Raw genomic sequence first — 144,179 nt, forward strand, 5'->3', positions numbered from 1 at the left:
GAAGGGTGAAATTAGTTCCATTCTATCACTAATTGACAGATGGCGACCGTGATAAAGTAGCATATAAGCTTGGATTGATAGATTGTGGGGACTTGAGGTAGCGGATATTGCCTGGTGTGAGAGAGAGGTACATTTTGGAAAACTGTGTGTGAAATGTTTCAGAGATGACCGGTAATTTTACAACTTGGGACCAGGGCAGCAAATATTTAATGGGAGGAGGGGGAGGTAAAATGGGGGAAGTGCCATAACCTTTTCTGGAAAGTGTCAGGATAGATTTTACACTTTGAAACACAACATAGTGCCAGGGGTACAAAAGCTTCTAAGTTGTTCCATTAACTTTAAATCGAGCGAATGAAAATACAGTGGAGGAATTCAGTCTAGTCCTCTTAGTCTGAGGTGTCACCAGTATCAGATTCCCAAGCAAGGTTCATAAAGGTCGCTCCAAGAACTCAGCATACTATGTGAATGGCCTATCTCCTGCAATGTGGTTAAAGGTCAGAGTTGTAGAAATTGGCAGAAAAATAAATATACAGTATATTTTCAGAAATATTTAATTAAGATTCAAGATGTACACATTGGGGAATTAGGCAAAAAACAGAAACCTTATTAGCCAGCTGCATATTTCTGAAAGTGAAATATGAAAAAGTGGAGCATCATTTATAGAAGTCAGTGACCTGTGGAATGGGCATGCACTTTTCAAAAATATGCCAGCAGGTAGTCAACAAAACTTGTTTTTTTTCATACAATAGGCAAAATACACCCCACTATCCTCCAAAGCATAACAATACATTTGTGTGGCTTAGCGCCATTCTACACATGCATTATGAATTGTGGAGTGAACAGAACTCTAACTAAGGAAATAATGATGGTACTCCTATATGTAAAAGAATTGTTAACCTGACCCCACAACCACAGAACTCCCACCAAGTCACCAGAATTGAGCCACATCATTTGCTAGCTGGAAGCCGGAGCAGCAGCAACAAGTGGCTAGGTTTGGAATGAAGATGTGAATGTGTCACCAGTGGGTGGCTGTGACTCCTGACTAATCACGCTGTGATCACAACTCAACTCCACGCCAAAGCATGAATCTCAAAGTTGGGTCAACCCCTCTCTTCTCAGCAAACATAGCAGTCTTGCAGCTGCTCCCAGCTATAGATGGTGTTCCCAAGGAAAGCAGTTCTAGAGGCATGACCTCAAATTTACTGTAAATCTTCATGATTTTCAGTGAAGATTTGTTTTCATTAAAAGTGGAATTTCTAGAGAGCATTGATGCACTTACCGTATCTCCATCTGCAGGTGTGACTTAGCTTCATGATGGCAATTCATAAATCTCCATCAGTTACTATAACCGTTTTAAGAGAGAACAATGGGATCACGAAAACGTACAATAACTAGACAGAAAAGTCTTTTTTTTTTTTTTTTTACATAGGTTTTTATTCCTTTCTAAAATTGCCACTGTTTCAGACAGACAGCTGCAAACCATGATAGTCGGACAGTTTTTGCTACTTATTTGCACTTTGCAACAGCTGTGAAACACTTTGCCCTTCTTTTAAACATGCCTTATAGAATCTTCAATAAATATATAGCTACACAGCCCAAGTACTGTACAAATATCTTAGGCAAAAAATATTATGTTTACAAATTTATATACAATAAAAACAAACAGGAAAAAAAAATGTAAACAGTCATATCACAACTTCAACATTAAAACATTGGGTAGGAGGGAGATGGGGTGTATAATCTTTTTCCAGAATCTGGGTGGAGGGGAGACTGGGTATGTTAAAATTAAGTGTGCTTTTGAATAATACACATAACCATTTCATTACTACGTAGTGAGAGAAACATACGCTCTCAGCAGTGGTTTTTAATTGAGAAAAGTATCCATATTTTAAACCGAGGCCCATTTGAAATAAGTGGGGGTGGGCTTGCCCCTTAAAAGTGCTCATTGCCTATTATAGCATTTGTAAACAGACAGCTGAAACGGTCTGCTTCACTCTGCTGCCAGTTGTCACGGTAACTAAAATTGCAAACATCCCTGCTACTCCTTGCAGGACACTACAGAAGCCAAAAGAGAACAGAAGCCTTTTTAGAATGATGCAACGAGCAGTGATGTGCTGTAAACAAAAAAACAACCAATAAGCTTTTAGCAGTTTGCGTACGCTAGACTGTTAAACGGATATATGGTTGGTTAAAATGGATGAGCAAATCATTGCTCTTTGAGTCATGTTCATGGATTTTTACTAGTACAATCACCAATTCCCAATCTTAGAAAGGTTCTAGGTAATTTAATCTAAGCAAGGATTTGTGTGCTGCTGGCACAGACACACAACGGAGGAATCATTTTGGGGGATAAACCAGTGTTATTGAGAATGCAGATAGTCTATTCTCTAGGAACTAGTGTCTCACGAATATCTGCCAACAAAGTGCCTGAGAGATGTTACTGGTTCCCAGCGAACAGACTGGCTGTATTCTCAGAGATACTGGACCAGCACACAAAATGGCTCCCTCCACTGTCGTCGGTGCCAGGCACCCCTTGAGCAAATGTCAGTGCCCAGCTCAATGGCACTAGGTAAAAAATAATGGTATGTATTCTCTTTTAAGTGAACAGGCAAAAAAATCATGTGGAGTATCTATGTACATATCAGGACTATTGTTGTGTATTCTGGTTTTGTACATGTAGGGAGGGATTCACTTTCCATTTTCACAAAAGGGGGCGTCCACAGGAACTGAGGTACAGAACAATAAGTGAGAGTTCTGGGATTGTAACACAAACATGTCGCTTTTACATTTCACAATGTACCACAGCCTTGCTGACACAGCAGAAGTTACATTGCCAACACTGCTCAGTTTAAAAAGTTGTTGAGGAGGGAACAAGGAACCAAGAAAATAAAACGTTCTGATTGATGCGAGCTCAGCTGCAACCCTGTAAAATAGATTAGAGGATAAAGGAGAATATTCGGGCTGGGAACCCCAGCCTGGTGCATCCTTAGCAGGTGAGTGACCTTATTAAATGTCCACTTTCTTCACCTGCTGCGTCAAGAAACAAGGCGCCTGCCATGGTTATGTATCCAGGTGATGCCACAGTGCTACAGCAGACCAGGACACAAGAGAAGGAAAGTCTTAGAAGCGGTGCTATGAAGCGTCCAAAGTGGTGGCAGCAGCAGAGAGTATATTGCGCAGCCTCATTTCCAGCTGAAGTAAATATAATTGAACCCCTTTCCTGTATCAGGAGTCTGCTGTGGCATTCCTCCCCAGGCAGTGAACAGGTTAAAGTGAAGCGTGTTTTGTTCTTTGTAACTTTTCGCAGAGAAACCCTGAAGAATAAAGATTAGAGTCTGTCCTCTGCCTCTGATGCTCATACACTGAGAGGAAGCATGCCAGGCGGGGACGGAGGTCGGGATCCTAAAATACCTGGGGGGTCGTAGCCGTTCACTGCCCTGCAGACACAAAACACAACATTACTAAATGTACAACAATTGACTATTCTGTATTAATATTAAAATTTTTCAACATTGATAATAAATTGATAAAAGTTGGGGATAAGCAACTCCATACCATTACCACCCACAACGATGCCAATATAATAAGTGGAACTATATCCACAGATATGTTCTCATACACTATTGCCGCAGTCACGCCAAACAGTCCTTCTTGGCGCCAGGTCTCATGGGACTTGGTTTGCGTCTTTTTCACCCCAATTTGCGTCTTTGTCGCAAGGCAATGCGATAAAACAGCTTCAGAAGAATTCACTGATTAATCTGATATGTAACACTTGTATATCTGTGTGCGACTGAGTCTAAGGGGGAGATGTACTAAGCCGTGACAAAAGTGAAGTTGCCAATAGCAACCAATCAGCTGCTGTGTATACATTTATAGTATGCAAATTATAAATGTTACGTTAAAGCTGATTGGTTGCCAAGGGCAACTTCTCCACTGGCTCACTTCTCCACTGTTTTTACTGCTTAGTACATCTTCCCCTTTGTCTGCATATGAATAGCTAAAATACAGCGTCTGTGGCTTTTTCCAAGCTAGAGTAAGTTCTGTGCTGCTCCGTATACAGATTCAGACTTGCACACAGATATTACGTGTTGCATATCAAATTAATCACTGTTGTCTTGTGAAGCGGTTTGTTTCATCACACTGTGATTTAGGGGGAATTCAATAAGCTTACTGAGGGCTGATTGATCCCCTGGGGTTATCCAATTAGCCCCAAAGCCTCCATCAGAGATTATTTTTCCACTTGTCTCAGAGACCACGTTAAAGCACGAATCAGAGAACTTTTCACATTCTGTGCGTTAATGGGGGCTAACAAGGCTATTGGGGAATTTCAGAGTCTAGTTGAATAGCCCCAGTAGTTAAAGCACGAGGCTACCTCCCATTTTCACTCATAGTAATGTACCACAGGCAATTGAATTACACCCCTAAGGCAAAAATATGGTCAATAAAGATGCTTGGTGCAAGCTAAGTCGCACAGAACCTGGCAGCTCCCTTGAGCCAGGCGTCACACTCCGCATGGCTTATTGGGGCTAGGTGTATGAGGACACATTTGTATAAGAATAAAATAGGAAAAAACTAAAACCACCATTCAAAACCCACCATTTACCTAGTTTACAATGGTTTCAATAATGACAATTTGCAAACAATTATGTCAGTACAGGTTGAGTCTCCCTTATCCAAAATGCTTGGGACCAGAGGTATTTTGGATATGGGATTTTTCCGTATTTTGGAATAATTGCATACCATAATGAGATATCATGGTGATGGGACCTAAATATAAGCACAGAATGCATTTATGTTACATATACACCTTATACACACAGCTTGAAGGTCATTTTAGCCAATATTTTTAATAACTTTGTGCATTAAACAAAGTGTGTGTACATTCACACAATTCATTTATGTTTCATATACACCTTATACACACAGCCTGAAGGTCATTTAATACAATAATAAGAATTTACTTACCGATAATTCTATTTCTCGGAGTCCGTAGTGGATGCTGGGGTTCCTGAAAGGACCATGGGGAATAGCGGCTCCGCAGGAGACAGGGCACAAAAGTAAAGCTTTCCGATCAGGTGGTGTGCACTGGCTCCTCCCCCTATGACCCTCCTCCAAGCCAGTTAGGTACTGTGCCCGGACGAGCGTACACAATAAGGGAGGAATTTTGAATCCCGGGTAAGACTCATACCAGTCACACCAATCACACCGTACAACTTGTGATCTAAACCCAGTTAACAGTATGATAACAGCGGAGCCTCTGAAAAGATGGCTCACAACAATAATAACCCGATTTTTGTAACTATGTACAAGTATTGCAGATAATCCGCACTTGGGATGGGCGCCCAGCATCCACTACGGACTCCGAGAAATAGAATTATCGGTAAGTAAATTCTTATTTTCTCTATCGTCCTAGTGGATGCTGGGGTTCCTGAAAGGACCATGGGGATTATACCAAAGCTCCCAAACGGGCGGGAGAGTGCGGATGACTCTGCAGCACCGAATGAGAGAACTCCAGGTCCTCCTTAGCCAGGGTATCAAATTTGTAGAATTTAGCAAACGTGTTTGCCCCTGACCAAGTAGCTGCTCGGCAAAGTTGTAAAGCCGAGACCCCTCGGGCAGCCGCCCAAGATGAGCCCACCTTCCTTGTGGAATGGGCCTTTACATATTTTGGCTGTGGCAGGCCTGCCACAGAATGTGCAAGCTGAATTGTATTACACATCCAACTAGCAATAGTATGCTTAGAAGCAAGAGCACCCAGTTTGTTGGGTGCATACAGGATAACAGCAAGTCAGTTTTCCTGACTCCAGCCGTCCTGGAACATATTTTCAGGGCCCTGACAACATCTAGCAACTTGGAGTCCTCCAAGTCCCTAGTAGGTGCAAGGCACCACAATAAGCTGGTTCAGGTGAAACACTGACACCACCTTAGGGAGAGAACTGGGGACGAGTCCGCAGCTCTGCCCTGTCCGAATGGACAAACAGATATGGGCTTTTTTGAGAAAAAACCGCCAATTTGACACTCGCCTGGTCCAGGCCAGGGCCAAGAGCATGGTCACTTTTCATGTGAGATGCTTCAAATCCACAGATTTGACTGGTTGTAAACCAATGTGATTTGAGGAATCCCAGAACTACGTTGAGATCCCACAGTGCCACTGGAGGCACAAAAGGGGGTTGTATATGCAATACTCCCTTGACAAATTTCTAGACTTCAGGAACTGAAGCCAATTCTTTCTGGAAGAAAATCGACAGGGCCGAAATTTGAACCTCAATGGACCCCAATTTGAGGCCCATAGACACTCCTGTTTGCAGGAAATGCAGGAAACGACCGAGTTGAAATTTCTTTGTGGGGCCTTCCTGGCCTCACACCACGCAACATATTTTCGCCACATTTGGTGATAATGTTGTGCGGTCACCTCCTTTCTGGCTTTGACCAGGGTAGGAATGACCTCTTCCGGAATGCCTTTTTCCCTTAGGATCCGGCTTTCCACCGCCATGCCGACAAACGCAGCTGCGGTAAGTCTTGGAACAGACATGGTACTTGCTGAAGCAAGTCCCTTCTTAGCGGCAGAGGCCATAAGACCTCTGTAAGCATCTCTTGAAGTTCCGGGTACCAAGTCCTTCTTGGCCAATCCGGAGCCATGAGTATAGTTCTTACTCCTCTACGTCTTATAATTCTCAGCACCTTAGGTATGAGAAGCAGAGGAGGGAACACATACACCGACTGGTACACCCACGGTGTTACCAGAACGTCCACAGCTATTGCCTGAGGGTCTCTTGACCTGGCGCAATACCTGTCCCGTTTTTTGTTCAGACGGGACGCCATCATGTCCACCTTTGGTATTTCCCAACGGTTTACAATCATGTGGAAAAAACTTCCCGATGAAGTTTCCACTCTCCCGGGTGGAGGTCGTGCCTGCTGAGGAAGTCTGCTTCCCAGTTTCCATTCCCGGGATGAAACACTGCTGACAGTGCTATCACATGATTTTCCGCCCAGCGAAAAGTCCTTGCAGTTTTTGCCATTGCCCTCCTGCTTCTTGTGTCGCCCTGTCTGTTTACGTGGGCGACTGCCGTGATGTTTTTCCCACTGGATCAATACCGGCTGACCTTGAAGCAGAGGTCTTGCTAAGCTTAGAGCATTATAAATTTACCCTTAGCTCCAGTATATTTATGTGGAGAAAAGTCTCCAGACTTGATCACACTCCCTGGAAATTTTTTCCTTGTGTGACTGCTCCCCAGCCTCTCGGGCTGGGCTCCGTGGTCACCAGCATCCAATCCTGAATGCCGAATCTGCGGCCCTCTAGAAGATGAGCACTCTATAACCACCACAGGAGAGACACCCTTGTCCTTGGATATAGGGTTATCCGCTGATGCATCTGAAGATGCGATCCGGACCATTTGTCCAGCAGATCCCACTGAAAAGTTCTTGCGTGAAATCTGCCGAATGGAATTGCTTCGTAGGAAGCCACCATTTTTACCAGGACCCTTGTGCAATGATGCACTGTTTTTAGGAGGTTCCTGACTAGCTCGGATAACTCCCTGGCTTTCTCTTCCGGGAGAAACACCTTTTTCTGGACTGTGTCCAGAATCATCCCTAGGCACAGCAGACGTGTCGTCGGGATCAGCTGCGATTTTGGAATATTTAGAATCCACCCGTGCTGTTGTAGCAGTATCCGAGATAGTGCTACTCCGACCTCCAACTGTTCCCTGGACTATGCCCTTATCAGGAGATCGTCCAAGTAAGGGATAATTAAGACGCCTTTTCTTCGAAGAAGAATCATCATTTCGGCCATTACCTTGGTAAAGACCCGGGGTGCCGTGGACAATCCAAACGGCAGCGTCTGAAACTGATAGTGACAGTTCTGCACCACGAACCTGAGGTACCCTTAGTGAGAAGGGCAAATTTGGGACATAGAGGTAAGCATCCCTGATGTCCCGGGACACTATATAGTCCCCTTCTTCCTGGTTCGTTATCACTGCTCTGAGTGACTCCATCTTGATTTGAACCTTTGTAAGTGTTCAAAAAAATTTTTTTAGAATAAGTCTCACCTAGCCTTCTGGCTTCAGTACCACAATATAGTGTGGAATAATACCCCTTTTCTTGTAGTAGGAGGGGTAATTTAATTATCACCTGCTGGGAATACAGCTTGTGAATTTTTTCCCATACTGCCTCCTTGTCGGAGGGAGACTTGGTAAAGCAGACTTCAGGAGCCTGCGAAGGGGAAACGTCTCGACATTCCAATCTGTACCCCCGGGATACTACTTGTAGGATCCAGGGGTCCTGTACGGTCTCAGCGCCATGCTGAGAACTTGTCAGAAGCGGTGGAACGCTTCTGTTCCTGGGAATGGGCTGCCTGCTGCAGTCTTCTTCCCTTTCCTCTATCCCTGGGCAGATATGATCTTATAGGGACGAGAGGACTGAGGCTGAAAAGACGGTGTCTTTTTCTGCAGAGATGTGACTTAGGGTAAAAAACGGTGGATTTTCCAGCAGTTGCCGTGGCCACCAGGTCCGATGGACCGACCCCAAATAACTCCTCCCCTTTTATACGGCAATACACCTTTGTGCCGTTTGGAATCTGCATCACCTGACCACTGTCGTGTCCATAACATCTTCTGGCAGTTATGGACATCGCATTTACTCATGATGCCAGAGTGCAAATATCCCTCTGCGCATCTCGCATATATAGAAATGCATCCTTTAAATGCTCTATAGTCAATAAAATACTGTCCCTGTCAAGGGTATCAATATTTTTAGTCAGGGAATCCGACCAAGCCACGCCAGCTCTGCACATCCAGGCTGAGGCGATCGCTGGTCGCAGTATAACACCAGTATGTGTGTATATACTTTTTATGATATTTTCCAGCCTCCTGTCAGCTGGTCCTTGAGGACGGCCCTATCTATAGACGGTACCGCCACTTGTTTTGATAAGCGTGTGAGCGCCTTATCCACCTTAAGGGGTGTTTCCCAACGCGCCCTAACTTCTGGCGGGAAAGGGTATACCGCCCATAATTTTCTATCGGGGGGAACCCACGCATCATCACACACTTTATTTAATTTATCTGATTCAGGAAAAACTATGGTAGTTTTTTCACATCCCACATAATACCCTCTTTTGTGGTACTTGTAGTATCAGAAATATGTAACACCTCCTTCATTGCCTTTAACGTGTGGCCCTAATAAGGAATACGTTTGTTTATTCACCGTCGACACTGGATTCAGTGTCCCTGTCTGTGTCTGTGTCGACCGACTAAAGTAAACGGGCGTTTTAAAACCCCTGACGGTGTTTTTGAGACGTCTGGACCGGTACTAATTGTTTGTCGGCCGTCTCATGTCGTCAACCGACCTTGCAGCGTGTTGACATTATCACGTAATTTCCTAAATAAGCCATCCATTCCGGTGTCGACTCCCTAGAGAGTGACATCACCATTACAGGCAATTGCTCCGCCTCCTCACCAACATCGTCCCCCTACATGTCGACACACACGTACCGACACACAGCACACACACAGGGAATGCTCTGATAGAGGACAGGACCCACTAGCCCTTTGGAGAGACAGAGGGAGAGTTTGCCAGCACACACCAAAAACGCTATAATTATATAGGGACAACCTTATATAAGTGTTTTCCCTTATAGCATCTTAATATATAAGCATATCGCCAAATTAGTGCCCCCCCTCTCTGTTTTAACCCTGTTTCTGTAGTGCAGTGCAGGGGAGAGCCTGGGAGCCTTCCCTCCAGCCTTTCTGTGAGGGAAAATGGCGCTGTGTGCTGAGGAGATAGGCCCCGCCCCTTTTTCGGCGGCCTCGTCTCCCGCTCTTAACGGATTCTGGCAGGGGTTAAATATCTCCATATAGCCTCCGGAGGCTATATGTGAGGTATTTTTAGCCAAAATAGGTATTCATTTGCCTCCCAGGGCGCCCCCCTCCCAGCGCCCTGCACCCTCAGTGACTGCCGTGTGAAGTGTGCTGAGAGGAAAATGGCGCACAGCTGCAGTGCTGTGCGCTACCTTTAGAAGACTGAGGAGTCTTCTGCCGCCGATTCTGGACCTCTTCTTACTTCAGCATCTGCAAGGGGGCCGGCGGCAAGGCTCCGGTGACCATCCAGGCTGTACCTGTGATCGTCCCTCTGGAGCTAATGTCCAGTAGCCAAGAAGCCAATCCATCCTGCACGCAGGTGAGTTCACTTCTTCTCCCCTAAGTCCCTCGTTGCAGTGATCCTGTTGCCAGCAGGACTCACTGTAAAATAAAAAACCTAAGCTAAACTTTTCTAAGCAGCTCTTTAGGAGAGCCACCTAGATTGCACCCTTCTCGGCCGGGCACAAAAATCTAACTGGCTTGGAGGAGGGTCATAGGGGGAGGAGCCAGTGCACACCACCTGATCGGAAAGCTTTACTTTTGTGCCCTGTCTCCTGCGGAGCCGCTATTCCCCATGGTCCTTTCAGGAACCCCAGCATCCACTAGGACGATAGAGAAATTATTAATAACTTTGTGTATTAAACAAAGTTTGTGTACATTGAGCCATAAGAAAACAAAGTTTTCACTATCTCACTCAAAAAAGTCTGTATTTCGGAATATTCCGTATTTCGGAATATTTGGATATGGGATACTCAACCTGTATTGGAAATAGATAACACATAATACGATCCTGCCACTTGGGGCAGTGTCAGAGCTCTGGCATGGCACCACAGTGGTTAGGAGAGCACACACTACCAAATGCAGAGGACTTATGGCCACCTTCCAACCGCATTTATCAACATGTCCTTTAATGGTTCAATCAATTTTGATCAAATTACTGGCTATGAGGGTATTTCTGGGAGCACACGTGCTGTGAGGTGAGCTGAATTGCCTGTTATTGCAAGGTGTATGCCTATGAGAGTCCTGTCTGGCTGCACCAGCAGAATACACACATAGGAACTTATTTAGTAACATAGCAAAATAGCCATACATGTACTGTAACCCATAGCAACCAAACTACAGATTATTAAATAAGCCCAGTGCTATTCTAATAAAGAAAATAATAGAATAAAGGAAGCAGAGTCTAGTACACACAAAATAAATATATTCTTACAGAATATCTGTGTCAATAGCACATCTGGCACATACTGTAACACCAATATATATTTGCATTGTTGTAAAACTCTACCACCGATTACGTTACAAGAATGATTAGAACTAGAGAGCAGCTTTTTGAATCTGAACATTAATAACAGTTACTTATTGGCAAAGATGGAAACAGTAACACTGGCGTATGCCTACATTTTCAGCAAGCATTTGCAAGTCCTTCAGATGTGTTATCAATGCCCCTGCCTGATATATTACAAACTGTATGCGTATGGCGCTGGCAACATGGAAGGGGCATTGGCAAACGTTGTGCTAGTCTGAATCAAGCGAGAGGAACTAGCACATAAGACACCAGCACGGGCTGTTGGTGGTCTCCGATACCAAGTGGATCAGATAAGTAGTAAGTGTGCTCCAGATTTAATACAACCTTAGTATACTCCACGCATTACTGTTTTGCGATCACCAAAGAGGTTCCTGGGAGCACACGAAGAACTAAATGGCTGCTCAGCAAAGTTTCATGTCATCTTGTTGCTAAAATGTACAAACAAAACTTAAATTCTGTGAAGAGAAAAACAAAAAAGACTAAATTATAGGTGTAGTCCAGGGATTCTCAGCCATGTCTTTAAGGCACACTAACAGTCCAGGTTTTATTACGGATAGCCATACTTGAGCACAGGTGACTTAGTACCTCATGTATTTTGTTTTAACCATCTGTGCTCAAATATGGATATTTTTTAAAGCCTGTACTGTTATTGCGCCTAGAGAAGCGTGGTTGGGAATTCCTGGTGTAGACCCATTCCAAAACTTTAAAATAGGAATGCTGATCATATAAGTCACTTATCCCCAAATTTAGCAACAGCAGTATATGAAACAAAAAAACAGGTGAAAACAAATCAGCGTAATCACCAGCAAAATAAAATAGGTTAAGATAAACCGTATTTACTTCAGAAACTCTGTAGTTTCACCATAACAGAGCTATCTGTACATACATACAGTATACATCAGTAAAAGCAACAAAGGCAGGAGAGGACAAGGAGGCACAGTATAAATGGGCCATTCACACTCAGCCAATTATGTAAATTGAGCAGTGATGACAAAGGATGGCAGGGAAGGATTGTACATATATCAGTGCATCCTCGGGGCAGTACCAGCCAAATATGAACACAGAACAGGAGGGGGTGCTCTGTAAGAATGAAGTTACAGAATGGTTTGTGCTATTAGACACCACAAAGAGTACAGGAAATTAGTATACCAGACCTCACCCTACTGCTTCTTGCCCAAATGTAGTGCATAGACCTACTGTATAATGTAGGCAGCAACAGATGTGTCCTCGAACAGCCTCAATAAGCCATTTTTTCTTTATATTTGCATCTTAGTCGCACCAAATACACAGGGCACCACCACTCTGTGCCATTGACAATGGGCTGCAACTTTACCCACACACGGATTAGTTTCGAATATGTACTAAATTGCAAATGAAGCACAATGGAATATGGAAATAAGCCACGGACACTGCATCGTAGCACTTTGTATGCAGATTTAGACTCTGTTACACACATATGTACAAGTGCTACATAAACTAAATAATGCAGTCTCATGAAGTTGTTTTGTCATATTCAAGATGTGTAAACCATTCTGCAAAAGCCAGGTCACATGGAATTGTGGTGACTGTAGCAATAGTGTATGAGGACACATCTGTACTTACTGTAAGTCATGTCCCACCAATGCACGAGGATCCAGTGATGGCACTGAAGCAGAGCACATTTTGGGATTCTATCATTAGTTTCAACTTATTTAATGACTATTTAATATCTACGCTGTGGCTGGGTGACCAGTATACTTGAAGAATCAGGATTTGCTTTCTGTAACAGGCTAGTTATTGAAGTTACTTTTTGATATAGTTACAAAGTTCCAGGATCTTGTTGGAAGTGAAGATATCCGGATGGTAGGTCGACACTACTTAGGTCGACGTTAACATGGTTGACATAGGTAAAAAGTAGACACATGAAAATGGCTTTAAAAACCTAAAAAAATGTAAGATTTTTACCTTTTTCATACTTTACCATCCACGTGGACTGCAGTTGGGATTAGTAACCTGTGCTAAGCGCATCGGTAGAATAGCGAGGCAGCTTGCCTGCAGCAAGGCGAGCCATGCAAGGGGACGTGGTGCACTAACTGGTGTTCCTGGTCATGTTACAGAAAAAAACACCACCACAAACTGTCAAAAATTCCATGTTGATTTTTTCATGTGTCGACCTATCCCATGTCGACCATTTTCACGTGTTGAAAATTTTCCACGTTGACCATGTTAATGTCGACGTAATGACTGTCAACCTTAACTAAGTCAACCCTTTATACCATAACTGGAAATGAATAGGTTTGTGATAAACTATGATTATTCAAACTCCAGACTTCCTGTATATTAGTGTAAGGATCACAGCTGAGGACTACCCTGAACGGGTGGTCTTCTGTTTGCCGGCGGTCGGGCTCCCGGCGCTCAGTATACCGGCGCCGGGAGCCCGACAGCCGGCATACCGACACTTATTTTCCCTCGTGGGGGTCCACGACCCCCATAGAGGGAGAATAAAATAGTGTGGCGTGCGTAGCGCGCCACCGTGCCCGTAGCGTGGCGAGCGCAGCGAGCCCGCAAGGGGCTCATTTGCGCTCGCCAAGCTGTCGGTAAGCCGGCGGTCGGGCTCCCGGCGCCGGGATGCTGGTCGCCGGGAGCCCGACCGCCGGCCAGCCGTAGTGAACCCCCCTGAACCTATACTGTACAAGTTACACAGAAACATTGCTACTGCCCACCTCAATAACATCCTGCCAAACATCAACTATCACGCTTTCACTAGCCATGAGCCAAGATGGTAGCCAAAACATTAATGTAACTGTGCTCAGTTTTTATACATGCGCCTGGACATTAAGGTATGTTGATTTCTTAATGCTAAGACCCCAGAAAGCCATGTGCGTTTCATTTATTTTAGAATTTGTTTGTACTTGGAAATGTTCCTTTCCATTTGGTTTGCCATTTCCTGGGCCTGAACAAGACACCAACATACTTAATACAATTATGCAACGCTTAGGAGGATAAAACTAGCAATAATGTCTGGCCCCACCTGTGCTTCTAAGCACACAGCCATCTGGCACGTGTATAAATAGGGTTCAGCATTACTAACTTCTGCTGGATTTATAATCTTTTATATTACAGCATGGTCACATTGCAAACACTCCACTGTCTGAGTTCTCAGGCCTTGTTTAAACTTGGTAATCCTATTAATATAACTGCTGCAAAACACAAGAGCTGCCAGATTGAGACTAATGTTCACAGTTTGCATACAGTAGGGTAAAAAAATACTGCACACTCAGCAGGAAATTGCACAACTGGGAAGGACATCTATACCCTGCAGAGCTTACACTCTATACAAGCTCTGCTACTACTTTCAGCTACTGTCTAGGAAACAGTACATTTGAATTGATGTGATCTTATTATCAGCTATTAATTACAAAGAAATGAAGACAAAGACATACCCTTTCCTAAAATGTAGTGTATGTTCCGTTTATGGCTCTGGTGTTTAATGGATATTGTACAGTACAGGTAAAGGGCTGCTCCATTGACAATCTAGCCGCTGTTCTGTAATAATCAACTACATACATACATACATGAAAGAAAGGAATATAGGGGCAACATTTATACACTGGCCCAAATGTGGACAGAGAGCACCAGTCACCATTATACAGCTATCTCCCCATGCTTCACCCATGCTAAATACTTTGATGACAGTGCCACATATATACAGAGAGAGTTAAATCATATACAAATATACAATTCTCTATTGTGTAGAATGTTATGGAATTCTGCAGTTTACGCCACAGACAGATACAGCTTTATCAGGCATTATGTAGTTGTGAGGTTCCTTGGTTAGTTTAGGGTTTTCCTTTACACAATCTGTAGGTGCCACTGTTGCCAATACGCTTTATGAATTAAGAATTAAGTGGAAAATATATCACGTTGCCCTTTTGTTATTCAAAGCTTTTTAGCCCATTGCAAAGCTGCTGATGTATGACAGGGTGGACAGATAACAAATAGCTGGAAAACTGCTGTTATTAATAATCGCTGTTCCAATTTTTATAGAAAACACTGCAACAACCAACATAATATTACATTACCATCGACACTAATCCCATTGTACTTAAGCACATGTACATGTTTCAGCTACTAAGGGGTAGTTGTAACGTGAAAAAGACAGATGTCATTTATTTGTGTTATTTATTTTGAATAATGTGATATTCTTTAATAAAGTGCAGATCATTGATGTGTTTCGTATACCTGCTCCTAATAGCACAGAGTGGCTTTATCTTCTTTACAGAAAGAAAATAACCCCATAGGTTCAGTAGCATGATCATGTGTTACTAAATATAGCCCCTCCCCTTCAGTGACTAATTCTAGCAATAGAGAGATATTATTGGGTGTTTCTATATTCTGTAAATTAATGGCATATAAGTGTGCAACTATTCTGATGCATAAATTCCATCATGTAGCTTCTCTTTCATGTCCATAAGATAGTCTACCTCATAGCATCACATGGCTAGGGCTGCACACAAACATCTCTGAATACTCAGTCAGTAATGATCACAGACCACCCCTGTCAAAGTATCTCCGTGCAAGAGATGGAGACATAGCAATGGCATCACTCACTAACCGAGGCACAGACAGACACTGGCCGCCCATAATAACATGCACACAGGATGGATGTTACTTAACAACAGGAAAATGGCAGAACAATGATTCCTCATCTTAAAGATGAAAGTGGAACCTTTTTTTGTAAGTTACATTTATTTTAAGTTTGTAATTCTTAAAATGTTTAGTAAAAATTCAAGTAACTCTGCACATATAACCTGTTTACTCGGAACACTGGAACTTACTGAGGATCATTTCTTTACATACATGCAATTCCCTAGGAAACCAACACATATTTTCAGTCTGCAAGGAGAGCTGACAGAGCATGGCCTACTTTACAAAGTCTCTACAGTAAAAATATTGCTGGTCATGCGACTCCTGCTTAATATGTACTAGCTTGTGTAACAAGACCTCGAGGCTTTTATCAAACCTCCTGTAGCATTCATATCAGACGTGGCATGTACACAGGAGATACGGATTGCCTAATCTCACTTCAACCATGTACTAAATCAAGTCATTGACTGGACTTGTCAAAATGCCAATCAACGCATTTCAATTCTTTAAGAGATGTCCTGTCATCAAGTATACTGTGTGTATCTATGCATGTTTCAGGACCTTCTAGAACTAGAAATACATTTGTTACATGACAAGGTTGCAAAAAGTCCATTTTAATGGTCATAGGTCATCTTGATTAGTTACATTAAAATGATAGATGGCTTAACGCTGGACTTTCCAGATGTTGGTGGATGCCCCCAATTCTATCTGAAGATATATAATTGGTTCTGTTCACCTATTTTGGAAGCCTGTGAGTGCTCCTCCTCAACCACTATACTGGGGCTGCACACCCCTAAGGAGCCAGTACCTCTGCGAACTCACTTGTGGACCATAATAGTATTACAGAGATAGATGGATAGATGGATATATGGATAGATACTTATTATTTTTCAACGTGTCAGGGGACGTACTACCTTCATTAGGAAATGAAGGGGGCACATCCCCCGAAACGTTTTGAAAAATTTATTTAACACGACGATTGGTTCTGTCACCTGTTTTGGAAGCCTCAGAGTACCGCCTTTCTCAACCGCTATGTAATACATATACAATATATTTGTTGTGGCTTAATATACAGGTGAAAGCAGAATGATGAAAGACAACAAGTGTTATGACAAGGTAACCATAACTGCTGCTGCTATAGTAAGGTGCTGCCCGGGTGGTAAATCTGTCTTCAGATAAAATTGGGGGCATCCACCAACATCTGGAAAGTCTACCATTTATAAACTATGGTAGATCCACATTAAGTAGAAATAAACAACAAGGCAGTTGGCCAGTGTATCCTCCTTCATAACCACATAACTAGTAGGGATGCTGTAAGACTGGCTGAAAACTGTAAGGAATCTCACAGAGCCTTTGGTTGACCACAAAGGACAAGGAGCAGACAGCAAGGCCGCTTACACTGTCAAACAACCTCTCTTATGGGGGGATATGATTCAAGCAGAGCAAAGAGTGGAGAAGTTTACAAGTAGCTAACCAATCGGTTTGTACCTATCATTTTATAGAATGTACTTGATAACTATACATCAGAACTGATAAGTTGTTATGGGCAACTTCTCTGCTCTTTACATTGCTTGATACATCTCCCCCATGGTAAGAAAACCTTTCTTTCGTGTATTGGGAAGTTTAGACACTGTCTATTTACACTGACCGAACAAGTCGCCTTCCAAGGATGAGAGTGCTATACTCAATGGAAAGACATCCACTCTCAATACCAGGACAATAAGGCTATATACAATGTTACTTATTCGGAGTACAGGTATTAGCAATTCTGCAGGAATCCTTTCCATATATATGAACACTTAAAAATTACAACTCCGGGCAACATACTCCTGTACTTGGCCGGACTTCTACTGTAGCTGCATCCTCTATACCACCACCCAATATCATAGTGACTAGTTCCTGCCTCTATACGCCTACCGCTCTAATGTAATATAATGTCCCTGACCTCCGTTAGATAAGCTGTAGAAAGAGCTGTAAAAGCATAATGTCTACAGAGAGCCATCCCATGCGGTTAGTCTGGACACGCCAAAGAGGTGTTATTAATATGCCACCCAGAGGGAAACACCAGCATGCAGCCTTATTGCTATCGTAAATTACCCATGAACAACGTGGGAAAAATGACCTTTTCCTGCCTAATGGGGGGAAAAGAAAGACAAATTATTTCAGCCATCTAGATGCAGTTAAAATGCCGCACACATTTGCCTGATGGCCACTTACCTGTACTGGGAGACAGGTCTGAAAGGTAAAAAACGTAAACAAACCACCGCTTCCACTGCCCATCTACCAATTAACTAAATGCAACACATGACGAAGCGGGAACAACTGACATCAAACCGTAAACAAATACCTATGCACTGGTCTACAAAGAAGAATTCCTGTGCTTATTTTTGTTTTAGGTGAAGTTCAATACATTATTAAAAACAGGCTAAGTAACTCTCTCTCTTTCTGCTAAGATGTCTCCTTGTTCAGTTAGTTTTGTGACACTGTATTTGTTAGGAGGTATCTATGATGTACCCTGGTCTACAGATCATAATTTGTGTTTCCCCTCCTAATTTTCTTTTCTTTTCCCCCGTGTGACTTCATTTTATATTGAATTTGCGCAACAATAAATACTGGAAGAAAAAAAGAAAAGAAACCAGCTTTGACAATTCTGTTTTCTGAAAGAATCCCAAACTAGCAGCGCATCAGTAGACCAGTGGAGATGGGAGAGAACTCCAATCAGGGGAAAAGCAGAAACGTGGCTATGCAGAATTGTGTATTATACAGTTTAATGAACACAACCATCAGTTAATTCAGTATCTCCTCCATATTGTTTTTTTTATGGGAGAATAGAGAAAGAATGAATCTGATTCCATTGGTTCCATCTGAGTCCATTGGTTTTTATGGAGAGCACATGGCCGTCTTTCTAAAGCTGATGGCTGAATAGGGCCTGTGGAAAGTAAAGCACGTTCTATTCACCACCACCTTTTCGGTCAGTGATTTTAGGGAGATAGCTGTGTGCGCTGTATTAATGAGTTTCCATAAATAACAATTATTTCTGTTTCAGATACGGTCTATTATATCCGGATACTCATGATGTTTAAAAAAGCACTTCTTGTTTGGATACTGTTTGAGGAAAATAGATTCCTTAACAAACAATCGGCATCCATGGAAATGATCAGTTCAGTCCACCCTTTATTAGCCCCTAACCATTCCAATTGCAGCAGTGAAGTCCTGATTTGTTGACACCCGAAAGTGGCAGTGGCAGTATTTGTGCCAAATCATCTTCCCTCCAATGCTGCGGGGTAAGGTTTGACTAGTTATCAATGTTGCTTAGGAAGATCGAAATATTGTGTTTTTGAGTATTCAACAAGCAATTCAGGGAGAAGTGTTATTTCAAGTATTAAGAGTTATTCCAGTAATTTGTAACACAGTATGAGGAGTTTGAGTGAGGTACTGTTTAACTAAAAGATCATGTGCACATTCAACTTAAAGACCTGCTTACAAATTACAAAAAATGGTTAGAACAATACTGTAGTCTTGCTGTATAGAGTACATCGTATAGGGTTTCTATCTTTGTCTTTCCTAATAGTTTTCCTTTAAAATGAAATTTAGAGACAAAACTGCGTAAATGGGAAGTGACTGAGCAATAGTGTTTCATGTAAGTAGTGCTTAGCTATTTAATGGTTACATACAGATTATGAAAGAAGCTGCATGAGGATAAATGGACCATCACAATACACTAGCTTTAAAACTCACCCTTTATCGAAGTATGTTGTGTGCCCCGGATAGGTATACTTTGTCCCATTGTTTAATATGCTGCTACTGCTGCTGTTCAAGCTTGAAGGGACATAAGATTTCCGGGAGGCCTGGTCCTTTGCAAAGTTCCTGCATGCTGCTAGCTTGGATTCTAAGGCCTGCAGAAAAGTGCAGCAGGAGAGGCAGGAATAATTAAAAGTTTAAACATATTAAGAATGTTCTTTAACATATACCTTGACTGAGCTGTCCAACCATGCTTAAATGTTGCCAGCACAAAAAATAGAATCATATATATCATGAGGGAAACCATCAATGTCTTAGTGATGACAAATACTGGTTCAGTCTACAAAATGGCTGCATCTGGGTTTGAGACAGGTTCACCATAAAAATTTGTTAATCCTAGCTTCCCCAAGGGTAGCAGGCTCTTCTGTAGGCTTTTTCCGTGGAATAAGGGCCATGAAATCCTAAACAAGCAAATAACTGCTTTGAAATGGCCTGACATTATTAAGATGCCAGAAAAATTACAAATTTCATCTTGACAATAATGCAACTTTTTTTTATTGCTTGACAAAGTTCAAATAATCAATTTCCAAGAATAAAATCTAGAATACTTACACCCACTTTTCTCAAGAGGTCCCCCACAATGTTAAGTGCGGATATTCTGGCGGACGGTGTAAGTGGGGTGGTACCAAATCCATTTGGTATACCTAAGAGAAGACAAATATGCTATTTAATCTGCAGAATTTACAGTCTGTGTATATTATTGAGCACTTGTATTTAAAAAATATGAGCACTTGCGGATATTCTAGGTTGTATATTTGTCTTTGCGTATGCTCCTAACTCTCTATTCTTCCCTTTTTCTTTTTTGTATCCCATTTTCTCGGCATAACCCATAAATATATATATATATATATATATATATATATATATATACACATACATACACACACATTATATATATATATATATATATATAGATATATATATATACACACACACATACATATATACACATACATATATACACACACACACGACACATTGTAGCAAAGCTTTGCCTAGAAGACTTATTTATATGCAACCAGATGGTTGTAGTACACTGTTTGAGAATGCTTCTTTCTGACAATTGTAAAATGAGTACTGATGAGTTGCAGCATTTAAAAAGCAAACAAAAATATGAAATATTTTTAACCACTTAACTGACAATTTATTTCGCCAAAAAACGCTCCAAAATTGTCGGGGGGTTTTATGAGTGAATTAGGTGAAGAACATGAATTTAACCCTATCCAAAATGATTTTAGTAAAAAAATAAAAAAATAAATAAAAAAAGATTAAAAAACAAAACATCAATCGGAACATCACAACCATCGGACACATCGCGGCTTTCATTTTGAAACCCCGGAAAGCCTCCAGGTACACAGGGGGTCTTGGGAGGGTTAATTTACACTTCCCCAGCGGCTGCTATTGTCTGCAGCCGCTGGAGGGGGGGGGGGGGGGGGGGATCCTGCCGTGCTGACCGATCAGCAGTGAACGGCAGCATGGCAATCAGTAGGGGAGAGTGCAGAGAGGAAAAGGAAAGTTTCCCTTCTCTACAGCTGCTAACACTGTTTATCTGACTGGTGGCATCCTGTGCGACCAGGTCAGATAAAGCACTTGCTGGCATGGTCGCATCTGATGCGACTATGCCAGGCAAGTGGTTAAGATCCTAAGAGGCATACAGATGGTAACAGTGTTGGGTGATTTTTACACAGGAAAGCAAAATATTTGGAAGCTACGGGCTGCGGTTATGTGACCGCCACAGTACCGACGCCAGGATCCTAGCTGTTAGATGGCCGCCAGGGGGGGTGCAATGAAGTCCCTTGCAGGCACAGTGGCTTGCTGCATTTGCCACAGGTGCTATTCCTACTACATGGGTGTCGAGGATACCCACGAATGGGATTAGTCTCTTGTTGGACGGCATGCTGACCAGCAGGATATTCAGGGTTCAAGATCCCAGCGTCTGTATTGTGGCGGTCACATAACCGCATCCCGTAGCTTCCAAATATGTTGCTTTCCTGTGTATTTTTGTTTGCTTTTTAAGTGTTGCAACTCATCAATACCTCCCCCTTACAGAAACATAGCCCAGCACAAAAATGAATTGCAAAGTATGCAAGGGTGGAAGGGAGAGCATGTTTAGTAATAAATCTGTAGTAAAGTGGTGACATCAACTATATTTACATAAACACACTACTGTGATATCATAGTTACAAACTAATTTATTCAATAACTTGAACTCCTACTTATTTAACTAAAATGCAGTGTAAAAGGCCGTACTGACGGAGATTTCCCCAGAGATGTGTGCTGAGTGGTCTATCACAGACCGCTCAGCACACATCTCTCCCCCCGCTCAGCATAGCACGATGTGTGTTGAGCAAGGGGGGGACGGACACAGGGGGAAGGCGCTCATTTCACCTAGTGGTGAAATGGGCGACCTGCTAGATTGTGCCTGCATGCAGGCCAATCTAGCACCGGCGATAGCGACGCGCAAGGCCGCTCATCGCTGTTGCCGGCACCCCTACACATGGAGCAATGTTCAGCTAATTTCTAAGCAATCTAGTCACCATCGCTCCGTGTGTGCCCCCCTTAAGAGTTTATAGTAAAGGATCACTGTCCATCCTATGGGTAAAGACTCTCCCTGATGCTTGAGATCAACCATTTATCTCTTTATGAAAAACAGGAGTTAAAATTTGGAGAAGAAAAGAGGGGGAGCTCATAGATCTGGAAAAATGCAAACAAATTACAATTCAAAGGTTTTTTGCTGATAGTATATGGTCCCTAAATGGATAAACACCATTTTTCCAAATGTTGGGACCTATACTACAGTTGGTAGACCTGCTTTAAGGTAGCTTCCATTTGAAAGGACGTTCATCGCCACATCAGTTCTTTTTTATACTTTATTCTCCCCTGACCCTGCTAGGTATGCTAAAGTATATGCAAAGGTCATACTGAGGCACTGGAGTCACTTAGCTCTCATGGACATCTTGCTGTGAGATCTCCTCTACCTTTCAGCACATCTGATAATGCTTGCAGAAAAACTCTGCAGGACGGCTACAAGTCCAAATGAAACAGGATAATTAAAAGAAGAAGCAAGAGGAGTGAAGATGATGTACCTTTCATAGAGGTAAAACTGTTGTCTGAGAATTTGCCCACAGGAGTGGCAGGTAAAGATAGTGAGGCCTGGACGGCAGAATCTGTCTTCTCACAGTCTAATGTCGGCGAGCTAGGGGCGGATTTTCTTGTTCCATCCGTCTGCCTTTCTCGTACTGCCAATTCTTGCCTTAAATCTACCGCAAAACACAAATGATTAAAGTGACACACATATAGTCTGTACCTGCGTACGGTAATTATACAGAAACATTTCAACAATCGCACTGTGGACATTGCCAGCTCTATTGCCCTTCCCCACCACATGCAGCTGCAAGTGACTCCAAAAGAATGAACACTATTTCTATAAATATGAACAAACTGTAGCCAAAATAACTAGCATATATTGAAACCAAATTATGAGGTTGCCAAGATTCTTATTTGTCTTTTGTAACCATATCACACATGCAAGTGTGGGATGTTCAGTGAACTATAAGAGACAAGACAAAACGCACAATATAGAAATTCCAGATATACAGTACCTTTTATTTTACTGATATAACATTTTATCACATTTGACAAGAGGACAATAATAAAAGATAAAATAGATTAAGTGCAATACTGCTGACTGACCATGTAGCAATGTATATATGTAATGGATAAGGAGATTTATGGTAGACTTACCATAGTTAAAGCTCTTTCTGCGAGGTACACTGGGTTCCACAGGGAATACATTGGGGTGTAGAGTTGGATCTTGATCCAGAGGCACCAACAGGCTAAAGCTTTGACTGTTCCCAGGATGCATTGCATGGCCTCTCTATAACCCCGCCTCCGAACACTAGAGCTTAGTTTCGTTAACCAGTCCACTGCAGTAGCAGGTAAAAGAGAAGGCAGATCGATGTTAGTTACGTAGAACCACATTCTCACGTCAGGAGAAGGGACCAGCGGCTAATGCCATCCAAATCCAAAGAAGCTAAGTGCATCAGGATGGGCGCCCTGTGGAACCCAGTGTACCTCGCAGAAAGAGATTTAACTATGGTAAGTCTACCATAAATCTCCTTTTCTGCAGCGGGGCACACTATGTTCCACAGGGAATACATCGGGGATGTCCTAAAGCAGTTCCTCATGGGAGCGGACGCACAGTAGCGGGCACAAGAACCCGGCATCCAAAGGAAGCATCCTGGGAGGCGGAAGTATCAAAGGCATAGACCCTTATGAACGTGTTATTTGAGGACCACGTAGCCGCCTTGCACAATTGTTCAGCGTTCCACCCAACAAAGGATTTTTGACACTTCCATCATTGCCATGCGGCTTCGAGTGTCACCTTGATGATTTATGTATGCCACCGTGGTGGGGTAGTCTTCAGTATGCCAACTGACGGGATCCCGGCGCACAGTATACCAGCGCCGGAATCCTGACAGCCGGCATACCGACACTTATTCTCCCTCGTGGGGGTCCACGACCCCCCTAGAGGGAGAATAAAATAGCGTGGCGCACATAGCGCGCCACCGTGCCCATAGCGTGGCGAGCGCAGCGAGCCCACAAGGGGCTCATTTGCGCTCGCCACACTGTCGGTAAGCCAGTGGTCGGGCTCCCGGCGCCGGTATGCCGGTCGCCGGCATACCATACTGAACCCACCGTGGTGGCATTGTCTGATTATACTTGAACAGGCCTGTTCTGTATCAGAGGCAGGGCAAGAGTCAAAGCATTGAACTCTGCCCACAATTCCAGAATGTTTATCGGGAGGAGAGATTCCTCCTTGGTTCACCGACCCTGGAGAGAGTGTTGCTCTAGCACCGTTCCTCAATCCCGTAGACTGGCGTCTGTAGTCAGTAGAACCTAGTTGGGGATCCAGAAGAAATGGCCCCTGCTCAAATGTTGGTCCTATAGCCACCAGCTCAGTGACAGACGATCCTCCGGAGTCAAGGAGATCATTTGAGACCTGATCCGATGAGGCTGGCCGTCCCACTTGGAAAAGATTAACCTCTGAAGAGGGCGGGAATGAAATTGGGCATACTCTACCATGTCGAAAGCAGACACCATGAGGCCTAGTACTTACACACGGCGATGCATCGACACTCTTGGGCGAGAGAGGAAGTATCTGATCCGGTCCTGAAGTTTCAGGACTTTCTCTGGAGACAATCTTTGGTTGTGTGTGTCCAGCAGTGTCCCCAGGTGCACCATGCTCCGAGCAGGGACCAGTGAGGACTTTTTCCAGTTGATGAGCCACCGCTGTTATTGCTGATGCGATATGGCAATAGGTATATTCAGGTAAGCATCCTGTATGTCCAGGGATACCATATAATCTCCGGGTTCCATGGCCAGTACAATCGAGCGCAGCGTTTCCATATGGAACTTAAGACCCTCTTACAAATTTGTTCAGTGATTTGAGGTTGAGTATAGGCCGAAAGGACCCTTTGGGTTTCGGGACTAGAAACAGAGTCTAATAGTATCCCCTGCCTCTCTGGGACAGAGGTACCGGCACTACCACTCCTGTGTCCAGGAGGGATCGCACAACCAGGTGTAGAGCTTGCGCCTTCAACGGATCCGAAGGGATAACAGTCATGCAGAACTGGCGAGGGGGACGTCTCTTGAAAGACTGCGTACCCGTGAGAGACAACTTCCAGCACCCAGGCGTCCAAAGTGGTCTTTAACCAGGCCTGGGTGAACTGCAGAAGTCGGCCTCCCACCCTGGGATCCCCCAGGGGAGGTCCGCCCTGTCATGCGGCAGACTTGTCTTGTTTGGAAGCAGGCTGATGGGAGGCCCAGGATTGTTTACGTTTGGGCTTAGTGGTTTTGAAAGCACGAGCCTGTCTCGGGTACGCCTGACCTTTTGCTTTCCCTGGAGGTCGAAAGGAACGAAAAGTGGTACTTTTAGCCTTCGGAGCAGAAGGATTAGTACTTGAAACACAGTCTTAGTAGTTTCCAAGTCAGTCACAATCTTGTTCATATCTTCCCCAAATAGGATGTCTCCCTTAAAAGGGAGCACCTCCAAGGTCTTTTTGGAGTCCTGGACCACCTTCCAGGACCTCAACCACAGAATTCAGCGTGCCAGTATAGACTTAGTAGACGCCTTGGCCGCTATTACACCTGCCTCAGAGGACGCCTCCTGAATATAGTGGGAGGCCATGGTAATATGAGACAGATATTGTCTGGCAGTGTCAGAAATATCCTGAGGTAGCTCTTCCTCTAATGCTTGAACCCATGCTTCAATTCCTTTTGCGGCACAGGAGGCTGCTATAGTGGGTCTATGTATAGCACCGGTAAGGGAGTAAATAGACTTCAGGCATCCCTTCACATTCTTATCCGTCGGTTCCTTCAGTGAGGTGACAGTCAGAGTCGATGACACAAGACAGGCGACATGAGAGTCCACCGGTGGTGGATTTTCCCACTTGTTACTCAACTCCGCAGGGATAGGATGAGCCAGCATCTTCTTAGACAGGGAGAATTTCTTTCCTAGTGAAGACCAGGATTCCTGACGTATGTCAATTAAATGGACAGAATGTGGTAAGACTACATTAGCAACCTTCTGACGTTTGAACTTATCAGGTTTCTTAGACGCGATAGTGGGATGTACCTCATCATCAATTTGTAGAATCAGCTTAATAGCCTTCACTAGGTCAGGAACATCAACCTGAGTTGTAGGTTCCTCTTCAGAAGCAACTGTATCAGTGTCTGTTGGATCAGTATATTCCCCATCCTCATCAGAAGAATTATCTGAAATATTAGTGGATTGTGAGGAGGAAGCGGCCCGCTTAGATGAGCCCTTGACCCCAGAGGGACGTGGGGTAGACTTTTGTCTCACCAAAGATTGATTTCATTATTGTATCTGGGCAGACAGAGTGTCCGCCCAGGGCGGATTAACTACAGGGACAATATGTGGCTGCAATGGCACAGGAGGTCCCACGGGGGAGAGGGGTTTGGGGGTGGCATAAGACTGCCCAAGGTGGCTCCTGATTGGCAACAGGAGCTGCGGGCTGACTGGGGGATGTATGGCACCCAGTACACAAACCATGAGGTACAACTTCCCCCTCAGTAAATCCTTGGTGCAAGCACTGCATGATGCAGAAGTGTCCGCAGATTTCCCACCCTGTGTGGCGGACATTATAGTGAATGTAGCCGTAGAGAGTAACAGTACAATAAAGCCAGACAAATACAATATCTGCAAATAACCCCGATTTATGTGACAGTAAATACAGGACACAAACAGAGAATTAAAGCGGTATGAGGTGACTGAAATACACACTAAAACAAACTAAACAGTATATACTGTGTAGCACTATATATGAGACCCTGATGCACCTAGCCCCCTGGGGTACAGAATACAGTGATCGCTATAGCTGGGATACACAGAGTGAAATCCATATAGCAGATGCAGGCACACACAGTCACAATGGTATTACAATGCAGAAATTATTTTAACACACAATAAAACTGCACTGGACTAGTAAATAGACTGGACAGTCTGACTGTACAGTCATAGATTGGATGGATATATCAGAATACTTGTACTATATATTCCGGTAGAGAGACACTTGTTCTTAACTAACACTGTCTTAAAACGACATGTAGAATACTTAAGTGACTGTATAATCACAGCGCTGAGCAAGCAGGCGGATTTACAGAAGGAGAGTTAGCCCTGCAGTCCCAGAGACCAGATGCAGCTAATTGTAGAAGATGGCGCCTAAATCTCAGCCAGGGAGTGAGGGACAGTGAAATGCAGCTTCAGGGCGGGAACACCAGCAGTAGATGGCACCCGGAACTTGGGGAGAGGCTACAGGTCAGCGCCTTATCCCCTTATGCTGGTCCTCACCACCGGGTACTGTGGAGCCTATGTAAAACGGATTTTTTTAAATCCGACCTGTGCTCCCTGCCCTGGTGGATATAGTGGGGTCCCTGTGCAGTATAGAGTCCACGCAAGCGGCGCGGTACACGTCCTGGGACCATGACCAGAACGCGATTTACCGGCGGGTCCCACCTGGGGGACCCTCTTACCTCCTCGCTGATGTGCAGCCACGCGATCCTGGAGAGCGTCAGCGGTGGTGTGCCTGTGAACCGATGCGCCTCCACTGCAAGTACCCGGGAACCAGCCGCAGGAGAATGCAGCGCTGCTGGGGAGGTGATGGAGCCGCAGCACAGCATGTCAGAATGACATAGAAAGTGCTACGGCCCTTAAAGTCTTCTAAAAAACTCTTTTCAGGGCTGCCTAGCACAGCCCCCCCCCCCCCCCCCCCCTTAAAGTGACCTGATATGGAAGCACCAACTTACAAACTGAGCTCCAATGTCCGGAGGCGGGGTTATAAAGGAGGCCATGCAATGCATCCTGTGAACAGTCAAAGCTTTAGCCTGTTGGTGCCACTGGATCAAGATCCAACTCTACACCCCGATGTATTCCCTGTGGAATAAAGTGTACCCCGCTGCAGAAATAAAGGGGTAATCCACTCTCAAAGAAACAATTTTCTAAATAACCAATAACTTCCAGAGTAATACTTTAGTAGGGATACCCTGTTGTTGCCTTATTGCAGCAACCATATACTGTAGATCGGTGTAATCCAAATCTGGTCCTCACGTACCCAAACAGAAGTTCTTTGATCACTCACATGTGACTAAGGGGTTTATTTGCCAAGCATCTGGTTCTACAACCCGGCGCTTCTGACGTGGTTTATGCCAGAAATGTAAAAGGACAATGCTTTTACCATGAAAACACAGCTGGTAAAAGCATTGCCTTAAAAATATCGGGCATAAACACAGAACCTGATGCCTCAGTGTTGGCTCCTAAATTCCCAGTGGAGGCAGACTAAAAGAGCGTGCATGAAAAACTAAAATGGATGTAGACGCTACTTCAGTAGCAGTCCCTAGAAGCACAATAAGGATGCCAGAATAAAAGGGGACTGGCTTCACATAGTAAGTGCTTTCTGCTTGTCGCAATCTGGGCTGGCGATACAACAGTGGAAGAAACTTCCTAGAGCTGCCAGTTGGCAGGGACGATTAGCATAAACCACTTCCATTATGAAGAAAGTGCACTTGCTGTAGCAGAAAGCACTTGCACTGTGAAGCCAGTGTACTTACTGAAGGTTCACTGGGGGTGGCAGGTTTTACTGTGGCCCTTGGGTAAAATCTGCTACTGCTTAGTCTACTCGGCTGTGGCAGTAATTAGACACGTTTCCACACTCAGAAATCCTGAAAACAAATGCTGTTGGGGTTACATGAGGACTGAATTTGGGAAACACTGCATTAGTCCATAGGTGAGCAGGGACATTTTGCACAGACCATTCTATAAAAATAAACAAATCGTATCAGAGGCATGTACTGACTGGATGACCATTGAGCCTACTGAATCCCATGACACATTTGACATACATAATATTTGCAATCTCACAGCTCAGGCACCAGCATAAACAGGGTTTATATGTAGTGAGAAGGATGGGTTCACCTAACAGAAATGCCATTTAAACCTTTGTTTTCATTTCACATTTGCTGGCAAAGTAATGGCAACAATGTTATCAAATCAATTCTGCCCCCAGAGGACAGAAACAAAAGCACCAGTGTGGCTGAAGACAGCTTGGCAAACTTTGTTATTGTAATTTAATAATCACTATTTATGGTACTTACGAAAAAAAGGAAAAGAAAATAACCCATAACAATCTATATTTATCCACTTACTTTGTGTATAATGTTTTCCTTTAAATAGACTCCACATATTTAGTAACAACTTCAGGTTACGCTCAAGGCTCTGCTAACATATTTGGGTGTGTGCAGGAAAAAGATAACATACAAAAAACATTTGTCCACAATGAGAAAAGGGTTATTATGATTCACAGTGCAATAATACCTCGTGCCTCATCCTTTAATCGCTGTACAGACACCATCAAAGACTCCTTTTCATCAAGTTCACTCTCTAAGAAAGCATTTCTTTCAATCGCCTGATTCAACCTTTGCTCAAAGTCTTCCAAAGACACGATTGTGGCCCTGCACACAGGAGGATAAAAGGTTTCGTCAGCAGTTTACACCTTCAGAAATGTTCTATACAATAGGCCGAGACTAAGAGGTGTTCCTACATCTGTCTTTCTCTGGCCATAAACCTTTAAAACCTTATGAAATCTGACATCTTAAGGTTAAGGTCTGTCCTCACTTTCTAAGGTTCTTACTCACAGGACACACAATGTGTTGTGTGCAAATGACATTACTGCCTAATAACGTAATAATAAGAGCGCCACAGCCCACTTCCCATCCTGTAAAGCAGCCTAACTAGATGGCGTTCAGTGAGTCATTGTTTATAGGCGAATGCAAAGATACCTTAATAGCAAATGACTAGCTCACATTTCATGGCTTCCTGGAAAAGTGGTCACTAACTATCTAGGGGTCAGTCCATATGAAGTGGTCCAATAATGAATTTTCTGGTTGCTTGACCGTTTTTTTTTTTAAAGTTATTTTTTTGTCAGTTATCTTCCTTTAACGGTGAAAAAGCAGATCAGATGAGAAAAAAATATTTGCGAAAATATGACTTTCCAGGGTGCTATTAGCTCAGCTTGGAAAGAAAAATCAGGTTTCAGTTGTTTTGTGAGAGGTACATATGTACTAGCAGTTTGTTAACAAAAATGCTGAAGTCTGAGATTTGTGTCCTACTGTTTATATTAGATTTTGAAAATCAAGGTTTTTACAAATTTTACCAACTTTAGGCCTGTAAATCTTGGGTTGGCAAGTGGTTTTGAATTATTGGTATATAGGGAAAATAACTGACATAAAAATAAGAATTTACTTACCGATAATTCTATTTCTCATAGTCCGTAGTGGATGCTGGGAACTCCGTAAGGACCATGGGGAATAGCGGCTCCGCAGGAGACTGGGCACATCTAAAGAAAGCTTTAGGACTAGCTGGTGTGCACTGGCTCCTCCCCCTATGACCCTCCTCCAAGCCTCAGTTAGGATACTGTGCCCGGACGAGCGTACATAATAAGGAAGGATATTGAATCCCGGGTAAGACTCATACCAGCCACACCAATCACACCGTACAACTTGTGATCTGAACCCAGTTAACAGTATGATAACAACGAAGGAGCCTCTGAAAAGATGGCTCACAACAACAATAACCCGATTTAGTTAACAATAACTATGTACAAGTATTGCAGACAATCCGCACTTGGGATGGGCGCCCAGCATCCACTACGGACTATGAGAAATAGAATTATCGGTAAGTAAATTCTTATTTTCTCTGACGTCCTAGTGGATGCTGGGAACTCCGTAAGGACCATGGGGATTATACCAAAGCTCCCAAACGGGCGGGAGAGTGCGGATGACTCTGCAGCACCGAATGAGAGAACTCCAGGTCCTCCTCAGCCAGGGTATCAAATTTGTAGAATTTAGCAAACGTGTTTGCCCCTGACCAAGTAGCTGCTCGGCAAAGTTGTAAAGCCGAGACCCCTCGGCAGCCGCCCAAGATGAGCCCACTTTCCTTGTGGAATGGGCTTTTACAGATTTTGGCTGTGGTAGGCCTGCCACAGAATGTGCAAGCTGAATTGTACTACAAATCCAACGAGCAATAGTCTGCTTAGAAGCAGGAGCACCCAGCTTGTTGGGTGCATACAGGATAAACAGCGAGTCAGACTTTCTGACTCCAGCCGTCCTGGAAACATATATTTTCAGGGCCCTGACAACGTCAAGTAACTTGGAGTCCTCCAAGTCCCTAGTAGCCGCAGGCACCACAATAGGTTGGTTCATGTGAAAAGCAGAAAACACCTTAGGGAGAAATTGAGGACGAGTCCTCAATTCTGCCCTGTCAGAATGAAAAATTAAGTAAGGGCTTTTATATGATAAAGCCGCCAATTCTGACACACGCCTGGCTGAAGCCAGGGCTAACCGCATCGTCACCTTCCATGTGAGATATTTTAAGTCCACAGTGGTGAGTGGTTCAAACCAATGTGACTTAAGGAACCTCAAAACAACCTTGAGATCCCAAGGTGCCACTGGAGGCACAAAAGGAGGTTGTATATGCAGTATAACCTCTGAAATGTCTGAACTTCAGGTACTGAAGCCAGTTCTTTCTGGAAGAAAATCGACAGGGCCGAAATTTGAACCTTAATGGGCCCTAATTTTAGGCCCATAGACAGTCCTGTCTGCAGGAAATGGAGGAAACGACCTAGTTGAAATTCCTCTGTAGGGGCCTTCTTGGCCTCACACCACGCAACATATTTTCGCCAAATGCGGTGATAATGTTTTGCGGTTACATCCTTCCTGGCTTTGACCAGGGTAGGGTTGACTTCATCTGGAATGCCTTTTTCCTTCAGGATCCGGCGTTCAACCGCCATGCCGTCAAACGCAGCCGCGGTAAGTCTTGGAACAGACAAGGCCCCTGCTGGAGCAGGTCCTTTCTTAAAGGTAGAGGCCACGGGTCTTCCGTGAGCATCTCTTGAAGTTCCGGGTACCAAGTCCTTCTTGGCCAATCCGGAAACCACGAGTATCGTTCTTACTCCTCTCCTTCTTATGATTCTCAGTACTTTTGGTATGAGAGGCAGAGGAGGGAACACATACACTGACTGGTACACCCACGGTGTCACCAGAGCGTCCACCGCTATTGCCTGAGGGTCCCTTGACCTTGCGCAATATCTGTCCAGTTTCTTGTTACGACGGGACGCCATCATGTCCACCTTTGGTTTTTCCCAACGGTTTACAATCAGTTGGAAGACTTCTGGGTGAAGTCCCCACTCCCCCGGGTGGAGGTCGTGTCTGCTGAGGAAGTCTACTTCCCAGTTGTCCACTCCCGGAATGAACACTGCTAACAGTGCTATCACATGATTTTCCGCCCAGCGGAGAATCCTTGCAGCTTCTGCCATTGCCCTCCTGCTTCTTGTGCCGCCCTGTCTGTTTACGTGGGCGACAGCCGTGGTGTTGTCCGACTGGATCAATACCGGTTGACCCTGAAGCAGAGGCTTTGCTTGACTTAGGGCATTGTAAATGGCCCTTAGTTCCCGGATATTATGTGAAGTGATGTCTCCAGGCTTGACCATAAGCCCCGGATATTTCTTCCCTGTGTGACTGCTCCCCAGCCTTGCAGGCTGGCATCCGTGGTCACCAGGACCCAGTCCTGAATGCCGAATCTGCGGCCCTCTAGAAGATGAGCACTCTGCAACCACCACAGGAGGGACACCCTTGTCCTTGGTGACAGGGTTATCCGCTGATGCATCTGAAGATGCGACCCGGACCATTTGTCCAGTAGGTTCCACTGGAAAGTTCTTGTGTGGAATCTGCCGAATGGGATTGCTTCGTAGGAAGCCACCATTTTTACCCAGAACCCTTGTGCATTGATGCACTGAGACTTGGTTCGGTTTTCGGAGGTTCCTGACTAGCTCGGATAACTCCCTGGCTTTCTCCTCCGGGAGAAACACCGTCTTTCTGGACTGTGTCCAGGATAATCCCTAGGAACAGAAGACAAGTCGTCGGAACCAGCTGCGATTTTTGCATATTGAGAATCCACTCGTGCTGCCGCAACACTACCTGAGATAGTGCTACACCGACCTCCAACTGTTCTCTGGATCTTACCCTTATCAGGGAATCGTCCAAGTAAGGGATAACTAAAATTCCCTTCCTTCGAAGGAATATCATCATTTCGGTCATTACTTCAGTAAAGACCCGGGGTGCCGTGGACCATCCCTACGGCAGCGTCTGAACTGATAGTGACAGTTCTGTACCATAACCTGAGATACCCTTGGTGAGAAGGGCAAATTTTGACATGAAGGTAAGCCTCCTTGATGTCCCGAGACATCATGTAGTCCCCTTCTTCCAGGTTTGCAATCACTGCTCTGAGTGACTCAATTTTGAATTTGAACCTCTGTATGTAAGTGTTCAAAGATTTTAGATTTTAAAATCGGTCTCACCGAGCCGTCTGGCTTCGGTACCACAATAGTGTGGAATAATACCCCGTTCCCTGTTGCAGGAGGGGTACCTTAATTATCACCTAAACTAAAACTTTCACAAAGAGCTCAGGAGAGCCCCTAGTGTGCACCCTTCTCGTCGGGCACAGAAATCTAACTGAGGCTTGGAGGAGGGTCATAGGGGGAGGAGCCAGTGCACACCAGCTAGTCCTAAAGCTTTCTTTAGATGTGCCCAGTCTCCTGCGGAGCCGCTATTCCCCATGGTCCTTACGGAGTTCCCAGCATCCACTAGGACGTCAGAGAAAATAGGATTTTGGTACTTACCAGGTAAATCCTTTTCTTTGAATCCATAGGGGGCACTGGAGTACTCTTGGGATATGGACGGCTTCCACCGGAAGAAGGCACTGAATAAATTAATTTTTGAGACTACTCCTCCCCTCCATATCCTCGAGCACTTCAGTGTTTTTTACTGAGCCGAACAGGATCGATAGAGAGATTGACCAAAGGAGAATTACATATAATCTCACGGACAACAATAAAGTTGACACAAAACGTAACAGACAACTAAACAGTTGACACCATAACTGATTAACCCTTGTTAAATTTAAACCAGTCGTGAAAGTGTGTTACCATAAGAACCACTGAACTTCCTAAAACAGGTAAACTGCTCTGGGTGGGCGTCCAGTGCCCCCTATGGATTCAAAGAAAAGGATTTACCTGGTAAGTACCAAAATCCTATTTTCTTTATCATCCACTAGGGGTCACTGGAGTACTCTTGGGATGTACCAAAGTTTCCTCCGTGGTGGGAGAGCTGTTTGGCACTTGTAACACTAAACGGCCAAAGCTAGATGCTGATGCCGCGAAAGTATCAAACTTGTAAAAGCGCACAAACGTGTGCACTGAAGACCAAGTAGCCGCACGGCAAAGCTGTGTCGTAGAAGCCCCACGACTCGCTGCCCATGACGTTCCCACAGAACGTGTGGAATAAGCTGTTACTGAAGTAGGTGGCTGTAACCTAGCATAAAGGTAAGCCTGACGTATGGTCAGTTTGATCCATCTGGATAAGGTTTGCTTAGAGGCTGGCCAACCCCTCTTAGCCGCATCATAGAGAACAAACAACGTATCCGTTTTACGCACAGTAGACGTTCGGGATACATAGATGCGCAATGCGCGAACCACATCCAACGTTCCAGAATCTCCTGTTAACACAGGAACTACTATTGGTTGATTGATGTGAAAAGACGACACTACCTTTGGTAGAAAAGCGGGATTCGTCCGAAGTTCCGCTCTGTCATCATGAAAAACTAAATACGGTGACTTGCACGACAAGGCACCCAGATCTGAAACACGCCTAGCCGAAGCTAAGGCTAAAAGAAAAATCGTTTTCCAAGTGAGAAATTTAATATCCACTTGTCGTAAAGGTTCAAAGTAATCGGACTGTAAGAAATCTAAAACCAGATTCAAGTCCCATGGTGCTGTAGGTGGAATGAAAGGAGGCTGTATCCTCTTTACACCCTGTAAAAACGTATGTATTGACGGCAACGAGGCCAATTTCCTTTGAAAGAAAATTGACAACGCAGATACCTGCACCTTTAGTGTGGAAAGACGTAGTCCTCCATCTAACCCCATCTGTAAAAATAACAAAAGACGGGATAAATTAAAAGATGATGTCGGAAATTTCCGAGCTTCACACCAACTTATATAAGTACGCCAGATTCTGTAATAATGAGCTGCCGTAACCGGCTTCCTAGCTCGTACCATGGTTGGTATAACAGACTCAGGAATGCCCTCTCTTCTTAAGATGGCCTTTTCAACAGCCACCCCGTCAAACGCAGCCGCGCTAAATCGGGGTAAAGGAACGGACCCTGTTGTAACAGGTCCGGACGTAGTGGGAGTGGCCACGGATCGTCTGCGAGTAACCCGAGGAGATCCGAGAACCAAGCCCTCCGAGGCCAATGAGGCGCTATTAGTATGACTGTGACGGACCCTCTCTTGATCCGTTTTAGCAACAGCGGGAGCAGCGGAAACGGTGGAAACAGATACACAAGGCTGTACGGCCACGTGGCTGTGAGAGCATCCACCGCCACTGCCCCTGGATCTCTTGTTCTGGACACATATCGTGACACCTGATGATTGTGGCGGGATGCCATCAGATCCACCTGAGGGTACCCCCACTTCTGGATCAACATCTGAAATACTTCTGGATTTAATGCCCACTCTCCTGGATGAAAATCCCGACGACTGAGAAAATCTGCCTCCCAGTTGTCCACTCCCGGAATGAACACTGCCGACAATATCACCTGGTGATATTCGGCCCATCTGAGGATCCGAGCTACTTCCCGCATTGCCATGCGGCTTCTCGTTCCTCCTTGTTTCTTTATGTATGCGACTGCCTTCGCATTGTCTGACTGCACCTGAACAGTCTGAAAACGAAACATGTACACTGCTTGTCTTAGAGCATTGTAAATCGCCCTGAGTTCCAGAACATTTATGGATAGCGATCTTTCGTGATTTGCCCAGAGGCCCTGGAGCCGATGACTCTGAACTACAGCTCCCCAACCTCTGAGACTTGCGTCTGTTGTCAGAATTATCCAATTCACGACGCCGAATCGTCTCCCTGCAGATAGATTGTGTATTTTTAACCACCAGAGAAGAGACACCCTGACTTGTGGCGACAATCTCACCCTGTGGTGCAACTGTAGATGTGATCCCGACCATTGCGCTAACACCTCCAGTTGAAACGGACGTGAGTGAAACCTTCCGAACTGAAGTGCTTCGAAAGCCGCCACCATTGTGCCTAAAAGGCGAATGCACAAATGTACTGAGACTGTGCGTGGCTTGAGCACTAATTGCACCAGATGACGAATGACCTGTACTTTCTGTTGTGGCAGGTAAACCTTTTGTTTTACTGTATCGAGAATCATCCCTAGGAATTGAAGTCGCTGACACGGAATTAGATGTGATTTCTTTAAACTGACTATCCAACCGTGCTGAACTAGTACATTGTACGTTAGCAAAGCATGCTGGAGAAGCAATTGTTGAGACGGAGCCTTTATGAGTAGATCGTCCAAATACGGAACAATTATTACCCCTAGGGACCTGAGATGAGCTATCATCACGGACATTACCTTGGTGAATACCCGAGGCGCTGATGAGAGGCCAAACGGGAGAGCCTGAAACTGGTAATGGTCTCGCCTTATCGCAAACCTTAAGAAACTCTGGTGAGGTGGCCAAATCGGAATGTGTAAGTACGCATCCTTGAGATCCAGTGCAATCATGAATTCCTGCGGCTCTAACCCTGCAATTATTGACCTGAGAGATTCCATCTTGAATCTGTGGTAAGTGACGTAATGATTGAGACCTTTTAGGTTCAATATTGGCCTGACTGAGCCATCTGGTTTTGGTACCAGAAACAGACTGGAATAATAACCCTGCCCCTGTTCCTGCACGGGGACCGGAATTACAACTGCAGCATTCAGCAGAGACTGAATGGCAACCTGCAGAACTGCTTTCTTGTCGTCCGCCACAGGCAGTCCTGTCGTGAAAAATCTTCCTGTCGGAAGATAATCGAACTCTATTTTGTAACCCTCTAATACTAACTTGCGGATCCACCCATCTGTGGACGTCTGCAGCCACGCCCCCTGAAAGCTCTGAAGGCGTGCTCCCACAATTGGAGATCCGAGATGGGCTGGGAGCCCGTCATGCCACTGGTTTGTTAGTGGTCTTAGTGTCTTGACGACGTGCATTGGATTGTCGAGCACTACGTCCCCGACCTCTTCTACCAGGCGTGACTGCTCCTGTGCCCTGCCCACGAAAGGGCTGAGTTCTAAAGGATTTGAACGCCGGACCAGAATATTTCCGTTTAGGTATAGTTGTAGGCGATGGAAGAAACACAGACTTTCCTCCAGTAGCCTCAGAAATCCATTTGTCCAATTCAGGACCGAAAAGCTTCTCGCCATCATAAGGCAATGCCTCTATACCTTTTTTAACCTCCGTCTCCGCCTGCCAAGAACGCAGCCAAAGTGCTCGTCGTACTATGACTAGCGATGAGGACAGGCGAGAAGTAAGCTGACAGACGTCAGTAGAAGCTGTACATAGATATTCAGCAGCTTCCCAGATTTGATCCGCGAGAAGTATAAGATGGTCATCTTGCAGAGCCGACTTGAGCTCTTTTATCCATACCATTAAATCTTTAGTAACCCAAATGCCAACCAACCCAGGTCTCAGCAGCACTCCAGCTGCTGTATACATGGACCTTAGCATAGCCTCTATTTTACGATCTGCAGGGTCTTTAAGCGTAGTAGCAGTTGGTACTGGTATGGTTAACTTCCTTGTAAGTTTGGATACGGATGAATCCACCAATGGTGGGTTCTCCCAAGTAGCTGTCATGGACTCTGGAAACGGGTAACTCGATTTAAATCTACGAGGAATAGAAAACCGTTTATCCGGATTTTTCCGTGATTCCAGTAACATTTTATTAAGAGATTCCGAAATAGGGAAACACATCGGAGATCTCTGTCGTTTAGTAAAAACTACCTCATCATTCGTCAGGGGCTCCTCAGTTTCCGTAAACTCCAGCGACTGACGTACTGCTCTGATGAGATTGTCAATACCTGGGCTGTCAAAATCGTCACTATCTGACTGTTGCCCTATTTCGCCCTCCTCATACTCCTGTTCAGTGAGGTCTAGTATCCCAGAGACTGGAGAATTATTAGGAAAAGGAAATTTATCTTTTCCACTCAAGGTGGGCCTCTGACCAGATTGAGACTCTGGTAACTCAAATGGTCTCATTTTAAACTCAGATCTTGCCGCCTCTCTTTCTTCACGAGAGGCGGCCAGCTCTGATTGTAAACCAACTAATACATCTGCAAGTAAAGCCCATGGAGGGTCCAGAGATGGTGGTTTTACTTCTGAAATCGTATTTATGGCTGTATTAACAACACATGCTGTACATGTGGTGGATCCATCAGGCAACACACTCTTACAGACATGACATGAAAAATGTTTCTTAGATTTTGCTGGTGTCTTACTCATTATAAAAGACAGACAATACAAACTACACACAGACAGACTGCACGACTCAGTAATAACACCAAAGTTCCTGGTATATATCAGGCAAGTGCAGTGCCTGCCAGCAATAAGAAAACTGACCCCAAAATTCCCCTAGTACCACTCTTAGCCGAGATGTAATAAAGGAAACCTGGAACAGACAGGAGAACATTAACATATTAAGCATGCCAAATACTGCCAATGTCTCCCCCCCCCCACTCCCACGACCTCCGTGTACAGCACCGGGTCGGGGCCTGTGGAAGTCTGCATAGGGCCGTGTGAGCGGCCTGTACCTGTAGGCCCAGGCAGCGGGAACTCCTCGGCTGCTGCGGGCGGATAGCGGAAGCAGCGAGCGTGCTGCATAGAGCCCTGGAGCGGCCTATGCACACGCGCTCCCGCCCGCCACACACATTTTGCGGAGTGTCTGTGTAGCCAGGCAGCGCTGCTGTGGCGCCGGGGAGCAGCGGTCTGGTATTTAAGATGCTGGGAGCGGAGAGTGAGAGCGCGCCGCATGGAGCCGTGACGCGGCCCATGCACACGCGCTCCGGGCAGCGGTGAGTACCCAATACAATCCCCAACAGTGGAGCGGCAGCAAGAGCTGACCGCCCCTAACATACCTGGACCGTGACCAAAGTCTATGACGGGGCTTCTCATCCAAGCTCCGTCCAGCTTTTTGCAGGCAGCCTGCAGGTGGAGTGAGGGAGCTCTTTACAGAGAGGTCCGACACTCACGGCTGTTCTCAGCCGCTTCCACTGTCCCTGACCCACGCCTGTTAGAAGGGGGGAAAGGACGTGGAAATCCTTGAAAGAAGAAAAACTTAGGAACTAAAAAAAAAATTCCAATACTTCGTGGACGAGCTCCACTATGCCTTCTAACTGTGTCGAGCACAGAAAAAACACTGAAGTGCTCGAGGATATGGAGGGGAGGAGTAGTCTCAAAAATTAATTTATTCAGTGCCTTCTTCCGGTGGAAGCCGTCCATATCCCAAGAGTACTCCAGTGACCCCTAGTGGATGATAAAGAAATTATATATTTTTTTAAATGGCCAAGCAATCTGTGTTGGATCACGTCGTATGGACTGACCACTAGCCTAAATACATCTTCTTGGGCTATAATGTGAATTTTCTGAGGGACAAGAAAACCTAAAATTAAATCATTTTTCCTACCACCTTAGTCTATGGCCACTAATGCCCCCTCTCTCCCTGTTGTGCAAGGTCTCAGAGAAAAGTCTTGCTGGGAAATGTTAACTTCCTAGTAACAAGGGTTCCACCTTTGAACGTTCCAGGTTACTAACATAGCTATCCGAAAAAAACTGCAGTGGAGCAGGAAGTGTATATAATATAAATTACAAAAAAAAGAAAAAAGAAAGAAGAAGAAATAAAATGAAAGGTCCGCCAGAACTCTGGCCTGGGCACCAAAGTACTGCACAACAATGAAGAGGAGGTGGCCAGAAGGTTCAATAATATTAACCTTGGGATCAATAATTTAGATTTATTTTTTTTGCTCCTACTGTGGAAGGAATACCAAGGTCTCATGTACAGGTGCATCAACAGTGTACACCTTTGTCACTTTCGAAGACTTCTATAGCATTCTATAGGAGAGTTCAGTACAGCACACTTCTAAAAGCACAAATTTACCAAGGCTTTTATCTCTCGGGTAAGAGAGAGTCCTAAAGATGTAGACAGCTTCTGGTAGTAAGAAACTCCCTACACACAGCATATGGGGTTGGTATTGGGAGACCGTCGTTTGGGATCACGGAGGTCACCATACCGACCCTGGGATACTGGTATCCAGAATACCGTTGGGCTTGGTGGCTTGCTGCGCTCCCCACAGGTTCTATTCCCACTCTATGGGTGTGGTGGACACCTACGAGTGGTAATAGTCCCTGTTAGTCGAAATAAACAGCGCTCTGGATTCCGGCGACTACATCCCAGCATAAGGCCTGTTATGAAAGTCATCAGTACTAGGAACACATTAGTGAACACAGTGTTAATGGTCACTACGCAACACTAAAGCCTAGCACATATTAACACACCTGTTCTTTCTACCTTTATCTGCCCAAGTTCTATTTACAAGAATCATTAACCTCTTTCAGTCGCAGAAATACTGCACACAAAAGGAGCACAGATAAATGAAAAGGCACAATAACCACGAAAATATTTTGTAGCTAAAAGTGGGAAGTGCATATACTTGACATATTTCTTTATTAATATTTATTTATATAGGGTCCGGCCTATTCTGCAGCTATGCAACAGGAACACAAAGTAATAAAACAAGACTGAGTATTAACAGAGAAAGAGAGCTAAGAGGGCCCTGCTTGTGATCTAACAATCTACCTCACACCACGTCCGATTAATGCTCAATTGGTTTTATGTCGGGTGGATGCAGAGGACACACCCTTCGTCGGAACTCTCCAGAACGCTCCTCAAACCAATTCTGAACAGTTTTGGACCGATGACATGGTGCATTATCCTGGTGGGATATTCAATCGTTTTGGGGGTACATGACGTCCATGAAGGGCTGCATATGGTCATCATGCACTGCAGCATAGCTATTACCATCAATGATGTGTTCAGGCCCAAATCATGCCACATGAACACACCTCACACACATTATGAAACCACCACCTGCTTGCACAGTGCTTTGTTGACAACTGGGATCCATGGCCTTATGGGCTCTAAGCCACAGCCAAACACTACAATCAGCCCAACACAACTGGAACTGACTCATCGGACCATGCCGCATGTTGCCAGTCCCCCAGGGTCCAATTAGCGACGTCACGAGCCCAGGTGAGGTGCTGTGTCCCATGCTGTAGTGTATACAGGGCATATCCCAGAGCATTGCATATGCATCTGGTACCTCCTCCATTCAGGGCCAGATTAGCAATGGGTGGTAGTCCCAGGGAGACAACATATGGAGGCCCCCACAAACAGTGGTCGTGCAGCCGCCGCCTGCAGACACAACTGGGACAACAGTGGGGAAGGCAGTCGGCGACGGGCATGAGAAGCAGCGTCTGGAGTGACTGTGAGCTGCTGCAAGGCATGGATGGGGGTCGGGGAAGGACAGTGAGGATCATGCTGGCATGGAGCCGCTGGGGCAGATAACACTGCCAGCAAGGACTACATTATACATACAAACATTTCGATGGTGGCCCCCTCAACTTTTGCCCTGGGGTCCTCACAGACTTTAATCCGGCCCTGCTTGCATTGAATGTGGATGTGATTTGAACCAGTGTCACTTGTTTGTTTTACCACAGACAATTCTGGCCAGACGCCACTGGTCTCGATCATTAAGCACCTGTGGTCGGCCACTGCGCTGTCCATGGTGGGTGATAATGTCTTCCATGAGATATTCCTGATATACAAGTAAACCGTAGATTGAGGAATGTTGAATGTCCACACAGCTTCGGAAATGTTCCATTCGTCGGGCACCCACTATCATGCCCTGATTGAACTCTGAAGACGCAAGTCGCCTTGCCACAGGCCGGTGTCCAAACTGACTCACGAGATGTCAGATTACAACTGATGCAGGTCTGGGCATTTCCAAAACGACACAGTACTGTGGCGCTAACTAACATTACCTTTAAATGCTTAATGCTTAAAGCAGTTATTTCCAAATATGCCCTAAGTCTACCCTTCACCAACAATTTGTTTTCCAGACCTCCTTCAAGTGAAGGTGTATTTATGACCTGTCATCCAGAGGAATGGGAGGGGTTACTGAGGGAGTTATTCAAACCACCTAAATAGCCAGTGGCGGTATTTCTGAGTGGTGGGCCCAGGTGCAAAAATATAATTTGGAACCCCTCTCCTCCACCCAAACCCAAGTTCACAATATGCCACATGGCAGTGGTTGACAGAGTAAGGCAGGGGAGTCAGAGGTTGATCTAGACAGGCAGAGGGTGACAGTGGAAGGTAGGGGGAGGCAAAGGGTGACAGTGGCAGGTCCCTCAGGCAGTGGGGCCCACCCTGCTCTCTGCACTGGGCCATTCATCTGACATTGCTCAAATGGTCTACTGGGGAGCCAGAGGATAACTCATTGCTGGCCTGGGCAGCAGTGGGGCCCTTAGTGCTCATGGGCTCCGCTGCAATGCACCTGCTGCACCAATGGTAGTTCCACCTCTGTAAATAGCATCAAATTGTAGGTTGATTCAATTTCACTATAAACGTTTACCCGTCACTGATGTTCAAACTCTCTTGACACAGACCTGGACAACAGAGTGTAACTCACCGTTTGGCTCTTTCCAAGTCATCGTTGGACTGCTCAAGCTCCCTAACATACTTGTGGAGCTGGTCTTTGATACTCCGAGCCCTGCCCAGCTCATCCTCCAGAAGAGACACCTGTTTGTAGCTCTGCGAGTACTGATGTTCAAGCTTCTCCTATTGAGTGGGATAGTACCAAAAAAAATGTTAGTTCAGTAAGCTCAGCAAAAAAAACAGAAAACAATGAAAATAGCAGACAGTCAGGTTCACACCTTTAAGGTTTCCACTTCGAGTTTATGTCTTTGGTTGTCTGAAAGCAATTCTCTGTTCCTCTGCTCTGCCTGCACCAGCTGAGTCTCCAGCTCTGCCTCCAACTCTCTGCTCCCTTCCTGAAACTCCACCAGCTCGTCACGGGCTTCCTGGTAACTAAGAATTAAACAGCTATTTGATCACATGCTTACAATAAATTAAACTGCAAGGAGATTAAAGAAACTTACATACAGCCAAACATTTACATTTGTAGTCGGCAGTAATGTGTATTTAAGGGATGCAATTTCATACACATGAAAAATGATTGCCTAATAGAACACTGCACAACTGTGGTTAAAAACGCTAACAAAAGTAACTTTTGTCTATCACTCACAAGTTACAACCAAGAGAAGTGATGTCCTGCAGGCCGTATCTGTATTTAAGGAACATGTTATGCATACAAACTAATACACGTTCTAGAGTCTTTCACTTGGGATCCGGTCTGAAGATCGACAGTGTCTAGGTCGACAATGTTTAGGTCAACCACTATAGGTCGACAGTCACTAGGTCGACATGGATGGAAGGGAGACAGGGTTTCTAGGTCGACATGTGCTAGGTCGATAGGTCTAAAGGTCGACATGAGTTTTTCACATTTTTTTCTTTTTTTGAATTTTTTCATACTTAACGATCCACGTGGACTACGATTGGAACGGTAAAGTGTGCCGAGCGAAGCGGTAGCGGAGCGAAAGCACCACGCCCGAAGCATGGCGAGCGAAGCGAGCCATGCGAGGGGACGCGGTGCACTATTTTGGGATCCCGGTCACTCTACGAAGAAAACGACACAAAAAAAAAAAAAAAAAAAAAAATCCTCATGTCGACCTTTAGACCTGTCGACCTAGCACATGTCGACCTATAAACCCTGTCGACCTTCCATCCATGTCGACCTAGTGACTGTCGACCTATAGTGGTCGACCTAAACATTGTCGACCTAGACACTGTCGATTTGATGAACCACAACCCTTTCACTTATAAGCACAGAACTGCAGAACAACTCTGCATTGCTGATGAGTGTTTCACTGTCCTCAGAAAACACTATCCAGCCATGGGTGCCCTTTCAGAGGTTTGTGATAGGGCTGATGAATGGAGAATGAGGATTGGCCTTTCGCCACTGATAATATTACAGCAGCATCCAATCATGTGGCTCAGATACCCTAAGAACAGCAAAACTAGGAGAACAGTCACATCCAATTATAGGAGAAGCCACTTATACCACTTATGGATGCATAACAATATGCTGCTTTCATGACGTCCAGAATTACTCTGCAAGCTTGCGTATCCTATCGCACTTTCTTCATAAGGATCAATAACTTTTTACCAGTGCTGGTTAAGCTGCATTATGCATAGAAAGATGGGTGGTCTTCTGTTTGCCGGCGGTCGGGCTCCCGGCGCTCAGTATACCGGCGCCGGGAGCCCGACAGCCGGCATACCGACACTTATTTTCCCTCGTGGGGGTCCACGACCCCCATAGAGGGAGAATAAAATAGTGTGGCGCGCGTAGCGCGCCACCGTGCCCGTAGCGTGGCGAGCGCAGCGAGCCCGCAAGGGGCTCATTTGCGCTCGCCAAGCTGTCGGTAAGCCGGCGGTCGGGCTCCCGGCGCCGGGATGCTGGTCGCCGGGAGCCCGACCGCCGGCCAGCCGTAGTGAACCCTAGAAAGATATATACATAGTGTTGCAGGGAGTATATAGACATACCTTTGTTTATATGTCTTAGATAGATCTCTCCAGTAGATGATTTCTTCTTTGGGGCTCAGAAACTCCGGGACTTCATTGTCCATGTTTAGGGGAATCTAGAGAGAAGTAGACTGTATTTATAATAGAGAAATAGATGTGTGTGGACATAAATGAACACGAACATAACAAGAACACAAAAGCTGAATCCCCATGATGCCGAGGGCTGCAAAAAAAGAAGCTTTTTCATGTGGAAATAAAGTTTTGCTTCTTTATTCTTAATGAAAAAGACTTAGTGGGATATATTTAAGCCAGCAAAAAAAAAAACACAAAAAAAAAAATCTCCCAATTAGGAATACCGCCTACTTTAGGCTTTGGTAGACACAAAACACATTACAGTAGTCAGGAGCCTGTTGCTGCAGCTCACTTCCATTCCGAGCTTCAGTCTCTGCCCTCAGAGAACAGAAAAAAAGACGCTCTGTCCTATAAATGGTTTTTATATAGATATCAATATAATTTAAAAAAGCATTGCTTGCAATAAAGAACATGGCAAAAAAAAAAAAAAAAAAGGATGTGGTGGAGCTGCCAATGGCATGCTGAGGTGAGCTTCTTTTTACATGTAAGTACACAGTGTGGTTTGGACTTAAAAGTAGTTATCTAAGAATGGATTGCACTTCCAGTATTCACTTACAATACCATGGACCAGTAACATAGCCAGAAACATTTTAGCCATGCAGCTGGCAGAGTGGTTAGTAATGTAAGTACTGACAGCGCAGTTCTCATAGCCAACAAATTATTATATTGTGAACCACTATGGCACTTGTGAGTGCGGACATGTAACTGACAGCGAGCACAAGCTCTTGTCTGAATGCAAACGTTAAACATAAAAAGGATCTGTCCATCCAATATCACTTCATGCTTTAACCTGACAAGCTGCGTGTGTTTGAAATGACACAAAATGCATGGACACCTGAGTAAAAAGAAAAACTACTGGGGGAAACAATACAACTCAACTAGAACGTAGAACCCGAATAAAAAAAAAAAAAATTCTACAAAAAAAAATAAGAATTTACTTACCGATAATTCTATTTCTCATAGTCCGTAGTGGATGCTGGGGACTCCGTCAGGACCATGGGGAATAGCGGGCTCCGCAGGAGACAGGGCACATCTAAAAAAGCTTTTAGGTCACATGGTGCGTACTGGCTCCTCCCCCTATGACCCTCCTCCAAGCCTCAGTTAGGTACTGTGCCCGGACGAGCGTACACAATAAGGAAGGATCTTGAATCCCGGGTAAGACTCATACCAGCCACACCAATCACACCGTACAACTTGTGATCTGAACCCAGTTAACAGTATGATAACAAAACGAAGTAGCCTCTGAAAAGATGGCTCACAACAACAGTAATAACCCGATTTTGTAACAATAACTATGTACAAGCATTGCAGACAATCCGCACTTGGGATGGGCGCCCAGCATCCACTACGGACTATGAGAAATAGAATTATCGGTAAGTAAATTCTTATTTTCTCTAACGTCCTAGTGGATGCTGGGGACTCCGTCAGGACCATGGGGATTATACCAAAGCTCCCAAACGGGCGGGAGAGTGCGGATGACTCTGCAGCACCGAATGAGAAAACTCCAGGTCCTCTTTAGCCAGAGTATCAAATTTGTAAAATTTTACAAACGTGTTCTCCCCTGACCACGTAGCTGCTCGGCAAAGTTGTAATGCCGAGACCCCTCGGGCAGCCGCCCAAGATGAGCCCACCTTCCTTGTGGAGTGGGCCTTTACAGATTTAGGCTGTGGCACGCCTGCCACAGAATGTGCAAGTTGGATTGTGCTACAGATCCAACGTGCAATCGTCTGTTTAGACGCAGGAGCACCCATCTTGTTGGGTGCATACAATGTAAACAACGAGTCAGTTTTTCTGACTCCAGCTGTCCTTGAAATATATATTTTTAATGCTCTGACAACGTCCAGTAACTTGGAGTCCTCCAAGTCGCTAGTAGCCGCAGGCACCACAATAGGCTGGTTCAAGTGAAATGCCGAAACCACCTTAGGGAGAAATTGAGGACGTGTCCTCAATTCTGCCCTGTCCGAATGGAATATCAGATATGGGCTTTTGTACGATAAAGCCGCCAACTCTGAAACTCTCCTGGCTGAAGCCAGGGTCAACAGCATGGTTACCTTCCATGTAAGGTATTTTAATTCTACCGATTTTAACGGCTCAAACCAATGAGATTTGAGAAAATTTAGAACCACGTTCAAATCCCACGGTGCCACTGGAGGCACTATTGGGGGTTGTATATGTAGTACACCTTTGACAAAAGTTTGTACTTCAGGCACTGACGCCTATTCCTTCTGGAAGAAAATTGATAAGGCCGAAATTTGAACTTTAATGGACCCCAATTTTAGGCCCATAGACAATCCTGCTTGCAGGAAATGCAAGAATCGACCCAATTGAAATTCTTCCGTTGGAGCCTTCTTGGCCTCACACCACGCAACATATTTCCGCCAAATGCGGTGATAATGTTGTACAGTCACTTCCTTTCTAGCCTTAATCAAGGTAGGAATAACTTCCTCTGGAATGCCCTTTTCTTTTAGAATCCGGCGTTCAACCGCCATGCCGTCAAACGCAGACGCGGTAAGTCTTGGAACATACAAGGTCCCTGCTGAAGCAGATCCCTTCTTAGAGGTAGAGGCCACGGATCCTCCGTGAGCATCTCTTGAAGTTCCGGATACCAAGTTCTTCTTGGCCAGTCCGGAGCCACCAGTATTGTTCTCACTCCTCTTTTCCGTATAATTCTCAGTACCTTTGGTATGAGAGGCAGAGGAGGGAACACATACACTGACTGGTACACCCACGGTGTTACCAGAGCGTCCACAGCTATTGCCTGAGGGTCTCTTGACCTGGCGCAATACCTGTCCAATTTTTTGTTGAGGCGAGACGCCATCATGTCCACCTTTGGTTTTTCCCAACGGTTCACAATCATGTGGAAAACTTCTGGATGAAGTCCCCACTCTCCCGGGTGAAGGTCGTGTCTGCTGAGGAAATCTGCTTCCCAGTTGTCCACTCCCGGGATGAACACTGCTGACAGTGCTATGACATGATTCTCCGCCCAGCGCAGAATCCTTGCAGCTTCTGCCATTGCACTCCTGCTTCTCGTGCCGCCTTGTCGGTTTACGTGGGCGACTGCCGTGATGTTGTCGGACTGGATCAACACCGGCTGACCCTGAAGCAGCGGTTTTGCCAGACTTAGAGCATTGTAGATCGCTCTTAGCTCCAGTATATTTATGTGAAGAGACGTCTCCAGGTTTGACCACACGCCCTGGAAGTTTTTTCCCTTTGTGACTGCTCCCCAACCTCGTAGGCTGGCATCCGTAGTCACCAGGACCCAGTCCTGTATGCCGAATCTGCGGCCCACTAACAGATGGGCAGTCTGCAACCACCACAGGAGAGACAACCTTGTTCTCGGTGACAGTGTTATCCGCTGATGCATGTGCAGATGAGATCCGGACCATTTGTCCAGCAGATCCCACTGAAATGTCCGTGCATGGAATCTGCCGAATGGAATCGCTTCGTACGAAGCCACCATCTTTCCCAGGACTCTTGTGCATTGATGTACTGACACAGTTCCTGGTTTTAGGAGGTTCCTGACAAGTTCGGATAACTCCCTTGCTTTCTCTTCCGGGAGAAATACCTTTTTCTGAACCGTGTCCAGAATCATACCCAGGAACAGCAGATGCGTTGTCGGGGTCAATTGAGATTTTGGAAGATTTAGAATCCACCCGTGTTGCTGAAGCACTACTTGTGTTAGCGCCACACCGACTTCCAGCTGTTCTCTGGACTTTGCCCTTATCAGGAGATCGTCCAAGTAAGGGATAATTAATACGCCTTTTCTTCGTAGAAGAACCATCATTTCGGTCATTACCTTGGTAAAGACCCGAGGGGCCGTGGACAAACCAAACGGCAGCGTTTGAAACTGATAATGACAGTCTTGTATCACGAACCTGAGATACCCTTGGTGTGAGGGGTAAATCGGGACATGTAGATAAGCATCTTTTATGTCCAAGGACACCATGAAGTCTCCTTCTTCCAGATTCGCTATCACTGCCCTGAGTGACTCCATCTTGAACTTGAATTTCTGTATGTACAGGTTCAAGGATTTCAGATTTAGAATAGGCCTTACCGAACCGTCCGGTTTCGGTACCACAAATAGAGTGGAATAATACCCCTTTCCCTGTTGTAGGAGGGGTACCTTGACTATCACCTGCTGAGAATACAGCTTGTGAATGGCTTCCAAAACCGACGTCCTTTCTGAGGGAGACGTTGGTAAAGCAGACTTTAGGAACCGGCGAGGGGGAAACCTTTCGAACTCCAGCATGTAACCCTGAGATATTATCTGCAGGACCCACGGGTCCACTTGTGAGTGAGCCCATTGATTGCTGAAAATCTTGAGTCGACCCCCCACCGTTCCTGAGTCCGCTTGTAAAGCCCCAGCGTCATGCTGATGGCTTTGTAGAAGCCGGGGCGGGCTTCTGTTCCTGGGCAGGGGCTGCGTGCTGCCCTTTCTTACCCTTTCCTCTGCCTCTCGGCAGATAAGACTGTCCTTTTGGTCGCTTTTTATAGGAGCGAAAGGACTGCGGCTGAAAAGACGGTGTCTTTTTCTGTTGTGAAGGGGTCTGAGGTAAAAAGGTGGATTTGCCGGCAGTTGCCGTGGTCACCAGGTCTGAAAGACCGACCCCAAACAATTCCTCTCCTTTATATGGCAATACTTCCATATGCCTCTTGGAATCCGCATCACCTGACCACTGTCGCGTCCATAAACTTCTTCTGGCAGATATGGACATCGCGCTTACTCTTGATGCTAGAGTACAAACATCCCTCTGAGCATCTCGCATATAAAGAAAAGCATCCTTTAATTGCTCTAGAGTCAATAAAATACTGTCCCTATCCAGGGTCTCAATATTTTCAGTCAGAGAATCCAACCACACTACCCCAGCACTGCACATCCAGGCTGAGGCTATTGCCGGTCGCAGTATAACACCAGTATGTGTGTATATACTCTTCAGTGTAGTTTCCAGCCTCCTATCTGCTGGATCCTTGAGGGCGGCCGTATCAGGAGACGGCAACGCCACTTGCTTTGATAAACGTGTGAGCGCCTTATCCACCCTAGGGGGTGTTTCCCAGCGCGCCCTAACCTCTGGTGGGAAAGGGTATAATGCCAATAACTTCTTTGAAATTAGCAATTTTCTATCGGGGGTAACCCACGCTTCATCACACACATCATTCAATTCCTCTGATTCTGGGAAAAATACAGGTAGTTTTTTCACCCCCCACATAATACCCCTTTTTGAGGTACCAGCAGTATCAGAGATCTGCAACGCCTCCTTCATTGCCGTGATCATATAACGTGTGGCCCTATTGGAAAATACGTTTGTTTCTTCACCGTCGACACTAGATTCATCTGTGTCGGTACCCGTGTCGACTGACTGAGGTAAAGGACGTTTTACAGCCCCTGACGGTGTCTGAGACGCCTGAACCGGTACTAACTGGTTTGCCAGGCGTCTTATTTCGTCAACTGACTTTTGTAGTGTGCTGACATTATCACGTAATTCCATAACTAAAGCCATCCATTCCGGTGTCGACTCCCTAGGGGGTGACATTACCATCATCGGCAATTGCTCTGCCTCCACACCAACATCGTCCTCATACATGTCGACACACACGTACCGACACACAGCAGCCACACAGGGAATGCTCTAATCGAAGACAGGACCCCTTAGCCCTTTGGGGAGACAGAGGGAGAGTTTGCCAGCACACACCAAAAGCGCTATAAATGTATATAAACAACCCTAGAAGGTGTTGTTTACTATATATGCGCTCTTAATATATAAATATCGCCAATTTATGCCCCCCTTCTCTTTGTTACCCTGTTTCTGTAGTGCAGTGCAGGGGAGAGTCCTGGGAGCCTTCCTCACCAGCGGAGCTGAGCAGGAAAATGGCGCTGAGTGCTGAGGAGAATAAGCTCCGCCCCTTTTTCGGCGGGCTTTTTCTCCCGATTTTTAAGAAACTGGCCTGGGTTAAAATACATACATATAGCCTTAATGGCTATATGTGATGTATTTATTTTGCCACTAAAGGTAATTATATTGCTGCCCAGGGCGCCCCCAGCAGCGCCCTGCACCCTCCGTGACTGAGTCAGTGAGCCGTGTGACAACAATGGTGCACAGCTGCAGTGCTGTGCGCTACCTTCATGAAGACTGTGGAGTCTTCTGCCGCCTGTTTTCCGGACCTCCGTTCTGCCGTCTCTTCAGCGTCTGTAAGGGGGATCGGCGGCGCGGCTCCGGGACGAACCCCAGGCTGACCTGTGTTCCGACTCCCTCTGGAGCTAAGTGTCCAGTAGCCTAAGACTCCAATCCATCCTGCACGCAGGTGAGTTGGAAATCTCTCCCCTAAGTCCCTCGATGCAGTGATCCTGTTGCCAGCAGGAATCACTAAGATTGAAACCTAAAAAAACACTTTTCTAAACAGCTCTTTAGGAGAGCCACCTAGATTGCACCCTCTCGGACGGGCACAAAAACCTAACTGAGGCTTGGAGGAGGGTCATAGGGGGAGGAGCCAGTACGCACCATGTGACCTAAAAGCTTTTTTAGATGTGCCCTGTCTCCTGCGGAGCCCGCTATTCCCCATGGTCCTGATGGAGTCCCCAGCATCCACTAGGACGTTAGAGAAATATAAATTTTAAGTACAGTATATATATTTTGTTTTCAGAATGTATGCTCCAATATATACATAGACCTGTACTGAGCAGAGTAAGCGACACACATACAGCAGCCATCTTTTACATTGTAAGCTCACAAGAGCAGGGCCTTCTCCCCTCATGTAGCCTTTCCTTCTATTACCTACACTATCTTATACTCCATACTCTCTGTGATGGCACATAACCCCTGGTTTTCCTTACTTGTCCTATATTGGGGGGTATCCAATATAGCCAAACTAATATAGGAAAACATTACAGAAGTCTATTAGTGGCCATAATAAAACTATTTGGTGCCATTAAATTGGGTCAAATGGCTGTTCTAAGCATTTTTTTAAAAATGTGAAAAAAATGACAGCAAATTTTTTCCCCCGCAAAATAAGTGCTCTCATTAAAGTTGGGTACACAAAATGGGTATAATTGGGTGATTTTAGGCTACTTCAAAAATAAAAAAAAGTGGAACAGGCTGATTACTCCCACCTGCAAGACTAAAAACACTTGTCCCACTAATAAAGCACCCCCGATATACCTGACCCATACCTTGTACCCCAATTTCCATCACTTTGCATTTTTTTACCCCCAAAAATTACATCATTGGCTAATTAAAAACTTCTAAGTGCCTAATTAGTCATTCAGGGGGGGTCCCAGGGGTTTAGAGCCAAATCCCAAAATTTTTAGCTTAAAATAGGAATTTTACACTAGTTATCACACAGATGGTGAAGAGAAATCTGTGATAAACACTATGGAGACTTATCGCTGCTAACAGTATACCAAATTATAGCATTTGCGAAAATTTATTGCAAAACCGCGATGTCACGGCTGATTGGATACCCCCCATAGTCTTGAACAGTAAGTATTGCTCATTTGTTTATGTACTCTGTAATGGGCGCTGCGGATCCCTTGTGGTGTCATATAAAGGACAATAATAATAATTGTGCCAACATGTAACTGCCCTATTAGATATAATGGTCTAAGGAATAGATCATTTTATGTTCCAGTTCTACAAAGCAGCAAACTTTGCTATGCAAATAGTAGCCTTCCAAAACAGATCCGAGGACGATCACGAAGGTCAAATGAACTTTACCACATAAATAAATCTTTTGTGACAAGATGCTTTTTAGAGGAGATTCTAATAATTCACACACAGATTATCCCCTAGAGAATCACAAAGTCATATGTCTGGAATAACAGAACCCCGAAATGTGACAAATGTTAGAAAGCATTCTATAAAAATGACTTAGGGATGGGTCTACACAATTGCTAAGCACATTAATAAGGCAGCTCATATATAACAAAGGTTAAATTCAAAGAGAGTTGAATAGCGCCAGGAAGTAGTTCCCGGGGCTATTCAATACAGCGCAATGGTAAGTCAGAGAATGCCCGTTCTCCTGGACTAAACAGGGTGTTTTGTCAGGAGAACCGTCATTCTCCAACTTATGTGCCCGGCGCAATGCGGTTTCCATCGAGCTAAGGGCAGAAATCAGCATCACGCCGGCACTTTTGTTGGATTTCTGCTCGCACCCAAGAAATTCTGTCGTCGGGTGTCACAGGGCGCTGTATTGAATAGCCCCGGGAGCTAATTCCCGGTGCTATTTAACGCTCTCCGAATTGAATTGTGCCCACTGACCGCATTTTAAGCTTGGATAGCTTTACATAACTCTTTCAAATCTGTTAAGATATTAGGACAAAAAAACTGTGTTCCCTAATGCACACCGAGTGAATAATATTACTATATAATAATAGTCAGATAATACGGAGATCTTAGTTGCGTATATCTGCAGATATAGGGTTAAGCCCCCAGGCCAATCGACAAGGCTTCTCCGTCACTGGGGGTCCCTAATACTAGGTATGGGCCTGGGGTGCAGGACCCCACAATGTCGGCACAGGTCGGCCACCCCAGGTCAGCACACAGGTGAAAATTAATAGGGGTTAATAAGAAGCACAGAAGTGCTATGTAAGTGGTGTGATTAAAAAATATATACAAAGTGATAGGAAAAATAATAAGTGTTAATAAAGTGTTAGGGTGTGCCGACCTGCAACAGCCCACCCATACCGACACAGGGGCCACTGCACCCCACACCCACCCCATAAATAATTACATATATATATATATCTGGGTTAAATTCCCAGTGTAAGGCCACATGGTAATGGCACCTACAGCATCTGAGAGCCAGCTTACCTGGGGATACCCCTGACTTCCCCTATGGCACTACTAGAGTCAGCAATCCCTCCTAATGCTGACCCATTTGTGCCTCTCTATATACAATACACAAGGTGGGAAGCTGCTCAATCAGATTGTAATGTCACTCAGGTGCTATTCACTCGGTGTGCATTAGGGAACACAGTTTTTTTTCCTACACAGAATTACCCCTCCCCTTTTAGCACCTGAGTGACATTACAATCTGATTGAGCAGCTTCCCACCTTGTGTAAGATATTAGGACATCAGTAACAATCCTCTATTCCTCGCCACTTCCTAAAGTGTTATAAGATGATGCTAAGAAATAGCACTTAACAGAATGAAAACTAACCCAACATGTAGAAACCTTGTGTGAAAAATGAGGTACAAGAGTAATACCCCTTTTCCACTAGCTCTAAAAACACGGGTAAATGCGTGGGGCCGCGCATTTACCCGTGTTTTTTTCTAGTGGAAACGGCCCCCCTGCAAATTCCTGGATCAAGTGATTCGGGAATACTGCGCGGGTAGCTTGCCGGGTTAAACACGTGTAAGCTGTGTAGTGTAAACGGAAGCCGTGTTGATGCGACACGGCTCCCGTTCACACTGTATGGAAGGGTGGTGCTGGGAGATCCTGCCCCTGCCGCGTCACTAGCAGCATCACCAACACGGCAATATGCCGGGTTGGTGAGCGCAGTGGGAAAGGGGGATGAGCACGGGCCGCAGCCGGGTAGTACCCATGTCAGGCTCCCGGCTGCGACCCGTGCTCAGTAGTTTAAAAGGGGTATAATACACCACTGTGGAGGGGGATTCCATGCCAACACATCCCAGTCTAATATTGGCCAACACTTAATTCAACGATTTGCATCAAGTAGGCTTTGTCCATACCAGGGAAGGTCACAACAACATTCTGATTCTAAACCTCATTCTGGCATTAGTTGCTGAGAAATCCGTTGATAAGCTATCTTGACGATTTAGCTTCCAGAGATTGAGATTTTTGGATTTTACAACAACTTTGTAGAGGCTATTTATGTAACTTTATTTGGCCAGTCCAACAGTCTTAGTTCAGCAATGTTTTGTGTGAACTATTGTACTGGACATGGTTGGCCCTCAAGCTCTTTCATTTAATGTTATTAGAACCTCTAGCTGCCAAGATTAGTCTTAGGGGTATATGCAATTCACGGCGAATCGCGGCAAATTATCGCCGTTTTTTAATTCGACACAATTCGACAGGTGAATTCCAGCAGGTGGCTGCCGGAATTCACCATATTCAATGAAAAACGGATTCGACAGTCCCGCGGGCGAAAAACGGCCGATTTGCCGGATTTTGCAGCGAATTAAAAAAATGGGAAAAACCCGGAAAAAAATGGCGTGGGGTCCCCCCTCCAAAGCATAACCAGCCTCGGGCTCTTCGAGCTGGTCCTGGTTTTAAAAATCCGGGGTCAAAATTGACAGCGGATCCCCCGTATTTTTAAAACCAGCACCGGGCTCTGCGCCTGATGCTGGTGCAAAAAAATACGGGGGACAAAACGAGTAGGGATCCCCCGTATTTTTTACACCAGCATCGGGCTCCACTAGCTGGACAGATAATGCCACAGCCGGGGGTCACTTTTATACAGTGCCCTGCGGCCGTGGCATTAAATATCCAACTAGTCACCCCTGGCCGGGGTACCCTGGGGGAGTGGGGACCCCTTCAATCAAGGGGTCCCCCCCCAGCCACCCAAGGGTGAAGCCCGAGGCTGTCCCCCCCATCCAAGGGCTGCGGATGGGAGGCTGATAGCCTTGAGAAAAATGTCTGAATATTGGTTTTTTCAGTAGTACTACAAGTCCCAGCAAGCCTCCCCCGCAAGCTGGTACTTGGAGAACCACAAGTACCAGCATGCGGGAGAAAAACGGGCCCGCTGGTACCTGTAGTACTACTGGAAAAAAAATACCCAAATAAAAACAGGACACACACACCGTGACAAGTACAACTTTATTACATACTGCCGACACACACATACTTACCTATGTTGACACGAAGCAGTCGGTCCTCTTCTCCAAGTAGAATCCACGGATACCTGAAAATAAAATATAATTATACTCACCTTCCAGCGTCCAGAGATACATCCACGTCCAGAAAATAATCCAGGTACTTGGCAAAAAAATAAGAATTTACTTACCGATAATTCTATTTCTCGTAGTCCGTAGTGGATGCTGGGACTTCCGTAAGGACCATGGGGAATAGCGGCTCCGCAGGAGACTGGGCACATCTAAAGAAAGCTTTAGGACTAGCTGGTGTGCACTGGCTCCTCCCCCTATGACCCTCCTCCAAGCCTCAGTTAGGATACTGTGCCCGGACGAGCGTACACAATAAGGAAGGATTTTGAATCCCGGGTAAGACTCATACCAGCCACACCAATCACACCGTACAACTTGTGATTTGAACCCAGTTAACAGTATGATAACGAAGGAGCCTCTGAAAAGATGGCTCACAACAAAAATAACCCGATTTTTGCAACAATAACTATATACAAGTATTGCAGACAATCCGCACTTGGGATGGGCGCCCAGCATCCACTACGGACTACGAGAAATAGAATTATCGGTAAGTAAATTCTTATTTTCTCGGACGTCCTAGTGGATGCTGGGACTTCCGTAAGGACCATGGGGATTATACCAAAGCTCCCAAACGGGCGGGAGAGTGCGGATGACTCTGCAGCACCGAATGAGAGAACTCCAGGTCCTCCTCAGCCAGGGTATCGAATTTGTAAAATTTTGCAAACGTGTTTGCCCTGACCAAGTAGCTGCTCGGCAAAGTTGTAAAGCCGAGACCCCTCGGGCAGCCGCCCAAGATGAGCCCACTGTCCTTGCGGAATGGGCTTTAACAGATTTTGGCTGTGGCAGTCCTGCCACAGAATGTGCAAGCTGAATTGTACTACAAATCCAACGAGCAATCGTCTGCTTAGAAGCAGGAGCACCCAGCTTGTTGGGTGCATACAGGATAAACAGCGAGTCAGATTTTCTGACTCCAGCCGTCCTGGAAACATATTTTCAGGGCCCTGACTACGTCCAGTAACTTGGAGTCCTCCAAGTCCCTAGTAGCCGCAGGTACCACAATAGGTTGGTTCATGTGAAACGCTGAAACCACCTTAGGGAGAAATTGAGGACGAGTCCTCAATTCTACCCTGTCTGAATGAAAAATTAGGTAAGGGCTTTTATATGATAAAGCCGCCAATTCTGAGACACGCCTGGCTGAAGCCAGGGCTAACAGCATTAACACTTTCCATGTGAGATATTTCAAGTCCACAGTGGTGAGTGGTTCAAACCAATGTGATTTTAGGAACCCTAAAACTACATTGAGATCCCAAGGTGCCACTGGTGGCACAAAAGGAGGCTGTATATGCAGTACCCCCTTGACAAACGTCTGAACTTCAGGCACTGAAGCCAGTTCTTTCTGGAAGAAGATCGACAGGGCCGAAATTTGAACCTTAATGGATCCTAATTTTAGGCCCATAGACAGTCCTGCTTGCAGGAAATGTAAGAAACGACCTAGTTGAAATTCCTCTGTGGGGGCCTTCTTGGCCTCACCCCACGCAACATATTTTCGCCAAATGCGGTGATAATGTTTCGCGGTTACATCCTTCCTGGCTTTGATCAGGGTAGGGATGACTTCATCTGGAATGCCTTTTTCCATCAGGATCCGGCGTTCAACCGCCATGCCGTTAAACGCAGCCGCGGTAAGTCTTGGAACAGACAAGGTCCCTGCTGGAGCAGGTCCTTTCTTAGAGGTAGAGGCCACGGATCCTCCGTGAGCATCTTTTGAAGTTCCGGGTACCAAGTTCTTCTTGGCCAATCTGGAGCCACGAGTATAGTTCTTACTCCTCTCTTTCTTATGATTCTCAGTACTTTTGGTATGAGAGGCAGAGGAGGGAACACATACACCGACTGGTACACCCACGGTGTTACCAGAGCGTCCACCGCTATTGCCTGAGGGTCCCTTGACCTTGCGCAATATCTGTCCAGTTTCTTGTTAAGACGGGACGCCATCATGTCCACCTTTGGGTTTTTTTCCAACGGTTTACAATCAGTTGGAAAACTTCTGGGTGAAGTCCCCACTCCCCCGGGTGGAGGTCGTGTCTGCTGAGGAAGTCTGCTTCCCAGTTGTCCACTCCCGGAATGAACACTGCTGACAGTGCTATCACATGATTTTCCGCCCAGCGGAGAATCCTTGCAGCTTCTGCCATTGCCCTCCTGCTTCTTGTGCCGCCCTGTCTGTTTACGTGGGCGACAGCCGTGATGTTGTCCGACTGGATCAATACCGGTTGACCCTGAAGCAGAGGCTTTGCTTGACTTAGGGCATTGTAAATGGCCCTTAGTTCCAGGATATTTATGTGAAGTGATGTCTCCAGGCTTGACCATAAGCCCTGGATATTCCTTCCCTGTGTGACTGCTCCCCAGCCTCGCAGGCTGGCATCCGTGGTCACCAGGACCCAGTCCTGAATGCCGAATCTGCGGCCCTCTAGAAGATGAGCACTCTGCAACCACCACAGGAGGGACACCCTTGTCCTTGGTGACAGGGTTATCCGCTGATGCATCTGAAGATGCGACCCGGACCATTTGTCCAGTAGGTTCCACTGGAAAGTTCTTGTGTGGAATCTGCCGAATGGGATTGCTTCGTAGGAAGCCACCATTTTTACCCAGAACCCTTGTGCATTGATGCACTGAGACTTGGTTCGGATTTAGGAGGTTCCTGACTAGCTCGGATAACTCCCTGGCTTTCTCCTCCGGGAGAAACACCTTCTTTCTGGACTGTGTCCAGGATCATCCCTAGGAACAGAAGACAAGTCGTCGGAACCAGCTGCGATTTTGGAATATTGAGAATCCACTCGTGCTGCAGCAACACTACCTGAGATAGTGCTACACCGACCTCCAACTGTTCCCTGGATCTTACCCTTATCAGGGAATCGTCCAAGTAAAGGATAACTAAAATTCCCTTCCTTCGAAGGAATATCATAATTTCGGTCATTACTTCAGTAAAGACCCGGGGTGCCGTGGACCATCCCTACGGCAGCGTCTGAACTGATAGTGACAGTTCTGTACCATAACCTGAGATACCCTTGGTGAGAAGGGTAAATTTTGACATGAAGGTAAGCATCCTTGATGTCCCGAGACATCATGTAATCCCCTTCTTCCAGGTTCGCAATCACTGTTCTGAGTGACTCAATCTTGAATTTGAACCTCTGTATGGAAGTGTTCAAAGATTTTAGAAGCGGTCTCACCGAGCCGTCTGGCTTCGGTACCACAATAGTGTGGAATAATACCCCGTTCCCTGTTGCAGGAGGGGTACCTTGATTTTCACCTGCTGGGAATACAGCTTGTGAATGGCTTCCAAAACTGCCTCCCTGTCAGCGGGAGACGTCGGTAAAACAGACTTTTGGAAACGGCGAGGGGAATACGTCTCGAATTCCAATTTGTACCCCTGAAATATTACCTGAAGGATCCAGGGGTCTACTTGCGAGTGAGCCCACTGCGCACTGAAATTCATTGAGAACGGGCCCCCACCGTGCCTGAGCTTGTAAAGCCCTAGCGTTTGAGATCTTGGCAGAGGCGGGAAAGGGTTTCTGTTCCTGGGAACTGGCTGATCTCCGCAGCCTTTTTCCTCTCCCTCTGTCACGAGCAGAAAAGAGGAACCCTTTTGTCCGCTTGCCAACAAGGACTGCGCCTGATAATACGGCGTCTTATTTTGAGAGGCGACCTGGGGTACAAACGTGGATATCCCAGCAGTTGCCGTGGCCACCCGGTCTGAAAGACCGACCCCAAATGTCCCCTTTTTTAAGGCAATACTTCCAAATGCCGTTTGGAATCCGCATCACCTGACCACTTTACTGGTAGAATTGAACAACACACTTATACTTGATGCCAGTCGGCAAATATTCCGCTGTGCATCATGCATATATAGAAATGCATCTTTTAATTGCTCTATAGGCAATAATATACTGTCCTTATCTAGGATATCAATATTTCCAGTCAGGGAATCCGACCACGCCAACCCAGCACTGCACATCCAGGCTGAGGCGATTGCTGGTCGCAGTATAACACCAGTATGTGTGTAAATACATTTTAGGATACTCTCCTGCTTTCTATCAGCAGGATCCTTAAGGACGGCCATCTCAGGAGAGGGTAGAGCCCTTGTTCTTGCAAGCGTGTGAGCGCCTTATCCCCCCTAGGGGGTGTTTCCCAACGCACCCTAACCTCTGGCGGGAAAAGGTATACTGCCAATAACTTTTTAGAAATTATCAATTGTTATCGGGGGGAAACCCACGCATCATCACACACCTCATTTTATTTCTCAGATTCAGGAAAACTACAAGTAGTTTTTCCTCACCAACATAATACCCCTTTTTGGTGGTACTCATATTATCCGAAATGTGTAACCATTTCAATCATGTAACGTGTGGCCCTTATTGGAAAACACGGTTGTCTCTTCACCGTCGACACAGGAGTCAGTATCCGTGTCGGCGTCTGTATCTCTGAGGTAACGGGCGCTTTAGAGCCCCTGACGGCCTATGAGACGTCTGGACATACACAAGCTGAGTAGCCGGCTGTCTCATGTCAACATCTGTCTTTTATACAGAGCTGACACTGTCACGTAATTTTCAACAGTACATCCACTCAGGTGTCGACCCCCTAGGGGGTGACATCACTATTACAGACACTCTGCTCCGTCTCCACATCATTTTCCTCCTCATACATGTCGACACAAACGTACCGACACACAGCACACACACAGGGAATGCTCTGATAGAGGACAGGACCCCACTAGCCCTTTGGGGAGACAGAGGGAGAGTTTGCCAGCACACACCAGAGCGCTATATATATACAGGGATAACCTTATATAAGTGTTTTTCCCCTTATAGCTGCTGTATTGTTTTATACTGCGCCTATTTGTGCCCCCCTCTCTTTTTTTTAACCCTTTCTGTAGTGTAGTGACTGCAGGGGAGAGACAGGGAACTTCCCTCCAACGGAGCTGTGAGGGAAAATGGCGCCAGTGTGCTGAGGAGATAGGCTCCGCCCCTTTATCGGCGGCCTTATCTCCCGTTTTTCTGTACATTTTTGGCATGGGTAAATGCATCCATATAGCCCAGGAGCTATATGTGATGCATCTTTTGCCATCTAAGGTGTTTTCATTGCGTCTCAGGGCGCTCCCACCCAGCGCCCTGCACCCTCAGTGACCGGAGTGTGAAGTGTGCTGAGAGCAATGGCGCACAGCTGCGGTGCTGTGCGCTACCTTATTGAAGACAGGACGTCTTCTGCCGCCGATTTTTCCGGATCTCTTCAGGCTTCTGGCTCTGTAAGGGGGCCGGCGGCGCGGCTCTGGGACCCATCCAGGCTGTACCTGTGATCGTCCCTCTGGAGCTAATGTCCAGTAGCCTAAGAAGCCCAATCCACTCTGCACGCAGGTGAGTTCGCTTCTTCTCCCCTTAGTCCCTCGATGCAGTGAGCCTGTTGCCAGCAGGACTCACTGAAAATAAAAAACCTAAAACTAACTTTTCACTAAGCAGCTCAGGAGAGCCACCTAGTTTGCACCCTTCTCGTTCGGGCACAGAAATCTAACTGAGGCTTGGAGGAGGGTCATAGGGGGAGGAGCCAGTGCACACCAGCTAGTCCTAAAGCTTTCTTTAGATGTGCCCAGTCTCCTGCGGAGCCGCTATTCCCCATGGTCCTTACGGAAGTCCCAGCATCCACTAGGACGTCAGAGAAAAAAAAAACGCAATGACCCGATCCTGCGGACTGAAAGGGGTCCCATATTCACACATGAGACCCCTTTCCCCAAATGTGCCGGGACACCACATGACTCCTTTCACTGAGGTCCCTTCAGCCAATCAGGAAGCGCTACTACGTCTGTGCTGTGACAGCGCATTGCAAAGCCTCTCCATTATATTCAATGGTGGGAACTTTGCCGTCAGCGGGGGGGTTACCCGCGGTCAGCCGCTGACCGGCGGGTGACCCCACCGCTGACGCAAAGTTCCCACCATTGAATATAATGGAGAGGCTTTGCGATGCGCTGTCTGAGCTCAGACGCGCAGAGCCAATCAGCAGAGTGCAAGGACGTTGCACTCGCTGATTGGCTGAAGAGACCTTTCAGTGACAGCTGTCACGTAGAGGTCTCTGCATTCGGGGAAAGGGGTCTCATGTGTCAACATGGGACCCCTTTCAGTCCGCTGGCACGGGTTTTTGCGTTTTGTTATTTTGCCAAGTACCTGGATTATACTCTGGACGTGGATTTATCTCTGGACGCTGGAAGGTGAGTATAATTTTTTAACAGGTACCCTCGGATCGTCGGAGACTGTGGCAGTCGGCGTGTCAACATAGGTAAGTATGTGTGTGTCGGCAGTATGTAATAAAGTTGTACTTGTCACGGTGTGTGTGTCCTGTTTTTATTTGGGTATTTTTTTTCCAGTAGTACTACAGGTACCAGCGGGCCCGTTTTTCTCCCGCATGCTGGTACTTGTGGTTCTCCAAGTACCAGCTTGCGGGGGAGGCTTGCTGGGACTTGTAGTACTACTGGAAAAAACAATATTCTGACATTTTTCTCAAGGCTATCAGCCTCCCATCCGCAGCCCTTGGATTGGGGGGGGGGGGGGGGGGGACACACAGCCTCTGGCTTCATCCCTGGCCCTTGGGTGGCTGGGGGGGGGGGGGGGAACCCTTGATTGAAGGGGTCCCCACTCCCCCAGGGTACCCCGGCCAGGGGTGACTAGTTGGATATTTAATGCCACGGCCGCAGGGCGCTGTATAAAAGTGACCCCGGCTGTGGCATTATCTGTCCAGCTAGTGGAGCCCGATGCTGGTGTATAAAATACGGGGGACCCCTACTCTTTTTGTCCCCCGTATTTTTTGCACCAGCATCAGGCACAGAGCCCGGTGCTGGTTTTAAAAATACGGGGGATCCCCTGTCAAATTTTTCCCCGCATTTTTAGAACCAGGACCAGCTCAAAGAGCCCGAGGCTGGTTATGCTTTGGAGGGGGGACCCCACGCCATTTTTTTCCTTGATTTTACCGTTCCAGCTATAAAAAAAAAAAAAATATTTAAAAAAAATAAGAATTTACTTACCGATAATTCTATTTCTCATAGTCCGTAGTGGATGCTGGGGACTCCGAAAGGACCATGGGGAATAGCGGCTCCGCAGGAGACTGGGCACAAAAGTAAAAGCTTTAGGACTACCTGGTGTGCACTGGCTCCTCCCCCTATGACCCTCCTCCAAGCCTCAGTTAGGATACTGTGCCCGGACGAGCGTACACAATAAGGAAGGATTTTGAATCCCGGGTAAGACTCATACCAGCCACACCAATCACACCGTACAACTTGTGATCTGAACCCAGTTAACAGCATGACAACAGAGGAGCCTCTGAAAAGATGGCTCACAACAATAATAACCCGATTTTTGTAACAATAACTATGTACAAGATTTGCAGACAATCCGCACTTGGGATGGGCGTCCAGCATCCACTACGGACTATGAGAAATAGAATTATCGGTAAGTAAATTCTTATTTTCTCCGACGTCCTAGTGGATGCTGGGGACTCCGAAAGGACCATGGGGATTATACCAAAGCTCCCAAACGGGCGGGAGAGTGCGGATGACTCTGCAGCACCGAATGAGAGAACTCCAGGTCCTCCTCAGCCAGGGTATCAAATTTGTAGAATTTAGCAAACGTGTTTGCCCCTGACCAAGTAGCTGCTCGGCAAAGTTGTAAAGCCGAGACCCCTCGGGCAGCCGCCCAAGATGAGCCCACTTTCCGTGTGGAATGGGCTTTTACAGATTTTGGCTGTGGCAGGCCTGCCACAGAATGTGCAAGCTGAATTGTACTACAAATCCAACGAGCAATAGTCTGCTTAGAAGCAGGAGCACCCAGCTTGTTGGGTGCATACAGGATAAACAGCGAGTCAGATTTTCTGACTCCAGCCGTCCTGGAAACATATATTTTCAGGGCCCTGACTACGTCCAGTAACTTGGAATCCTCCAAGTCCCTAGTAGCCGCAGGTACCACAATAGGCTGGTTTAAGTGAAACGCTGAAACCACCTTAGGGAGAAATTGAGGACGAGTCCTCAATTCTGCCCTGTCCGTATGAAAAATTAGGTAAGGGCTTTTATAGGATAAAGCCGCCAATTCTGAGACACGCCTGGCTGAAGCCAGGGCTAACAGCATTACCACTTTCCATGTGAGATATTTTAAGTCCACAGTGGTGAGTGGTTCAAACCAATGTGATTTTAGGAACCCCAAAACTACATTGAGATCCCAAGGTGCCACTGGAGGCACAAAAGGAGGCTGTATATGCAGTACCCCCTTGACAAACGTCTGAACTTCAGGAACTGAAGCTAGTTCTTTTTGGAAGAATATCGACAGGGCCGAAATTTGAACCTTAATGGGCCCTAATTTTAGGCCCCTAGACAGTCGTTTGCAGGAAATGCAGGAAACGACCCAGTTGAAATTCCTCTGTAGGGGCCTTCCTGGCCTCACACCACGCAACATATTTACGCCAAATACGGTGATAATGTTGCACAGTTACATCCTTCCTGGCTTTGATCAGGGTAGGGATGACTTCATCCGGAATGCCTTTTTCCTTCAGGATCCGGCGTTCAACCGCCATGCCGTCAAACGCAGCCGCGGTAAGTCTTGGAACAGACAGGGTCCCTGCTGGAGAAGGTCCTTTCTTAGAGGTAGAGGCCACGGGTCTTCCGTGAGCATCTCTTGAAGTTCCGGGTACCAAGTCCTTCTTGGCCAATCCGGAGCCACGAGTATAGTCCTTACTCCTCTCCTTCTTATGATTCTCAGTACCTTGGGTATGAGAGGCAGAGGAGGGAACACATACACTGACTGGTACACCCACGGTGTTACCAGAGCGTCCACAGCTATTGCCTGAGGGTCCCTTGACCTGGCGCAATATCTGTCCAGTTTTTTGTTGAGGCGGGACGCCATCATGTCCACCTTTGGTTTTTCCCAACGGTTCACAATCATGTGGAAGACTTCTGGGTGAAGTCCCCACTCCCCCGGGTGGAGGTCGTGTCTGCTGAGGAAGTCTGCTTCCCAGTTGTCCACTCCCGGAATGAACACTGCTGACAGTGCTATCACATGATTTTCCGCCCAGCGAAGAATCCTTGCAACTTCCGTCATTGCCCTCCTGCTTCTTGTGCCGCCCTGTCTGTTTACGTGGCGACTGCCGTGATGTTGTCCGACTGGATCAACACCGGCTGACCCTGAAGCAGAGGCCTTGCCTGACTTAGGGCATTGTAAATGGCCCTTAGTTCCAGGATATTAATGTGAAGTGACGTTTCCATGCTTGACCACAAGCCCTGGAAATTTCTTCCCTGTGTGACTGCTCCCCAGCCTCTCAGGCTGGCATCCGTGGTCACCAGGACCCAGTCCTGAATGCCGAATCTGCGGCCCTCTAGAAGATGAGCACTCTGTAACCACCACAGGAGAGACACCCTTGTCCTTGGAGACAGGGTTATCCGCTGATGCATTTGAAGATGCGATCCGGACCATTTGTCCAGCAGATCCCACTGAAAAGTTCTTGCGTGGAATCTGCCGAATGGAATCGCTTCGTAAGAAGCCACCATTTTTCCCAGGACCCTTGTGCATTGATGCACTGACACTTGGCCTGGTTTTAGGAGGTTCCTGACTAGGTCGGATAACTCCCTGGCTTTCTCCTCCGGGAGAAACACCTTTTTCTGGACTGTGTCCAGAATCATCCCTAGGAACAGCAGACGTGTCGTCGGAATCAGCTGCGATTTTGGAATATTTAGAATCCACCCGTGCTGTCGTAGTACTACTTGAGATAGTGCTACTCCGACCTCTAACTGTTCTCTGGACCTTGCCCTTATCAGGAGATCGTCCAAGTAAGGGATAATTAATACGCCTTTTCTTCGAAGAAGAATCATCATTTCGGCCATTACCTTGGTAAAGACCCGGGGTGCCGTGGACAATCCAAACGGCAGCGTCTGAAACTGATAGTGACAGTTCTGTACCACAAACCTGAGGTACCCTTGGTGAGAAGGGCAAATTGGGACATGGAGGTAAGCATCCTTGATGTCCAGAGACACCATATAGTCCCCTTCTTCCAGGTTCGCTATCACTGCTCTGAGTGACTCCATCTTGAATTTGAACCTTTGTATGTAAGTGTTCAAGGATTTCAGATTTAAAATAGGTCTCACCGAGCCGTCCGGCTTCGGTACCACAAACAGCGTGGAATAATACCCCTTTCCCTGTTGTAGGAGGGGTACCTTGATTATCACCTGCTGGGAATACAGCTTGTGAATGGCTTCCAATACCGCCTCCCTGTCGGAGGGAGACGTTGGTAAAGCAGACTTCAGGAACCGGCGAGGGGGAGACGTCTCGAATTCCAATTTGTACCCCTGAGATACTACCTGCAGGATCCAGGGGTCCACTTGCGAGTGAGCCCACTGCGCGCTGAAATTCTTTAGACGGGCCCCCACCGTGCCTGAGTCCGCTTGTAAGGCCCCAGCGTCATGCTGAGGACTTGGCAGAAGCGGGGGAGGGCTTCTGTTCCTGGGAAGAGGCTGCCTGCTGCAGTCTTTTTCCCCTTCCTCTGCCCCGGGGCAGATATGAGTGGCCTTTTGCCCGCTTGCCCTTATGGGGACGAAAGGACTGAGCCTGAAAAGACGGTGTCTTTTTCTGCTGAGAGGTGACCTGGGGTAAAAAGGTGGATTTCCCAGCCGTTGCCGTGGCCACCAGGTCCGATAGACCGACCCCAAATAACTCCTCCCCTTTATACGGCAATACTTCCATATGCCGTTTGGAATCCGCATCACCTGACCACTGTCGCGTCCATAACCCTCTTCTGGCAGAAATGGACAGCGCATTTACTCTTGATGCCAGAGTGCAAATATCCCTCTGTGCATCTCGCATATATAGAAATGCATCCTTTAAATGCTCTATAGTCAATAATATACTGTCCCTGTCCAGGGTATCAATATTTTCAGTCAGGGAATCCGACCAAGCCACCCCAGCACTGCACATCCAGGCTGAGGCGATTGCTGGTCGCAGTATAATACCAGTATGTGTGTATATACTTTTTAGGATATTTTCCAGCTTCCTATCAGCTGGTTCCTTGAGGGCGGCCGTATCAGGAGACTGTAACGCCACTTGTTTTGATAAGCGTGTGAGCGCCTTATCCACCCTAGGGGGTGTTTCCCAACGCGCCCTAACCTCTGGCGGGAAAGGGTATAATGCCAATAATTTTTTAGAAATTAGCAGTTTTTTATCGGGGGAAACCCACGCTTCATCACACACCTCATTTAATTCATCTGATTCAGGAAAAACTACGGGTAGTTTTTTCACACCCCACATAATACCCTTTTTTGTGGTACTTGTAGTATCAGAAATGTTCAAAACCTCCTTCATTGCCGTGATCATGTAACGTGTGGCCCTACTGGAAAATACGTTTGTTTCCTCACCGTCGACACTGGAGTCAGTGTCCGTGTCTGGTTCTGTGTCGACCATCTGAGGTAACGGGCGCTTTAGAGCCCCTGACGGTGTTTGAGACGCCTGTACAGGTAATAACTGATTTGCCGGCTGTCTCATGTCGTCAACAGTCTTTTGTAAAGTGCTGACACTATCACGTAATTCCTTCCATAAGACCATCCAGTCAGGTGTCGACTCCCTAGGGGGTGACATCACTATTACAGGCAATTGCTCCGCCTCCATACCATTTTCCTCCTCATACATGTCGACACAACGTACCGACACACAGCACACACACAGGGAATGCTCTGATAGAGGACAGGACCCCACTAGCCCTTTGGGGAGACAGAGGGAGAGTTTGCCAGCACACACCAGAGCGCTATATATATATATAGGGATAACCTTATATAAGTGTTTTTCCCTTATATAGCTGCTGTATAGATTTATCTGCCAAATTAGTGCCCCCCCTCTCTTGTTTTACCCTGTTTCTGTAGTGCAGGACTGCAGGGGAGAGTCAGGGAGCTTCCCTCCAACGGAGCTGTGAGGAAAAATGGCGCCAGTGTGCTGAGGAGATAGGCTCCGCCCCCTTCTCGGCGGCCTTTCTCCCGCTTTTTTAAGGAAAAATTGGCAGGGGTTAAATGCATCCATATAGCCCAGGAGCTATATGTGATGTATTTTTTGCCATATAAGGTGTTTTTATTGCGTCTCAGGGCGCCCCCCCCCAGCGCCCTGCACCCTCAGTGACCGGAGTGTGAAGTGTGCTGAGAGCAATGGCGCACAGCTGCGGTGCTGTGCGCTACCTTATTGAAGACAGGACGTCTTCTGCCGCCGATTTTCCGGACCTCTTCAGTCTTCTGGCTCTGTAAGGGGGCCGGCGGCGCGGCTCTGGGACCCATCCATGGCTGGGCCTGTGATCGTCCCTCTGGAGCTAATGTCCAGTAGCCTAAGAAGCCCAATCCACTCTGCACGCAGGTGAGTTCGCTTCTTCTCCCCTTAGTCCCTCGGTGCAGTGAACCTGTTGCCAGCAGGATTCACTGAAAATAAAAAACCTATACTTAAACTTTTACTAAGCAGCTCAGGAGAGCCACCTAGTGAGCACCCTTCTCGTTCGGGCACAAAAATCTAACTGAGGCTTGGAGGAGGGTCATAGGGGGAGGAGCCAGTGCACACCAGGTAGTCCTAAAGCTTTTACTTTTGTGCCCAGTCTCCTGCGGAGCCGCTATTCCCCATGGTCCTTTCGGAGTCCCCAGCATCCACTAGGACGTCAGAGAAATATATAAATAATACTTGTGCCTCCAAAAAAGACAAACCAAGTACCTAATCCCTTCTTATATAAATAGATATGCTATTACCAAAAAAAAAAAAACATGTTTTAATTTTTTTTTATTGGTTTCATCCTCCAAAGTGTGGCGGATTGAAAATGACGAATTTACTGTCTAAAAGCACTGTTGTCGAATTTCCAAACTTGAATTGAATAGACTTTGGTCGAATTGCAGCATGTGTATCATTGCAAAAAAGTCGAATTTGTCAAAAGTCGAATTTCAAAAAGTCGAATTTTGAAAGTCCGTTTTTTTGTCGGAAAGTACTGAATTGCATTGTCGATTTTTTTTTTTTTGGCGAAAAATTCCCGAAATTCGACAATTTCGGGAATTCGACCGCAATTGCATATACCCCTTAACCTGAATAGAAAGAGAATTCTGGGCCTGATTTAGATAGCTATATATCAATTCTATAAGGGTTTTTACTGCGAGACCTATTTTGAGAGATAAACTGAACTTGAAAATATAGCTGAGGTATCAAAATAAGAATTTACTTACCGATAATTCTATTTCTCGGAGTCCGTAGTGGATGCTGGGGTTCCTGAAAGGACCATGGGGAATAGCGGCTCCGCAGGAGACAGGGCACAAAAGTAAAGCTTTCCGATCAGGTGGTGTGCACTGGCTCCTCCCCCTATGACCCTCCTCCAAGCCAGTTAGGTACTGTGCCCGGACGAGCGTACACAATAAGGGAGGAATTTTGAATCCCGGGTAAGACTCATACCAGCCACACCAATCACACCGTACAACTTGTGATCTAAACCCAGTTAACAGTATGATAACAGCGGAGCCTCTGAAAGATGGCTCACAACAATAATAACCCGATTTTTGTAACTATGTACAAGTATTGCAGATAATCCGCACTTGGGATGGGCGCCCAGCATCCACTACGGACTCCGAGAAATAGAATTATCGGTAAGTAAATTCTTATTTTCTCTATCGTCCTAGTGGATGCTGGGGTTCCTGAAAGGACCATGGGGATTATACCAAAGCTCCCAAACGGGCGGGAGAGTGCGGATGACTCTGCAGCACCGAATGAGAGAACTCCAGGTCCTCCTTAGCCAGGGTATCAAATTTGTAGAATTTAGCAAACGTGTTTGCCCCTGACCAAGTAGCTGCTCGGCAAAGTTGTAAAGCCGAGACCCCTCGGGCAGCCGCCCAAGATGAGCCCACCTTCCTTGTGGAATGGGCATTTACATATTTTGGCTGTGGCAGGCCTGCCACAGAATGTGCAAGCTGAATTGTATTACACATCCAACTAGCAATAGTCTGCTTAGAAGCAAGAGCACCCAGTTTGTTGGGTGCATACAGGATAACAGCAAGTCAGTTTTCCTGACTCCAGCCGTCCTGGAACATATTTTCAGGGCCCTGACAACATCTAGCAACTTGGAGTCCTCCAAGTCCCTAGTAGGTGCAAGGCACCACAATAAGCTGGTTCAGGTGAAACACTGACACCACCTTAGGGAGAGAACTGGGGACGAGTCCGCAGCTCTGCCCTGTCCGAATGGACAAACAGATATGGGCTTTTTTGAGAAAAAACCACCAATTTGACACTCGCCTGGTCCAGGCCAGGGCCAAGAGCATGGTCACTTTTCATGTGAGATGCTTCAAATCCACAGATTTGACTGGTTTTAAACCAATGTGATTTGAGGAATCCCAGAACTACGTTGAGATCCCACAGTGCCACTGGAGGCACAAAAGGGGGTTGTATATGCAATACTCCCTTGACAAACTTCTGGACTTCAGGAACTGAAGCCAATTCTTACTGGAAGAAAATCGACAGGGCCGAAATTTGAACCTTAATGGACCCCAATTTGAGGCCCATAGACACTCCTGTTTGCAGGAAATGCAGGAAACGACCGAGTTGAAATTACTTTGTGGGGCCTTCCTGGCCTCACACCACGCAACATATTTTCGCCACATGTGGTGATAATGTTGTGCGGTCACCTCCTTTCTGGCTTTGACCAGGGTAGGAATGACCTCTTCCGGAATGCCTTTTCCCTTAGGATCCGGCTTTCCACCGCCATGCCGACAAACGCAGCTGCGGTAAGTCTTGGAACAGACCTGGTACTTGCTGAAGCAAGTCCCTTCTTAGCGGCAGAGGCCATAAGACCTCTGTAAGCATCTCTTGAAGTTCCGGGTACCAAGTCCTTCTTGGCCAATCCGGAGCCATGAGTATAGTTCTTACTCCTCTACGTCTTATAATTCTCAGCACCTTAGGTATGAGAAGCAGAGGAGGGAACACATACACCGACTGGTACACCCACGGTGTTACCAGAACGTCCACAGCTATTGCCTGAGGGTCTCTTGACCTGGCGCAATACCTGTCCCGTTTTTTGTTCAGACGGGACGCCATCATGTCCACCTTTGGTATTTCCCAACGGTTTACAATCATGTGGAAAAAACTTCCCGATGAAGTTTCCACTCTCCCGGGTGGAGGTCGTGCCTGCTGAGGAAGTCTGCTTCCCAGTTTCCATTCCCGGGATGAAACACTGCTGACAGTGCTATCACATGATTTTCCGCCCAGCGAAAAGTCCTTGCAGTTTTTGCCATTGCCCTCCTGCTTCTTGTGTCGCCCTGTCTGTTTACGTGGGCGACTGCCGTGATGTTTTTCCCACTGGATCAATACCGGCTGACCTTGAAGCAGAGGTCTTGCTAAGCTTAGAGCATTATAAATTTACCCTTAGCTCCAGTATATTTATGTGGAGAAAAGTCTCCAGACTTGATCACACTCCCTGGAAATTTTTTCCTTGTGTGACTGCTCCCCAGCCTCTCGGGCTGGGCTCCGTGGTCACCAGCATCCAATCCTGAATGCCGAATCTGCGGCCCTCTAGAAGATGAGCACTCTATAACCACCACAGGAGAGACACCCTTGTCCTTGGATATAGGGTTATCCGCTGATGCATCTGAAGATGCGATCCGGACCATTTGTCCAGCAGATCCCACTGAAAAGTTCTTGCGTGAAATCTGCCGAATGGAATTGCTTCGTAGGAAGCCACCATTTTTACCAGGACCCTTGTGCAATGATGCACTGTTTTTAGGAGGTTCCTGACTAGCTCGGATAACTCCCTGGCTTTCTCTTCCGGGAGAAACCCCTTTTTCTGGACTGTGTCCAGAATCATCCCTAGGCACAGCAGACGTGTCGTCGGGATCAGCTGCGATTTTGGAATATTTAGAATCCACCCGTGCTGTTGTAGCAGTATCCGAGATAGTGCTACTCCGACCTCCAACTGTTCCCTGGACTATGCCCTTATCAGGAGATCGTCCAAGTAAGGGATAATTAAGACGCCTTTTCTTCGAAGAAGAATCATCATTTCGGCCATTACCTTGGTAAAGACCCGGGGTGCCGTGGACAATCCAAACGGCAGCGTCTGAAACTGATAGTGACAGTTCTGCCCCACGAACCTGAGGTACCCTTAGTGAGAAGGGCAAATTTGGGACATAGAAGGTAAGCATCCCTGATGTCCCGGGACACTATATAGTCCCCTTCTTCCTGGTTCGTTATCACTGCTCTGAGTGACTCCATCTTGATTTGAACCTTTGTAAGTGTTCAAAAAAATTTTTTTTTCTTTTTTTTTTTTTTTTTTTAGAATAAGTCTCACCTAGCCTTCTGGCTTCAGTACCACAATATAGTGTGGAATAATACCCCTTTTCTTGTAGTAGGAGGGGTAATTTAATTATCACCTGCTGGGAATACAGCTTGTGAGTTTTTTCCCATACTGCCTCCTTGTCGGAGGAAGACCTTGGTAAAGCAGACTTCAGGAGCCTGCGAAGGGGAAACGTCTCGACATTCCAATCTGTACCCCTGGGATACTACTTGTAGGATCCAGGGGTCCTGTACGGTCTCAGCGCCATGCTGAGAACTTGTCAGAAGCGGTGGAACGCTTCTGTTCCTGGGAATGGGCTGCCTGCTGCAGTCTTCTTCCCTTTCCTCTATCCCTGGGCAGATATGATCTTATAGGGACGAAAGGACTGAGGCTGAAAAGACGGTGTCTTTTTCTGCAGAGATGTGACTTAGGGTAAAAACGGCGGATTTTCCAGCAGTTGCCGTGGCCACCAGGTCCGATGGACCGACCCCAAATAACTCCTCTTCCTTTATACGGCAATACACCTTTGTGCCGTTTGGAATCTGCATCACCTGACCACTGTCGTGTCCATAACATCTTCTGGCAGATATGGACATCGCATTTACTCTTGATGCCAGAGTGCAAATATCCCTCTGTGCATCTCGCATATATAGAAATGCATCCTTTAAATGCTCTATAGTCAATAAAATACTGTCCCTGTCAAGGGTATCAATATTTTTAGTCAGGGAATCCGACCAAGCCACCCCAGCTCTGCACATCCAGGCTGAGGCGATCGCTGGTCGCAGTATAACACCAGTATGTGTGTATATACTTTTTATGATATTTTTCCAGCCTCCTGTCAGCTGGTCCTTGAGGACGGCCCTATCTATAGACGGTACCGCCACTTGTTTTGATAAGCGTGTGAGCGCCTTATCCACCCTAAGGGGTGTTTCCCAACGCGCCCTAACTTCTGGCGGGAAAGGGTATACCGCCCATAATTTTCTATCGGGGGGAACCCACGCATCATCACACACTTTATTTAATTTATCTGATTCAGGAAAAACTACGGTAGTTTTTTCACATCCCACATAATACCCTCTTTTGTGGTACTTGTAGTATCAGAAATATGTAACACCTCCTTCATTGCCTTTAACGTGTGGCCCTACTAAGGAATACGTTTGTTTATTCACCGTCGACACTGGATTCAGTGTCCCTGTCTGTGTCTGTGTCGACCGACTAAAGTAAACGGGCGTTTTAAAACCCCTGACGGTGTTTTTGAGACGTCTGGACCGGTACTAATTGTTTGTCGGCCGTCTCATGTCGTCAACCGACCTTGCAGCGTGTTGACATTATCACGTAATTTCCTAAATAAGCCATCCATTCCGGTGTCGACTCCCTAGAGAGTGACATCACCATTACAGGCAATTGCTCCGCCTCCTCACCAACATCGTCCTCATACATGTCGACACACACGTACCGACACACAGCACACACACAGGGAATGCTCTGATAGAGGACAGGACCCACTAGCCCTTTGGAGAGACAGAGGGAGAGTTTACCAGCACACACCAAAAACGCTATAATTATATAGGGACAACCTTATATAAGTGTTTTCCCTTATAGCATCTTTTTTATATATTTCTAACGCCAATTTAGTGCCCCCCCTCTCTGTTTTAACCCTGTTTCTGTAGTGCAGTGCAGGGGAGAGCCTGGGAGCCTTCCCTCCAGCCTTTCTGTGAGGGAAAATGGCGCTGTGTGCTGAGGAGATAGGCCCCGCCCCTTTTTCGGCGGCCTCGTCTCCCGCTCTTAACGGATTCTGGCAGGGGTTAAATATCTCCATATAGCCTCCGGAGGCTATATGTGAGGTATTTTTTGCCAAAATAGGTATTCATTTGCCTCCCAGGGCGCCCCCCTCCCAGCGCCCTGCACCCTCAGTGACTGCCGTGTGAAGTGTGCTGAGAGGAAAATGGCGCACAGCTGCAGTGCTGTGCGCTACCTTTAGAAGACTGAGGAGTCTTCTGCCGCCGATTCTGGACCTCTTCTTACTTCAGCATCTGCAAGGGGGCCGGCGGCAAGGCTCCGGTGACCATCCAGGCTGTACCTGTGATCGTCCCTCTGGAGCTGATGTCCAGTAGCCAAGAAGCCAATCCATCCTGCACGCAGGTGAGTTCACTTCTTCTCCCCTAAGTCCCTCGTTGCAGTGATCCTGTTGCCAGCAGGACTCACTGTAAAATAAAAAACCTAAGCTAAACTTTTCTAAGCAGCTCTTTAGGAGAGCCACCTAGATTGCACCCTTCTCGGCCGGGCACAAAAATCTAACTGGCTTGGAGGAGGGTCATAGGGGGAGGAGCCAGTGCACACCACCTGATCGGAAAGCTTTACTTTTGTGCCCTGTCTCCTGCGGAGCCGCTATTCCCCATGGTCCTTTCAGGAACCCCAGCATCCACTAGGACGATAGAGAAAATAAAGAAAGAGAAAAAAGAGATTGTGGCAATGGTTCGGGTGCGGCGGAGCGGCAAAGTTCCCAAGTCAAGTCTATGGGACAAGCCTCTAAAGAAATTTGTAACGTTTTTTGTCAATAAAATAAAGTTTACACTTGTTACTTCACTCACTCTGGCGGCCCGGCGGTGGGGGGGGAGGAGTGAAGTTTCTTCACCTTCCCCATAGCCCTGCATGCTAATATGGACGAGATTGTCCATATTGGCATGCATGTATAAGCGACCCGACACAAACAATGAACGAGCGCGGGGCCGCCATCGTTCATCGTTGGTGCATACACACTGAAAGATATGAAAGATATCTCGTTAATTAATGAACGAGATCTTTCATATCTTTCAGTGTGATCGCATAGTGTGTAGAGCCTATAAGGTTCGGTTGTGTGGTGAGGGACAAGATTTGTTTCTGTTTGTCCACATAGTTTATGATTGACAGGAACCAGCGCTGGTTTTGCCTATTACATTGGCCATAATTTGAATTGGACCTGGACCACCAATCCAAGGCACCCCAGGGTGCCATGGCACACAATTTGAGAACCACCGATTTATCCACTAAACTATGTCTAATTGAATTGCTCTGCTATGTGCCTATTAATTAGTACTATAAACAACTAGCTGCAGTACAATTTGACATTTACATCAATCAACATGTATTAATTATTATGTATGCATGCATTTACCATAATGAAACTCGCTTTTCTCTAAAGCAGCGGTGGCCAACGTGTGGCTCTTGAGCCACATGCGGCTCTTTCTTCATTCAAATGTGGCTCCCAACAGTCAAAGTCACGTGACCACAAGAGATCTGTAAACCGCTGCACTCCAGCCAGACATGCAGCAGCACTATGCAGACTGAGAACTGAGGGAACCAAATACACATAGGGGAGCTGGCTGGAGTGACACATGGGGGAACTAAAGTGTATTATGTGAATCTGGCTTTTCAATATATTTTCTGCGGATCTGGCTTTTTAAATTACAGGTTGAGTATCCCTTATCCAAAACGCTTGGGACCAGAGGTATTTTGGATATGGGATTTTTCCGTATTTTGGAATAATTGCATACCATAATGAGATATCATGGTGATGGGACCTAAGTCTAAGCACAGAATGCATTTATGTTACATATACACCTTATACACACAGCCTGAAGGTCATTTTAGCCAATATTTTTTATAACTTTGTGCATTAAACAAAGTGTGTGTACATTCACATAATTCATTTATGTTTCATATACACCTTATACACACAGCCTGAAGGTCATTTAATACAATATTTTTAATAACTGTGTATTAAACAAAGTTTGTGTACATTGAGCCATCAAAAAACAAAGGTTTCACTATTTCACTCTCACTCAAAAAAGTCCGTATTTCGGAATATTCCGTATTTCTGAATATTTGGATATGGGATACTCAACCTGTATTTGATGTAGAAGTGACTTTTTCATTGTATTTTATGTTGGATCTGGCTTTTTCAATGTATTTTATACCGGGGCGTGGCCTAGCAGGCACAAGGTCACACCCCATTTTTGCAAGTGCGCCTTCGGCTCGAAGCCGGCTCTTTGATGTACCTAACAAGATTTCTTGGCTCTTTGTCTCTGACTGGTTGGCCACCCCTGCTCTACAGTCTCTACAATTCATGTACCAATATCGCTGTCACCATACAGTAATGCTGTATTGCAATAGTATTTCGATAGCACTTATTATAAAATAATTTAGTATTTTTATGTCTGCTATGTGCTTTATCAGCCAATTGTTTATGCACCCCTATTGGCGAGTTTAGGGGTCAATGTACTAAGCCTTGGAAAGAGATAAAGTACCCAACAATCAGCTCCTAACTGCCATGTTACATGGCTGGGTTTGAAAATTGAAAGTTAGGAGCTGATTGGCTGGTACTTTATCTCTACCCACTTTATATCTCTCCAAGGCTTAGTAAACAGAACCCGTAAGTCACCTTTTGTTTCAATTCTTGTAAATATTAAGTAGTATTGACTCTAGGGTGAACCTGAGGCACAGCACTGCCCGGGCAAGGGGGCATTTTGTGTCCTAAGAGAGGATGTGGCAACTCAGGGAGGGGCGGGGATGGATGGGGGGAGGAAAGAAGTGTCCTCGTGACCAAGTTGTCACTCTTGGGGGAATGCCCAGCACCTGCGGAGGTGCCAGGCTTCCCACAAGCTCTCCCCTCGCTGTGAATAGATGCCGTGCGCATGCATCTATTCACCAGCGGTCAGCGCTATACTACAACTTTTCCCACCCCACGGGACACTGCTGCCTGCAGGTGGAATGGAAGCGGGCAGACTGATTCAGCGGGGCACAGCCATAAGGGTAGAGCACATTTTGCCAAACTAGCAGGAAGACTATATTAGGTAATCCAATATTACCTGTTGGGGAGCTGCAGGTATGTACAGGTTGAGTATCCCATATACAAATATTCCGAAATACAATTTTTTTGGAGTGAGACTGAGATAGTTAAACCTTTGTTTTCTGATGGCTCAATGTACACAAACTTTGTTTAATTCACAAAGTTATTAAACATATTGTATTAAATGACCTTCAGGCGGTGTATATAAGGTGTATATTAAACATAAATGAATTGTGTGAATGTACACACTTTGTTTAATGCACAAAGTTATTAAAAATATTGGCTAACATTACCTTCAGGCTGTGTGTATAAGGTGTATATGAAACAAATGCATTCTGTGCTTAGATTTGGGGCCCATCACCATGATATCTCATTATGGTATGCAATTATTCCAAAATACGGAAAAATACGCTATCTAAAATACTTCTGGTCCCAAGCATTTTGGATATGGGATACTCAACCTGTAATAGCTTTCAGGTGAACATTGTATAATTTGATTGTACCAGGTAATGTGTTTGTGTTAAATTAAGGAATTAACTTGAATTGAAAGAGTCTGCACTGGGAGGTGTGCAGTAATTTCCATTTTCTAGAACACTATTTTCTCCAGTAGATCCCACATTACAGACACATTTGAAATTGCCTGGGAACAGGACCAAGTATGGCCATTTATCTATCAACACATGGCCAAAGCCTCAGTTATTGGGGGAGGGGATTTCATATTATGTCGACACCAACATAACCCTAACTGAACTAAACCCTATCATCAAGTATTCACATTCTAGATGTCGACAGTCTAACAATGTGAACATGTTGACATTTTGCTGTCAACATAACGACTACAATACATACCAGTTATGGCTAACAAAGAATCTGCACAGAAAATGTATACATCTACCCTTACGTCATCTAGACCACAGGTTCTCAAACTCAGTCCTCAAGACCCCAAACAGTTCATGTTTTCCAGGTCTGCTCAGAGAATTGCAAGTAAAATAATTAGCACCACTTGTGGATATTAGTGAGTGATAAATACGCCTGTGCACCTGCTAGGTGATCTGGAAAACGTGAACTGTAACATAGTAACTAAGGTGGAAAAAAAGACAATTGCCCATCGAGTTCAACCTATTTGTGGTCTCCTATGCAGTCTTATTATAGGACTAGTTATTTTTATGTTAGGACTAGTATTAATGCGTGCCTATGCACCATAACCCTGAATATCTTTATACAAAAGTAATTTATTTAACCCATTCTTAAAGGTGTTGACTGAGTCCGCCATTACTACTCTCTCAGGCAGGGAATTCCAAACACGTATTGTCCTTACTGTGAAAAAACCTTTTCGCCTCAATGTGCGGAAACTCCTCTCCTCTAACCTAAGCGAGTGACCCCGTGTTCTGTGCTGATCTTATAGAAAACAGGTCCCTCCCAAGCTCTGTGTATTGACCCCTTCTATATTTGTAGATGTTGATCATGTCCCCTCTTAGTCTCCTCTTTTCCAATGTAAACATGCCTAGCCTTGCAAGCCTTTCCTCATATTCCAGCGTCTACATACCCTTGATTAGTTTGGTCACCCGCCTCTGAACCTTTTCTAGCTCCAGGATATCCTTTTTGTAATATGGTGCCCAAAATTGCACACAGTATTCAAGATGTGGCCTCACTAGTGATTTATTATAATGGGAGTATAATACTAACGTCCCTTGCATCAAATCCCCATTTTATGCATGCTAGTATCTTATTAGCCTTCTTTGCTGCACTCCTACTTTGGGTACTGATGCTTACTTTGTTATCTATGTGAACTCCTAGGTCTTTTTCCAGTACAAAATCCCCTAATAATACCCCATTTAGTATGTAGGTGTTATTTTTGGTCTTGCCCCCACAGTGCATTACCTTACACTTGTCTGTGTTGAACCTCATTCTCCATTTTGCTGCCCATGTTTCCAGTTTTGTTAAGTCGTTCTGAAGAGATTCAGCATCCCCCTCCGAATTTATAACCTTACACAATTTGGTATCGTCTGCGAAAATTGACACCATGCTCTCTAGACCTACTGTTAGGTCGTTGATGAAAATGTTGAACGTTGATGAAAATGTTGAACTGTGTAGGGTCCTGAGGACCAATTTTGCAAACCACTGATCTAGAGTAACTGGAAATATCATTATACTTGTGAGGGACTGCCCACAAATTTCAAGATTTTGAAATTATTTACTGTCCCAAGTTACACAGATTACTATAGTTCACCTCATGATACATGGACTATTATTTTGCCCCTGCAAGTGAAAGGCCTCTTAACAGGTGAATAGGCAGCTTGTTAGTCCCCATGGGACACACATGCACACACCCTTACTGTACTCTGCCAATTTGGCACACCTCCTCCATACTTGGTTTAGTCTATCAAACGGAGAGGAGGGATAATCACAAAATGTGTCAGAAACTACATATGAAAAGATGTGAGCATATTTTATGCGCACATACACAATGCAAAAGAGGTTTAATCACTATCTGTGCACCAGACATGTGTTACAATATTTTGTTTGGGCCTTAATGCAAATGTATAGTAATCACATTTTTTGTTTGTAATCTGCTGTTGTAAATAAGGAGGCATTAAATAAAAAAATGTCTGCATGTTCCAGTTGCCATGGTGACCAGACTATCTATAGTCCTCCTCTTAACGTAATACACAAGGGGGATTTTAAAACAGAGCTACTTTAAAAATATGCAGACATTTATAGGTATATTTTGAGGTGTCAGTAGGATTTTTCCAAATAAAAAAATGTTTGAAAAATGTTTTCCTGTGGTTCCAGACAGTAAATATACTGAAGGGGGGGGGGGATTCTATTGTGCTGTGTGCCCCCTGCTGGCCATCTATCGTAATGGTCGTCCATCAGAGCAATTCAATTGTTGCTCTGGTCAGACGCCCATTAACACTGAACGTTGCTGAATACACTGCGTTTAGCAGCGCAAAGCCAACTAAAGTCTGGGTTTTGGCACCCAAACTACAGACTTTTCACTCATTTCTCACACCTTCAGAGGTTGCGAGAAAAAATGCGACTGCCGCGGCTAATGGGCGCCTGATTAGAGCAACAACTGAATTGCTCCGATTGATGCTCATTACTAAAGACGGCCAGCAGGGGATGTGTGGCACAATTGAATATTCCCCATTGATGACAATCAGACATTTTTGACCTCTTTTATGAAGTTTTTGTTTTGCTTTGTTTCTGCTTTTTAATACTTGTAAAAATAAAAATGATTCCCCCCATACATCGGAACGTCACCACCAGAACATTTGTAACATTACAACATTGATTTTCCCAGTAGCTGCTCATCTGTGCAGCCACCGGGTACATAATGGGGGGGGTGGGTTTGGGGAAGGGGGAGAAGTTAATTACATTTCCCCAGTGGTTGCTAATGTCTGCAGCCGCTGGATGGGGGAGGGGGGGGGGGGGGGGGGGGAATTCCTGCTGTGTTGCCCAATCAGCAGCATGACAAACACTGGGATAGGGTGCAGGGAGGCAGAGGGGCCGGAATGTCCTTCTGAGAGCAGCAGCTGATGGAAGATGCTCTTCCTGCAGCCGCCTATACTGTGCATCTGACTGGTCGCATAATTTGTGACCAGATCAGATAACACACTGCCCAGTGTGGTCGCAAACTATGTAACCATGCCAGGCAAGTGGTTAAAGGTTTATGTTTTACATTTACAAAACACTGCTACTACAGAACCTCTGTCAACTAAGCTGCTAAATGATGAGTGCCCAATTATGACTATTTCTGTGTATATATTTTATAATAATAAGCCGTGGTTTGCTTCAACTTATATTTTAGGTTGAGTGATCCTTTAATGGGTCGATTCAATTAAACGCAAATTGAATAGAGCCGGGAAGGAGGTTCCTGGAGCCATTCAAATTCAGCACGCTGCTATGTCAGAGAATGCCGGTACTCGTGCAGGCTTTAAACAGGCTTTTTAGAGAACTGTCATTCTCCAACTGAAGTGTCCCGCTGCAATGCTGTTTGCACAGCGCTATTGCACAATAGGGTTTAGCCAATAAATGCGGTGAAAAGTGATGGGCACCCGATACAAGCAAAAACTGAATTGCTCCGACGGGCTCCCATTACCTTGGGCATGTGTTAAAACCGAATCACCCTCAAGAATTCATATGCTTTTAGGCAGCAAGGTTTGGTTTTTTGAAAGCCTATACAATTAAATTATTTATTGTTTTCAGCAATGTCATACTGAAAACTATTTAATTTCAAAGTTGACAAATAATTCCCGAGTTTGCCCACTCTTGCTACACATGCAGACTACTCAAATTCAAAAATGAAGGGGAAAAAAAAAAAAAGAGTGGTAAGGTTAGAGGGAATTATCACTAGGAAACTCACTCTTACAGAACAATAGTGGTTTATCCACTGATTCATTGCCTGAAAGGAAAGAGGATTGTTGTTTAAACCAAGAGAAGTCTGAAGATAATTTCTAGTCAGTCCACTTCCTTTTCCAGATTCCCTTCTCTGTGTGACATCAGGCGGCTGGAATGTGCTTTAAGAAAAGACTGAGCTGTTTGGTAAACCCTGAGTGATGCAATCTGAGAGAACGAGAATCCTTGTACAAACGCTTCACTCAGGAAATTTCTGTATCTTGTTTAATAAACTGGACAATGAAACAATTAAATGCTTCTAGTGTGCTGGAAGTTCCGAGGAACTGGAGAAATAGATTTCATATTACAGTTTCTGAAAGCCCCAGTATTAGGTTTACCATGAGACTTGGCAATTATTGATAGCTGAGGTTGGCAAAGGATCACTGTGGAACTGATATACAGGACAGGGGGGAGGGAGGCATCCTGACCTGCCATAATACAGCAGAGTGTGGGAACAGTTCACAATTGCAGTATTCACAAGCACCAGCCTGGAAACGTACAGCGATGAGACAAGTACATAAAACAAAAGATGTTCCAAGCTCCCAACTCCCGTGTAAAATACCACCACGATAACACAACAGTTTTGTTTGTACTTCGTTGCCATTATTTGTGATGTGCACCTGTGTGAAGTTTATGTTGTTCAGTATCAAGTTCCCAAGCAGATCTAAAGCAAGCATACATCTTGAAAAGCAAAATGTAAGGACAGGCTGAGACTCCCATATCAGATATCCAAAATTTATTGAGGAGGGGAGGTCCATTATTTTGTACCTGACACTAATAAATGGTCCACCAAGAGAGCAATTCCAATGTTTTTGGTTCCCATTAATCATTGCGTTTGTCATGCCTAATGCTAGTGGCTAAACCACAGGCAGCTGCAAATATAAAATGTGTCCACTTGCAACAATTTGCACCAAGTGGAGCAACAACTGAATTGCTCTGTCGAGCGCCCAGTAATTAGGGCTGCAGTAAAAAAATAAAAAAAATAAATAAATAAATCCCCCCATTAGAGAGTAACTGAAAGTGTTCATTCTAGCATCCTACACCTGTCACAACCCGTGCAGTTCCTCTTTCCTGTCTGGAGTGTCTCTCTCTGATCTAGTGCTTCTAGCACACTCTGGTCTGCATCAGATACAGATCAGAGTGTGCTAGAAGCACCAGAGCAGAGAGCGACACCCCAGGTAGGGGAGAGGAACTGCACAGGTTGTGATACTTACAGGATGCTAGAATGAACACTAAGAGGTGTATTCAATTGACGTCGAAAGCTGTCGTCTGTCGAAAAGACTGCAGTTTTCGACTTCGAAGGGGTTCCAACCTATTCAATATATTCGACTTGTCAAAAAGCACGTGGATCGGCGGAAGAGCTGCCGATACGGTTTTGGCCCCCTTTTCGACCATCTCAGTCCAACATAAAAAAATGTCGGACTGAGATGAGGGACCCAGAGGAGGAGAGGGGGGGAGCCGCAGGGAGACAGGGGATAGCCGCAGGCAGACAGGGGAGATCAGCGCTACAGCACAGCGCTGCAGCAGGATGTCTCACAGTCGCGCCGCTCACGGCAGCTTCCACCCGGCTCCAGCAAGTGAGGTCACGCTTGCTGGAGCCGGGTGGACACTGCCGTGAGGTCGGGCGGCTGTGTGACATCCTCCTGCAGTGCTACTGTAGCGCTGATCTCCTCCATCTGCCCGCCGGCTGTCCCTGCTGGTCTCCCCGCGCCCCCCCCCCCCCCTTCCTCTCCTCCTCTGGGTCCCTCATCTCAATTTGACTTTTTAAAAGTCGAATTGAGATGAGATTTAGTAGGGGTTGTCGGATCCATTCCGACAAATGCATGTCGCAATGGATCAGACTACCCCAAGGGAGTATCCAATTAGCCGCTGTCAATTACAGTTGTCTCACCGGGGGCTATCCAATCAGCCCCGATAAGCTGGTACGAGCCGCGGCTGTTCGGTGAGTTTGTTTTGACCAAATATCTGGAAACAGCCCCGTCTCTGTTTCTACCGAAAACAAACAGGTTTCACTGAACCTGTGAGTTTTCAGGGGAGAATTTTAATTTATTTTTATTTTAGGGGGGGGGGGGGGTTTACAGGCAACCAAATTGGATAGCCTGTAAAAAAACAAAAATAAAACAAATTCGGGTGAAACATTGGGAGAAAAATCACAAAAAACATCCGATGTATCTTTGCATGTAATTGGACACCCCCCTAACTGAGATAGTGACACCTTTGTTTTCTGATGGGTCATTATACACTAGCTTTGTTTCATGTACAAAATTCCGGAAAACATATTAAATAAAATCCACTTCAGGATATGTGTATAGGGTGTATATGAAACAAATGCGTTTCGTGCATATACTTGGGTACTATCCCGAAGATATATCATTATGGTAAGCAAATGTCTTCTGGTTCCAAGCATTTGGAATATGGGAAACTCGACTTTTATAATGAAACAAGTTAATAGCTGTCCTTGATGGAAAAAGATATCGCAGGTCAAAATTATCAGAAAATGCTTATGTTCATTTCCCTTTGGTTAAGGCATACTGTACAGTCACATTAAATGTTTGCACTTATAAGCCGCCTGAAGACGAACATCCCAAATGACAATCCTTCAATAAACTGACAGAAAAGTACATATTTTCTTAATCTTTAAGCCCAAAATAGTTACAAAGGCGTAGTCAGGTATATTATACATATATAGGCATGTCATATTTGAAACAGAGCAGCTGAATAATGCTTACACGCACATATTTATATAAAATATGCTGACAGTATATAACCTGTAACTACTTGCTACATAAGCCTGAAAACTCCCCGAAACAAACAAGCAAAAAACCAGAAAGGTTTCCTCTGGGACAAATTAACTAATAGACTCCAACGCAAATAGTGAAGGGATTGAAGAAGTGGATGGTCGACAGCAGGATTACACACCATTAAGTGAGTCCCAGGCTTAGAGGTCCACTATCCGATGTTCTGGATGTCCCAAGTCAAGTCCTTTTAGTGATCAACATTGTTGATCACTAAAAGGACTTGTGCCATCTGAACCACCGCTAAGGGAACAATCCATCTTTAAGAGTGGTAATTATTGTGGAACATTTCATCCCATTTAAAAGGCTTTAACATCTTCTAGGTCCACCTACCACTGGATAATACAATATAGTCCCATATGTCCTAATTTACCAGAGACTGGTTATTATGTACTTTTATGAATAGCTCCATTTTTAATATTTTGTTTTATTTTTTGTTTATTGAACAATATATGCTTAAATAAATTTTAATGATATATATCATCTACACCTGTCTGCTTATACCTTTTATAGCGCTGTATACTTTGTGTGTATAAACAAGTGGATAGTCAGACTTTTCCTCAGTCCAAACTGTGGGATAATAAATGTACTGAACGCTACACTGACTGATCACCCAGACAATTTTTTGACTGTACAGAAGTAAAACTGTTTGCGCAGAAGTTATGAAGAAAAAAAGATGTGCTCGGACAGCTTCAGGACTATGTACAAGGACCCTTGATTATATGTGCCTAAGGAAAGTGGAAAGGATCAGACTGCGTGATCAAAATGCATATTTATTAGCTACTATTATAAAGTGCAAAACAATTATGTACCATCTGATGACAGCAAATTGTGGAATAGTAGCAATGACCAAGTTGCAGCAATGTCAGTGAGATTTTTTCCCCACTATGGGTGATATTTTATTCTTTTCACCCCCTTTCACACCCGTTCGGTTTCTGCTGATGGGCGTGGTATCACCATTTCAGCTCACTAGTCCCAGGGTAGTGAGGCGCCGTAACCCATTACGCAGCTAAACCTGATTACTATGGGTGCAATATGAATACCATTGGAATACCACTCTATGAATTAATAGATAGAAATAGAACAACCATTGTGGTATGTAGTATACCAGAGCAGTGATGGGCGACAATTGAGGTCACAGGCATTACTACCAGTCAGAGTAATTACGCGTCCTACGTTTGAGCTCACAGAATGAGTTCAGGACAAAGGGCGGGGCAAGTTGGTACGTACAGTAAATGGGCGCTGATGCCTTCTCACCAGCTTCATTAGGCAGACATAAGATTTGGGCTATGTGAATCCTGCAAGCACGAGTCCTAATCTCTGTGTTATCTGATGTTTCTCTGTAAAAAGTGTAATACCATACTTTGTGGGACCCTGGCTCACATCCGAGACCCCTACAATATAATACAGCAGCACTACATATATGTCCACCAGCACTACAAAGTATAATCACCACCACAATGGACATCTGGAGCAAGTTCACCATCACCTCCAAGGCTGCTAAATCAAGAGTCATATTAAGAATTGTTACTAAACTGAAACAGGGAAACATGATGCACGGTTCTCGTGTTTTCGTGAAAATAAACCGAAGAATAAATAAGGAAGAAAAACAAGCCGAAAGAAGAATTCTCAAATGTGATGAAAACTTCCCCATTTCAAATGAAAAATTAACACGCCTAAAGGTAAATATCTTCAGATCTTAAAACAAACATTGCTTCGTGTTTTTAGGATTAAAAAAAATATGGAGGGGGTCATATAATTCTGAAACAGAAACTTGATTTTTCCAGATATAAGACAAGTTGTTAAATGAGACTCTACTGAACCTTCCCACCCCAGCCTGACTTATGAAGCCTATATACTATAGCAGCATTAAAGTTCAGAACTTTTTTTGTTTTGGTCATCATTTCTTTGGTTATCTGAAATTACTGTATGACATATGAAACACAACATTACAGGGTAGGGATCAAAGGATGGCAGACAGAACAAACAATTCTTTGAATGTGTGAGGTGTGGCTATTAAATAACGTTTGATGCTATAATTAATGTTCAATTATATTAACTCCGTTTCCCTACTATGTACTCCCCTTCTGCATCCACGCACCACTGCATTATTTTCCACTGGTCAAAGCCGTGCTGTAGCTTAATAACGGTCAGCTGTTTCAACGGGTTGGGTATGCTGTACCGGCGCTGGGGATCCCAGCGGTCAGTATATTGACAGCGGGATCCCGGCAGCAAAAGGCCTGCGGAGGGGGCGAGCGCAACAAAGCCCCTTGCTGGCTTGCCACAGGTTCTATTTCCACTCTATGGGTGTCATGGACAATCACGAGTAGGAATAGTCCCTGCTAGTCGGCATTTCGTGTGGGTGGGATGCAGGAGTCGGTATTGTGACCGGCAGTCTCCTGACCGCCGGTCTCATAACTACATCCCATTTCAACAGCTCTATCATTTTTTTTATTTACCTCATTTGGTGACACAAAATGGGTTCCCTTGAGTACAAATTGACTATACGGAAAAGAAAGAAGTTACACGGTGCTAGGTCTGGCAAGTATGGAGGGTGTTCTAGCACTGCAATCTGTTTCTCTGCCAAACACTGCTACACAGAGAGCTGTGTGGGCTGGTGAAGGATGAAACCATTTTTGCACAACTCTGGCCTCTTGCTTCTGATTCTTTCCAGCAAAGTTTCTAGAACATTTTTGTAGAAATGTTGATTCACTGTCGTGCTTTTTGGTACCGGACTGCTAAAATGACACCCTTGATAGCAAAGTAAACAGTTACCATGGCTTTGAATTGGGATTTGCTTTGACCTGTTTTCTTCATTCTTGGCGATGGTGTTTTTCTGTGCATGAGCTGGTGTTTTGTCTCCGGATGTACTAGAGGATCCATTTTTCATCACAGGTAATAACGTAATCTAAAGTTTTGTCATGTTAACATCTTGATGCAAACCTTGCCTAGCGTTTTTTTTGTCGATGTTTACGATTTCTGTTATCATTCACATGCTGAGTTGACTGTCAATACGAACAATTTTATCACACTTTCTTTTGTTTTTGATGTGCAAGGCCTTCAAGGGATGTTCATAATCTTCGACCATCACTAAATCCTTTGTGCCATTCAAACACATTTGCACATGACATACAATCTGCCCTGTAAGTCTCGGTTAGCATAAAGAAAGATTCGGTGGGCGTTTTGTTTAATTTAACTAAAAATTTTAAGTTAACACGTTACTCTACTTTTGAACCAAACATTTTTATGAAGCACGAGAAAAAACACAACTTAATCGAACGCTGGGTGACAGCAAACTAGCAAGAGTGGTCAAACTTGCAAAACCGTACTGGGATAGTCCAAGGTCAATGCTCCCCACTACCTTTTAACTCGTATGGTTTACAGTCTCAATATTTAATAGCCACACTTCGTATAATACCTCAGAATATAGGACGAAACAGGGACTGTCACTGTGAAGAATTGCGACTAGAAAAGACTTATTCACTTTACTTAAAACTTTCACAGGTATTAGAATCTGCATTAATCCCATTAAACTTTATGTTTTCAAATGCACATCACACAACAAGACACATGGGGGCAGATGTATTAACCTGGAGAAGGCATAAGGAAGTGATAAACCAGTGATATGTGCAAGGTAATAAAGGCACCAGCCAATCAGATCCTAAATGTTAATTTACATATTGGAGCTGATTGGCTGGTGCCTTTATCACCTTGCACATATCACTGGTTTATCACTTCCTTATGCCTTCTCCAGGTTAATACATCTGCCCCATGGTGACAATTTATAGAAACCAGGTAAAATATGCAGGTGTGTCTTTGAAGCCAACAGACATCAATGTTAGCACAGTATTGAGTGTGTAAATGGAAAGCATACATTGAAAACTCTGTCTACTCAGCTGCTGTGGAACTAAAGGTTGCAGCATGCCAACCAGTCATTTCACAATAACTTGGTATGTAATCTAAGGTTGATCCACAACAAGCATGTTATGCAGTGGGTATGGTATGCAGTGTACTGTTCAGAGACGTGACTGATGGGTGACCCACAGAAAGATCACATGTATAAGTCAGTAATTTTGCCTCCTTCTGGAGACCATCAAACAGTAAGTTTAGTGCAAATGACACAGCAGTGTCAATTACCAGAGATAGACGGAGGCTGTGGGAGAGGAGGTGTTTTAAACCAACTAGGCCAAATTTTTGCACATAGGGGTCAGACTGTAACCATTGATAACAAAGGGGTCTGTGGTCTGCAGCACTAATTGCCATTTTACAGGAGATTTCTGTGACATTTCTTGCATTAGGCTGTTCATACATAAAACTATGTAAAGCCCCTGAAATAAATTCTGCAGCCCACTACTGGTCCAGAGTATCCTTATATACACTATGGCCATCAATGAGGCTATTAAATAAAACCGGACCATAACTGACATGACTTAACTAAAGCAGGGAAATATAATGCATGGGTCGCGTGATAGCTTGTGAAATAAAAAAAAAACTAACATAACAGCTTTTTAGATGTGGTTAAACTGTTTCCCAATTAAATGGGGGGAAAAAACGTGCCTGGGAGGTAATTATGTGCAGATATTTCATATTTTCTAAGTCATGAAAAAAGGATAAATAAAAGAGCTAAATCCTGGAATCATTCAACCGAATGTTGCACAAATACAAGTTTCTAACTCAATAAGGCAGATGTATTAACCTGAAGAACGGATAAAGCAGTGATAAACGCAAGGTGATAACGTACCAGCCAGTCATTATGGATTTTAAAAATTACAGGAGCTGATTGGCTGGTGCGTTATCACCTTGCACTTATCACTTCTCCAGGCTTAATACATCAGCCCCTATATTTTCTGGATAATTTTGGCATGTGCCACAGGGAGTGAAATTTGGCATCTTATCTTACCTTCAGTAATAAAAAATGAATCTATAGCCCCTGCTGACTGATACCCCAGCCTACATAAAGTATGTCATTGCTGAACCGTAACAGGCCAGCGATACTCATTGAATATACGCACATGGCACTTCCAGCTGGCGGAACCCGGAAGTGGCAGGAAAACAAGCAAAGAGCGGTGGTAACGTGTCTTAATAAATACAAATTAGCGGGACATAAAGGTCACACCATTGGGACAGAATGGCATCGGTACCCGAGAAAGGATACTTGTTATTCGAAGCGCATTGCACGGAAACCATGCTGAGGAATTAAGGAGACCCTGTACCAGACCCAGTATTCTAATGCAATCTGCGGTGGTGCCGAGCTACCTGCCCGGGACTATCAAGTTATATTAGCATAGCCCACCGCAACACAGATACATGGTGAGAAGGCAGAAGGGTATTACCCTGTCCATTTATTTTTGTGGAATTTTTTTCATGAATGCAATTGTTTTGTATGTTAATTAATTGCTTTTCTAATTTTATACCTGTTGTACCCATGATCTGAATTATACCCTGATTTATAACAGTTAAAAAGTTAATTGTAATACTAAGGCAGGGCTTGACAAATCCCAGGGGCCAGGTAGCCATGGCCTCTAGATTTTGCTTCCTGGAAATAATACTATTTAGGAGAATTCTTTATGTTGGAGCCCACCTCCAGGATTGTTATCAGTACCTAAAGTAGTGACCTAATGCATGAAGCTTAAAGAAATTTAGCCTGTGTGTCAACTCTTTGTAGAATGTAAACTCACTTGGACAGTGCCATCTTAATTTTCTGTTTACTATCATAATATGTGGTTTGTATCAGGAATCCCTCTATGTACAGAGCTGCAAAATGTCAGTACTTTATAAGTAAACCATAATTACTCATCACTATCCAGTCAGTTTCTCCTGTTTGGAGACTTACTTAACCCAGTACAGCATAGAACGCCAGGCCTATTAGGACGCTGCAGTGGCTAGTATATGAAGTGGCTAGCTATTAAGTGGCAGCTAATATCAATAGCAGTGTTATACCTGTGTTTAACCGAAGGAAAACAGAAGGCAAACAAACTAATAAGATAACAAACGACTGCATTACAACCTAAATACTCTGGAACTTTATGTGGCCTCTCCTCGCCTCAAACATGAGAACACCAAGACCAGGCTTACCACCTCTCTGGCTGAGAACATCAAGTCTGCCCCTGGGCCTAACCATCAAGATGAACAGGGAACTGTGGGGGAAGAGGACCAGGATCATCAGGGACATCACCACTGCGCCTGAGTATGCCCCCCACATTCTCCTTCCCACCCGTACTAAGATCTGATCAAAATGTTATCCCACTCCTACTTCTGCCACTAGTTACCTGCTATTGTGTTTTTTTTTTCCTCTTCATTGCTCGCTTCCACCCCACCATGTGTTTTCCTGTAATGTTTACCTCCACTGATTGCACACCTTTCCAATGTGCCCTACATGCAGGGTACATCATACTGCTACATAAGCATCAGTTTTCCAATATATGAACTTGGCCTTGTATGGCTCACCTCCCACAGTGTAACCTTCAAAGTGCGCCCAACATGGCTGCCCCATATGGTACATTTGTGGATGGGATGAAAAATACATGGACCTTGTGGTTTTGTTGGAACCCTACTCTAAACTGTAGGACTCTGAAATCACCCCCATTTTGTGTCATCTCTTCTAGGGGTAGACTATTCCACCCTGGGTAATCCTACGCGGAGCGCCCAAGATGGCTGCTGCACTTGGTACCTGTGAGGGTGGAATACACAACCCTTGGAAGTTATTACCCAAAATACCTACACCAATCCTGCATTATGCTTTCGGTGTGCTTAAGGTTATTCTTTTATGTCTGTGTTGCTTGTCTATTGTTGTATTACTCAAATCCTCTGTATCATGTGTATTGTTTTTGATGTCTGTAAAGCGCCTTGAGTCCTGTTGGAGAAAGAGCGCTATATAAATAAAATTATTATTATTATTATTATTATTATTATTATTATTATTATTATACATTGACTGTATACCAACAATGTTACTAGGTCTCTATACAGTACATCATGTCGACACTGATGTAATGTCATCATGAACAGAATAGCGACACTATTTTTCATGTCTATCCATCTCTTAACACCAACTCTAGGGGGGAATTCAATTGATAGCACTGGCAGCAGTCTTTCCTGCGTGCCCGAAGGAGCTATTCAATTGTTGCTCATGTCGGACGCGAGCAACCGCTGGAATGCCGGCAGCGAGACGAGCGCAAAAGAGCTATTTATTCTCCCTCCAGGGGTGTCATGGACACCCCAAGAGGGAGAATAGCTGTCGGTATACTGTCGGTCGGGATTCCGGGGCCGGGATCACGACAGCCGGTATATCGAGTGCCACCCATCGGGCGGTGATAACTTAATTCCCCCTACGTGTAATGCAAATGTCAACATTTCATTTGTCACCATTTTCCAGGTGTTGACATTTCACAATGTCAACATCAAATGTCGACCTTTTGGTGTTGACATTATGAATGTCGATATTATCATTGTCTACTTCATAACTGCATTCCTAATATGACCGAAACGTTGTTGCTCCAGAGGGTCACATATAATACTTCCAAGGGTAAGAAGTCGCCATGTGTACATGTGAAACAAAGACATTCTGCAGGGAGCGAAGCATTGGGGTTACTCACCGCCGGAAGTCACCTGAATCCTGGACCCAGATGACACCCCCAGAGATGCGCTATGTTGACATTTCATCAGTGTTGACATAAATAATGTCTACTTTATAACTACGTCGACAAAATCTACCCAACCCCCCTTCAAAGATCACATATGGCCATTCCATTGACAAAAGCTTATCTTAATCATCATATGGGCAAATCTCAGTAATTTACAATAACTTGGGAATGTTTTATGGGTAAATTGCTGATAGATGAGAAGACAGAACAATTACATCACAGGCGACTATAAACCGCAATTTTGGACAAAAATACCTTCCTAGATTATAGTTGGCTGTACACTTAATAACTAACACTGAGGACATTACTAATACATATGCACCACTGATAAGACATTTTCTCTCTATATTATTAAACTGCATTAAAAGCCAAACTATTACGTTATTCACAATTCATACCAGTTATCAGCACTAAATATATGTGATGTTCACAAAGACAGAATATTATCCAGAGTTGTAGAATAAAAATGAAAAAGGAAAGTTACTTAATAAAATGCAAGACAATCGTGTTCCATAAAAGTGCATACACTCTGAGCGCTTTTCCCCCCTGCCCAGCGATGTCAGCGGCTTTCCATAGCAGGACGCTATGGAAAGCCGTTCACCCCGCCACTCATCTACGGGTAATACCAGTAGATGAACGGCGGCCGCCAACGATGAAGCGGGAGCGCGCATCAGTGCTCATCGCTTGTGCGTACACACTGGGCGGCTTTGATGGTTGAAAGCAGCTCAACACCCCAAAAGTGAGCTGCTTTCAGCTCAAAATCGCCCAGTGTGTATGGGCCTTAACACAGACACATTTCAGATCTATTACAAATGTTTGAAAACACATACAAAGTTTGATGTTTTGGTGTTTGGGTATTAAAGCGCTAAAATTGTGAGAAATAAAGTACCAACCACTTAGCTCCTGTCATTATGCAAACACAGCTTATCAAATGTAAGGCAGAAGCTGACTGGATGGTACTTTATCTCTCACAAATTTATCTCTCTCCAGATTTGATAAATAACCCGCTAAGTAAGTTGCACAGTCCTTGTAGACAGCCAACACAACAGAATAGACTCTGGTATGTTCAGAACCAAGAAAATTTACCAGTGCAAAGCTTTCATGAAATGAACATTAACATGACCACAGGGTAGAAACAGAAGAGCGATATTCTGGAACATAAGGGTGCACAGGCAAACGCAGGGGGGTTTCCAGTTGCCCAGAAATCCCCTCCCCTCGGCAAGTGGCTCAAATTATGACAATAGCAATGGTATATAATAAGATTTTACTTACCGATAAATCTATTTCTCGTAGTCCGTAGTGGATGCTGGGGACTCCGTCAGGACCATGGGGAATAGCGGCTCCGCAGGAGACAGGGCACAAAAGCAAGCTTTTAGGATCACATGGTGTGTACTGGCTCCTCCCCCTATGACCCTCCTCCAAGCCTCAGTTAGGTACTGTGCCCGGACGAGCGTACACAATAAGGAAGGATCTTGAATCCCGGGTAAGACCCAAACCAGCCACACCAATCACACCGTACAACTTGTGATCTGAACCCAGTTAACAGTATGATAACAATGAAGTAGCCTCTAAAAAAGATGGCTCACAACAATAATAACCCGATTTTTGTAACAATAACTATGTACAAGTAATGCAGACAATCCGCACTTGGGATGGGCGCCCAGCATCCACTACGGACTACGAGAAATAGATTTATCGGTAAGTAAAATCTTATTTTCTCTAACGTCCTAGTGGATGCTGGGGACTCCGTCAGGACCATGGGGATTATACCAAAGCTCCCAAACGGGCGGGAGAGTGCGGGTGACTCTGCAGCACCGAATGAGAGAACTCCAGGTCCTCCTCAGCCAGGGTATCAAATTTGTAGAATTTTACAAACGTGTTCCCCCCTGACCACGTAGCTGCTCGGCAAAATTTTAAAGCCGAGACCCCCTCGGGCATCCGCCCAAGATGAGCCCACCTTCCTTGTGGAATGGGCATTGACAGATTTTGGCTGTGGCAGGCCTGCCACAGACTGTGCAAGCTGAATTGTACTACAAATCCAACGAGCAATAGTCTGCTTAGAAGCAGGAGCACCCATCTTTTGGGGTGCATACAATATAAACAGCAAGTCAGACTTTCTGACTCCAGCCGTCCTGGAAATATATATATATATATATATATCTATTTTTAGGGCCCCGACAACGTCTAGCAATTTGGAGTCCTCCAAGTCCCTAGTAGCCGCAGGCACCACAATATGTTGTTTCAGGCGAAACGCTGACACCACCTTAGGAAGAAACTGGGGACGAGTCCGCAGTTCTGCCCTGTCCGAATGGAAAAACAAATATGAGCTTTTTTTTTTTAAGACAAAGCCCCCAATTCTGACAATCGCCTGGCCGAGGCCAGGGCCACAACATGGTCCCTTTCCATGTGAGATATTTCAAATCCACAGATTTGATCGGTTCAAACCAATATGATTTGAGGAATCCCAACACTACGTTGAGATCCCACGGTGCCACTGGAGGCACACAAGGGGCTGTATATGCAATACTCCCTTGACAAACGTCTGGACTTCAGGAACTGAAGCCAATTTTTTCTGGAAGAAAATCTACAGGGCCGAAACTTGAACCTTAATGGACCCCAATTTGAGGCTCATAGACACTCCTGTTTTCAGGAAGTGCAGAAATCGACCTAGTTGAAATTTTTTCGTGGGGCCTTCCTGGCCTCACCCACGCAACATATTTTCACCACATGTGGTGATAACGTTGTGCGGTCACCTCCTTCCTGGCTTTGACCAGGGTAGGTATGACCTCTTCCGGAATGCCTTTTCCCTTAGGATCCGGTGTTCAACCGCCATGCCGTCAAACGCAGTCGCGGTAAGTCTTGGAACAGACAAGGTCCCTGCTGGAGCAGGTCCTTTCTTAGAGGCAGATGCCACGGTTCCTCTTGGAACAGACATGGTTCTTGCTGAAAGCAAATCCCATCTTAGCTCCCGAGGCCATTAGTCCTCTGTGAGCATCTCTTGAAGTTCCGGGTACCAAGTCCCTCTTGGCCAATCCGGAGCCACGAGTATAGTTCTTACTCCTCTACGTCTTATAATTCTCAATACCTTGGTTATGAGAAGCAGAAGAGGGAACACATACACCGACTGTTACACCCACGGTGTTACCAGGACGTCCACAGCTATCGCCTGAAGGTCTCGTGACCTGGCGCAATACCTGTCCCGTTTTTTGTTCGGGCGGGACGCCATCATTTCCACCTTTGGTCTTTCCCAACGGTTCACAATCATGCGGAAAACTTCCCGATGAAGTTCCCACTCTCCCGGGTGGAGGTCGTGCCTGCTGAGGAAGTCTGCTTCCCAGTCGTCCACTCCCGGAATGAACACTGCTGACAGTGCTATCACATGATTTTCCGTCTAGCGAAAAATCCTTGCAGTTTTGACCACTGCCCTCCTGCTTCTTGTGCCGCCCTATCTGTTTACGTGGGCGACTGCCGTGATGTTATCCCACTGGATCAATACCGGCTGACCTTGAAGCAGAGGCCTTGCTAAGCTTATAGCATTACAAATTTGCTCTTAGCTCCAGTATATTTATGTGGAGAGAATTCTCCAGACTTGATCACACTCCCTGGAAAATTTTTTTTTTTTTTCCCTGTGTGACTGCTCCCCAGCCTCTCAGGCTGGCCTCCGTGGTTACCAGCATCCAATCCTGAATGCCGAATCTGCGGCCCTCTAGAAGATGAGCACTCTGTAATCACCACAGGAGAGACACCCTTGTCCTTGGATATAGGGTTATCCGCTGATGCATCTGAAGATGCGATCCGGACCATTTGTCCAGCAGATCCCACTGAAGAGTTCTTGCGTGAAATCTGCCGAATGGAAGCGCTTCGTAATAAGCCACCATTTTTTACAAGGACTCTTGTGCAATGATGCACTGACACTTTTCCTGGTTTTAGGAGGATCCCGATTAGCTCGGATAACTCCCTGGCTTTCTCCTCTGGGAGAAACACCCTTTTCCTGGACTGTGTCCAGAATCATCCCTAGGACCAGCAGACGTGTCGTCGGAACAACTGCGGTTTTGGAATATTTAGAATCCACCCGTGCTGTCGTAGAACTACTTGAGATAGTGCTACTCCGACCTCCAACTGTTCTCTGGACCTTGTTCTTATCAGGAGGTCGTCCATTTTCTTTGAAGACGAATCCTCATTTCGGTCATTACCTTGGTAAAGACCCGGGGTGCCTTGGACACTCCAACGGCATCGTCTGAAACTGATAGTGACAGTTCTGTACCACGAACCTGAGGTACCCTTGGTGAGAAAAGCAAATTTTGGGACATGGAGGTAAGCATCCCTGATGTCCCGGGACACCATATAGTCCCCTTGTTCCCAGTTCGCTATCACTGCTCTGAGTGACTCCATCTGGATTTGAACCCTTGTAAGTGTTCAAATTTTTCAGATTTAGAATCGGTCTCACCTAGCCTTCTGGCTTCAGTACCACCCTATAGTGTGGAACAATACCCCTTTCCTTGTTGTAGGAGGGGTAATTTTATTATCACCTGCTGGGAATACAGCTTGTGAATTGTTTTCAATACTGCCTCCCTGTCGGAGGGGGACATTGGTACAGCAGACTACAGGAACCTGCGAGGGGGGAAACTCCTCGACATTCCAATCTGTGCCCCTTTGATACTACTTGTAGGATCCAGGGGTCCTGTACGGTCCCAGCGTCATGCTGAGAACTTAGTAGAAGCGGTGGAGGGCTTCTGTTACTGGGAATGGACTGCCTGCTGCAGTCTTCTTCCCTTTCCTCTATCCCTGGGCAGATATCTTATAGGGACGAAAAGACTGAGGCTGAAAAGACGGTGTCTTTTTCTGCAGAGATGTGACTTAGGGTAAAAAACGGTGGATCTTCCAGCAGTTGCCGTGGCCACCAGGTCCCATGGACCGACCCCAAATAACTCCTCCCCTTTTATACGGCAATACATCTTTGTGCCGTTTGGAATCTGCATCCCCTGACCACTGTCGTGTCCATAAACATCTTCTTGCAGATATGGACATCGCATTTACTCTTGATGCCAGAGTGCAAATATCCCTCTGCGCATCTCGTATATATAGAAATGCATCCTTTAAATGCTCTATAGTCAATAAAATACTGTCCCTGTCAAGGGTATCAATATTTTTAGTCAGGGAATCCGACCAAGCCACCTCAGCTCTGCACATCCAGGCTGAGGCGATCGCTGGTCACAGTATAACACCAGCATGTGTGTGTATACTTTTTAGGATATTTTTCTGATAAGCATGTGAGCGCCTTATCCACCCTGAGGGGTGTTTCCCAATGCGCCTTAACTTCTGGCGGGAAAGGGTATACCGCCAATAATTTTCTATCGGGGGAAACCCACGCATCATCACACACTTCATTTAATTTATCTGATTCAGGAAAAACTACAGGTAGTTTTTTCACCTCACACATAATACCCTTCTTTGTGGTACTTGGAGTATCAGAAATATGTAACACCTCCTTCATTGCCCTTAACGTGTGGCCCTAAAGGAAAATACGTTTGTTTCTTCACCGTCGACACTGAAATCAGTGTCCGTGTCTGGGTCTATGTCGACCGACTGAGGTAAATGGGCGTTTTTACAAGCCCCTGACGGTGTCTGAGACGCCTGGATCGGTACTAATTTGTTCGCCGGCCGTCTCATGTCGTCAACCCACTTGCAGCGTGTTGACATTATCACGTAATTCCATAAGTAAGCCATCCATTCCGGTGTCGACTCCCTAGAGAGTGACATCACCATTACAGGCAATTTGCTCCGCCTCCTCACCAACATTTTCCTCATACATGTCGACACACACGTACCGACATACAGCACACACATAGGGAATGCTCTGATAGAGGACAGGACCCACTAGCCCTTTGGGGAGACAGAGGGAGAGTTTGCCAGCACACACCAAAATGCTATAATTATACAGGGACAACCCTTATATAAGTGTTCCTCCCATATAGCATTTAATATATATCGCCAAATCAGTGCCCCCCCTCTCTGTTTTAACCCTGTTTCTGTAGTGCAGTGCAGGGGAGAGCCTGGGAGCCTTCCCCTCAGCCTTTCTGTGAGGGGAAAATGGCGCTGTGTGCTGAGGAGAATAGGCCCCGCCCCCTTTTCGGCGGGCTTCTTCTCCGGAGATTGTGAAGTCTGGCAGGGGTTAAATACATCCATATAGCCTCAAGGGCTATATGTGATGTATTTTTCGCCATACAGGTATTCTACATTGCTGCCAGGGCGCCCCCCCCCCGCGCCCTGCACCCTCCGTGATCGCTGTGGGAAGTGTGCTGACAGACAATGGCGCACAGCTGCAGTGCTGTGCGCTACCTGAGGAAGACTGAAAAGTCTTCTGCCGCCTGGTTCCGGACCTCTTCAATCTTCAGCATCTGCAAGGGGGTCGGCGGCGCGGCTCCGGGACGAACCCCAGGGCGAGACCTGTGTTCCGACTCCCTCTGAAGCTAATGGTGTCCAGTAGCCTAAGAATCCAATCCATCCTGCACGCAGGTGAGTTGAAATTCTCTCCCCTAAGTCCCTCGATGCAGTGAGCCTGTTGCCAGCAGGACTCACTGAAAATAAAGAACCTAAAAACTTTTTCTAAGCAACTCTTTAAGAGAGCCACCTAGATTGCACCCTTCTCGGACGGGCACAAAAACCTAACTGAGGCTTGGAGGAGGGTCATAGGGGGAGGAGCCAGTACACACCATGTGATCCTAAAAGCTTGCTTTTGTGCCCTGTCTCCTGCGGAGCCGCTATTCCCCATGGTCCTGACGGAGTCCCCAGCATCCACTAGGACGTTAGAGAAAAAACGATTACTAGAGCCGTCGCCACATTGCAGTTTAAGGGACAGAGCAGAGCTTCTGCACAGTGACAGCAGCTTCTTCTACCAAGTTTAATGTGTGTACTCAATCAGTGCACTGGACCAGAGAGCATACCTCCCAAGGTGACCCTCTCCAGGAGGGACAGAATGCTCTGCTCCTGGACTTTCCTCTTACTGTATGATTGCCATCACCTGTGGTGAAACACCTTTCTTATCCATTAACCTGTTCAACACAGGTGCTGGCCATCATAAATGAAGAAAAAGTACACAAGCAGAGCATTGTGTCCCTCCTGGAGAGGATCATGTTGGGAGGTATGCCAGAGAGTATCTACCAGGAAGAAGAAACAGGAGCCTTACCATGAGGTGGGAGAATGTGTGCTTAGAAGGTGCAGTACTGGTTCTATTATGCTTGTATATTTATTATAGTATGTTTAACCTTTTCCTGACCACTTATCTTATTTATATTATTTAAAAATGTTTGATACAGCCTATACTATAGACAATCTATAGTGTTAAATATTAATACTGCATTCCATGTTCCGCATAGTGGGAGATTGTGGATTGCATTCGGAAACCCCCCTCTAGAAATCCTGCGTTTGCCACTGGGGTGTGCATATTTTATACATATATTTGTGAATGGATCCTTTTTGACAGGACAAGGACAAACAAGGGATGGTCTCTTTATGACAAGTATTCCACATCAACCAGTTCTGGAGTCACAAAGTGCTTTGCTTCCTGCAGATTCCGATTGTTTTAAACCTGAACAGGCAGGAACACGGTTCTCCTTAATATTAAGCTTAATTCATAACATTATACATAATATGTAACAGTTTTACAGTGCAAAAGATTTTAGGGTACAAATTTAACCCACTCATGGGGAAATAATTGAGGATTTGTATCAGCATGCATAAATAACATACAATGCCAATCATACTATATAAAATCGCCAATATTCCAACTGGTATTCAGATGGAAAATAAACAATAAAAAAGTAAACACCAGATGGTCAACAGTGAATAAGTCGGCATGTAAATGTTCAACAGGTTTAAAAGGTCGGCATTAAAATTGTCAATCCAAGTAGGTCGACACATTGTTTTTCATGGTTTTGCGGGTTAGGTGAAAATCATGTGTTGATCTTTTTCTATGTCGACCTTATAAACCTGTTGATCTATTTTGAGTGTCGACTTATCAACCCACACCCCTTCTTACTACGTGATTATTTATTATTAGAGTAAAACCGACTCATTAAAAAGTGGACAGAACTCACCACTTTATGTAGGCAGTTTCCTCAAAATGACAGTGACTAAACCATCAACACAAAATCTACAATAATTCGTAAACAAGCAGCAAAATATTGTATAAACCACACAAACTGATCACATTCACATTAAATCAAAGAATCAGTGGCACATGATTAACTGGCTGCAACACCAGAATCAAAGGTATTAACACAGCGTTCAAGTGTTAACAAATTCAGCATATTTTAGAAAGGATGAGAAAATAGGATAAGAGGCTTGTAATTAAGTTAATCCTACCAAGGAAATTTCAAGAAAATAATAACAAAATGCAGCAATGGTCTACCATACACACAGACGTTACATTTAAGGGTCTAATGTGAGTTCCTAAAGCCCATTAAATGCCCTTTGTAACTCTTATGCCAAAAGCTACTGTAAATGAATGGATATGTACAAAAGTACTTTCTGGCAAACACTTACTTTGTGTCAATTTTGACATAAATAGCAGTGCTCATTAAGTGCATTGTACGCTGTTGCAGGGAGGCTTTAAGTACACACTACCGGCGCCCTGGTAAATGCAAGTTTGTATAAAAGCCCTAATATTTTAACAGCCATATAAAACCAGTTACAACAACATGAGATCATGACAAGGTAATGGGAACAGTGAACAGCTCCTGGAAGTCAGTGAAATACAGCAAGGAATTTAAAGGCATCTAAATGCAATATAAAGCTGAAAGTGTTCTGCATCTGAAACAAAGCAGCACCCACTCAAACATCTGGGCTTCTGGGAAAAAATATTTATAGATACAAAGCTGATAGATAACACCATCACCTACCATTTCATCCTAGCAGATACACACACCCCTCCCGTGGGGACAGAGGGCAGAGACTGCGTAACAGATGTGTCAATTTACAGCTATGGCTACAGACACAACACTGGGAATGAATGATTTCAGACACAGCCAATCACTGCTGTGCAACGTCTTCACACAATGACTAGAATCCAGCCAGTCAGGGATGAATGAGGGTGGTACTATGGCAAAAGATTTCAGATATACTCACCCTCCCTACTCACGGGGGGGAAATGGTGAGACATAACTCCGGTAACAGATACGTAACAATTTCTGCAGCAATTATTTTTCAGGGGTGCACCAAAAAAAACAATAAGCTCATAATGTATCAGGCAACAATATAGTCTAGTAAAAGTATCGCATTAGGAGTTAACTAAAAATAGCTTAAAAATGATTTATTTTGTGGTTATATACTCAGATTCTGCTATACATTTTGATGTCTGAACAACATTATTGTTATGGAGTGCAAATATAATCCAGTTAAGCAGAGTTTATATTTGTTTAAATAAGCATAATAGCCAAGTTATATGGAAACTCTTTTCGGTTTAATGCCGGCTTTGTCACTTCAAACATGATATAATATATTAAACAGACTGTTAATGTAAAGATATACAAAGTCGGTAACCAAATCAGTAATCTATCCTTAACATGGCCCAGTCTCTCAGTCTCACACGGTGTGACAGGGTGTAGCGGTCTATACGGACTATATTGTGCCCGGAGGCATGTAGTCAGTATCGGCCCAGCCTGCATCCACTATATTTACTTGTGCGGTCCCGCTGCATTCTCATTGCATCAGCATCACAAGCTTATACATACGGTGCAATATGAACTAGGTTTCCCTGCGATATGGACTATATAGTCCATATTGCACGGAAAAATTGCACCATGTGTATGCACCTTTAGTTTACTGCAGTGGTTCTCTAACTGGGTGCCTCAGGGCACTCGAAGGGTTGTCTTGGATTGGTGGTCAAGAACAAATTCTGATTATTATTGCTCAATGTAATAGGCAAACCCAGTGCGGGTGGCTGCCAATCATAACATATGTGGCCAAACAGAAGTTGGGGTGTGTACACACGGTGAGATCCTTGCTATGTTCGATTTTTACTTGCGATTTCTCTTGAACTCCCCGGAGCCCAGATAGGACAGATTTTGACTAACTTTTCTTGAGATCTGTACTATGTGTGCTTACGATTTTGGCTTATGTGAGATTTTGGCTTATGTGAGATGTCATTGACATGTGAGATGAACTAGATAGTACACCGATCTAGCAAGGATTGACTTGCCTGCACAGTCTATCTTTTCTTGCGATGCCGACCTGGCGGGGCCGCGCATCGGGATCGCAAGGTGACTTTCACCTTGCGATTTGCACTAACTTTTCTTGCGATTTTGACTATATAGTCAAAATCTCAAGAAAAAATCTCACCGTGTGTACACACCTTAAGTCTTGTCCCTCACCACACAACCGAACCTAAGGATAATGTATTTAATTTAATATTTCTTTCTACATTACTTAATAAAAAACTTTTGGTCTAAGGGTGCATTGAAAAAAATTCTGATACTCTAAGGCACAAGATTCAAAGTAGTTTGGGAATTACTAGCTTAGTCCTATTAATTATTATCACACCTACCTGGGTGGACACAAATAACTGCACTCCTAACTTATTGTTCCCCATCCTCTTTCAAGGAATACTAAACTACATTAACCGTTATTGCTTAATTTTGTACATGATTCTGCTTGGTCATCTGATTCCAAAGTGATGCCCCAATTTAACACTTCTCCTGATTGTTGTGGTACAAATCGGATTTATATTACAAAGGATCACATAAGCTGACCACCTCCTACATTTGATGTTGGCAGCGCGTAGCCCATGAAGTACGCCACGTGTCGTGCGCTGGCTAGGTGGGTACATAAGATGTGCGATAGGCTGTATGCACACATATCACTCGCTGTTGTCATGGATAAAAGGGGCGATTTATCAGAGTGGCTAAAAGGGATTCAGGCCAAGGGTTGTAGTATTCCTGAAACAGCGCAGTTTGTGAACTGTTTGTGTGCTGCTGTGGTGAAGGTGTATCGTGACTGGACAAATGGCACCATTGCAAATAAAAGACGTGGAAACTGCGGAGCCACACGTGCCATTGATGCGAGAGGGGAACGCTGGCTATGAAGCTGGGTGTAGTATGGCTGACCGGCGGTCTCCTGACCGCCGGTCAGCTTACCGACGCCGGGATCCCGGCGGGGAGGGGCGAGTGCAGCAAGCCCCTTGCGGGCTCGCTGCGCTCGCCACGCTGCGGGCTCGGTGGCGACCTGCGGTCGCCACGGGTTCTATTCCCACTCTATGGGTGTCGTGGACACCCACGAGTGGAAATAGTCCCTGTTGGTCGGCATGCCGACCATCGGGAAAGTGAGCCGTCGGGCTCGTGGAGGAGGTCATGTGACTGTCGGTCAGCTGACCGGCGGTCACATGAATACCACCCATGAAGCTACGTGAGGGCCGACTGACACCCTACAGTGGAGCAGCTCACTGTCAAAATGTACCTCGGGGCTACCAGACGTGTGTCTAAAAGGACAGTTCAGATAACCCTGCTGTGTATGGGGCTCTGAAACTGTTACTCTGGCTATTAGCTGATGATCATAATAATGTGACCTGACCGTGTACTATATTAAAGTATGTATCCCAAAAAATAATATTATGTCTGTCATCTAAATCAACCACAATTTCTGCTTCTGTTTGCACATACCATTACCTCCATGCTTCATCCATCACTCCACCACCCAGTATTTCATCATTATTTTAATCATTAACTTACCTATCCCAGGGCTACTCAAAAATATACTGTTAGTACAATGTTGGTAAAGAAATTAGACTGTGAGCTCCACTGAGGAAGGGAAAGAGCGAACGTTTAAATCTTTGTAAACTATAGATTCTCAAAATCTGCATCAGCCTCATCTCCTGTTTTTAAAGTGTCAGTTCCATTCTCAGCCCCTGTGCCTCACTATATGTAACCCCTGAAACTTTTCCTGTATTTTCCAATGTCAGCTCCAAAATCTCATCCCCAAATGTCTCCTACTGTACCTGCGACTTCCCCAATCTCAGCCACCCATCTCCTGCCTGAGTCTCTCCCAATCTCTGTTCCCGTCTACTGCCTGAGCCTCCTCCAATCTCAGCGTTGCCCTGTCCAATCTCCTGCCTGTATTCCCCCAATCTTTAGACGCCGGTCTCCTGTCTGCTTCCCCGATGCCAGCCCACCGTCTCCTCCGCGTCACTCCAATGCCAGCCCTCCCTCTACTCCGCGTCGCCCCAATGCCTGCCCACCCGCTCCTCCGCGTCGCCCCAATGCCAGCCCACCCTCTCCTCTGCGTCACCCCAATGCCAGCCCACCCTCTCCTCCGCGTCACCCCAATGCCAGCCCACCCTCTCCTCCGAGTCACCCCAATGCCAGCCCACTCTCTCCTCGTCACCCCAATGCCAGCCCACAGCTCCTCCAAGTCACCCCGATGCCAGCCCACCCTCTCCTCCGCGTCACCCCAATGCCAGCCCACCCTCTCCTCCGCGTTCATGTCAGCCCACCCTCTTCTCCGCGTTCATGCCAGCCCACCCTCTCCTCCGCGTCACCCCAATGCCAGCCCACTCTCTCCTCCGCGTCACCCCAATGCCAGCTCACCCTCTCCTCCACATCACCCTAATGCCAGCCCACCCTCTCCTGGGCGTCACCCCGTCTCATTAATGTTAATGCCAGCACACCCTTTCCTCCACCTAACCACAATGCCAGCCCACCCTCTCCTCCGCCTCACCCCAATGCCAGCCCACCTTCTACTCCGCCTCACCCCAATGCCAGCCCACCCTCTCCTTCGCCTCACCCCAATGCCAGCCCACCCTCTCCTCCATGTCATCCCAATGCCAGCACACCCGCTCCTCCACGGTTAATGCCAGCACACCCTCTCCTTCGCCTAACCCCAATGCCAGCCCACCCTCTCCTCCGCCTCACCCCAATGCCAGCCCACCCTCTCCTCCGCCTCACCCCAATGCCAGCCCACCCTCTCCTCCGCCTAACCCCAATGCCAGCCCACCCTCTCCTCCGCCTAACCCCAATGCCAGCCCACCCTCTCCTCCGCCTCACCCCAACCTCTCCTCCATGTCACCCCAATGCCAGCCCACCCTCTCCTTCGCCTCACCCCAACCTCTCCACCATGTCACCCCAATGCCAGCACACCCGCTCCTCCGCGGTTAATGCCAGCCTACCTTCTCCTCCGCCTAACCCCCAATGCCAGCCCACCCTCTCCTCCGCCTCACCCCAACCTCTCTTCCATGTCACCCCAATGCCAGCACACCCTCTCCTCCGCGTCACCCCAATGCCAGCACACCCTCTCCTCCGCGGAACCCCAATGCCAGCCCACCCTCTCCTCCGTGTCACTCTAATGCCATCCCAACCTCTCCTCCATGTCACCTTAATGCCAGCCCACCCTCTGCTCCATATCACCACAATGCCAGACCACCCTCTCCTCCGTGTCACCCTAATGCCAGCCCAACCTCTCTTCCGTGTCACCCCAATGCCAGCCCAACCTCTCCTCCGTGTCACCCCAACCTCTCCTCTGTGTCACCCCAATGTCAGCCCACCCTCCTCCGTGTCACCCCAATGACAGCCCAACCTCTCCTCCGTGTCACCCCAATGCCAGCCCACCCTCTCCTCTGTGTAACCCTAATGCCAGCACACCATCTCCTCTGTGTCACCCTAATGCCAGCCCACCCTCTCCTTCCTGCGTTTATCCCATAATCTCAGCCTCCTGCTCCATCTCTTCCCTGTGTCTCCCCAGCCTCAGCCCAGCGCCTCATCCCCGAGCATCGCCCAATCTCAGCGCCTGCATCCCCATGTCACACATATGTCAGTCCATATTGCCGGGAGAATGAGACATCCTATTATTCGGCCGTGACACCCCGACAATCCCTACACCACACTACGGCCCAGCTGTCGGTTCTCACCCTGTCAGGCAGGCCGCTCCTCTCTCGCTGTCCCCGGACCGGTCACTGGAGCAGCGGCAATTTCCGGCAGACACGAAGCGTCATACGTCAGCAGCGGCGGCGGCCTGTCTCACTCCCTGCTACTAACACGGGGGCGGCTCCCGCCGGCATCACGTGACCTGCTGCCAGTGCCAGTACTTGTGTGTATCTGTGTCTGTGTGCTTAGTTAGTAGCTATGGGAGAGAATGAGATTCCTGTCACACACAGGCACAGAGCACTGGATGCATGGCCGCTGTACTGTACACCACATTCATTACAAAAACACTAAAATCTTGTCAGCCATTGTGGAGAGCCTCAGCTGCCTGAGTCTGCAGCTGGTGTATGCAGCGCTGCCCTCTCACATCTTCTTGCGGGCGTTGCGCCTTAGAAAATAAGATTTTAAACCTACCGGTAAATCTATTTCTCTGACGTCCTAGTGGATGCTGGGAACTCCGTAAGGACCATGGGGAATAGCGGGCTCCGCAGGAGACTGGGCACTCTAAGAAAGAATTAGGACTACTGGTGTGCACTGGCTCCTCCCTCTATGCCCCTCCTCCAGACCTCAGTTAGTTAGAATCTGTGCCCGGCTCGAGCTGGTTGCACACTAGGGGCTCTCCTGAGCTTCTAGTAAAGAAAGTATTTATTAGGTTTTTTATTTTCAGTGAGATCTGCTGGCAACAGACTCACTGCTACGAGGGACTTAGGGGAGAGAAGCGAACCTACCTGCTTGCAGCTAGCTTGGGCTTCTAGGCTACTGGACACCATTAGCTCCAGAGGGATCGAACACAGGCCCAGCCTCGGTCGTCCGGTCCCGGAGCCGCGCCGCCGTCCCCCTTGCAGAGCCAGAAGCAAGAAGAACGTCCTGACTCCGGTCTTCATTAAGGTAGCGCACAGCACTGCAGCTGTGCGCCATTGCTCCCTATGCACACCACATACTCCGGTCACTGATGGGTGCAGGGCGCTGGGGGGGAGGCGCCCTGGGCTGCAATTAGAGTACCTTAACTGGCAAAATCACACATAATATAGCCTAATAAGCTATATATGTGTAAAAATCCCCTGCCATTATTATTAATATAAGAGCAAGAGACGTCCGCCGAAAAAGGGGCGGGGCTATCTCACTCAGCACACTGGCGCCATTTCCTCTCACAGCTCCGCTGGAAGGACGCTCCCCAGGCTCTCCCCTGCAGTTTCCAGGCTCAATAGGGTAAAAAAGAGAGGGGGGGCACTAAATTTAGGCGCAAAATCTGTGTATTATAGCTGCTATAGGGAAAATCACTTTGTGTAGTGTAAATCCCTGCATTATATAGCGCTGTGGTGTGTGCTGGCATACTCTCTCTCTGTCTCCCCAAAGGACTTTGTGGGGTCCTGTCCTCAGTCAGAGCATTCCCTGTGTGTGTGCGGTGTGTCGGTACGGCTGTGTCGACATGTTTGATGAGGAGGCTTATGTGGAGGCGGAGCAGGTGCCGATAAATGTGATGTCACCCCCTGCGGGGTCGACACCTGAGTAGATGGATATGTGGAAGGAATTACGCGACAGTGTCAACTCCTTACATAAAAGGTTTGATGACATAGCAGATGTGGGACAGCCGGCTTCTCAGCCAGTGCCTGCCCAGGCGTCTCAAAAGCCATCAGGGGCTCAAAAACGCCCGCTACCTCAGATGGCAGACACAGATGTCGACACGGATACTGACTCCAGTGTCGACGACGACGAGACTAGTGTACATTCCAATAGGGCCATCCGTTGCATGATTACGGCAATGAAAAATGTGTTGCACATTTCTGACATTACCCCAGGTACCACAAAAAAGGGTATTATGTTTGGGGAGAAAAAGCAACCAGTGGTTTTTCCCCCATCGGATGAGTTGAATGAAGTGTGTGAAGAAGCGTGGGGTTCCCCCGATAAGAAACTGGTAATTTCTAAAAAGTTACTAATGGCGTACCCTTTCCCGCCAGAGGACAGGTTACGTTGGGAGACATCCCCTAGGGTGGATAAAGCGCTCACACGCTTGTCAAAAAAGGTGGCACTACCGTCTCAGGATACGGCCGCCTTAAAGGAGCCTGCGGATAGAAAGCAGGAGGCTATCCTGAAGTCTGTATATACACACTCAGGTACTATACTGAGACCTGCTATTGCTTCAGCATGGATGTGCAGTGCTGCAGCTGCGTGGTCAGATTCCCTGTCTGATAACATTGATACCCGTGACAGGGACACTATATTGCTAACCATAGAGCATATTAAAGACGTAGTCTTATACATGAGAGATGCACAGAGGGATATTTGCCGGCTGGCATCTAGAATAAATGCAATGTCCATTTCTGCCAGGATAGTATTATGGACTCGGCAGTGGACAGGTGATGCGGATTCTAAAAGGCACATGGAGGTTTTGCCTTACAAGGGTGAGGAATTGTTTCGGGATGGTCTCTCGGACCTCGTTTCCACAGCGACAGCTGGGAAGTCGACATTTTTACCCCATGTTCCCTCACAGCCAAAGAAAGCACCGTATTATCAGGTACAGTCCTTTCGAAAGGCAAGCGGGTTAAAGGTGCGTCCTTTCTGCCCAGAGGCAGAGGTAGAGGGAAAAAGCTGCACCATACAGCCAGTTCCCAGGAACAAAAGTCCTCTCCCGCTTCCTCTAAGTCCACCGCATGACGCTGGGGCTCCACAGGCGGAGCCAAGTGTGGTGGGGGCCCGTCTCCGGAACTTCAGCGACCAGTGGGTTCGCTCACGGGTGGATCCCTGGGTTCTACAAGTGGTATCTCAGGGGTACAAGCTGGAATTCGAGACGTCTCCCCCCCTCGCCGTTTCCTCAAATCAGCCTTGCCAGCTACTCCCCCAGACAGGGAGGTAGTGCTGGCGGCGATTCACAAGCTGTACTTCCATCAGGTGATAATCAAGGTACCCCTCCTTCAACAAGGTCGGGGTTACTATTCCACAATGTTTGTGGTACCGAAACCGGACGGTTCGGTGAGACCCATTTTAAATTTGAAATCCTTGAACACTTATATAAGAAGGTTCAAGTTCAAAATGGAATCGCTCAGGGCGGTTATTGCAAGCCTGGACGAAGGGGATTACATGGTATCACTGGACATCAAGGATGCTTACCTGCATGTCCCCATTTACCCTCCTCACCAGGAGTACCTCAGATTTGTGGTACAGGACTGTCATTACCAATTCCAGACGTTGCCGTTTGGTCTGTCCACGGCACCGAGGGTATTTACCAAGGTAATGGCCGAAATAATGATACTCCTTCGGAAAAAGGGAGTTATAATTATCCCGTACTTGGACGATCTCCTTATAAAGGCGAGGTCCAGGGAGCAGTTGTTGGTCGGAGTAGCACTATCTCGGGAAGTGCTACAACAGCACGGCTGGATTCTGAATATTCCAAAGTCGCAGCTGGTTCCTACGACGCGTCTGCTGTTCCTGGGTATGGTTCTGGGCACAGAACAGAAAAAAGTGTTTCTCCCGGAGGAGAAGGCCAAGGAGTTGTCATCTCTGGTCAGAGACCTCCTAAAACCAAAATAGGTGTCGGTGCATCATTGCACGCGAGTCCTGGGAAAGCTGGTAGCTTCTTACGAAGCAATTCCATTCGGCAGGTTCCATGCAAGGATCTTTCAGTGGGATCTGTTGGACAAGTGGTCCGGATCGCATCTTCAGATGCATCGACTGATAACCCTGTCTCCAAGGGCCAGGGTGTCTCTGCTGTGGTGGCTGCAGAGTGCTCATCTTCTAGAGGGCCGCAGATTCGGCATACAGGACTGGGTCCTGGTGACCACGGATGTAAGCCTTTGAGGTTGGGGGGCAGTCACACAGGGAAGAAACTTCCAAGGCCTATGGTCGAGTCGGGAGACTTCCCTACACATAAATGTTCTGGACCTAAGGGCCATTTACAATGCCCTAAGTCAGGCAAAACCCCTGCTTCAACACCAGCCGGTGCTGATTCCGTCAGACAACATCACGGCGGTCGCCCATGTAAACAGACAGGGCGGCACAAGAAGCAGGATGGCGATGGCAGAAGCCACAAGGATTCTCCGATGGGCAGAAAATCACGTGTTAGCACTGTCAGCAGTGTTCATTCCGGGAGTGGACAACTGGGAAGCAGACTTCCTCAGCAGACACGACCTCCACCCGGGAGAGTGGGGACTTCATCCAGAAGTCTTCCAAATAATTGTAAACCGTTGGGAACGGTCACAGGTGGACATGATGGCGTCCCGCCTCAACAAAAAGCTAAAAAGATATTGCGCCAGGTCAAGGGACCCTCAGGCGATAGCTGTGGACGCTCTAGTGACACCGTGGGTGTACCAGTCGGTTTATGTGTTCCCTCCTCTTCCTCTCATACCCAAGGTACTGAGGATAATAAGAAGGAGGGGAGTAAGAACTATACTCATTGTTCCGGATTGGCCAAGAAGAGCTTGGTACCCAGAACTTCAAGAAATGATCTCAGAGGACCCATGGCCTCTGCCGCTCAGACAGGACCTGCTGCAGCAGGGGCCCTGTCTGTTCCAAGACTTACCGCGGCTGCGTTTGATGGCATGGCGGTTGAACACCGGATCCTAAAGGAAAAGGGCATTCCAGAGGAAGTCATTCCTACGCTGATTAAGGCTAGGAAGGATGTGACCGCAAAACATTATCACCGCATATGGCGAAAATATGTTGCTTGGTGTGAGGCCAGGAAGGCCCCAACGGAGGAATTTCAGCTGGGTCGATTTCTGCGCTTCCTACAGTCAGGGGTGACTATGGGCCTCAAATTGGGTTCCATTAAGGTTCAGATTTCGGCTCTGTCGATTTTCTTCCAAAAAGAACTGGCTTCACTGCCTGAAGTTCAGACTTTTGTTAAAGGAGTGCTGCATATTCAGCCCCCCTTTGTGCCTCCAGTGGCACCTTGGGATCTCAACGTGGTGTTGGATTTCCTAAAGTCGCATTGGTTTGAGCCACTTAAAACCGTGGAACTAAAATATCTCACGTGGAAAGTGGTCATGCTGTTGGCCTTGGCTTCAGCCAGGCGTGTATCAGAATTGGCGGCTTTGTCATGTAAAAGCCCTTATCTGATTTTTCATATGGATAGGGCGGAATTGAGGACTCGTTCCCAATTTCTTCCTAAGGTGGTTTCAGCGTTTCATTTGAACCAACCTATTGTGGTGCCTGCGGCTACTCGGGACTTGGAGGATTCCAAGTTGCTGGACGTAGTCAGGGCCCTGAAGATCTATGTTTCCAGGACGGCTAGAGTCAGGAAAACTGACTCGCTATTTATCCTGTATGCACCCAACAAGCTGGGTGCTCCTGCTTCAAAGCAGACTATTGCTCGCTGGATCTGTAGCACGATTCAACTTGCACATTCTGCGGCTGGACTGCCGCATCCTAAATCTGTAAAAGCCCATTCCACGAGGAAAGTGGGCTCTTTTTGGGCGGCTGCCCGAGGGGTCTCGGCTTTACAACTTTGCCGAGCTGCTACTTGGTCGGGTTCAAACACATTTGCTAAATTCTACAGATTTGATACCCTGGCTGAGGAGGACCTTGAGTTTGCTCATTCGGTGCTGCAGAGTCATCCGCACTCTCCCGCCCGTTTGGGAGCTTTGGTATAATCCCCATGGTCCTTACGGAGTTCCCAGCATCCACTAGGACGTCAGAGAAAATAAGAATTTACTCACCGGTAATTCTATTTCTCGTAGTCCGTAGTGGATGCTGGGCGCCCATCCCAAGTGCGGATTGTCTGCAATACTTGTATATAGTTATTGCCTAACTAAAGGGTTATTGTTATGAGCCATCTGTTCGTGAGGCTCAGTTGTTATTCATACTGTTAACTGGGTATAGTATCACGAGTTGTACGGTGTGATTGGTGTGGCTGGTATGAGTCTTACCCGGGATTCCAAATCCTTTCCTTATTGTGTCAGCTCTTCCGGGCACAGTTTCTAACTAACTGAGGTCTGGAGGAGGGGCATAGAGGGAGGAGCCAGTGCACACCAGTAGTCCTAATTCTTTCTTAGAGTGCCCAGTCTCCTGCGGAGCCCGCTATTCCCCATGGTCCTTAAGGAGTTCCCAGCATCCACTACGGACTACGAGAAATAGAATTACTGGTGAGTAAATTCTTATTTTCTCCTAGTCCGTAGAGGATGCTGGGGACTCCGTAAGGACCATGGGGTATAGACGGGCTCCGCAGGAGATAGGGCACCTAAAAAGAACTTTGACTATGGGTGTGCACTGGCTCCTCCCTCTATGCCCCTCCTCCAGACCTCAGTTAGAGAACTGTGCCCAGAGGAGATAGACACTACAAGGCAGGATTTAGAAATCCAAGCGCAAGATTCATACCAGCCCACACCAAGCATACCACGTAACCTGGATCATACAAAACAAGTTAACCGTATGAACAATAACAGCAACGGTCCAAGACCGATGTCAACTGTAACATAACCCTTATTTCTCTGACGTCCTAGTGGATGCTGGGACTCCGTCAGGACCATGGGGAATAGCGGCTCCGCAGGAGACAGGGCACAAAATTTAAAAGTTTGACCACTAGGTGGTGTGTACTGGCTCCTCCCCCTATGACCCTCCTCCAAGCCTCAGTTAGGTTTTTGTGCCCGTCCGAGCAGGGTGCAATCTAGGTGGCTCTCCTAAAGAGCTGCTTAGAAAAAGTTTGTTAGGTTTTTTATTTTCAGTGAGTCCTGCTGGCAACAGGCTCACTGCAACGAGGGACTTAGGGGAGAAGAAGTGAACTCACCTGCGTGCAGGATGGATTTGCTTCTTAGGCTACTGGACACTAGCTCCAGAGGGACGATCACAGGTACAGCCTGGATGGGTCACCGGAGCCGCGCCGCCGAACCCCTTGCAGATGCCGAATAGAGAAGAGGTCCAGAAACCGGCGGCAGAAGACGTCTCAGTCTTCATGAGGTAGCGCACAGCACTGCAGCTGTGCGCCATTGCTCTCCGCACACTTCACACCAGCGGTCACTGAGGGTGCAGGGCGCTGGGGGGGGTGCCCTGGGCAGCAATGTAATATACCTATTCTGGCTAAAATATATCACATATAGCCCCTGGGGCTATATGGATGTATTTAACCCCTGCCAGGTTCCAAAAAAAACCGGGAGAAGAAGCCCGCCGAAAAGGGGGCGGGGCCTATTCTCCTCAGCACACAGCGCCATTTTCCTGCCCAGCTCCGCTGCGAGGAAGCCTCCCAGGACTCTCCTCTGCACTGCACTACAGAAACAGGGTAAAAACAGAGAGGGGGGGCACTTATTGGCGATATTTATAATATTTGAGCTGCTATAAAGGGAACACACTTATTAAGGTTGTCCCTATATATATTTATAGCGCTTGGGTGTGTGCTGGCAAACTCTCCCTCTGTCTCCCCAAAGGGCTAGTGGGGTCCTGTCTTCTATCAGAGCATTCCCTGTGTGTCTGCTGTGTGTCGGTACGTGTGTGTCGACATGTATGAGGACGATGTTGGCGTGGAGGCGGAGCAATTGCCTGTAATGGTGATGTCACCCCCTAGGGAGTCGACACCAGAATGGATGGCTTTGTTTATGGAATTACGGGATAGTGTCAGCACGCTACAAAAGTCGGTTGACGACATGAGACAGCCGGCAAACCAGTTAGTACCTGTCCAGGCGTCTCAGACACCGTCAGGGGCTGTAAAACGCCCTTTACCTCAGTCGGTCGACACAGACCCAGACACTGACACTGAATCCAGTGTCGACGGTGAAGAAACAAACGTATTTTCCAGTAGGGCCACACGTTATATGATCACGGCAATGAAGGAGGCTTTGCATATCTCTGATACTGCAAGTACCACAAAAAGGGGTATTATGTGGGGTGTGAAAAAACTACCGATAGTTTTTCCTGAATCAGAGGAACTGAATGAAGTGTGTGATGAAGCGTGGGTTACCCCAGATAGAAAACTGCTAATTTCAAAGAAGTTATTGGCATTATACCCTTTCCCGCCAGAGGTTAGGGCGCGCTGGGAAACACCTCCTAGGGTGGATAAGGCGCTCACACGCTTATCAAAGCAAGTGGCGTTACCGTCTCCTGATACGGCCGCCCTCAAGGATCCAGCTGATAGGAGGCTGGAGAATACATTGAAAAGTATATACACACATACGGGTGTTATACTGAGACCAGCAATCGCCTCAGCCTGGATGTGCAGTGCTGGCGTGGCTTGGTCGGAGTCACTGTCTGAAAATATTGATACCCTGGATAGGGACAGTATTTTACTGACTATAGAGCAGTTAAAGGATGCATTTCTTTATATGCGAGATGCACAGAGAGATATTTGCACTCTGGCATCAAGAGTAAGTGCGATGTCCATATCTGCCAGAAGAAGTTTATGGACGCGCCAGTGGTCAGGTGATGCGGATTCCAAACGACATATGGAAGTATTGCCGTATAAGGGGGAGGAATTATTTGGGGTCGGTCTATCGGATCTGGTGGCCACGGCAACGGCCGGAAAATCCACCTTTTTACCCCAGGTCACCTCCCAGCAGAAAAAACCGCAGGCTTTTCAGCCGCAGTCCTTTCGTTCCTATAAGAACAAACGAGCAAAAGGACATTCCTATTTGCCCCGAGGCAAAGGAAAGGGTAAGAGACTGCAACAAGCAGCTCCTTCCCAGGAGCAGAAGCCCTCCCCGGCTTCTACAAAGGCGTCAGCATGACGCTGGGACCTTACAAGCAGACTCAGGGGCGGTGGGGGGTCGCCTCAAACATTTCAGCGCACAGTGGGCTCACTCGCAGGTGGACCCCTGGATCCTGCAGGTAGTATCTCAGGGTTACAGGTTGGAATTCGAGAAGTCCCCTCCTCGCCGTTTCCTAAAGTCTGCTTTGCCAACGTCTCCCTCCGACAGGGCGACGGTATTGGAGGCCATTCACAAGCTGTATTCTCAGCAGGTGATAGTCAAGGTACCCCTCCTACAACAGGGACAGGGGTATTACTCCACGCTATTTGTGGTACCGAAGCCGGACGGCTCGGTAAGACCGATTCTAAATCTAAAATCTCTGAACCTGTACATACAAAAATTCAAGTTCAAGATGGAGTCACTCAGAGCAGTGATAGCGAATCTGGAAGAAGGGGATTTTATGGTGTCCTTGGACATCAAGGATGCTTACCTTCATGTTCCAATTTGTCCTTCACACCAAGAGTACCTCAGGTTCGTGGTCCAAAACTGTCATTATCAGTTTCAGACGCTGCCGTTTGGATTGTCCACGGCACCCCGGGTCTTTGCCAAGGTAATGGCCGAAATGATGATCCTTCTTCGAAGAGAAGGCGTCTTAATTATCCCTTACTTGGACGATCTCCTGATAAGGGCAAGATCCAGAGAACAGCTGGAGGTCGGAGTAGCACTAACCCAAGTAGTGCTCCAACAACACGGGTGGATTCTGAATTTTCCAAAATCCCAACTGATCCCGACGACACGTCTGTTGTTCCTAGGGATGATTCTGGACACTGTTCAGAAAAAGGTATTTCTTCCGGAGGAGAAAGCCAGGGAGTTATCCGATCTAATCAGGAACCTCCTAAAACCAGGAAAAGTATCTGTGCATCAATGCACAAGAGTCCTGGGAAAAATGGTAGCTTCTTACGAAGCGATTCCATTCGGCAGATTCCATGCACGAACTTTTCAGTGGGATCTGCTGGACAAATGGTCCGGATCGCATCTGCAGATGCATCAGCGGATAAAATTGTCCACAAGGACAAGAGTGTCTCTGCTATGGTGATCTGCACCCGGGAGAGTGGGGACTTCATCCAGAAGTCTTCCACATGATTGTGGTCCATTGGGAAAGACCAATGGTGGACATGATGGCGTCCCGCCTCAACAAAAAACTGGACAGGTATTGCGCCAGGTCAAGAGACCCTCAGGCAATAGCTGTAGACGCTCTGGTAACACCATGGGTGTACCAGTCAGTGTATGTGTTTCCTCCTCTGCCTCTCATACCAAAAGTACTGAGAATTATACGGCAAAGGGGAGTAAGAACGATACTCGTGGCTCCGGATTGGCCAAGAAGAACTTGGTACCCGGAACTTCAGGAGATGCTCACGGAAGATCCGTGGCCTCTACCTCTAAGACGGGACCTGCTTCAGCAGGGACCGTGTCTATTCCAAGACTTACCGCGGCTGCGTTTGACGGCATGGCGGTTGAAAGCCGAATCCTAAGGGAAAAAGGCATTCCGGAAGAGGTCATCCCTACCCTGGTAAAAGCCAGGAAGGAGGTGACTGCACAACATTATCACCGCATTTGGAGAAAATATGTTGCGTGGTGTGAGGCCAGGAAGGCCCGACGGAGGAATTTCAACTGGGTCGATTCCTACATTTCCTGCAAACAGGATTGTCTATGGGCCTCAAATTAGGGTCCATTAAGGTTCAAATTTTCGGCCCTGTCGATTTTCTTCCAGAAAGAATTGGCTTCAGTTCCTGAAGTCCAGACTTTTGTAAAAGGAGTACTACATATACAGCCCCCGGTTGTGCCCCCAGTGGCACCGTGGGATCTTAATGTAGTTTTGGATTTTCTCAAATCCCATTGGTTTGAGCCACTCAAATCGGTGGATTTGAAATATCTTACATGGAAAGTAACCATGCTACTGGCCCTGGCTTCAGCCAGGAGAGTGTCAGAATTGGCGGCTTTATCGTATAAAAGCCCATATCTGATTTTCCATTCGGACAGGGCAGAACTGCGGACGCGTCCTCACTTTCTGCCTAAGGTGGTTTCAGCGTTTCACCTGAACCAGCCTATTGTGGTGCCTGCGGCTACTAGCGATTTGGAGGATTCCAAGTTGCTGGACGTTGTCAGAGCATTGAAAATAATTTCAAGGACGGCTGGAGTCAGAAAATCTGACTCGCTGTTTATACTGTATGCACCCAACAAGCTGGGTGCTCCTGCTTCTAAGCAGACGATTGCTCGTTGGATTTGTAGCACAATTCAACTTGCACATTCTGTGGCAGGCCTGCCACAGCCTAAATCTGTCAAGGCCCATTCCACAAGGAAGGTGGGCTCATCTTGGGCGGCTGCCCGAGGGGTCTCGGCATTACAACTCTGCCGAGCAGCTATGTGGTCAGGGGAGAACACGTTTGTAAAATTCTACAAATTTGATACCCTGGCTAAGGAGGACCTGGAGTTCTCTCATTCGGTGCTGCAGAGTCATCCGCACTCTCCCGCCCGTTTGGGAGCTTTGGTATAATCCCCATGGTCCTGACGGAGTCCCAGCATCCACTAGGACGTCAGAGAAAATAAGATTTTACTTACCGATAAATCTATTTCTCGTAGTCCGTAGTGGATGCTGGGCGCCCATCCCAAGTGCGGATTGTCTGCAATACTTGTACATAGTTATTGTTACAAAAAAATCGGGTTGTTATTGTTGTGAGCCGTCTGTTCAGAGGCTCCTACGTTTGTCATACTGTTAACTGGGTTCAGATCACAAGTTGTACGGTGTGATTGGTGTGGCTGGTATGAGTCTTACCCGGGATTCAAAATCCTTCCTTATTGTGTACGCTCGTCCGGGCACAGTATCCTAACTGAGGCTTGGAGGAGGGTCATAGGGGGAGGAGCCAGTACACACCACCTAGTGGTCAAACTTTTAAATTTTGTGCCCTGTCTCCTGCGGAGCCGCTATTCCCCATGGTCCTGACGGAGTCCCAGCATCCACTACGGACTACGAGAAATAGATTTATCGGTAAGTAAAATCTTATTTTAAGCAACAACTATATACAAGTCTTGCAGAGTTTCCGCACTGGGACGGACGCCCAGCATCCTCTACGGCAGGGGTGGGGAACCTTTTTTCTAGCGAGGGCCATTTGGATATTTATAAAATCCTTCGGGGGCCATACAAAAATTCTTAATTTAAAAAAATTACCCTGCCCCCCAGTAGGTCTGCCCCTTAGAGGTACTGTGTGTGCGCGCTGGAGGCACGCGCCCAAAAAAATGGGTATGGCCAGTTAAAATGGGACGTGATACACATATGAACCCCAATAGTGCAGTGCCAGATCCACAATTGCCCCCACAGTGCCAGGTATACAAATGCCCCTCACAGTGCCAAGTATACAAATGTCCCTCACCGTGCCAGGTATACAAATGTCCCTCACCGTGCCAGGTATACATATGCCCCTCACCGTGCCAGGTATACATAGGCCCCTCACCGTGCCAGGTATACATATGCCCCACACCGTGCCAGGTATACATATGCCCCCCACCGTGCCAGGTATACAGATGCCCCCACAGTGCCAGGTATACAAATGCCCCCATCGTGCCAGCTATACAGATGCCCCCACAGTGCCAGCTATACAGATGCCCCCACAGTGCCAGCTATACAGATGCCCCCACAGTGCCAGGTACACAGATGCCCCCACAGTGCCAGGTACACAGATGTCCCCACAGTGCCAGGTACACAGATACCCCTAAAGTGCCAGCTATACAAATGTCCCCACAGTGCCAGCTATACAGATGCCCCCACAGTGCCAGCTATACAAATACCCCCACAGTGCCAGGTATACAGATGCCCCCACAGTGCCAGGTACACAGATGTCCCCACAGTGGCAGGTACACAGATGTCCCCACAGTGCCAGCTATACAGATGCCCCCACAGTGCCAGGTATACAGATGCCCCCACAGTGCCAGGTATACAGATGCCCCCACAGTGCCAGCTATACAGATGCCCCCACAGTGCCAGCTATACAGATGCCCCCACAGTGCCAGGTATACAGATGCCCCCCCCCCCCCCGTGCTGCTTACCGCTGCTTGCTGACAGGGAGGAGAGCGCGGCTATGTCGGGTGGCGGCGGCGGCGTGTAGGACTTCTAACCAGCCGCCGGTGCTAGAGCCAATCAGAGCTCGCGGGCCGGCAGCCGCGGCTCCTGATTGGCTGCCGGTCCGCGAGCTCTGATTGGCTCACTAAGCGGCGGCTAGTTTGAAGTCCTACACGCCGCCGCCGTCATCCAACATCGCCGCGCTCTTCTCCCTGTCCTGACAGCTGAGACACGCTGCCGCCGGACTGAGCGGCGGCGTGTCTCACTGACAGAAGCGGGTGGGCCAGAGCAAACGGCTTCGCAGGCCTTATACGGCCCGCGGGCCGGAGGTTCCCCACCCCTGCTCTACGGACTAGGAGAAATAGATTTACCGGTAGGTTTAAAATCTTATTTTCTCTTACGTCCTAGAGGAAGCTGGGGACTCCGTAAGGACCATGGGGTTTATACCAAAGCATCCAATCGGGCTGGAGAGTGCGTATGACTCTGCAGCACCGACTGAGCAAACGCTAGGTCCTCATCAGCCAGGGTATTAAACTTGTAGAATTTAGCAAAAGTGTTTGACCCCGACCAAGTCGCCACTCGGCAAAGTTGTAATGCCGAGAAGCCTCGGGCAGCCGCCCAAGAAGAGCCCACCTTTCTAGTGGAATGGGCCTTAACCGAATTTGGTACCGGCAATCCAGCCGTAGAATGAGCCTGCTGAATCGTATTACAGATCCAGCGAGCAATAGTCTGCTTTGAAGCAGGTGCGCCAATCTTATTGGCAGCATACAGGACAAACAGAGCCTCTGTTTTCCTAATTCTAGCCATCCTGGCTACATAAATCTTTAAGGAGATACACAAAAATTTACACCAAAAAGAAATTGCGCTACCAAGCTGCAGGTCAGTGGATACTCAGAGGTGGGATGTTACCCTCATCCCCAGAAAGAATACCTGAAACTGTCAAAATCTGATCTGTTGTTTCTCAAAATATCAAATAGTAAAATCCAAGCATAAAATCTTCATCACATGTCATAAATCAGCCACCGCGTTTCGATCCGTGGATCTTTTTCAAGGCATGCCTTGAAAAAGATCCACGGATCGAAACGCGTTGGTTGATTTATGACATTCCGGTGGCTGATTACCTGGACGAGGAGAGGACGAGGTGCCCATTGCTTGGAGCTGACCGTTCCCGGGGACGTTGGAAACATCAACACAGCTACAAATTTGGTGCACTTATGAAACCCCAAATCTGGTAGGAAGCCACCCTCATACACTGCTTGGATATGAAAATCTTGTTCCATGTGATGAAGATTTTATGCTTGGATTTTACTATTTGATATTTTTCTTTGGACTATTAAACAGACATCTTTTATCATAAACACTTCTTGTCATCTAAATACAATTTTTTTGGCAAGGGATTGTGGTTTAACTGTTAAAAAGTTAATACACTAGAGTGTTTTTTCTGACCTCTCTTTTACATGTACAACCTCTGAGTAAACATACACCCGGTTTGACAGCACAAGGGGGTATGAAGAAGGTGTATTACTGAAAGAGAAACAACAGATCTAAGATAAGTAGAGATCTATCTTCTCCGTTTATTTATTTTTTTCTAAAGTTAAAGGGAGCGCAGGAAAGAGGATACTTAGAAATTTTGACAGTTTCAGATAAATCTTTAAGGCCCTGACTACGTCCAGGGATCTGGAATCCTCCAGGTCACTTGTAGCCACAGGCACCACAATAGGTTGATTCACATGAAATGAAGAAACCACCTTAGGCAAAAATTGCGGACGTGTCCTCAATTCAGCTCGATCCACATGAAAAATCAAGTAGGGGCTTTTGTGTGACAAAGCCGCCAATTCTGACACTCGCCTTGCTGATGCCAAGGCCAACAACATGACCACCTTCCAAGTAAGAAATTTAAACTCAACCTTGTTAAGCGGTTCAAACCAGTGTGATTTTAGCAACTGCAACACCACGTTGAGCTCTCACGGTGCCACTGGAGGCACAAAAGGAGGCTGGATGTGCAGCACTCCCTTTACAAACGTCTGGACTTCTGGAAGAGAAGCCAAGCCAACTCATTCTGAAAGAAAATCGAGAGGGCCGAAATCTGTACCTTAACAGAGCCTAATTTCAGGCCCATATCCACTCCTATCTGTAGGAAGTGGAGAAAACGACCCAGATGAAAATCTTCCGTAGGTGCATTCTTGGTTTCACACCAAGACACATACTTTCGCCAGATACGGTGATAATGCTTAACCGTCACCTCCTTCCTAGCCTTTATTAAAGTAGGGATGACATCTTCCGGAATCCCCTTTTTCGCTAGGATTCGGCGTTCAACCGCCATGCCGTCAAACGTAACCGCAGTAAGTCTTGAAATACACAGGTCTTCCCTCAGAGGAAGAGGCCAGGGATCTCCTGTGAGCATCTCTTGTAGATCTGAGTACCAGGCCCTTCGAGGCCAGTCTGGGACAACGAGTATCGTCTGTACTCTTCTTTGCCTCATGATCCTCAACACTTTTGTGATGAGAGGAAGAGGAGGAAACACGTAGACCGATTTGAACACCCACGGTGTTATTAGAGCGTCTACAGCCACTGCCTGAGGGTCCCGAGACCTGGCACAATACCTCCGAAGTTTTTTGTTGAGGCGTGACGCCATCATGTCTATTTGAGGAGTTCCCCAAAGACGTGTTATGTCTGCAAAGACTTCTTGATGAAGTCCCCACTCTCCTGGATGGAGATCGTGTCTGCTGAGGAAGTCTGCTTCCCAGTTGTCCACTCCCGGAATGAAGACAGCCGACAGAGCGCTTACATGATTTTCCGCCCAGCGAAGAATCCTGGTGGCTTCCGCCATCGCGACTCTGCTTCTTGTCCCGCCTTGGCGGTTCACATGAGCCACTGCTGTGACATTGTCTGATTGAATCAGAACCAGTAGGTTTCGAAGAAGACTCTCCGCTTGTCGAAGGCCGTTGTAAATGGCCCTGAGTTCCAACACATTGATGTGTAGACAGGACTCCTGGTCTGACCAAAGTCCGTGAAAATTTTTTCCTTGTGTGACCGCTCCCCATCCTCGGAGGCTCGCGTCCGTGGTAACCAGGATCCAATCCTGAATTCCGAACCTGCGACCCTCCAGCAGGTGAGCACTTTGCAACCACCACAGGAGAGACACTCTGGCTCCTGGGGACAGAGTTATTTTCCGATGTAAGTGCAGATGGGACCCGGACCACTTGTCCAGAAGGTCCCATTGAAAAGTCCTTGCATGGAACCTTCCGAAGGGAATGGCCTCGTAGGCCGCCACCATTTTTCCCAGAACTCGAGTGCATTGGTGAACTGACACCCTTTTCAGTTTTAGCAGGTCTCTGACCATGTTCTGGATGTCCTGGGCTTTCTCTATTGGGAGGAAGACCTTCATTTGTTCCGTATCCAGTATCATACCTAGGAACGGTAGTCGAGTTGTCGGAATCAACTGTGACTTCGGTAGATTTAGAATCCAACTGTGTTGCTTGAGCACTCTCAGAGAGAGCGCCACACTGCTCAGCAATTTCTCTCTTGATCTCGCTTTTATCAGGAGATCGTCCAAGTATGGGATAATTGTGACTCCATGCTTGCGCAGGACCACCATCATTTCCGCCATTATCTTGGTGAAAATCCTCGGGGCCGTGGAAAGTCCAAACGACAACGTCTGAAATTGGTAATGACAATCCTGTACAGCGAATCTCAGGTATTCCTGATGGGGGGCATATATGGGGACATGAAGGTACGCATCCAATATGTCCAGAGACACCATAAACTCCCCCTCCTCCATGTTGGCTATTATCGCTCTAAGTGATTACATTTTGAATTTGAATCTTTTTATGTACAGGTTTAGGGATTTCAGATTCAAAATAGGTCTGACCGAACCGTCCGGTTTCTGGACCACAAATAGGGTTGAGTAGTAACCTCTTCCCTGCTGGTGCAGGGGAACCTTGATTATCACTTGCTGTATACACAGCGTCTGAATTGCAGCTAACACTACATCCCTTTCCGATGTGGAAGCTGGTAGGGCCGATTTGAAAAATCGGCGCGGGGGCACCTCCTCGAATTCCAGTTTGTAACCCTGGGAAACTATTTCCAACACCCAGGGATTCAGGTCTGATCTGACCCAGGCCTGACTGAAAAGTCGAAGACGTGCCCCCACCGGTGCGGACTCCCTCAGGGGAGCCCCAGCGTCATGCTGTGGGTTTTGGAGCAGCCGGGAAGGACTTTTGTTCCTGGGCACCTGCCGAAGCAGGTGCTCTTTTGCCTCTGCCCTTACCTCTGGCAAGGAAAGAGGATCCCCGACCTCTTCTGGACTTGTGCGACCGAAAGGACTGCATCTGATAGGGTGGTACTTTCTTTTGCTGTTGGGGAATATATGGTAAAAAATTTGATTTACCTGCTGTAGCTGTGGAAACCAGGTCCGTCAGCCCATCCCCAAACAATACATCTCCCTTATAGGGTAGTACTTCCATATGTTTTTTGGAATCCGCATCACCCGTCCATTGGCGAGTCCATAAGGATCTTCTCGCCGAGATAGACATGGCATTGGCCCTAGAAGCTAGCAATCCAATGTCCCTTTGAGCATCCCTCATAAATAAGACTGCGTCTTTTATATGGGCTAGAGTTAAGAATATAGTATTCTTATCCATATTATCAAAGTGATCTGTCAGCTCATCTGTCCAAGCTGCAATTGCGCTACACACCCATGCCGATGCAATTGTCGGTCTTAGCACAGCCCCCGTATGAGAATAAATACACTTTAAGGTAGCTTCTTGCCTGCGATCTGCAGGGTCCTTAAGGTCCGCTGTGTCAGGAGACGGTAGCGCCACTTTCTTGGACAAGCGCGTCTGGGCCTTGTCCACAGTGGGGGGTGATTCCCAAATCTCCCTGTCCTGTTTAGGGAAGGGATATGCCATATAAATTCTTTTGGGGATCTGCGGTCTCTTTTCCGGAGTCTCCCAAGCTTTTCCAAAGAAATCATTTAATTCATGAGATGTGGGAAAATTTATAATCTGTTTCTTTCCTTTAAACATGTGTACCCTTGTGTCGGGGACCGAGGGTTCATCCTCAATATGCAACACATCCCTTATTGCCACAATCATACACTGAATGGTTTTAGTCACCCTAGGGTGCAATTTTACTTCGTCATAGTCGACACTGGAATCAGAATCTGTGTCGGTAGTAGTGTCTTGTGTTAAGGGACGCTTTTGAGACCCCGACGGGCCCTGTGAGTCGGTCCAATCCGAGGATTGACCCCCTGATGTCCCCCCTAATTCAGCCTTATCAAGCCTTTTATGTAAAGATGCCACACTTGCATTCAACATATGCCACATGTCCATCCAATCCTGAGTCGGCACAACCGACGGGGACACACCACTCATTTGCTCCACCTCCTCGGAGAAGCCTTCCGCCTCAGACATGTCGACACACACGTACCGACACCCCACACACACAGGGATTAACCTATAAGGGGACAAAACCCCAACCAGGCCCTTAGGAGAGACAGAGAGAGAGTATGCCAGCACACACCCAGCGCTTAAAAACACTGGAATATATATGACCAGATAGCGCTTTTTATATATATATAACCTCAATTCCCACTCACTGCGTCGCCAAAGTGCCCCCCTCCTCTTTTTTCCAGCCTGTGAAGTTCAGCAGGGGAGAGATCAGGGAGCCAGCGTATCTTATGCAGTTTCTGTGGAGAAAATGGCGCTGGTTAGTGCTGAGGATCAAGCCCCGCCCACCCGACGGCGGGCTTCAGTCCCAGTAATTCTATATAAAAAATGGCGGGGGATTTTAGTATTTACTGTCCCACAGCCTAGTCCTGCTTTATATTGCCAAAAAATGAGGAAACCTGCTGCCCAGGGCGCCCCCCCCCCCCCCCTGCGCCCTGCACCCCTCAGTGCCTGCTTGTGTGTGTGTACTGGGAGCAATGGCACGCAGCATACCGCTGCGCGCTTACCTCATGAAGATCTGATGTCTTCTGCCGCCTGATGTCTTCTTTGCCTTCTCATACTCACCTGGCTTCTATCTTCGGCATCTGTGAGGAGGACGGCGGCGCGGCTCCGGGACGAACCCTGTGTTCCGACTCCCTCTGGAGCTAATGGTGTCCAGTAGCCTTAGAAACAGTGCCCAACTTGACATGCCAGCTCTGCTTCTCTCTCCTCAGTCCCACGATGCAGGGAGCCTGTTGCCAACAGGACTCCCGGAAAATAAAAAACCTAACAAATTCTTCAAAACAGAAAACTCTGGAGAGCTCTCTGCATTGTACCCTTTCTCCTCTGGGCACAGAATCTAACTAAGGTCTGGAGGAGGGCCATAGAGGGGGGAGCCAGTGCACACCCATAGTCAAAGTTCTTTTTAGGTGCCCTATCTCCTGCGGAGCCCGTCTATACCCCATGGTCCTTACGGAGTCCCCAGCATCCTCTAGGACGTAAGAGAAATATGCTTCTCTGATGCACTAAGAAAGGGACTGCACACATAAAGCTTAATACTGTATTGACTTTTATTAAAATGTTTGGTAGAGTGTGACATTATTATACACCGGGCTGATTGTGGGTTTTATTATGCAAATTATATAATGCACATGTGTCCACAAAAAGGTAGTATGGGGGTCATTCCGAGTTGTTCGCTCGTTGCCGATTTTCACAACGGAGCGATTAAGGCTAAAATGCGCATGGTTCGCAGTGCGCATGCGGTTAGTATGTTAACACAAAACTTAGTAGATTTACTCACGCCCGAACGAAGATTTTTCATCGTTGAAGTGATCGGAGTGTGATTGACAGGAAGTGGGTGTTTCTGGGCGGAAACTGGCCGTTTTCTGGGAGTGTGCGGAAAAACGCAGGCGTGTCAGGGAAAAACGCGGGAGTGTCTGGAGAAACGGGGGAGTGGCTGGCCGAACGCTGGGCGTGTGTGTGACGTCAAACCAGGAACGAAACGGCCTGAGCTGATCGCTATTTGTGAGTAAGTCTCGAGCTACTCAGAAACTGCTAAGAAATTTCTATTTGCAATTCTGCTAATCTTTCGTTCGCAATTCTGCTATGCTAAGATACACTCCCAGAGGGCGGCGGCCTAGCGTGTGCAATGCTGCTAAAAGCAGCTAGCGAGCGAACAACTCGGAATGACCCCCTATATGTAAGTGTCTATTTACTAAGCCTCAGACAGAGAGAAAGTGGAGTGAGATAAAGTACCAACCAACCAGCTCCTAACTGTCATTTTACAAACACAGCCTGTAACGTAGCAGTTGTGACTGAGGAGATTGGCCGGTACTTGATCTCTCTCCACTTTATCCCTTTCCAAGGCTTAGTAAATAGACCATATACTTTTCAATCATTTGAATATCATTGTCAGTGGCTATTATTATCTAATAATGCAGTTGAGGACTATTAATTATAACTATATATTATTTCCAAACTTTATTCCCCATCTCATTCAACTTCAGTTATGCTGAATGTACACTGCTCAAAAAAATAAAGGGAACACTAAAATAACACATCCTAGATCTGAATGAATGAAATATTCTTATTAAATACTTTGTTCTTTACATAGTTGAATGTGCTGACAACAAAATCACACAAAAATTATCAATGGAAATCAAATTTATTAACCCATGGAGGTCTGGATTTGGAGTCACTCAAAATTAGTGGAAAAACACACTACAGACTGATCCAACTTTAATGAAATGTCCTTAAAACAAGTCAAAATGAGGCTCAGTAGTGTGTGTGGCCTCCACGTGCCTGTATGACCTCCCTACAACGCCTGGGCATGCTCCTGATGAGGTGGCGGATGGTCTCCTGAGGGATCTCCTCCCAGACCTGGACCAAAGCATCCGCCAACTCCTGGACAGTCTGTGGTGCAACGTGGCGTTGGTGGATGGAGCGAGACATGATGTCCCAGATGTGCTCAATTGGATTCAGGTCTGGGGAACGGGCGGGCCAGTCCATAGCATCAATGCCTTCGTCTTGCAGGAACTGCTGACACACTCCAGCCACATGAGGTCTAGCATTGTCTTGCATTAGGAGGAACCCAGGGCCAACCGCACCAGCATATGGTCTCACAAGGGGTCTGAGGATCTCATCTCGGTACCTAATGGCAGTCAGGCTACCTCTGGCGAGCACATGGAGGGCTGTGCGGCCCCCCAAAGAAATACCACCCCACACCATTACTGACCCACTGCCAAACCGGTCATGCTGGAGGATGTTGCAGGCAGCAGAACGTTCTCCTTGGCGTCTCCAGACTCTGTCACATCTGTCACATGTGCTCAGTGAGAACCTGCTTTCATCTATGAAGAGCACAGGGCGCCAGTGGCGAATTTGCCAATCTTGGTGTTCTCTGGCAAATGCCAAACATCCTGCACGGTGTTTGGCTGTAAGCACAACCTCCACCTGTGGACGTCGGGCCCTCATACCACCCTCATGTCACGAACCGGTTTCTCACCTCTGCGGGTTCTGGGATTCATCCGTTGCCAGTGCGGTTGCTCGCGGTGCTGTGCGCCCGTGTGGGGACGCGGCGTGATCAGTGGCACAAGTAATGCAGAGTCTGGGAACTGGGAGTGCGGGGACCAAATGGCCTAAGGCACTGCGGTGTGTCTGCTGTATAGGAGGTGGCCATGTTGGAGACCAAATAGGTAATACAGAGCACTTGTGAAAACACCTGTGGGCAGGTGTAAGCCAATCCCGTGCTTGTGCTGCCTTTAAGTAGGCTGGGATCATGTTATTCTGGGCCAGTGCTTTGTTGTATCAACGCTGTGCTCTAGCTCTGAGCTCTCTCCGTGCATTCCTGTGTGATTCCCGTGGTCCAGATATCGCCTCCGTTCCCAGAGGTCCGTCTGCAGCCTTCACTGCTGAAAGATCCACCGGCTCTCTGCTGTGCTGTCAGTTAATTGCACACCTACTGGAAACAGTTGAATTCCCAGAGTCTTGCATGAGGTTACCTTGTCTGTCTACCATACAAAGTTTGGAGGATTCCATTTCCCTCAGCTGTTCGTTTGTTCAACTCTGCATTTAACCCATTCATCACCTTGTCATCTACTACAGTTTCACAGTGATCTCCGGAACCCGCAAGTAACCCAATTCAGTACTTTATATTTGCTATGTTGTCATAACAAGGATAATTCTTCAGTCTCTCAGTTAACTCTCAAAACTCCATTGCAAATCCTTACAGTTATTTCTTCATGTCTGCATTATCCAGTTAATCACATTCTGCAGTTCAGCATCAAAGCTTGTTTATATTTGGACAATTCAACATTTATTCATCAGCTTGTTTTTGCATACAGTACCATGAACATTTCTTTTATTTGTCTTTGAGATTTATCCTGCATATTATTTCTGCCATTCCTGCAATACTTCAGTATGATATGATGATTAACAAACTTGTCATTTAAACTCTTTACTGGAATTGTTAATTTCAATAAATATATAGAACGGAACTTTCTTCGTCCTCCCTGCTTTCTTCATACCCCAGCACCTACACCTGTGGTTGGTCCCGGGTTAACGGATTCACAAAAACACCCGGACCTGACACCTCATGGAGTCTGTTTCTGATCGTTTGAGTAGACACATGCACATTTGTGGCTTGCTGGAGGTCATTTTGCAGGGCTCTGGCAGTGCTCCTCCTGTTCCTCCTTGCACAAAGTGCGAGGTAGCGGTCCTGCTGCTGGGTTGTTGCCCTCCTACGGCCTCCTCCACGTCTCCTGATGTACTGGCCTGTCTCCTGGTAGCGCCTCCATGCTCTGGACCATACTTTCCTACCTGACCCTCTCCATGAGGGAGAAAATGCTCTGTTCCTGGACTTTACTGGTAATGTATGATTGCCATCACCTGTGGTGAGCTAGTTAATTGATAAGAAAGGTGTTTCACCACAGGTGATGGCAATCATACATTACCAGGAAAGTCCAGGACCAGAGCATTTTCTCCCTCATGGAGAGGGTCAGGTAGGCAAGTATGCTCTGGACACTACGCTGACAGACACAGCAAACCTTCTTGCCACAGCTCGCATTGATGTGCCATCCTGGATGAGCTGCACTACCTGAGCCACTTGTGTGGGTTGTAGACTCCGTCTCATGCTACCACTAGAGTGAAAGCACCGCCAGCTTTCAAAAGTGACCAAAACATCAGCCAGAAAGCATAGAAGCTGAGAAGTGGTCTGTGGTCACCACCTGCAGAACAACTCCTTTATTGGGGGTGTCTTGCTAATTGCCTATAATTTCCACCTGTTGTCTATTCCATTTGTACAACAGCATGTGAAATTGATTGTCAGTCAGTGTTGCTTCCTAAGTGGACAGTTTGATTTCACAGAAGTGTGATTGACTTGGAGTTACATTGTGTTCTTTAAGTGTTCCCTTTATTAGTTTGAGCAGTGTATATTACAGTATATTCTAATAGACCCCTCTTGGGGTGTGTAGTTTTCCGGGCTAATTATTTATCCTTCAACTGGCAGGCAGCAGTAAGCGGATATGTACAGCATGGCAGGCCAGTAATGGCCACACATGCACACTACACTAGAAGCCCTGTATCTGTCTATCAGTACCACATTCTGGATGCAGCTAATTTGCCGGCAGTCAGGATCCCTGCAGTCAGGATACCGATGCCGGAATCGCGACTGCTGAAAATACCGCAGCCGGAATCCCAACTCACGGACTATTCCCACTCGTGAGTGTCCACGACACCCATAGAGTGGGAATAGAACCTGTGACGACCGCAGCGAGCCACGGTGCCCGCAGCGTGGCAAGCACAGCGAACCCACAAGGGGACTCTTTGCGCTTGCACCACTGCCGGCATCCTGACGGCCGGGATGCCGTTGTCGGTATACTGACTGCCGGCATCCCGACCTTTGGTAAATTATACTGAACCCATATTCACTATAACAGGTAAATCATAAAAGAATTAGCAAAAGTTCAGAATTAAAAAAAAAAAGTTTAATATAGTAACAATGGAAAAAATACTTTGGAAAAAAAAATATTGGTTTTCTTTGTTGGTCACTACTGTCGCCATCATGAGGTGGCGATAGTGATCGGAAAACAAGCAGTGTTACTTGTACTGATGCTGTTGTTAAATACTCAATACCTAGCTCAGCATGCAAGCATTGGGAAGTTCTGGATGGATGTGGTCATGTCTCTATCATCACTGATACTCAGCAATAGCCACTGCTGGCAGTAGTTTACTAAATAAATAGTATAGAGTCATATTTTATTACTGTTATGTATATCATCTCTAGTAGAGAGTTCCTAATATTAACTGAAGGTGAAGACTTATTACACAATTTCTTATTAGCAGACTTTCTTTTTATAGTGTTGGTCCATAAATACGTGATGCTGTTTCAAAAGCCATTAACACATATAAAGCCAGATTTTAACTGGGATGTTCCTGTTTATAGTCAAACTGCAGCACAAAAGAACCAGGAAATAACAGGGGTATCCGTTTGGATGGTCGACCATGTTATGGTCGACAGTCATTAGGTTGACCACTATTGGTCGATAGTGACATGGTCGACATGGGCACATGGTCGACACATGGAAATGGTCGACACGTGAACAAGTCAACATGTTTTTTCACATTTTTATTTATTTTGTGGAGCTTTTCCATACTTTACGATCCACGCGGACTACGATTGGGAATGGTAATCTGTGCCGAGCGCAGCGAGGCACCTTGCCCGAAGCATGTAGAGCGGAGATGGTGCACTAAGTGGGGTTCCCCATCACGTTACGCAGAAAACGACACCAAAAAAAGAAAAAAAAAAAACTCATGTCGACCTTTTCATTTGTCAACCTTCCATGTGTCGACCATTTTAGTGTGTCGGCCATTTGTCCATGTCGACCATGCCAATGTCGACCAATAGTGGTCGACCTTATGACTGTCGACCATAACATGGTCGACCATTCATACCGGAACCATAACAGGGCCTACGAGGGATATAAGCTGTCCAGTGATAAGTGGAGAAGTGAGCCAGTGTAGAAGTTGTCTATGGCAACCAATCAGCTGCTCTGTATTCTTTTATAGTATGCTAATTATAAATGTTACGTCAGTGCTGATTGGTTGCCATAGGCAACTTCTCAACTGGCTCACTTCTCCACTTTTATCATTGCTTAGTACATCCCCCTAAACTGTTGAATTAAAAACAGCCTGTATTTTGTACAGTAGGTAGGCTCACGGCCGTAACTAGGGGGGGGGGGGGAGGGGGCTAAGGGGTCACGTGCCCCGGGCGCAGGAGTTCAGGGGGCGCGGCAAACGCTGCCTGGCTCCTACGAACGCTGCTACTTAACTCCCACCCCCTGCGATTGCTCTCTCACCCAGTTGCTCCTCCCCACCTCCCCGCCGCGATCACCTCCTGCAGCGGCAGCCGCGTATGACACTGTTCCCGCCGCTGCTGTTCCATCTCCCTCTGCATGTGTGGCCGCCGGACTCCGGAGCCTCTCTCTGCCCTCCTGCTTGTCAGCACCTCCGCACATTCTCCTGCCCGGCTGCCTGACTCCTCCGGAGGGAAGCTGGAGAGCAAAGAGCCAGGAAAAAGTGAATCGCTTCCCCCACTTTGTACTGAGGCAAGTGGGCATTGTGAGGGGGGGGGGGGGGGGGCCAGGAAGGGCAGTAGGCTTTACAATATATGTATATATAGTATATGTGTGTGTGTGTGTGTGTGTGTGTGTGTGTGTGTGTGTGTGTATATATATATATATATATATATATATATATATATATATATATATAAACACGTCCTCCAACAAGCAGCAGCACTCTGAGACTTGATTTGTCATACTATGAATCACAATAAAGTGCATTTAATAAAAATCCTGTAAGCCAACGTTTCGGGGCCAATAACGCCCCTTTGTCAAGGTGTCATCACCTTGACAAATGAGCGTTATTGGTCCCGAAACGTTGGCTCACATTTATTAAATGCACTTTATTGTGATTGATTAACAAATCAAGTCTCAGAGTGCTGCTGTTTGTTGGAGGACTTTTGTTTATAACTACATTTTCCAGATGGCACCTGAGCATTGCTGACTGATATAGGAGGAGTGCCGATCCTTCCACCTCGTGTGTATATATCTATATACCTATATATATATATATATATATATATATATATATTTATTTATTTTTTTTACATATATACGTATGTATATATATATATATATATATATATATATATATATATATAATTTTTAATTTTTTACATATATACGTATGTATATATATATAATAATTAATTTTTTACATATATACGTATGTATTTATATATATATATAATAATTTTTAATTTTTTACATATATATATGTATTTCAATTTTATTTTAATATTTTAATTTAATTTTTTTTATTTCTTTAGTATAATTATGTATGTATATATATATATATTTTGTTGTTGTTTTTTTTTTTGGGGGGGGGGGGGGGCGGCGGCGCTACATTACCGCCTTGCCCCGGGTGCCGAAAATCCTAGTTTCGGCCCTGGGTAGGCTATAATATGGTATTACAGGTCCTCAAGAGTTAGGAACCACCCGGGGTCTATATATTGTCAGTATATATACTGGCAGCATATATTACCATTTAAAACACACACCATGTGATGACTACAGATTTTGCTGTCTCCGGTAGCTCATTGCCACACAGCCTGATCTTGCTGGCAGCTCAACAACTGAATGAGTCATGCTGTAAGTGGTGAAATGTTATCGTCACTTGGTAAGTCATATGATGCTCACTGTCATGCTTAGCAGTAAAATGAGGAACCAGGTTTTTTGGATAATTCCACTTTCAAACAAGTAGCTTCAATTATAATATTAACACCAAACATACATATTTACTAAAGCAACATGATACCTTTCAGATTCAGTTTAGAAGATAGCAATACTTGGCCTCCTGTGGAGTAATATTGTTTGGTTGCTACTGTATGTATACAACAGATGTATGTAGCTTTCTGATTGCATTGCTCTATATGCTCGTATACCTTCTCTGCAGCTGATAGCTCTCAGTCAGGTATCAAACACTCAGTAGCTGATACAACCACAGCTTACCATAGTTACTGCATTTTAATATAATTTTAAGGGACACTTTGATGATGAAATACATTAACATTTGCATGCAAATACATAATGTGCAGTGCAGTGCAGTCAAGTGGACTTTTGTGTATTGCAACCTTCATCATAACATGTTCACTGACCTTAGTTATTATAATCTAGTGTTTGTTCATTGTAAATGCTCTTATTCAAAATGTTTGTTTGTTTTTTTTTTTTTTACACAGCCTAGAGAATATGAATAGGGAAGACCTAACTCGTCTACGCAGTTGGACAATTTTTCTAAAATAGGGAAATGTCTCTAAGTCCGGGACTGACCCTGTAAATATTGGGTGCAGTTTGGAAATTAAATATGTGAGTTGTAGTTTATTGCCGCAGTGGGGCCGATTAAATTAGTCACAATGCAGATCGCCGGTCTTACGGTAGCTCTGAACTCACAAGTCTGGGGCGAGATTGGGCTGCTCCCCTTAGTGGCATTTCTACTATGCCATTGTAGAGGAAACTTGCCCCCTCATGGTTAATTGAACTGACCCCAAATTCTTTCACATATTGTTGTAAAATCGCTGCACGCTGCTCTTTCCCAACTAAAGCTGGTATTCACAGAAGCTCATACAAAAGGTATTTCTGGAACAAGAACAATATCTGGTTGCATATGAGGCAGAAGATATACTGGGGCTATATGGCGGTGTGTAAGAGTATATAGAGGTATACAGTTATGTGGTTGCATAATTCCCAACTTTCACACATTTGGAGAGTGCTCCCAGAAGTGCAGGCATGAAACACACTTTCCTGGCGAAATAAATGGTGACGTACTTGCTGATGTGATCTGGTATATTATAATCTATCCATATGACAGAGAACAATGACTTGACAATATCTTTGTTCCAGCTTTATTTATAGACTATAAATTCCAGGTCATTGGGGAGTAGACGGGTCTTTAGAGAACCCAATATTTTAAAGAAAACAGGCAACTTCCTGAGACTGCAGAGAGATAACATAAGCCTAAGTATAACATATACTGTACACTCCTCATTATTATGTACAACTGAGTACCGTAATGCTGGAGATCAGTTCCTTTACATGTTGTAGGGATCTTTCAGCAGATGTAATGGTATTGATAAATAAATAGTAGTTTTCTGCAGTGTATAAAGCAACAGTTATTTAAGGCAGGAAGTGGGGTGTAGAGCCGGGGAAAGTGATTTCATAGGAAGAGTTAATAGCGAATTTGGGTGAGTCACAGGAAACGTAGAGAAGACAGGAAGTAGATGAAGCTATTTTTTTTTTTCTGTCATGAATAGCTGGAACCTCCTTCCTCTGTCTGCAATCTGAGTGCAGTGCTATTTTAGAACATTGCAAGAAATGTATAATGCTGTCTTGGAGTGACAGTGCTCTGTAAATATGATTACTTGTAGTGTTGGACTGGGACATGAAGGGCCCACCGGGGGAATGCTGTTCTAGGGGCCCATGGTTAAGGGTGTGGCCAGGCTCCAGTGGGGCGTGGCCAGCCACCACAGAGGTTTGGCTACCCATTACAGAGTACATGTTCTGTACCCCTTGGTAAATATATAATAAACCGTATTCTTGTGATGTATAATGTAACTGGATAGAGTCTGGAACCTGATCCCTAGAGGAGGAGGGCGGCCCACAGGCAGTGGGGCCTACCGGTGGTTTCCCTTGTTCCCCTTGGGCCAGTCCGACCCTGATTACTTGTAGAAATGTTCTTACGTATCACAAGATGCATATAAATTACATCTTAAAGTGAATCTGTTAACGTACATGCAGGCTATTAATCCATGCTATGGCCTAGACCAGTGTTACAAAAGTGTAGCCTATAAGTTCACATACCTCCCAACTGTCTAAATTTATATGAGAAAGTCTGACTGGGTGATAAATGTTCCATGGGTGGAAAAGTGGGAAAGTATGAATAGGTGTAAGGTCAGGGGGGTACAGGGCAAACCTTGTGAGTAATAATAATAATAAAAATAATTTTATTTATATAGCGCTTTTTCTCCAATAGGACTAAAGGCGCTTAACAGATACATAGCATAATATAGTACAGAAAATAATGAAGAACAGAAAAGCTTTTCATAAAATACAGAAGCATGAAGATACTAAAAGGGACATTATGGAAATGCTTGAGTAAACAGGAAAGTCTTTAGTCTATTTTTGAAGGATTCTATAGTTGGGGCCTCTCGCACTGTGCGGGGAAGTGAGTTCCATAGAGTCGGAGCCGCATGACTAAAAGCTCAACCCACAGATTAATTACGGGAGATTCTAGGTACTGCTAAAAGTCCTTCAGCTACAGATCGCAGTAATCGAGTGGGGCAGTATGGGGTCAAAAGCTGCTTCAGGTACCTTGGGCCCTGGTCATGTAGTGCTTTGAAACTCAGTAAGCCAATCTTGAAGATGATTCGCCATCTTACAGGCAGCCAGTTAAGGGAGTAGAGTATGGGTGTTATGTGGCTAGAACGGGGCTGGTTGGTTAACAGTTTGGCAGCTGTGTTTTGCACCATCTGTAAGCGGTGCAATTCTTTTGCTGGGAGTCAAAGGTAGAGGGCATTACAGTAGTCTAATCGAGATGATACAAATGCATGGATGACTTTTGGCAGATCATCTGAGAGAATTAAGTGCTTGATTCTGGCTATGTCCCTCAGGTGAAAGAATGAGGATTTGATTGTGGCTGATATCTGATGTTTAAGTGTCAAGCCACCATCCAGGACAACGCCAAGATCCCGCACACGATCAGTGGTTTGTAATTCTGAATCCCCGAGTGTAAGTCCAGTTGATTGGCTATGCTGCAGTCTTGTGCTTTGATGTTGCAGTCCTATCATAAGGACCTCTGTTTTATCCGGGTTCAGTCGCAGCCAACTGGCACTCATCCACTCCTGGAGTTCAGCTAGACAGCCATTTAGGGTTGCTATTGGGTTATCAGTGCCCAGAGCAAAGGATAAGTACAGTTGTGTATCATCTGCATAGCAGTGGTAGACCAGCCCATGGCGTCCGATTATTTCACCCAGCAGGAGCATGTATACTGCAAAAAGCATGGGGGATAGTATAGAACCTTGTGGGACACCACATGACAATGGCACTGATGGTGATGAGTATACTCCAGACGATACTCTCTGTGACCTGCCTGTGAGAAATTATTTGAACCAGCTTAGGACTGTGCCATCCAGTCCACAAATGTATCAGTCGCTTAATCAGAAGCCCATGGTCCATGGTATCAAATGCTGCAGAGAGATCCAGAAGGATTATTATTGAACAGTCACCTCTGTCTCTTGCCACGAGAAGATCATTTAACACACACACCAGGGCTGTTTCAGTGCTATGTCTTCTCCTGAATCCTGATTGGAATGGATCATAGATATCATGGGTTGGCAGGCGGGGTTCCAGTTGATTTGCAACCACTTTCTCAATAACCTTTCCTAGAAAAGGAAGGTTTGATAACGGTCTGTAGTTGGTCATGCAGTCGGGATCTAAATTAGTTTTTTTAAGAAGAGGTCTAACAATTGCTTCCTTTAGGGGTCCAGGAAAAATGCCTGTCTGCAAAGAGCATTGAACAATTTTTGCAAAGACAGGACTGTAAACGTCGGTTTACTTACAGGACTAAAAAGCATATACCTTAAACACACTTGATACACTTTAATATTGAGCTGCTGCGGCCACAGTAATTAACCTTTCACCATTATATTATTCACAAACCTTACGTACACAAGGTCGTACAGTGTACGCTCTCTGCGTACGTACGCCGAAAGGGCGTAGTGACTACACAGTTTGCGTACACAGGCCTATACACTGTTAGCACAATGCAGCAGCCCGAGTGGCTGTAAATACAGTTTAAACCTTAGCAGGGAAAGGAAACACGACACCAGATTGTATTTAAAATGCCGGGTTCCGACACACCAACATATAATTACTGAAAGGGGGTTACAATAACAATACAATACAATACAATAGAATAATGGCTACAGTCAATGGTACATACGTGTTTGGTTTCGCCTGCACTTCCCAGTCTGGTCCTCAGTCATCAAGGTAGATGACCTTCAGAGTCTGTGTGTGGCAGGGCATGCAGCTGGCTCTTTTATACAATATTTAAAAACCTAACACAGTGGATACTGTAATCTCTTTGTCCATTGGACACAGGGATGGTCATTTACAGTACAGGAGAGGTCATAGGTTGGTTTGAATAGGTGGGCGATGTTTGTTCCAGGTGCACTTGCAAGTGGTCTCCTCTGGGTTCCTGTCGCATACCAAATGTACAGTAAATACAGTTAATATTTATATTCTGCTCCTGCGCATAACTATTTGCAGGAGCGTGCAATCTTCTGCAAACCAACACCGGAATATTCCCCTTAAAATACCCTACAGCTGGATACGAAACACCACCTTATAACCTTGTTCTGTCCCCTCCTATCCTGTAAAGGTGAATCCCTTTGTTCTGATACCATTTAAACTATTGTAACTTGCTGGTGTGATGCAGGGAGACTATGTGTACATTGTGCACTATTTGGATTAAATATGTAATGTGTTTTTTTGGCTTTTCCATGCGACTACAAACACTACCGTAAATACTCATACCACGCACTAATATGCAGGACCGCGGGAGTGACCATACGCAAATTGAGAATATGCGCACGCACGGCAGAACAAGTACGCGCACGGAGGCCATCTGTGTGTAGTTTGTACGTGATGTGTGTACTGCAATATTTTTCGACTTCGACAGTCCACCCTTTGGCAGTCACCAATAACTGCCACTAACTAATCAATAAACAGAAAAAAATCTATACAATATATACAGAAGCTTGGATGATCGGGGGAGAGTTGTAGGTGGGAAATGTATGACCTAGTGGGATAGTATAAAGCATGTATGTATGAATCCATGTCTGAGGGGCATGTATCATTTTGCCATATATGTTCTAAATAAGCTTCGAGGTATTGCGAAGTATACATTAAATCCTTCTCATCCCATATTAAGGGTCTGTAAATGGGCCAACAAACACTACCGAGCTCTTTTCGGCTTCTTGTTCCAACAAATGGGGTGCACATTTAGTTGATAATACATGGAGGGGGAATATATGTGAGTGCTAGTATATGTGGATATCACCTGTCGACTATGTGTGCCATTAACTGGAGGTTACAGAGATGAAGATAAGACACATATATAAAAATATATTCACATAAACATTTTGAGTAGGGCTGACGTCTTTTCCAGTTGGATGTATCTGGGCAGAGGGGGAGACAAAGAAAAATGGGTGAAAGAAACAGGCCATGAAATTCATTTGCAATCCTTATCATAACGCTGTCTCTATGGATGGATCATAAATTAAATCTGCTGCTATAACAGCGCCCTCGCTCCTTAGACTCATCAAATTTGTGCCGTGCTTGCGCCGCGTTAGAATTTGAACACACCTAAATATCAAACCAATAATTATGATGACTCCCAGGATACAAAGGAGAAACTTCCCCACACTCATAATGACATTTTGTGCCCACTCTCCTAAACCTGAGAACCATTTGCGTGGGTTCAACCATGAGACCCAGCCGGTCAGTTCATTACCCACAGTCGCTAAGGTAAGGTTGTGCTTCCTCCTGAACTCCCACTTCAACTGCAAGATCTCGTCCATCTTCTGATCGATGATCTTCGTGGGGTCGTCAGTGCTGTTTTTAATATACGTACAGCACTTCACACCATATTGAGTTGCCAGAGTAACACAGTACCCACCTGTCACAGCTGTGACGTAATTAAGGACCATCCTGTGCTGGATCAGTTCCTTCTTGTAGGCTTGTAACTCCCGTCCCGTATACCTGAAGGTGTCATCATACATCTCAGTGATATTATCTATCAAGTTCGCTAGCTCATGGATATACTTACAATTTATAGTTCCTCTGGCAGTACGGGTGATGTCTAATACGAGAAGGAACTGAATCCCGGTGGATTCATGGATCAAATCAGAGGCTGCGTGCTCTGCCCTATCTATGAGGTGTCTCTTGATGATGTGTTCATAGTGAGTATGAGTATAAGGAGCCTGAGCACTGCAGTGAACGTCTTTCATTTTATCATGGGTTATGGTCATGATCTCCGGTAGTACTCTCCCAATATAACACAATCCCTCTGAGCCCTAGTACGCTTTCTTCCCACATATGAAATAGGCATCATTTGGGAGAACATAGGGGACAAAATGTAACATCACCATATTGCAAACTTTCCAAGTAAAGAAACCAATCCCTAGTTCTCCCATTTGCTCAGTACAAGTATCGGGCTGGATGATATGGGCACAATACCCTGACGATACTTTTCCAACCCACATGGTCTTGCTTCCACGGGTATACCTATACCGAAAATACCTCCCACTGTTGGCTATTTGGCGTACAAGTTCGGAGTCTATGGATATCCTATCAGCTGTGCGTGAAAAGGTCATTGTCTGGTTATTCCACGTCACTTCCCAATTTCCTGGTTTTCGGTAATTGGAAATATTAAAACAGAATAAGGACCTGTCTACATGATACTGGTGGAGCTTCAAACTAGGGGGCCTAGATATATTGAATTTCTTGTCCACCGGTCTCCCAACCCGTAATTCAAGTACCTCATCTATTGCTAAAGGGTATGGTATTAATCCTGGCTTACTCTGACCTTGAGGTACTTGTGAGCACACCCAGCATTCTGTCTGGTTTAAGACCTTACCCACTAGTGAATGGTTATCACTCAACGGATGGCGGTCCTTGTCGATATTAAGGTTGGACTGACATATCTGGATGCACCCATCCTCGACTATATTCTCACAATTCCTACAAATACAATATTCATCAGACAATAACCCTTCACAGTGCCTCCGAGCTCCCTGACTACCAGAGCGCTTACTGATACCAGCCTTTACTCGAGTGATGTGCTGCTCCTGAGATCCTACAAATTCGTACTCGCCATCAGAACCCATTCCAGATCCCTGCTCGACGTCTCTGGGACCCTTACCAAAGCAAACTGTCCTGATCAAAAACAGAGTTACTAGCAGAACCCGAAACGCAGTCTCTTGTGATAGATCCATTTCGTTAAGGGAAAGAAGGAAAATAAGAAGGAGAAAAGAAAGGAAAATGCAGGGGGAGGTGAAAAAAGAAAACGGTCCTAGATCTTGTTGCTCTCCGTGCTCAGGTGCCTTTCAACAGTCCTGCCTCTCAACTTTCCCGGAACAAACACTCCAGTGATACGAGGTTCTCTACACTCTGCTCTTTGTCACGAGTTTTCTCCGGGTCAGTGACCTTCTTGCAGTGGGACGAGTGGACCCAAGTCTCTCTTTCGACGACCTTCAATGCTGTCATGCTGGTTAACACGACTTGATATGGTCCTTCCCACCTGTCTACGAGGCAACCTGAGCGTAAGAAATTTCGAATCATCACATAATCCCCAGGCTCAATGTCATGACAATTACTGTTCGGTAGGTCAGGAATCACCAGCTTTAGATTTCTTTGTTGAGTTCTCAGCTGCTGGCTCATCCCAACCAAATATTTCACAGTCACTTCATTATTACATTTCAAATCATCCTGGGGGTCTATCATTACATGAGGTTGTCGACCAAAAAGAATTTCAAAGGGTGATAAGTTAAGTGGAGACCTGGGAGTGGTTCTGATGCTGTACAACACTAGTGGCAAAGCTTCTGGCCATAACAATCCAGTTTCAGCCATTAATTTGCTCAGCTTGTTCTTAATTGTGCTGTTCACTCTCTCTACCTTTGCACTCGCCTGTGGCCGGTATGGAGTATGCAGCTTGCTATTAATTCCCATCAGTTTGCACATTACCTGAAAGACTTCACCTGTAAAATGGGTACCCCTATCACTTTCAATTACTCTAGGGATACCATATCTACACACAAATTCCTGCACAATTTTCTTTGCAGTGAACGTAGCAGTATTTGTGGCAGCAGGGAACGCTTCTACCCAATTGTAAAATACATCAATACAAACTAACACATATTTCAAATTCCTACAGGGTGGTAACTGTATGAAATCGATTTGTATTACCTGAAAAGGTCCGTCTGTAGGAGGGATATGGGATGGCTCTGTTGGTATTGTCTTTCCAATATTCTTCCTCAAGCAAGTAAAACATGTCATTGCTCTCTTACCTGCATTAGAAGAGAATCCTGGTGCACACCAGTAGGCTCTTACCAACTTGCACATACCCTCTTTGCCCAGATGAGTCAGACCGTGTGCCGCCTCAGCTAGACTTGGTAGATATGCTCTGGGGGCCACTGGCTTACCGTATCCACTCCTGGCCATATCCCTTTGACCTCCAGACTGCCTTTTCCTGTAGGGAACACAAGTTTTGCATTTCAATTAGCTGTTGTGTGTTGACCGTGTTAAATGTCATCAGTGGTGTGATGTTCGTCTGTATAGGGGTGCTTGCTGCTTATTTAGCAGCTTCGTCTGCCCGGCTGTTACCAAGTGAAATTGGGTCTTGGTTGTAAGTGTGTGCTTTGCACTTGATAACAGCCACTCTGTCTGGTTCCTGTATTGCTGTCAAAAGCCTTCTGATGTGGGACGCATGCGCTACAGGTGTGCCAGCTGCCGTCATGAAATTTCTGAGGCGCCATAGGGCCCCAAAATCACGCACCACTCCAAAGGCGTACCTAGAATCTGTGTATATATTAGCTGACTTACCCTTGGCCAATTCACACGCTCTGATTTGGGCGACCAACTCAGCAACTTGTGCTGAGTGCGGTGGGCCAAGGGGTTCAGCTTCTATGATACCTTCGTCATCTACAACTGCATATCCAGTGCACAAGTCTCCCGATTCTGTCTGTCTGTGGCAACTACCGTCAGTGTAGAAGGTAAAGTCTACTCCTTCCAGTGGGTTGTCACTGATGTCAGGTCTCACTGTGAAAGTTTGATTTAGGTATTCCATACAATCATGCGTATCAGTATCTGCACTAAATCCTCCTTCACCATCATTCTCATCCTCCACCCTTTGTGCCTGTCCAGGCACACTTGGCAAGTAGGTAGCAGGATTTAGTGAGCTGCATCTCTTAATCGTGATGTTTACCGGGGCCATCAGTGATAATTCCCACTTTGTAAACCGAGCAGATGAGACATGTCTGGTTTGGGCGGAGTTTAGTAAGGCGGATACTGCATGAGGTGTATGAATGGTCAAGTCGTGTCCTAACACTACGTCCTCGCTTTTATTTACCAGCAAAGCTATCGCTGCAACACTTCGCAAGCAAGTGGGGAGAGACCGCGCTACAGTGTCCAACTGTGCACTGTAGTAAGCTACCGGTCTGCTGGCATCACCATGTCTCTGAGTTAAGACACCTGCCGCGCACCCAGCACTTTCAGTACCGTACAATTCAAAGGGCTTTTCATAATCTGGCATACCTAATGCAGGTGCCTGTGATAGACACTGTTTGAGTCTCTCAAACGCCAGTTCGGACTCATCTGTGTGAGAGATCCATTCCGGTTTGTTCGAATAGACCATTTCTTGCAAAAGTAAAGCCAGTATAGAGAACCCTGGAATCCAGTTTCGACAGTACCCACACATTCCAAGGAAAGTGTGGATCTGTTGCTGAGTTTGTGGCAGAGTCATGTCGTGAATCGCCTGTATTCTATCAGCGGTGAGGTGTCTAAGTCCTTGAGTCAAGCAGTGTCCCAAATATTTGACCCTGGTCCGGCACAACTGCAACTTATCCTTTGAACCTTGTGTCCTGTATGGGAAAGATGAAACAGAAGCTGTTTCATGTCTTTCAAGGACGATCGAGTGAGTCAGAACACAACAATAAGTCATCAACATACTGTATTAGTACTGATCCACTCTCAGGTTGAAAGGATTGTAAACAGTCATGCAAAGCCTGGGAGAAAATACTCGGGCTGTCAATTAAACCTTGGGGGAGATGAGTCCAGGTGTACTGTACTTCCCTGTATGTAAAGGCAAAAAGGTATTGGCTATCAGGGTGAAGATGGACAGAAAAGAAAGCAGAACAGAGGTCAATGACAGTGAAGAATTTTGCAGTAGAGGGAATTTGCATGAGGATGACAGCTGGATTGGGCACTACGGGGAATTGGCTCTCAACTATCTTGTTTATCCCCCTTAGATCCTGCACTAACCTGTAACCCCTTCCCCCGCTCTTTTTCCCAGGGTAGATGGGACTATTGGCGGTGCTGGACGTCCTGACTAGGATGCCCTGCTGTAGCAGCCGCTCTATGACAGGGTATACTCCTAACTCTACCTCTGGCTTCAGAGGATACTGAAGGATTTTTTGAGCTATCCTACCATCTTTTACTTGTACTACTACTGGAGCTACATTCGCCATCAATCCAGTGTCTTGTCCATCTTTGGTCCAAAGGGAACCCGGTATTTGTGAGATCATTTCCTCTACCTTTGATGGACACTTGTCTATAACAGTAGAATGCGACATTAGCCTTTGAGGGGTGTCTAGTATATCTTGTACTTCTTGAGCATGGTTCTCAGGTATATCCAAGAAGACACCCTCAGGAGTACAATGTATGACACACCGCATTTTACACAATAAGTCTCTGCCGAGTAGATTAGTCGGTGCCGATGCAGCCAGCAGAAAAGAATGTTTGGTTTGCAAGGGCCCTATCGTAATCTCTGCAGGTCTACTCAAAGGGTATTGTTGCACCGTTTCTGTTACTCCCATTGCCGAAATCATTTTTCCCGTGGTTTTTACACCTGATGTGGAATTCAACACTGACCTGGCTGCCCCTGTATCTACAAGAAATGGTAATGGTACTCCAGCGACTTCAACCGGGACCTCAGGTTCACTACCAAGGCTAGCAATCAACTTCACTGGCTGCAGACTACAGGTGTGGCCCAACCCCTATTGTATAGTGGGACCCTCCCGCAGCGCATTGGCAGCTACGATATGTGAAGGGGGTAGCTGAGAATTTTCGGAGGTCTGCCAGTCTCTCCTTGGTGGGTACCTCCTTGTTTCCCCTGCATGTGGCTCGTAATTTCTCCTATGTGGTCCCTGATCCCAATTATGTGAATTGTAGTGTGATTCGTATCCTGGTCTAGGGGGTCGGTATACATTGTGTCCCTTTATTCTTACGTTCCCTTGAGTAATGTCCTACCTTCTGACAATTATAACATTTTACTACACGTGACTTACCATCAGGGGTCTGGGGTTTTGGCTGATGTGGTTTTGTTGTAAGAGCATGTATACTCACCGTCATCAGCTTATCCCCCTGAGACTCCCTGTGCTTACTGATGTTCCAGTCGTGCTCGATAGCGGACTCTCTCAATGCAGCCACCGAGATACCTCTCCAGTTAGGTAGAGAGGTTTGTACTCTTGTTCTTAATGCCTCCTTTAACCCGTCCATTAATACTGAAACAGCTACCTCCCTATGGTGTGCATTATCTTTAATGTCCTCGATCCCAGTGTATCTAGCTATTTCCTGCAGTGCTCGATGGAAATATTCGGATGCCATTTCACCTTCCTTTTGTCTTATGGAGAAGATTTTATTCCATTTGACAGTAGGGAAATACACTACTAGTTGCAGATTGATTTGGCGTACATTCTCCTGATTGTATTCATCAGTGAGAGGTACCTCTGCGTCTAACTTACAATCGGTTATGAATTTCGTGGTGTCAATATTTGAGGGTAAACACACCCGTAGCACTGTTCGCCAATCTTTATTTGTGGGCTCATGGGCGTTACCTAACTCTTTAACAAACTTCTGGCATCCGACTAGATCTTTTTTGGGATCAGGAAATTCTGACATAATTGACCTTAACTCTGCTCGGGACCAAGGACAATGCATGGCAATGTTCCTGATGGGATTTACTCCCTGAGCGTCAGTCTTCCCATTGGGGACTGCAACCACCCTAACAGGATTTAATTCAATTAC

General features: G+C 46.0%; 1 protein-coding gene across 3 annotated transcripts; it reads right to left on the reverse strand.

The window, feature by feature from the left end:
• Nucleotides 1–586: 586 nt before the first annotated feature.
• NDEL1 (nudE neurodevelopment protein 1 like 1) lies at nt 587–105,865 on the reverse strand. 3 transcript variants are annotated; one of them, XM_063961065.1, is made up of 10 exons: nt 100,610–100,688; nt 44,764–44,858; nt 43,035–43,188; nt 42,791–42,939; nt 29,480–29,616; nt 22,674–22,847; nt 20,140–20,231; nt 19,525–19,682; nt 17,884–17,918; nt 587–3,437 (listed from the first exon to the last, which is right to left on the reverse strand). In XM_063961065.1, the coding sequence occupies exons 1-10, from the start codon at nt 100,610–100,612 to the stop codon at nt 3,430–3,432; spliced, it is 1,005 nt and encodes a 334-aa protein (XP_063817135.1). In that variant the 5' UTR covers nt 100,613–100,688; the 3' UTR covers nt 587–3,429. The 3 variants fall into 3 exon arrangements, with proteins under 3 accessions (XP_063817135.1, XP_063817133.1, XP_063817134.1); XM_063961063.1 differs by lacking the exon at nt 17,884–17,918 and having other exon boundaries at nt 589–3,437; XM_063961064.1 differs by lacking the exons at nt 17,884–17,918; nt 100,610–100,688 and adding an exon at nt 105,604–105,865 and having other exon boundaries at nt 590–3,437.
• Nucleotides 105,866–144,179: the final 38,314 nt, after the last annotated feature.

Source organism: Pseudophryne corroboree, chromosome 3 (assembly GCF_028390025.1).
Source record: "Pseudophryne corroboree isolate aPseCor3 chromosome 3, aPseCor3.hap2, whole genome shotgun sequence".
NCBI classification, from domain to species: domain Eukaryota; kingdom Metazoa; phylum Chordata; class Amphibia; order Anura; family Myobatrachidae; genus Pseudophryne; species Pseudophryne corroboree.

What these genes read in the sequence shown, in the direction of transcription:
- NDEL1 (XM_063961063.1), bottom strand. An exon ending in TCTAAGACATATAAACAAAG is followed by an intron (nt 43,189 to 44,763) that starts GTATGTCTATAT and finishes TTTAATTCTTAG; the next exon opens with TTACCAGGAAGCCCGTGACG. An exon ending in GACTTGGAAAGAGCCAAACG is followed by an intron (nt 29,617 to 42,790) that starts GTGAGTTACACT and finishes TCCTGTGTGCAG; the next exon opens with GGCCACAATCGTGTCTTTGG.